Raw genomic sequence first — 137,414 nt, forward strand, 5'->3', positions numbered from 1 at the left:
ACATCAACTATATGAACATTCACCTTATAAGGGTACGAGAAGGACAAGAGAGAAACAAGGAATTGGAAACCTATTTGAAGAAGTAATGATGGAAAACATCCCTAATCTGTGAAGGAAATAGACATACAAGCCCAAGAAGCTCAAAGAGTCACAGACAAAATGAACCCAAAGAAGCCCACACCAAGACACATCATAATTCAAATGCCTAGGTTAATGACCAATATTTTTAAAGCAGCAAGAGATAAGTATTTAGTTACCTACAAGGGAACTCCCATAAGACTGTCAGCTGATTTCTCAACAGAAACTTTGCAGGCCAGAATGGACTAGCACAAAATATTCAAAGTGATGAAAAGCAGGAACCTACATCAAGATTACTCTATCCAGAAAAGCTATCATTTAGAATTGAAGGATAGATAAAGAGCTCCTTAGAGAAGAAAAAGCTAGAGGAGTTCATTACCAACAAACCAATACTACAAGAAACGTTAAAAGAGACTTCAAGAAGAAGAAGGAGAAAGAGAGGAGAAGGATAAGAAAAGATCAAAAATATAAATAAGAAAATGGCAATAACTACATATCTATCAACAATTACTTTTAATATAAATAGATTAAATGCTTTAATCAAAAGACATAGGTTGTACTATCAGTTCTTCACATCCAGGTTTTGTTACCTATAATGACAAAACAATTATTCAGTGCCCAGTAAGTGCATGGTTCTGCCTAAAGAGAGAAGTAGCAGGGTGGAGAACAGAGAGCATCCGGCTCAGAGTCCAGAAACCTGAGCACAGGCTCAGGCACGCTAACCAGCTCTGTGACTTTTCCTTCAAGGACTTCGATTCCCTCAATCTAAACTAGTAGCACTGGACTAGATCATAGGTAAGAGATCTGTCATTTTATATACGTGTGGACTTAAATTTGCACAGTATTTAATACTTTCAATATATTTTCATTTGTTCATTCAATGTGTATTATTTCATCCTTAGCTTCAAAACAGATTTGGAGGGGCAGTGAATAGGAAGGTACTACAATCTCTCATATTAGAGATGGGTACTCTAAGGCTCATTGAGATTAAATTATTTCTGTCAGATTAAATTCTTTCTTTATATAGACAGAATTCATGTAAAAAAGAAAAAGAATAATTAACGATAATTTCTGTTTTGTAAGGCAGTAAATACTATTGAAAATCAGAAGGACCATCGTATGCTTCCAACTCCCAAATATTACTTAGGACAACTCTATTTGGTAAAAATACCTCCAAGTGGAGAGGCAACTTGGGCCAGAGTAGAATGAAAACACAGGTTTTAATAAGTAATTGTGTTGCAAAAAGGTATTTGTGGCAAGAAAAACAGCATGAGCGAAGGTCTAACTAATAATCATTGTTTTCCTAGATCTATACTTGGTAGAGGATTTTGCTTTCAGTTATACAGGAGAAAATGTTGATTTCAGAAAGTGAAAGTAACTGCTAAATGCTATTTTTGGACCATAGATGAGAAGTTCCCTATGAGTTTTAGAGTGAGGGGGTAGTTATGATAAATAGAAATCAGAAGAAGAAAAAATATTTACTGACCTAGATCAAGTGAAATACCTTGTCATGTATCAAGGACTATTCTTGACCACCAAGGAAATGACTCTCCCAATCTTATCTTTACTGTTGTCCAGGGTCACTGAAGAAAATAATCCTACTTTCATTAATATTACAAATCTAATTTTAATAAAGGTGGTAGTATACCTGAAATACCCTGAGACATTTGTTTCTGTTTTCCAAAGTAATTATTAAAATAATGTCTCACATCTTTCCTAATTCTCTCTCTGATGAATTAGAAGGGGAGTAAAAACATTCTCCTGCCCGGCTCTAGATGAAGTACACTACATTTGTAGTTTTCCTTTATGTTTCATATTTTTTTTAAAAAAAGTCATATATAAAGACAATGTATTAATTATTTTTGCAATCTAAGCTCTTGTTTATTCTTTACTCAAAATTTAAAATTTATTGTTAATGTATGTTTGGATCTTAGTTGCCTTAAATGCATGATTTACAAAGGTAGGACTATGTATATTTAATTTTATTTTTATAGCTGTACATTTTAACAGTAAGGCATATATACATTTACACTGTGTGTTCACCTACCATAGTTAGATTTCTTTCTGTCACCACATATTTGACCCCCTTTACCCTGTCTATCTTTCTGGTAACCACTAGTCTATAGTCCATGCCCACAAGTCTCTGTTGGTTTGTCATGTCCATTTGTTGCTTTTAGATTTATATCCCACATATAAGTGATATCATGTGATTTTCAACTTTTCTATCTGGCTTATTTCACTTATTATGATTATTTCAAGATTTATCCATGTTGTTGCAAATGGCAGTATTTCATCTCTTCTTATGGAAAGGCTTCCTGTGAAAGTTTGCTCTTACACTGCAACCTGAAGGAAGTGTGGGAAGAAGTTAGCCAGGTCAAGGGCAGAGAGATTTTTGAGAGCTGGGGTTGAAAAGGAGGGGCGTATGTTCCAGGCAGAGAAAAAAACATGTGAGGAAGCCCAATGGGAGGCTTATCTGAAAAACAGAAAGGTAAGGGTAAGGTGTATTTAGGTAGAGCTGGGAGCAATAAAAGATGAGGCTGGAGAAAGAAGCTGGGACCACATCAGAAGGGGAAGAGTGATGATAGTAACCATGGTAACCATAGCTAGTCACTGCTAAGAGCAAAGGCAAGCCACTGAAAGTTTGTAAGCAGAAGAATAACATGGTCAGATTGTCACCCATAGAGGATGAACCAGAGGTGTCTATTGCACTAGCCTAACGTATTTGTTAGAAGAAAGATATGACAAGCTGAACAAAATCCTGCCTTTAACATTATGTGTTGCCTTTCAAGATTATTAAACAGAATTGCTTTTTATTTCCTGGAAAAATAGAAATCATTAATATGCACTTAAATTTTATTAGAAAAGTATTCTGTTTTAACTTATAGGAAATTCTGTCTATTCTATGGTCTCTTTCTTTTCCACACTCCATGCAAAAATAATTGATACCAAAAAAAAAAAAAAAAAAAATTTCAACAAGTAAAGATTTAAAGACTAAAACACATGCATTTAAAATCTTGTGTCAACTGGTTCATCCCCATAGTGGATCTTACTATTTGGTTCGCAAATATGCACCATAATTCTGGGAGTGGGATCATAATCTCCCCATGTTCATGTGACATGTTTTGGACAGTTAAAATGACCAGAGGTGACATGTGATACTGTAAGCCCCTGAGATTTGGGGGATAATTTGTTACTGCAGTATAACCTGGTCTGACGAATATATTCTATTGCATCATAGGACAATATTGTACCAAACACGTGATTTTAAAGTACCTAAATTTTCTGCGGAAATGGAAGAATCTGAAAACTAATCAATTTGGCTTTACTGGCACCTAATTAGGCTCTAGGTGAAACTGATGCTTCCAAGGCTTTAAGGGATTCCATGATGAGAAAGAGGAGCCATGGTTTTCTTCAGCTGGACAGCTGGCCCAGGGACCTGGACTTTCAGATTTTTCTTTTATTTGACCCCCGTCACCTAATCCATCTCCCTTCTCCAGCTCTCTGCCTGTTAAGCTCTGTGGAACACGTGTTGGAAGAATTCCCCCACGAAAATGCACTAATTTGTTATTATTCAATAAATGAATTGACTTGAATTTAGCACCTGGACAGTTTGCTTTAAGATGCTTATCAGCCTCAGCTGATCTGTTTACAAGCTCTGTGCGATATGTGGAGGGAGATCTGAATCCAGTTTCTAAGTGCTGAAACAACACAATGGTGAAGAGAAAGTTCAGTGAAAGTGTATAAAACTCTCAAGTAAAATGCATTTTTTATAGTAATGTGTCAATATTTTTGTCCTATTTTAGGAGTTATAACTTTTTTTTTGATATTTGATTTTATCAGTGTGATTTGGATGCCTGGTTGGTAGAATTCCCTGCATGCTATTTATTACTACTATTTTATATGAGTTGGTCTTGGTAGCGATTATAAAATGCTTTGTCTTAAATTTAGTGCTTTTTTATTTCTTCCCATGCATTTATGTGTGGTGTTTTATGTTTGAAATGCTAATGGGAAAGTTATTGAAGAAAGCAGCAGCTAAAGGAATAACCCTTGTTCCTGTAGTGTAGGCCTAGTTCCTACTGAAGAGGAATTTTCCACTCTAAAGGCTAACTTTATAATCAGCTATTTGTTCTGCTTCTGTAAATATGCTTGCCGCATAGAATGAAAAGCAGGGTGACCTCAAAATTAACTAAAGCCTCTTCCTTTTGCTTGTTCTGTTTAGATAACAGATATATTTCCCGAGTTCCTGTCTGAAAATCTCAAGCTTTGTAACTCTTTGTAACTGCTTGTAACTCATAGCAACTCCTGCGCTTTATAACTGCCTGAGGACAAATTAACCAATCGGCCCATGCCAACTGGCCAAAGGTAACTGTATGGATAAGCCCTATAAAAGCAAGGTTGCATCTGAGCTCGGGACCCAGATATTCATAGCACTCATTTTTCTAGGACCACTGGTATAATAAACCTGAATTCTCCAACTCTCGGAGTGGTACTTGGTTTCTCACTGGTCTGATTTTTGCAACATTTTTTGCAACATTTCAATAGTGGCAATTGTGTTTATAAAGCAAGGTCTGCAGGACTAGTACTTTGATTTAAAAAAAATAGTGAAGGCAAGCATAAAGGAGGTCAAAACATTTGCTGCTGTAAAAATCAGAAAAGAGAATTTCAGATCATGAATCTTTAAGTTAAGAAGAAAGGTTTAGTTATCTTTTCAGCAAATGTCACTAGTTGCTGTAAGTAGAAATCAGAGGAAGAAAGTTTACTGCTACATATTATAGAGGAGTAAACTTATATAGTATAATTACATAGATTTATAAGGGAGAATGGATGATTTCCTTAAATACTTTAGAGAGATGTCTACGGTAAGTTTATGCAATGGAAACATGGCTAGCAAGGAATCATCTTTCCCACATCACAGAGAAGCATTTTTTTTTTCCCTAGAGAGCTTGCTTTTCATTTTCCAAATTTTCAGATATTTAATTAATTTATTCATCCTCCCCAAACTATTTGAAACAGTTTATGAATATTTGTCTTACAGATTAAAAAAAATAAAACCTACATGGTCATGGCATGAGAATTATAAGTGAAGGTCCTAACTTTCCAGATCCTTGCCTAACATGCTCAATTTTAGCTACTTAATGTATGTACAGACAATCTTTTAAAATATTAGTGGATTTCATCTAGGGTTATCATCCACAGATAAAGTCAATCACTACTTTCAAAAAGCAATCAATTCATGAGAATTCTTGCTTTAGTAGTTTACAACTTTTTGCTCTCTGTGATACAAAGTATCAAACTTGGAGAGCTGGACACTGATTGGAGTAAATTCTCCATGAAAAGGTTTTGGTTTATGTAGATAGCAAAGTTGTGTTTCTTTTGTGTCTCCTGGTTGTAGGGGGCCTCTAGGCAGTCTTTTTGTGCTAAAGAAAAAATGCAGTTACTTCACTAAAGATTATGTTCTTTAATGTCCATTTCCTGAGATAACTGTTAAATTATTAAACAAGTGTTCCAATGAGCTTTGAGACTCGGCTGTATTCAACTGGGAAGCGATCTTGTGGTGTTGACCTCAGTGAGTGGACAGCCCCTGTGTAAGCACACCTGGCATTAGAGCCCTTCCAAGTCTTGGGCTAAAGCTCTGAATGCACCATCATGTTTCCTTCAGAAAATGACTTGTTTTTCTTACTTATTGAAATAGTATCCATTTTTCTACTGTGTGTTACACTTGTAAAAGCAGCTTTAACAAAAATTTAGGGTTGCGCTCTAATGTAAGTCATTTTTACAATCAAAAGTGCTATGTTAACTAATTTTCAGATAGATTGTGCACCTTTCTTCATTATCCGTTTCTCTCCTCTCTAAAAGGAAACAGAACATTTATGTTTCCTGGAAAGAAGGGCAGAAGTGCTGTGTGGGTATGTGTATATTTTCCAAAACATTCTTTCATGTCACAGTCCACCAGCTTCCACATTTATGTAGTCAATAAGATTTGGGCAGATGCGAAGAGCTTTGGTTGGTTCAAAATTTGGTTCCCTTAGAAGGGAGGTACAGAAAATTTGGCTGTTTTTATTACTTGAATAATAAATAAATCCACTGGTACTTTTGAGTATTTTTTTAGAACATGTTCTACCTTATATCAGTTAGCAACTTTCCTATTTTTTATCCCTGCAGTTTGGTACAGAAAACAGTATATAAAGTCTGGATTTAGAATAGTCATGGAGCAAATTCCCTACTTTTTGAGCTCTGATTCCTCAGTTGAGATGTTAACTAACTCTCCATTTGTTTGTGAGGGTTTAATGCAGTAATGTATAAAAAAATTTAGCATCCTATCAAGCGTATACTAGTCATTCAATGAATATCTATTCTCTTTCACTTTCTTCTGTTATATAATCTTTCCTTAAGGAAAATCTTACATTAGCCTCATAGCAAATGATAAAGAATGAATGAAGGATGGAAAAAGGAAGAGAGAGAGGATAAAAAAGAAAAAAGAGTGAAGAAATGCTATTAACATAACATGAAAATTAGTTTAGAAGCACAACTTTAGTTAAAATGATTTTTGGTACTGTGCTAATCTAAGTAATTATTCAGGCTTTAAAGAAAAATTGGTTGTGCCACATTTATTCAGCACCTACTAGTTGCCAAGTACTGGGATAGGCACTAGGAATTAAAAGGTGAGCAGACTTGTTCTAGCCTCTAGAAGCTCAAGTTCGTGTGAGGAAACATGAAAAAATAATTATCTCTAATAAGATATGCTAAGTTCTGTAATAAAGAAAAGTCTACACATTGGTGAATGGCCAGGTGATGTTGTTACAGTAAAAAGATTACTTTGATTAAACTCTATGAACTCCTAAAGTCTGTAGCACATTAAAGAGATTTTTATGCAATGCTTTCCCCCTATGAAAATTCCTTTCCTTTGAATGGACAGTTAGGGTAATTGGCTGCTCAGACTCAGATTAAGTTATTTTGGCTTCTGTAAAAATTTCAAAGTGAGACAAGAATGCTTGAGTATTAGGGAAAGCCAAAGAAACTCAATCTTCTTAAGGGCTAAGGAGTTTTATCATTTACATTTTATTTTGTCACAAAACAAATGCACAGGAGACAAGACTTAAATAAAACATCTTACCACTTAGCCCTCTAAAGTAAGTTGGCATCTTGTGAGTAGGTATAGGCTGGAAAGAAGTCCTTGTCGTTCATACCTTTAAGCAGATCTGACAGTTTCTTATTTAGAGAGTGTGTGTTCCATAGTTGACATAAAAAGTTTTGATGACACACTGCTCTAATTATTCCCTTCTCTCTGGAAGAGCTGAATCTACGATCCAGTTCTGGGCGACATATTTTCTCCCTTCTTGCTATTGTCAGTCTCCACTAACTGGTCATCACATCAAGTTAACCTGCACATGCAAACTCCTAAGCCTTTTAATGAGATCCTTATCTATGGCCATCTTCGAGGGCTCTGTTGAACTCTCTCTCATCTCTTCTGATGAACAACAATGAAAATAATGCTTCCATTTATTTTAGACATGTCAGATTTAGGGGTGTCTGGCCTCTGAAGCTGGCTCAGGCATTACTCCTTTGCTGGGACAAGGTAGAGGGCTCACTGAAGTGATTAGAGCAATTATTCAGTTACCTGTCATGGCTAATCAACTCTGGCCCACCTGATGGAAAGAGGTGGCCTAGCTGTGCCTCCAGCATCTCCTCAGATATGCTCGAGTTTCAAACATTTATTGGTAAACCTTATATTCTTGCATTTTTTATCTGTTCTATTTTAATAGCCTTACTCAAAGGAGGTCATCTGAGGCTTATGATTTTTTTCCTGTGATTTCTCTTTTATCCCATTTGACGTGTGTATTGCTGAGTTGCTTTGTAATAAAGCAAGAGTTTTTCCAAGTTATGGAAAACTTTTCATTTTCTTTCATCGCACCAAATCAACTTTAGTGAAAGTTGGTGTCACTGAGGAGATATTTGAAATCCATAGAAAAATGGCTTACAAGTGAATTCTACAAAGCATTCAAAGATTAATACTTATTCTCCTCAAACTCTTCCAAAAAATTGAAGAGGAGGCAACACTTCCCAACTCATTTTATAAGGCCAATATTACCCTGATGCCAAAACCTGATAAAGATAACACAAAACAAGAAAACTACAGACCAATATCTCTCATGAACACAGATGCAAAAATCCTAAATAAGACACTAGTGGACCAAATACAGCAACGTATCAAAAGATTATACACCATAATCAAGTGGGCTTCATCCCAGAGGCATAGGGATGGTTCAACATATGCAAACAAATTGAACAAATTAAAAAATAAGAATCATATGATCATATTAATAGATGCGGAAAAGCCTTCAACAAGATACAGCATCCATTTATGATTAAAACACTTAACAAAGTCAGTATAGAAGGGAAGTACTTTAATATAATAAAGGCCATATACAACAAACCTTCAGCCAACATTATACTTCATGGTAAAAACTAAAAAAATTTTCCTCTAAGATCAAGAACAAGGCAAGGCTGTCCACTGTCGCCACTGTTATTCAATATAACGTTGGAGATCCTAGCGAGTGCAATCAGGCAAGAGAAAGATATAAAAGGCATCCAAATAGGAAACAAAGAAGTCAAACTGTCACTATTTGCAGATGACATGATTCTCTATATAGAAAACCCTAAAGACTCCACAGGAACACTATTAGAAACAGTAAGAAAATGCAGTAAAGTTTGCGGATACAAATAAATGTAAAAAAATCCATAGCTTTCCTATACTCTAATAATTAAGTGTCAGAAAAAAGAAGTGGAAAAAATAATTCCTTTTGCAATTGCAACAAAAATAAATAAATAAAATGACCTACAGAATGAAAACTACAAGACTCTATTAAAAGAAATTGAAGAAGATACAAAACTTCACATTAAATTAAGCTGACTTGGTGATAACTATGTGGTTTTCCAGATGATATAACCAAGCCTGGATTCTAACAAGTATATACCACTGTTCTTCGGGATGGCAGGCACTGCCTGTTAGCTAGAATCATTTCCTTATTAATAGCAAAAAAAAAAAAAAAAGAGAGAGAGAGAGAGACAGACAGAAAAATTCTTTTAAACCTAAAAAGAAAAGTCACTCATGTTTAAATTTTAAAAGTTACAATTTTTTTCTTTAAATAAAACAAATCACCAAACATGAGAATAAGGGATATAACTGAAACGTTATTTCTAATCTACTATTTTCAGGGATTTTTTAAATGCATAAACTATAGTCCAACACATGTTTTAAAATAAAAATTAGATGCATTTTGAAGAAATTAAGTATAAAATATAACTCTCTGGAGTTAGAATCAGGGCCTTTGTTATTAAGAATCAAGGAACAGGTTTTCTCTGAAAATGTATTTCAGTTTGAGGAATGTTTGATAAGTAATTTACTAATTTATAATGAGAAATAAATAGAATAAAAACAACAATAAAATTTCCTTGTAAATAAAACAACCTTTCTGGAAAGAAAAGTGAGTGATTATAACTGTGATGATTTCAGTTTTCCTACCTGGTGTCTGGGTAAGGAAGTGGGAAGAGATGCTGTAAGTTCTTTATTTAATAATTATGACCTAAAATCCATTGTAAAAAAAAGTCACTTATCTCAAAGCACTGATCCCACGTAAAAGAAAAATCATTTAGGGAAGGTTATGCTTAAAATTTTTATCTGTCATTCACCACTTAGTACAAGTTATCTTCTAAAAGCAAGGTTTGAAATGTGTAGGAGAAATAGGGCAGACAGAAAGATGGAGTAAGGACTCAGAGGCACTAGGTCTTTAGAAGATGATGTCTAGAACACTACCGAAAAAGGAAATTTACCCAAAATGACGTCCAACCTCCTGAAGGCCAACTTCTCGCACTCTTTCACGACAGGTAGGCAGCCTTTTGCAAGCCAGTAAGAGGGTTTTTCTTACCAGAAACCAATCTGCAGTCATCTTCGCCTGGACTATCCAGCTGTCAGAACCGTGAGAAATAACTGTCTATTGTTTAAATCACCCAGTCTGTGATATTTTGTTATAACAGCCTGAACTAATATAGTCTCCAAGTTTACTTTGAATTTATTCAAATCGCTTGTCATCACCAGCTACCTCACTGATTTTTTTACAGAATCTAAAACACTATCTATTGTGATGCACACCAATATTTTACATGTATCACTAGAGAAAAACTACCTCCAATTCTACTAGGACACAATGCTTCCTTATCTCATGTAAAATTATTTTATACCTCACTAAGAGAGCTTTTTAGCCCTAGTTAGGCATAGATTTTATCATATATCCCCTGCACATACATTTTTTAAAAATGAAATGAGTCATTTAAAATATTTCTAAAACACTTTCATGGAATCCAACTCTTCTGAATCACTTCTGACCCAAAGCCATCTTATGCTCGTGTTTTACCAACAATGTTCTCTTTGGTGCTTTAAAGTCATTGGTCATACAGCATTTCTTAAAATAAATTCATAAGAGCCCTTAAACCCACTGGAGCTTAGCTCCTGCCCAGCTTTGCATCGTGTGGTGTGGCCCTACTCAGACTCCATCTTCCAGGAGGCAGATGCATTCCTCTGATTTATCACTGCCCCAATACCCACCCTGTGCCCATTTGTTCACAGAGGTTAAAAGAGTGATGCATGTTGTCTGTAGAGTTTTCTTCCAAACTCTTGATAGCCATTGTGAAGTCTCTGGTGTCATGTTTCAAGCAGTGATCACTACAGACCAGTGATATAAGGTGCATCTCAATAACAGAGATGTTAAAGAAAAAAAAAAAAAGAGTTATTTGCATTTCAAATCAATGAAATGCAGCTTTATTATGTATTTGCTGTTTGCTCCACTAGAATGTGGGATCAGGGATTGTGCCTATTTGTTCACAGCTATGTCTCCAACTCTAGAACAGTCCTGATATGCTCAGTACTCAATTAACATTTATTGAAGACATGATTGAATTAATTCACTCATCAATTCCATTAAGTTATGAGTTTAAGATTTTCTTCTTCTCAGTTCAAATTTGTTCTTTTTGTTAAAAAGGAGTATTAATATTACGATCTTTTCAGAGAGAAATAAAAAAAAATAGCCCTATGTTGAGGTATTGCTGAGTTTTCTTCCTTTTATTTATCTATAATTTTCAAAATTTTTAACATGACATTATTATGTATTAACTTTATAAAAGTGCAATATCTGCACATCATTTTAATTCATGTTGCTTTATTTTTATGTAGTAAAAGACTAAAGCTATTCATACTGCATAGCAAAAGCACAATCTCAATTCAATTATTCTTCCATTAACTCTGTTTTCAATAATTTAACTTTTAGAACATCTTGGTATAGGACCCCTATAAAAGAATATCTATAGCCTGAGGATAAATGGAAGGATACCAAGTTAAGGTACTTTGGGATCAATCAAAATCTCTTTATGAATCCCAGTCTTAGGCCTTGATTTTTGTGGGCTTGAGCAGGCCACTCTGTTCACTCAGGTTCTGTGGTCTCTAGGAAGGTTCCCTGGACCCTCAGAAGTTTTCTGTGACCTCATGGTCCTAAAGAGCATTGCAGACTACTGGCGTCTACTTTATGCTACTCAAAGAGGCGTAAAAAAGCTAAGGAAATTGGGAAACTTATTTTAGTCAAATAATCAGCATCTCAGACTGGTCAATTTCAATCTGGATCAGTGAAGGGAGTGGAAGGAGTATTATGGGCTGAATTGTGATCCCCCGCTCCAAATTGATATGTCGAAGCCCTAATACCCAGTACTTTAGAATGGGTCTGCATTTGGAGGCAGAGCCTTAAAAGAGGTGGTAACATTAAAATGAGGCCCTTGAGGTGGGTCTTACCAATTTGATCCAGACACATCCAAGAATGCACAACTGCACAGAGGGATGGTCTTATATAATGATTTTTTCAAATATGTAATATTAATATCTGGTGGTGAGGACACAAGGAGAAAGTGGTCGTCTTCGAGCTGAGGAGAGAAGCCTCAGAAGGAAGCAATTCTTCTTACACTTCGCTCTTGAACTTCAGACTCCAGAACTATCAGAAAATAAATTTCTGTTGCCTAAGCCACCCAGTCTGTGATATTTTATTATGGCAACTCCAGCAATTTAGTGCAAGAGGTATGCAGTTAGAGACCCTGAATCAACAGGACTCTTCTTATAACACAATTTTAAACTCATGAAGGTTTATCTGATCCCCTGTGACCTCTGAGAGCCTATACATGATTTTTGGTGGTAATAGGAAGTAGTGGCATAAAAACCTTCTACCTACAGATAATTCCAAAACTCTTACTAGCTTTTACTCTAAGCTTTTCTCCATACCAAACCTCCATGACTTGCTAAAACTTTGTGACCAAAAGACTGATTTGAAATCTCATGTCCCACTGAGACCTTATGATGGCCCAAATAGATTAAGGGTAGGCACAGAAAAGAATACAGGGTATAAGTCTGGAGATTGCATCACCCATTTAATCAGCCCCTTTATAGATAGTTCTAAGTTAGTTGTACCTAAAAAGATAGAAATGAAAACTTATAGCATAGGAAAAAGAAACTGATGAATTATAAGCCTGACACTCTCCATTTGCTAAACATAGATAATAGATTCATTATCCACCCCCTCCACCCCACCCCCCGCCTCTTTAACAGTATGGGTTTAATTGCCCTCTTGCCTACAGGTAATTCTCCATCAAAATTAAATCTATCAGCTATTTCTCAATTTTATAAACTATGCAGGCAGGGGAGAGAGGAAGTCGGGCGGAGGCTGCACTGGGTGGGAGGGAGGCTCTTTCCCGCGGCTGCCAGGACACCGAGCCAAAGCTTCACTGAACGAGGGCCTTAATATATGCCTGCATTCACGGTGCCATAGTGACATCAGCTGGTCGGTTCCCAAACAACAGCCTAGCTAGGGAGGAACAGATCAGAAAAACATTTAACAGTCAGTAATAGCCAAGAATCAGTGGGTAGCGACCAATTTGTACTTCACTAGGTTTATTGGAGTGACTACTTTGTGAGTTATACAGATGTCTAATCACTGTGCTGCATATATGAAGCTAATACGGTATTGAATGCCAACTATAACTAAAAATAAAAATATATTTAAAAAAATTAGGAAACAAAAGAATCATTGGGTAAATGTATTTTTCAGCACCTCAATATAAGCTAGATATTTTCAGTGTCATTTATAATGATTTTTTTCAAATATGTAATATTAATATCTGGTGGTGAGTACAAATTTAGAGGTAAGCTTTTAGAAATGGGAATTTAAAACCTTCCAATGGTAACAGTATGATAAGCCCAAATACAATTTTAATTTTAATTTCGATTTTAAAAAACAGAGTAGAAACTAAGCACAGAGTGAGATAGTTTCTCAAATAATATTAAGACACGAAGTGACTCCTTTTGGAACATTACACAACTATGCCAATTAGCCCATACCCAATGTAATATACAAGACAATTATTGATACAGGAGTGTGAACATAAGAAAATATAGCTGAGTCTATCTTAGTTAGATCTGTTTTTTTGGTTTACCAGATGATAAAGGCCTTCTGTTAGGAGTTTTGGCACAGAGCTGACAGATTCTTAACCCTGTAGTTTGCTTTTTTTTTTTTTTTTTTTTTTAACAATATGGGAGATTTTGTGGTTGAAGCAGAAGTAGAATGCAAAAGTAGAGGGTTGAGAGGCAGATGGAAGAAGAATCCAGTTCACTATGTCTAACTCACAGTGGGGAACAGAAGGAAGTTTAAGAAACATTTTGGGGATCCTCAGATAACCAAGTATTAATAAAATAATCTAGTCACTTAAAAGTATATATTTCTAATTAAAGGTAAACTTATTTTAAAGGTAAAGAAAATATATCGGTTGAGAAAGAATAAAGAAAAAATACCCCTAAAAAAAGAAAATTAAACAAAAACAAAACAAAAGAAAAAGAAAAAAGAAAGAATTAAGAGATAGATTAAAACTGAAAAAGCCTTAAAATTCTAAATATTGAAATGTTGCATTATCATGAAAACACAACCAATTATTCAATAATTTGAGTTGGTTTAATCGTGTATAGAGCAGCTAAGCTCTCATATATAACTACTGACCACAATAACAAAGATTACTTGCCCACTATCCATATCAGCTACGGGTAAGCAGTTATTCTGTTCTATGTACCCTTTTCATTCAGATTCAGGCTGAAGAAGTGCTCCCTGTCCAGGGACAGTAATCTTGTTGCAGAGAAAAGAGCTAAGACCAAACCGCTCAATGGTTCTTTAAGCTTCTGCTCACATTTCATTAACCAAAATAAGTCAAACATCTACCCTGATATCAGTGGGGTAGGGAAGTATAATCACCACATAGGGAGACACCACAAACCACATGGCTACAGATAGGGAATCTTATAGAGAGGGTATAAAACAATTAGAAACAATAATACAATCTATTATTTCACTAAATGCCCAATGTCTAGCACAAATATCTCATAGGAAGTAGATCCTCAATAAATATTTTGAATTTGTATGTGAATGGCTTAATGCTGACATGATCTCACATTAAATGTAGATTGATTCATCTTTTCTTTATAGGAAAACTAAAGAATTTTTTTATTTAGTGAGAAAGAAGTGAGTAAATGACAGCCAGCTTATATACAGTTAAATAGAATAAAAAGAGAAAAAAGAATATAGACATCACAGTGATGAATTCTCACAAAGGTAACAACTTTACACTACTGAGCAATGGGATATTTATAAGCAATATTTATAAGCAAGAGTGACCAGTTTGTATCCATTAGGTTTTCTAAACTCTAGAACATTTAAAACATTAGACTGTAAATTCTAAATCTAGACATTACAATTGTAAGCACATCACTTAGTCATTTAAAACTTCTCAGTAAGTGCTACTCCTGGGTAAATTTTTTTTCCTAACATTATTTTTCACCAACATTTAGAATGTAACATTTCATGTTCCAGCAGTAATCACACACAGGATTAAAAGTCCAAGCAAGAAAGTGTCATTCTTTCTATAAAGTGTTCTTTAAAAAAGAAAGAAAAATGAAGGGTATGGACATTTTATACAATTACTGCTGAAGAAGAGTAAAAGCATTTCCAAAATATCATGCTTACTGTACAAAAAAGTCATGGTTCACAGAATCAAATATCTCAAGCTACGGCAGATGAATATCAATCTTTAAGGGATTGGCAATATTAAATACCATACACCTCTGAGTCTCTTGCTAGGCTAGTGCATGCTTGGAATCTGTCTGCTCTCGTAATTTTTTTCAGTGTCTGACAGGGCCTGAGTGTGCACCGGGACAGCATGAAACCTTTTTTTCAGGTCTTTCCACTTGGCTTTGGAGGTGAGTTAACTCTCAGAATTATCACTCCTCATGATGTTCTCCTTATTCTCCCCACTGAAATGAACTTTATTCTTGATTATTGAGGATTGAAGATCGAAAAGTTCTGCCCTACTTGCCAGAGACAGGAATTCCACTCCCTCAGTAGGCTGTAATTCTTCAACAGACTTTCTGCTCTCACCAGTTTATCCTCCGCCAATCTCTTAGGAACACAAAGCTCTCATTTGTTCTCTTCCCGTCTTTCTTCTCTTGCTTTGAGGGCTCGCTCTCGCTATTGTAACTGTATTTCCTTTAGTTTCTGCTCACTCAATACAAGGCTAGAATCCTGCAACTTTTCTGGTTCTGCTAACTTTTGCCCCCTTCTCTCGAGATTTCTTCTTTGCTCTTCTGCAGCCAAGTTCACTATCTAAGGATTCTCCAAAATTTCTTCAACAGAAGGTTGATGGTAATTCTTTCAATTTAACATCCTCATAGTAATGTCATTCAATTCATCAGAAAATGATATAGAATTCACCTGGCTTTGCCTTCTTGGATCTTCCCAGCCAATTCTTTCTGGTCGAAAGCTGTAAATGGAGGCATTAATGCACACAATTCATACAACAAACAACCTAGGGACCAGATATCCAATTTCTCATTGTAGAACATGCGATTCATTTGTTCAGGAGACATGTAATAAGATGTGCCAACAAATGTTTTTGCAAAACTCGTATCATGGTTTAATATTCTAGCTAGCCCAAAGTCTCCAAGTTTGATGTTTTGCTTGCCACCTAGGAAAGCATTGACTGGTTTCAGATCCCAACGTAGCTTGGTATGACCACCATGCCACATGGCTTTGTCTGTGACATTCCTTTAGAGCTAAAGTCAACTGAATCATCACTTGAAGAACAAACTCTTCATCTAAGTATTGTCTTTCCTTGGCTCTCTTTGTAATTACACTAGCCAGGCTCCTCCCTTCACCATATTCCATTACAATGTACAGTGTTGTTTGTGTTGATTCGGTCAATAATTCAATCACAGTAATGGACAATGTTTGAATGTTTCAGTTCACCAGGCAAATTCACTTCAAAAACAAGCATATATTTTTCAGCTTCTGTCATGGAGCCATAGTCAAGTTCTTTCCAAATTAATATCTTGCCGATGTTCTTCCCCGGGATCTTCTGGCAGCAACCGTAGGAGCCGGTGCCAAAGGTGTGAAGCACCTTGGAGTCCTTCACCCACGTCGGTGCACCGGAGCATATCGCAGGACCCCAACAGATAGCTCCGCAGCGGTGGAGTTACGAGTCCAAGACCCAGCCCCATTTGCCCGTGATGATTCATCTTTTCTGGTGCAGAATTCGATCCCTTAGAGTGTTACACAGTAACTTCCCCTTTTCTATCACAAATGACCTGCTAAATATGAATCTCACAAATATAATATTAAGCAAAAGAAGCAACATGCTAAAAAAATATTTCCAAAGAGGCGAATGGATAAAGGAACTTTTACCACTCAGCAGTAAAAGGAACCAACTATTGATACAACGGCATGGATGAGTCTCAAAATAATTATATGGAATGAAGACAAAAAAAAAAAGACTACGTTTTGTATAATTCCATTTATATAAAATTCTAAAAAATGCAAACTAATATATGGTGACAGAAAGTGGTGGCCTGAGGAAAGGAGAGGAAGAAGTAGAAGAGTGGGTAGATAAGAAATCTTTGGGGGTGAGGGGTTTCATGGGTGTATTCACATGTCAAAACCCAACAAATTGTTTACTCCAAATATATACAATTTACTGTATGTCAGTTATGTCTCAATAAAGCTTTAAAAATGCTTTTAAAGGAGTACTTAGCATATGATTATATTTAGATAATGTTTAACAATAAGCAAAACTAATCTATGGTGGTTACTTTTGGGATAGAGAATGACTGGAAGGCTTACAGAGGGGTGCAGGAAATGTTACTTCTTGAACTGGATGCAAATTAGAATTACGCAGGTGTGTTCTATTGGTCGAATCTCTTCGAAATATATATTTATGATTTGTACACTTTTCTGTAGGCAAGTTATGCTGCAATAAAAAGTTTTCAAAGGTGCTGCTATTTTTTAAAACAAATATCATCCACCTTAAAATATCAAAGAAAGCCATACGCATAAAAATCTATTTATGACAGAAAATAATAGTTATGTGATTGCATTCATTTATCATCGCTTTTGAAATTAGAGAGTTATGAGTAGGTTTTTTTCCCTGCAAATCTCTATGACTGAAGACAGATCACAGAATCTCATAAGCTGTAGGCATGGGGAGTGAACAGTCACAGGGACTAGTGGAGGGAGGAATGCATCAACATGCTGACATGCTGCCAAGATGGGTCTCCCAAAATGCGCAAATACTGATATTTCTGTTTTTTCTATGTCCCTAATTTGTATTACTGTACCTGCACTCTCTCCTTATGCAGAGACATAGGGGAAAGCCACAAATGATGCACATGCACCCAAAACAACTCAAAGAGCAGGCGCGCTATGTCAAACTCCCACAGATGGGCTAATACTATTGCAAACAGCTGAGCTAAGATAAGAAATGAAAACTCCTAGACATTTTTATGAACCCATCATTTTACCATTTAATATCTTTTAAAAACTATTCTCAGTGACTGATTACTGTAATGAATAAATATAATGTATAGTCAATGGTTTGATGGTTGAAGAGAATTAAATTTCCCTTGCTGGCAAGAATGGTCTTAAAACGAATTGAAGGTTTATCATTTTCATCAAACTTCACCCCTCAAAAAAGATTTAAAAATCAGGTGGAATTTCAAATGATTCTGATCTATGTGTTTACCTATAAACTATTACATGGTCCCCACTAATGCCCATATAGAGTAAAAATAAGTTACGGGTTCATAAATTGCATGCTTAAATAATTTTAAAAGAAAACTTTTCAAAATGCCATTGATCTGTTGCAGAAACCACTGCTCTCTTCTGATGTATAAAACTTTAAAAGTCCCACTAGTCCACATCTAATAAAGCAAAAATGAAAATAGCCATGTATGATTATCATTTAAACTGTGAAAAAGACAAAAATAAAGAACCGAAAATCCAATTTCACATCAAATACCACTACTTAACATGTGCTGTGCTATGAATTACACAAATAAAAAATATATTTTGATACCTAGAAGTGGGATGCTGCCCTAACAAAATCCTAGAACAGACCCCAGTTTTCAGGACTGAGTGGTTGATAGAAGTCCCAAAGGCTTTCAAAAACTGTTAGCAGAATGTTGATGATGGCCCCAAGGAGGTTATTGGGGAGAGCTCAAAGGAAAATGGGAAAAAAAAATGTTATGAGAAGCTAGAGAAAAAGGGCCTCTTGCGTGTAGTAGAAGAATATTTAGTAACACTGTTGCTGTGGGAATATGGAACTAGGAAATGCACTTCTGAAAGGAATAATCCAGCTAAGGAGATTTCCAGTGGTATATTGAAAGTGCTACCTGCCTTGATTTGCTGCTTATAATTAAATGTGAGTAGACAAATAAAGTAAACTAAGGAAACTAAAGAACTGAATAGGTATATCTCCAAAGAGGAAATACAGATGGCCAAATAGACATATGAAAAGATGCTTAAGGTCGCTAATCACCAGAGAAATGCAAATTAAAACCACAATAAGATATCATCTCAGACCTGTCATATTGGCTCTCGTCGATAAATCAAAAAAACAAGCATTGGTAAGGATATGGAGAAAATAGAACTCTCGAACACTGTTGGTGGGATTGTAAATTGGTACAACCACTATGGAAAAAAGTTTGAAGGTTCCTCAAAAAATTAAAAATAGAAAAACCTTTTGACCCAGTAATCAATTCCACTTCTAGGTATTTATCCAAAGAAAACCAAAATATTAGTTCATAAAGATCTATGCACCCCTATGCTCACAGCAGAGCTATTCACAATAGCCAAGATATGGAAGCAACCTAAGTGCCTATCAACAGACAATTGGATAGAGAAGTTATGGTACATATATTCAATGAATTTTACCCAGTCATAAAAAAAAAATGAAATCTTACCATTTGCAACAACATGAATGGACCTAGATGGTAACATGCTGAGTGAAATAAGTTGGACAGAGAAAGATAAATACCATATGATTTCACTTACATGTGGAATCTAAGGAACAAAAGAAACAAACCAACTAAACAAAAACAGACTCGCAGATACAGAGAACAAACTGGTGATTGCCAAAGGGAAGGAGGTTTAGGAGGCTGGGTGAAAAATGTGAAGGGATAAAGAAGTATAAATTTGTAGTTATAAAACAGTCATGAGGATATAAAGTACAGCACAGGAAATACAGTCAATATTATTACAATGGCTGTGTGTAGTACCAGATGAGTCCTAAAGTAAATAGGGAGATCGCTTCATAAATTATGTAAATGTCTAGCCATGGTTCTGTGTACCTGAGACTAATAAAACTATAAAAAAAATAAATAAATGATTACATTGTAGAAGGAGGAAGATGAGGAGGAGGAAGAGGAGGAGGAGGAGAGAAGAAGAAGAAGAAGAAGAAGAAGAAGAAGAAGAAGAAGAAGAAGAAGAAGAAGAAGAAGAAGACTAAAATACTGCTAAATATAAAGGGGAAAAGACTTGCTAGCTTCACAAATAAAACTCATTCTCATTCCCAGTCTTTCCAGATAACAAACAATGCTAAATTTAAGAAATACCTTCTCAACAAAGATCAAATCCAAGGCATGATCAGGAAAATTTCTCTAAAGATGAAACTAAGAATGTGACTGTGAAACCTTTCATTAAGATCTCAGAAGGCAGCACCCCTTCCTAACAGGGGAAAAAAAAAAGTCTAAGGATCTCGAAGTCATTGTCCTTTAGCTGCCTAACAGGGAACCTAACCTTCAGAAGGGTTTATTTCAAGTGTTGCTTTTGTCCAATGGAATGGATTATGAAGCAATTCACAGTGAAATCCGCAAAGTTTTTAAAAGGAATTATATTAGCTTGAATTGACAGGGTTAAACAGAACAAAATGAAATAATATCTTTGCATGCTAAAATTTCTATGGTTAGGAAGTAGACTGAGAAATTACTCAGCCTCAAACAAGGGCCGCATTTTATGAAAAAGGAAGACTATTTCAGAGCCAAGAGCTATGGTGAATCATTCCCAGGCATTAGGACTGAGCCTTAATCATGGCAATGGCAACACAAGCCCAGCTGGGTTTCGGAATTGTTATGAGCCATAACTGCTATGTGCCTTCATCTTGTTTGAACAGGAATGTTTATACATGTTTTTACCATGTCTACCCCATCACTATATGTTGGGTATGTGGGGTCCATGTAACTTATCACTTTAGTTAGCACATCTTTCAGTCGGGAAGAACAGTTTTCAAGAAGTTGTTCCAGAGGGATAGTGTTCAAAAAGCTTCATTCTCACCTGTACCAGACTGAAAAAATGGAATACTAAACATCGAGTTGGAGCCTGGGATCATAAAGGAATGAGGCTCTGAGGAAAGTATAGTTTCCATTTAGGAGGGACTTGCATTGCTGTGGCCAGAAGGGAAACTCCAGCAGATAGCATTTTCCAAAAAATGGGTGCAACGATAAATTTTAACCCCACAAATTCTTCTGGAACCTTGCAACTACTCTTTAAGAGGTAGAGTGTATTTTCTCTGCCCTTGAATTGGGCATCTTTGATCAATAGAATGAGATAGAAGTAATACTATGAGACTTCCAAGGCTTGGTAATTTTAGAAGTAAATTTTTCAAACATTACTGATCTGTATGAAAATTGCAACCCTCTTTGCACACATAAAGCTTTAAGATTCCCCAGTAATCCCTACCAGAAAAAAAAATTAAAACCATATAACCTCAAACCATGAGAGATTATTTATGAATTAAATGTTGAAGGACGAATAGGAATTTTCCAAGTAGACAAAAGTCATTCAAATAAAGAACCTGAGATAATTAGGATTAGGTTTCTCTGTACGTGTGACAGAAAACCACACAAACAAAAATAACTGGCTTAACAAAATAAAATTTTATCTGTCACACAGAGGCATGGGAAGCTGGTATAGCAACTCTATAATCATCAGTGAGTCAGGCTTCCTCTATCCAGTTTGTCTGCCATGCTCAATGTGTAGCTTCCCCTCCATGATCCAAGATGATTGTTTTAACACAAGCCATCATACCTGCATTTTAGCCAGCAGAAGGAAGAAGTTCAGAGACTGAAGAGCTCCTTCATATAACACTTTAGCTTAAATCCTATCAACCAGAACTTGGCCTCACCTAAATGCATGAGAGACTGGGAAATATAGTCTTTATTCTGGACAGTCATGGTCCACGTGAGAATCAAAGGATTAAGGAAGAAGAGAAGAGCAAATTTTGGAATATACTAGGAATATATTCTGCCACAGTCATAGAGAAATTAAAGTGTGTGGTCCATGGGAGGAGCTGGGAGAAATTTGGCATCATAAAAACAGAGAGAATGTAGCAGTGAGAGAGTGACAAAGGAAGCTGGAATTTAGGTGGAGACCACTCGATGCTGAGCCCCTGGATAAGCTTAAGAATTCTCAAACAGTTTTCTAACCATTAAGGAGTCATGTGGAGATAATTAGGCAGATAAATGACATGATTAGAGCATTGTTTTAAGAAAATGGCTCTGGCAGCAGTGAGTTGATGGCTCTTAAGTGAAGGAGAATTCAGGTAGTCCAGATATAATAGATATTCATCACATGTGGTCTGAGCACCCTCCCCACAATGTGGTCATTTTCTTAATTATGAGTTCTACTTTCTCAAGGTGGAAGCTGTAAATTCTCAACCCCAGACTCCCTCAGAGCTATGTAGCCTGGGTCTCACTTATTAGCTACATAAGACTTGGGTTCAGAACCAATCAACATGAGGAGGCAGCTGGGCTGGGTACTCAGTCTTCTGGTAAATGCAGAGGAAAAGATTCTGGATCTTCTAGGAGCAAAAGGGTGGAGCTTTGGCATCTGATTCTGACCATCATAGAGGCCAGGGGGCAGTGGAATTGCCAAAGTGAATTCTTTTGACAGATAACCCTAACCAGTAAATAGTTTCCTGATAAAAGGGACAGACAGCTGACAAGTGCCTTTGCTCTTCTTCCTACCTGGAATGAAGATGCAATGGAGATACAGCAGCCATCTCTCAATCATGAAAACAAGAGCAATATGTTGGATGGCAGACCAGAGAAACAGAGAGAGAGCCTGGGCTTCTGAAGGTACGGTGAGTGGCTGTGGGCTTCCATAGACTGCCCACAGACAGACTTCTTATGTGAGAAAATAAAAGCCCTTTGGTGAAGCCAATGTGATCAGATTTCTGATGCAATCAGTCAGACATCCATCCATCCATCCATCAATCAATCAATCAATAAAATGATCCTAAATGATAGATTAACTCCTAAACCATGAGGGTAGCTTTTAAATTCCTTTTCCTACTGATGCTTACTCTGCCCTACTATCCTTTCTTCACATGACTGCCACAGTGATCTTTAAAAATATAGATAAAATCACATCACTCCTCTTAAAGCTTCTGAAGCTCTCCAGTGGATTTGAAATAAAATCCAAAGGCCCTACGATGACCTATAATGCCCTGGTCCTTACATACAACTCTGACCTCATCTCCTATCTCTCTTTTCTCTGCTAAGTTCATTTCAACCTCTATTCAGTCAAGACCTATTATATTTCAGTATGCTGCATTTGTCCTTCAAACCTTCTCAGAGCTGGCTCTTTTATTCCATTCAGGTCTCATTTTGAATGTCACCACCTTAGAAAGACCTTTCCTAACCATCCTTCCTAACATAAATTCCTGTTTTGTTTTCTTAACAATACTTACCACTATCAAAATCATTTAAACTATTTATTGTTTGCTTGTTTTTGCCCCTATTCAAAAAATACTCTACATAGACCAACTCATTCTTTCAAGAGTGAAATTAAAGAACACATTAGTTTGCTCAATTTCAGAGACCAAGTTCATGGATAGAAGCAATATAATGGAAAATCAAGGTATGGAGTCATATGTTACTGTAGAATGAAGTCGTTTCTTTTTCACTACTCCTCTCACTCCAGATTGTAGGGTTGAGAGTATACCTTAACTAAGAAACACAAGTTATTTCAAAGTTTGTCATTGGTTTGAGGATGTATAGAAAGGAGACATAAATATATGTTTGCTCAGTAGTAAGCCTTTTGAAAAAAATTCTACAGGACTGGGGAGACACAATTTGTATGTACAGGGAGGGGCATAAAAAATGGACCAACTCTGCATAATAAACAGAGAATTACATTAGGGTATTAACAGGGCAGTCAGAAAAGTATTGCTCTTCTCTATGAGTTTAAATCAGGGTCACAAATTCACATGTCTACATGGGCTAGGTAAGAAAGAAAAACGGGCTGTGTGCAAGGTAATAAATAATAACCACTGCAAGGCCTTCGTTTCAGAGGATATTTGGGAGAAGATGAGGTCTATGTCAAACCAGAGAGAAAATGCCCCTCTTTCAAAGAGAGCAGAAGCTACTCAACTCCATGTACTTATCCCTAAGCAGGAAAAAATGCTGAGTTGCCAGATTTTTCTATTCTTTAAGGAAAGCCAGAAATTGGGTTTTTATATAAAATCTCCTGATTTTAAGTGTTGGCAACTAATTTAAAACTATATAGGTCAAAATTACGCTGAATCGACAAAACACATCTGTAGTCTAAGGCAGATTCACCGGCTGTGAGTGACCCTTTAGTGTCAACCATACAGCTTAACCTAAGAATTAAAGTTTTACCTTAAGAAATGCATGTGTATTTGCCTGAATAACAATTCACTGAACAAAATGGAGAATAAAGTAGAGTGTTCACACTGGGAAGTATTGTAGTTAGAATGTGCATATCTCCCTTAAACTGCTCCATGGAATTAGCAATGCAAGACTAAAATTCACTGTCCTCCTGGAGCCATTCCCCCTAGAGCGGGATTCTAGACTGAATAACTCAGACTTGGGGAAACATAATGGTTGGAAGAGAGGGACCAATCTCAGTGAGAACAGGACAGGGTTTTCTGGAAGATCAATGGACAATCACATCATGGCAGTTAGAAAAAAAAGGAAGGCATCTCTATGAAATTGTAGATGGAAGAAATGTGATTAAGACCTAGGAATATCAAGGAAAGTATCCGGGGTATGCGCCTCAGGAAGGATATAAATTTCTGGGATAGGGACCTGTTCTTGAACTAAAGGGACAGTTAAATTTGGAAAATTTTAGGCTTTTTCCTTTTGTTGTAATTCCCTGTAATTGCCTTGACACTTCAGTAAAACCAGGTACTGTGTAAGAAAACGAAAGAAGAGAGCAGAAACAGATGCAGAACCTGCCCATCTCCACCCCTCCACAGACACGGAGATGGGGAACAGTATTTATCAAGGAATTGTATCCAGCAAAGAAATGAGTAGTTGTCCACAGCAAAGCTGGGATTAGAGATGAAGAGAATCAGTGGCCCAGAGAACAGCTCAAGAAGGGAAAAATCAAAATCTTCTCTTTCAAATTATACCAAGAAAATGGCCCTTCAAGACAAGGAAGCCTGTCTTGCCTATAAAATGGAATCATAAGAACTTCAGACATCATCCAGTTGAGCAGTTTCTGAATTGATCTTTAGCAGTAGCAACTGTCTCCAAAGGAAATTTTATCATTGTTGAAACTGAGTAATTAGTAAGTAATAGGGATTCATTATACTATTCTCTCCAGTTGTGCTTATGTTTGAAATTATTCATAATAAATACTTTAAAAGAAATATTGCATTAAAATTTAACATATGAAACATATCAAATGCATGCAGTTTAAACTGCCAAATATTCTTCCAATCTTCTGTATACTTGCTAAAAATCTTTACCAAGGTATTTTTGGCAGATAATCATCCATTGCTTAAATACTTATAATGACAAGGAGCACACTAATTTTGAGACAGAGTTGGATGGCTCTGCTTGTGAGAAAATCATGTTAACATTCATCCAAAATATGACTTCTTTTAACTTCAGTTGACAACCAGACAATTCCTCCACCAAGAAAGTATATTTATCCTTTTTATTTTATTCGGTATATTTTTGAATAATCCCAAATAACTGGCAAAGTTTGGTATTCTGTATCACACTAATATATGCTATAAAATCTGCTAGAGAGATGCTAAGGGCTATGTTTCCATCCTCTGAGTTAAAAAGATGTGAGCAAAATATTTAAGTTAAATTAAGATACCTACAGGCAAAACCTGACAAAGTGTTGCACATTGTGCTACATAATAGATTGAGATTTTTTTTTTAATATCATGATATTCTCCATTTTTACCTACCTGTCAGCTCCATGTCATTTGTTATTAATTTAACACCAGAGAGCTGGAAAGAGCTGCAAGCTAGTGAGAGCACACAAATCGGAGGAAAGACAGCAAAACCTCCTTGGAGATTCTTATTCACAAACTTTCAGGGAATTTGAAAAATGCCCCTCAATTTAGAGGATGCTTGTTATGAAATCAAATCAAGTATAGAAACACAAGTTTCAGTCACCTAATTTAAATGCAGAAACCAAGAATAAGTCATGGGCACCCAAGACATCTATGGAATTCCAAGCATCATCTCCCTCCTTAATTACATCACCCATTCTGAGCATCAGGTGATTCTAAGACAGGGACATCTTTGTGTATCTCAGCAGAATGAGTTGGAAGAAAAAAAAACGTGTCTCATTTGCAGATTAGTTTTACAGTAGTGCTCCCTCACTAAGAATCGCATTTGGCTTTACACTGAAGAATTATTGAAAACATGCTTGTCCCATATTAGCCAAAGTCCAGTCTCACGTGTTTTTCATCTTAATATATGTCATAATACCAACATACTGTCAAAAATGTTTTAAAGCAAAATGACACTTTAGTGTCAACTATATAAAAAAGACCCTCCTCTACTAATATTCCTATCAAATCCCATCTACATAGATTGGTATGCATATATATTCATATCTATTGAAAGTTAAGGATAAAACTTAAGTGTTGGCATTGACATAATATGACAGCAACTGACTAAATGCTCACCAAAACTGTTTCCTCCTCTTCTAGTATCAATCAAGAGTCTTGCAGAATATAGAATCCAACTCTGATAATTCAAGAAACTTTAATAAAAGAACTGTAAGAGGCATGGGAAGGATTAAGAAAATCAATAAGAGATGCTGAGGCACCCAGAACCAGCAGGAAGGAAAACCATTACCCAAATTCTAGCCCCCTAATCTCCTGACTGTGTCTCCCACACTTAGCCTACCTATCTGGAAGTAAGAGATCTTGGGTGATGTCATCCACAGGGTGATGTCAGTCTTCTGGGACTCAAGGCAGGGCCAAAGAGCACGGGGAATAGAACTGAGGGGCAAATGCAGAATAACGAGAAGATAGACAAATTCCATGACTCAGCCTCTCTTCAGTCAAGTGTGGCTTCATGACTAAATTTTAGCCAATGGCATGTGAACAGAAGTGATGTGCAGCATTTTCAGACCTAGCTCATAACACCTGGCATGGGCCTCAATGCTTTCCCTCTTCCTTCATCTGCAGTTCAGATTTAAAGAGTTCAGAGGAGGACTTTAAGGCCCTAGAGGATGAAGGAACTACTAAACTATGCGACCTGGGTTCCTAAATGACTGTGGCTACCACAGACCCACATTGAACAAGTGATATGAGTGAGAAATTAATTTTATGTGCTAAGGTTCTGAGATTGTAGAATTATTCATGTAAACAACTGTAATCGATATATACGTAAATATTGTTGGAAAAGAAAAAGTCTAAAATAAGCTTAACTTAGGGAAAAACTCTAAGAATAATTTTTTTTAAGCCAGTAAAAAAATCTTAGCAAAGAAAGACCATGAAATAATAGACTACCTACTTGGAACCAAAATTATCAAATCTTTGTTTCATATGTTTTGCTCCAGTATTTTCTGACTGTATTATTGAAGGCATGCTCTATTGCATGGAAGAAAAGAGATGAAAATAATTTTGGGGTAAGAATCCAGCATTATGTGTAACACATGGGGACAGGAACAGCCCTTCAACACAAGCATGCGGATTGCTAGTCCATATATGTATATAGTTTATACCACTAGAAAGCCCACCCTCTGTCTTCAATGTTATTCTGTCCCCCTAAGATTTCACTACTATAATTATTATTCATATAATCTTCATTCACTCATTCTAGAAACACTTATTGAGTGGCTACTCTGTGCCAGTCACCTCTCAAGTGACTTAAAATCTGCTGGGAAGGTCCCAAATGTGAAGAAATAAGTGCAATGAAGTGTGGAAAGGGCTTTGTTGGAAGTATGCATGGGGTTCAGTGGAACCCAGGGGGAGCGACCAGCTCTCCTGGGTTGAATGAAGGGGTAAAAACAGATTTGGAAAGTCTTCAGAGAGAAAGTGACCATGAGCAGCTATATAGGCACATGTCTTTACATCCTTCCAACAGTCTGGACACCTCTCGAACTGAAAAATTAACCTGTCCCAAGTGTATGCTGGCCACAAGCTCACTCTTCACTTTAAGAGTATCACAGAGGACATGCTTCACCTTTGAGTCTTCCTCCAGAGAGGTTGAGAAGAGAGTTTGCTGCTAAAAATCCTATGATTATCTGCCATTATCTCCCCCAAGGCTGTGGTTAAAGCTGTGTGGTCAGCTCTTCCCTAACACATCCTCAGCTCAGCAGCAATCTTAGTGCCAACAGCATCTGCTGGCAGACGAGCCATCACAATGTAACAGTGACTCCTGGATGGCTCTCAGGCTAAGCTCTATACACCCTCTGATGAAATGGCAGCCCCAGAAGAGCCTGGAGCTTCCAACTAGTTGTCACTGAGTCTGAGAGTTATAAGCCTGCAGAGAACATGTCAGACACAGGCAGACCTCAAAACCTGGGAGAAATTGGATTATTTTATTCTTCTAAGGTGCCCCACTGTGTGAAGCGCTCTGAAAATTCATTTTCTTGCCCTTCTTTGAGCCCCATTTTCCTATCTTTAAAATGAGAATAATAGTATTTGCTTCAAAGATTGTGAGGATTCATGAGTTGATACAGGCCAATGATGAGAATGAGGATGAGGATGGTGATGACATGATAAATAGCCACTTCCTGAGCTCAAAGAATGTGGTTAAGGAGATCAATGAATGAGTGATTGGTGAAAGGAAATGATTTTTCCTTTAGTAAACTGTTTGCTAACTCTGAGTCATTTTCATTTGCACTGGGTTTTCCACTTTTGCTCTTTTACTTACTTACTGCTTACATATAAAGGCAGAACTCTAGGCTATGCTCACAATTTGCCTGGTAGTTGTTTTGACCTACTGGCTTAGCTTTCAACCTCATTCTGTATCTTTACATGTTCATTTATTCATCCTATCAATAAATTTATCGAGTGTCCCCTCTATCTTGACCTTCGTGCCAGGTGTTGATGTCAGCACCAAGATGATAAAGAAGGGAGGGCTTTGGTGGTGAGACATCCAATTGAAAGAACACACGAGGAGCCAACATGAGAATGAAACAGCAAGCATCAACTTTATCGCGGCGAGTATGTGCTCTTCGCACTAGGGGACCACATGGGCTTTATGTATGTCAGAGAACAATAGTGGCATTCTGCCACACATGCGTGATATAATAAGCTGAATCATACTTACATAAGTTGGGCAGGAACCCTACTACATTAATGTAACATTCTAAATCCAGAGTCCTATCCCTAGCCGCGAGCCTGGATCACAGCCAGACCTGGAACTCGCAGTTCGTGACTCAACAATAAACAAGACACAGTTTGTGTCCTAAGAGAGTCTGCTGGTGGGGGGGAAGAGAGACAAAAAGACAGTTTCAATATAGTGGGGGTGCTTCTTGTGCAGGGAGCATTCCTATGGCTGTCATGAGAGCTCGGTCTCAGCCCTAAGAGAAGGCTGGGGTGGGAGGATGGAGACTCAGATGGAGAGAACCATAGATGCAAAGGCCCAAAGGTAAGAGAGCATAAGAGGCTTTCAGAGGCTTTGAGGAGACAGGCAGGGGTGGAGCACAAAACACCAGGCAGGATGTGTTGAAGGTGAGTATAAAGAACTCAGCAGAAGTCAAGTTATAAAGAACCTTAGTTGCCAAGCTAAGGAGTCTGTACTAAATTCTAAGTCTATGAGAAAGCACAAGTATGTTTTCAGCTCTAGAGATCTCTCTAAACTGCCAATCTGCTTATCTGCCCAGCCTCTCACCTAGCCACCCTGAGCAGTTCCTGCAAAGAACTGTGTTCTCCTCACTTTAGCTTTTACACATGCAATTCTCACAACTTGGACACCTTTCCCCTCAACACCACTTCATTTTACCTCTCACCTGACTCCTTTTCATCCCAAGTCTCAGCTTAAACACCATGACCTCCCAGGAACCTTCCCTGACCTCCCTCCCCAGTTTCAGATTAAGTGTTCCTCTGTGTGTTCTTGTCATTCTCTCTATTTCTTTATCATTGCCTATCACACGATTGATTCTAATTTTTGCCTCTGTTCAAGTCTCTCCCCTCAAGATACTCTAAGCTAGATAGGGAGCTATTCATCAACATGTCACTAGTGGTCAGTTCAGTGCCTGGCACATAGTAACGACTCAATGAACCAGTGAGATAAATGCAGGACATGCATAGATATGAGAAGTATCTGTGACAAAGAAATAAAAGTACACATAGCACCTGCATCATTTTATTGACCACACAGTTAATGTCACTTAAACATGGGTTTAGAACCCCAACATATGTTGAAATAGAAAGTTAAGCTCTCCTAAAACTGAAATTTTCTATAGGTACTGCTAAGGGCAATCTGATACAGTTAACAGTTTCTGGCATATGCAGCTCATTTTAACAGATGCTCATATGACATACAGAAAGCTGTCAGGCCTGCTCCAAAAAGGAAAGTCAGCCAGTTCATGTTCCACTTGCCAAATTAATTTCATTTGACGTTTAATTTGTATCCTAAGGTACTGTGGACTTAAAACTTGACTATAATAACAACAGATTAGAGAAGTGTTCTAGCTGACAAAATCACATCATCAAGTTGTTTTTATTATGAGTAAGACTGTCTTGATAAGGGTATCTCCAAATCAAATATACAAATTATCTAAAAGTACATTTATTAATTATTTTAAATAAAATATCATTCTCTTCTTTCTTATGCCTAATGTTGAGAGGAGTATGCATCAACTCACCATAATAACAGAGAAAAGAGGCAGAAGAAGTTAGAACTGTGTGGCTTGAGAACCAGAAAGCTGAGTGGAAATTTCAGGTTCTCCATCTATTAAAGGGGGTCTCAACCCTGGCTTCACATCAGAATCACCTGGGATTTTTTTTTTAATACCAATGACAGGACCCACCCCAGAAAAAATAAATCAGAATGGTATGACATCTGCATTTTTAAACTCCCCAAGTGATCCATGCATATATCTATAAGCTATATGCATGTGAATTTGGGTAAGTAATTTAATATCTCTAATATACAAAATAGAGTACAGTAGACATCTGTTATTGCCATGGCTGATCATTGACAGTTATTTTTTTAATTTAACAACTTTTTGTTAGAAATAGGCTTGAAAAAATGGCCACACATTGCAGGCTTTACCTTCCATGTCTTTTTTTTTTTTTTTTTTTTTTTTTACAATTTATTTACTGAAACAGATCATTTGTTTATAGAGTTTTCTGTGGTCTAGAATTTGCCAATTGCCTCTCCATGGTGTCACTTAGCATGTTCCCGCTATTATTTTCTGTAAATTGGTTGTTAGATCAAAAGGCTTGATCAGACTCAGATTCAATTAGCAAGACTACTTCAGAGGCGATGATGTGCACCTCTTTTGGAAGCACATTGTGTCTATTAGTCATAATATTGTGATGTGAACAATTATTAATAACTATTGCCTAGATTCATTATTTCATTTAGGGATGCAAAACAATCATATTTTATTGTTTTCTCTTCATTTATCAGCTGGAGCACTTCTATAAAAAGGAACTTTCCCCTCATCGGTATTTGGTTTCCCCGAGACACGGCGTCTAAAAAATAATCAAGAAACCAATATTTGTTTGTTCCCTTTATTTATCTTTTCACATAATGAATGAATCTCTAGAATCCTCCAAAAGTAACCAAAGAGGATTGTTTTGACTTTCTTTTTTGTTTTCGTTTTTTAGTATCATTAGGAACTCATGGATTTAAACATATTTAAAATGTTTTAATCTATTCTAATTATTCTTATTGACCCTCGAACGATTCTGTCCTATCCTTTGACACACCTCATTACTCATAACTTCTTTGCTTTCTACTATGAGATGATGATCCAGGCTCACCTTGTACAGATCCTGTCTGAGATCTGGAATCAGCCAGTTCTCCAAAGAACACTTATTCCTTTTTGTGGAAAAGAGTATTTGAAACCTGGCAACTAAGGGTTCTCAGCGTCATGAAGTTGTCCTTGTTTCTAATGCTTTAAAATAAACAGAACTAGATAGGAAATACGTTTTATTTTCTCTAAAATGAAATCATCATCATGAGCTTATATTGATATTTCAATTTAAATTCAGAACTGAGGAGCTTTGAGTTAACTTCATCTCTCTTACATTTGCTTTTCTTTCTGCCATACCCAACCCCTAGTTTCTAGCAGCTCTGCATACCCTTTTGCTTTGAGCCACAACACATATGCCTTAGTATACAGTACAAGTTTTCTGATTTTTTTAGAACTGGAAAAACAATATCAACAATAACACTGCTAATGTGCTAACTGAGCAAATATATATATATATACATACATATATATATGTATGTGTATATATAAATATGCATATATATACATATCGCTATATAGATAGGTTCCTCATTCCTTTTTGAGCAGCACAATACTCTAAAATGTAGATGTACCAAGAGTTCTATTTAAGGAGACTTGGGTGTTTACAATATTTGCTGTCATAAACAAGATAGCATTTAATAGCATTACACAAACATTTTATTTTTGTATTTTTTGTCAGTATTCCATGGAATAAACTCCTAGAAGTGGGATTCATAAGTAAACTTGTTTATTTAATTGTGCCCAATTGCCCTCATAGGGGTTGTAACATTTTGCTGTCACCTGAAATGTATGAGAGTACATATTTCTTCATGGTTGCCTACCATAAAGTGTGTTGTCACACCTTTATATTGTTGCCAATCTGTTAGATGAGAAATGGTATCAATGTGGTTATAATTTGCATTTCTCTTATTATGAGTACATTTAAAGATCTTTTTTATAGCTTTAATGGACATTTGTATAATCTTTTGTAAAATATCTATCTGATTTCTAGCCATATTTTCTACATAGTTAGTCTGATCTTTTTCTTCTCTCTTTTTAAAAGTTCTTTTATATGGATATTAAATTTTATAATGACATAGGTTGCAAATGTTTCTGTTTTTCATGTATTTTTTTTCTTTGTGTATGACTGGTTTTTTTTTTCATTCAAAAGTGTCTTTATTATAATGTAGTCAAATGTACAGATCATCTCCCTTACTGCATTTGAATTTGGAGTAATGATTAGAAATGATTCCTCATTCCCAGGGTATAGAGGAATTTATCAATGTTATCTTCTAATTCTTGTAAGCTTTTATTTTTTGCACTTAATCTCTAGTACATTTGGAATTTATTAGTATGGTGGAGGCTATTGAACACCATTTATTAAAAGTACATATTTTCCCCCATTGGTTTGAGATGCTGACTTTATCACATATTTACAAATGCAGCTGGGTCTATATCTGGATTCTCTATTTTGTTCCATTGATCTGTCTAGTCATATGTCAATACCAACCTGTTTTTATTATAGTCCCTACCTTCCGTCGCTTTTTTTAACCCACAGAATTTTTATGGCTTTTCTTGCTTGTCTATTCTTCCAAATGAACCTTTTATTGTCTCCAGCTCCAAATCAACACACACACACACACACACACACACACACACACACACACACACAACCTGCTGCATTTTATTGGCCTTTGCTAAATTATAAATTAACTTAGAATTGACATCCATATGACATGTATAAATGGGGTCTTACCTCTAATTGCAACTTCTAACTACTCATTTTTGAATATATTATAATATCTGAGTTTGAGAAATTCTCTTTTTGTTTGTAGTTTTTCCATTGATTCTTTTGAGTTTTAAAGGTATAAAATCATATCTACAAAGATATGTCTCATTTCCATTCATGTGCCTCTAATCACTTTCTATTATCTAAGTGCATTGGCTAAAACCCTCTAACAGAATGTTACAAAATAGTGGAGATGGGGAACATTCTTACCTTCTCCCTAACTTTAACAGGAAAGCTTCTAATGTTTTCCCATTAAATTAACTGTAAACCGCTACCTTTGAGACTTTGGAACACACACACATATATTACTTGCTATTTTATTAAGTGTTCTTAATATGAATGAGTATTAAATAATGCTGAGTGACTTTTCTGAGCTTATAAAGATGATTATATAATTTTTCTCCTTAATTGTATTAACATGATGGGTTATACTAATAGATTTTTTAATGTTGAATAACCCTAGCGTTCTTGGAATATATTTCATTTATTCATGATGTGTTATTTTTTTAATGTGCTATTGGATTCTATTTGCTAATATTTTATTTATAATTTTTACATTTATATTTATAACTGAGATGGTTCTGTGGTTTTCTTGTTTGGAGAAATCTTTGACAGGTTTGGGGAATCAATGTTTTACTCTCTTTGAAAACAAATTTCCAAGTTTTTCTTCCTCTTCTCTACTCTAGAGTAGTTTTACCAGCATTTAGATGATTTGATCTTTAAGTCTGATAGACTCCCCTTATGAACACATCTGGAGTTGGTACTTTTTGTTTTGTAGGAAAGCTCTTTTAATATTTCCTCTATTTCTTCCATAATAATTATTAGTCTATTCAAGAATTTCTGTCCTATTGGTGTCAATTTTATGGTCATTCTTAAAAATGAAATAGCCATGTCACTGGTGAGGCTGATCAGAGTTTGGTGTCACCCCAACAGTAGGAGAAAGGGACGGGGATATCAACAATGCAGATGTGTAGTTAGCATTTTTCCTTGGTTCTTCCTCAAATGGTAGCAGCAAAGAATCACAGGTTATTGAGATGTGATAGTTTTATTAAAAATATATTTTAGAAGGACAAAGAATGCTCCAAGGAGGCACATGGAGAAAGACAAAGTATGCCCCAAGGAGGCACATGATTCCAGATCTGTAACCAACACAAAGGGGCCAAATTGGCCACAAAAGCGCAAAAAAGCCACAAAAGGCCACCAAAATGAGAGAGAACCCAGAGGGCAAAAAAAAAAGGACCCAGAAGTGGGAATGTCTAACTTTTATTTGGGCTGTAATGGGTGGTTCCAAAGGTATTCCTAGGTGATTGGCAAGTGAGGTCATTTAGATTGACAACCGGCTGCGATATAACTTTGCCTAGTGCTCATGTGCATACCCTAAATTCTACTACCATTAGGGTGTTCTTTGAGTGGTGTCTAGGCTGTGCCCCTCTTCCTTTGTTCCCCCTGTTTCTCATGTCTGACAAACTACCTAACAGCCAGTTGTTTATCAGCAAAATGAGTTTATTTTATAATAGCAAAGGAGTTGCAACTCAGGACTTGCAAACCACAGGCAATTCCGGAGAACAAAGGAGAGGGGCTTGCTTTTACAGAGAAAAGGAAAGAATTGGGAGGGGTAGTTTTGAATGAAAGTCCATTAGAGTAGATAGTGAGTTAAGGTTTGTTGTGGCTTCTCATTGACTGTGTTCTTGGCTGGGCAAGGAGAAAAATCTCCTTCCTCATGCTGGGATAGTAAAGCAAGCTTCTTCCTTCTGGGGATCTGTGAACAGAGAGAAGTAGTGTGTGTGAGCTCCCCCTTCAGGTCTTCCCAACTCCATTTTAAATAAGGTTTTCTTCATTTTCACATTACTAAATTGCATTTTTCTAGAAAATAATTCAGAAAAATTTTTCTGGGAAACGTCATCTAAGTTTATACATTTATTTGCAGAGACTCGTACAAAATTAATCTCTTATGGTTTTTTAAAAAAATTCTGTTATGATAGGTGTTTTCCTTCTTGTCCTTTCTAATTTTGTGTAGTTATGCTTGCTCCCTTTTTTATTTTTTCACTACATACAGTAACCTATGGTTTCTTAATTTTGCTAATTTTTCAACTTCTGTAATTTGACTTTATGTATAGTTTTACTCTTTTGTTATTGTGTTTTTTTTACTTTTTTAAAATCTTTAGTACTGTTTTCTTTTGGCTTATTTTTAAATTCTTTATCTATATTTCAATTTTAAGTTATTTTTTATTTTTGTTAATATAAATATTTCATAGTATAAATTTCCCTCTGATAACTGTCTTTCAGAGATTCAAGTTCTTCTGCAATTTCACCATGTGTTTCCTCTTTGACCAGAGTTATTCATTAGAAAGTTTTTACATTTCTATAAAAGCCTTTTCAAATTTTTATTTTATTACTAGTTTCTGATTTCATCACATTGCGGTCAAAGAATCATGGTTTGGGGGGGGGTTGGAATTTATTTCTTTTTAAAATGTATTTTCTTTGTAAGCTAACATATAATCAATTTTCATGAATGGTCATGTACACTCAAAATGAAGGTGTGTTAGGCTGACAATCACTCACACACACACACACACACACACGCACACATATATCAGGTCCTAATCCCTAGAACCTGGAAATATTATTTTCTAAGGAAAAAGGTTCTTCTCAAATATGATTAAGTTAAGGATTTATAGATGAAGAGGTTATCCAATTGGGCCCTAAATGCAATCTCAAGTGTCTTTATAAGAGAATGGCTGAAGGAGATTTGACACACAAAGAAGACTGTGCAAAAATGGAACAGAAAGAAATTTGAAGATGCTGGCCTTGAGTATTGTAAAGATGCAGCCCTGCTGACTCCTTGATTTCAGCCCAACAAAACTGATATGAAACTTCTAGTCTCCAGAACATGAGAGAATAAATTTCTGTTGTTTTAAGCCATCAAGATTGTGGAAATTTGTCACAACGAACTTAGGATACTAATATAGAAGGTATTTTCTCTATTTATTAGATTTCAGAGATTTATATATATGTTCAATACTATTGATTATCCTATCTAGATTTTCTCTATTCCTCCTAATTTTTTATCCATTTGCTCTGTTTTACATTGAGAGAGCTATATTAAAGGTTTCTATTATTCCTGGATTTTCCATTTCTCCTTGCATTCCCTGTTGTAAATGTGTTAGTAAAAATTTTGTCATGTTATTGAGTACATAATATTAATTACTATTTTATCTTCACTCCATATTGTACTCTTTAGCATTATAACGTGACCTCTGTATTATTTTGGGTGTGCTCTTATAAATAACATAATGTAAATTTTGCTTTGTTAGTCAATTCAAAAATCATTTTTGCTAAGTGAGTTAAATATATATTTATATATATGCTTGGCCTCAGTTCTTTTAATAGAGGGAGGAGGCAAGAGAACTAAAATGTTAAATCAAGCTATTACTGGTTCTGGGGAGTCCTAGAACTCCTGGACCTTTGAGAAGGGAAAATAGGCCACCAAGAGTGGCCAGCCTTGAAGACAAAGTATGCTCATTCTCAGAAAGTAGAGCAAGTTGCTCAAGTGGTCAGCCCCAAAGACTTCTGCCAAGTGAAAGTCTACCCTCAGATAGGAGAGCAGGCAGGCTCAAGGTAGAACTGCCCCATCCGTGGTGGTTTTAGGGATTTTACCTATTAATCTAACCAAGAGGTGTAATATTCATTATTTTCAGTAGTCACTTCATAGAAAGAAGGTTTTGTTTTGTTTTAATTTCCAGAATTAAAGAGATGCCCCTTTTCTTGCCATGTTTGGGCTTTTTGGAACTGTCATAGTATTGGATGCAACACCTTAATCACAGTGCTAATTTATTATAATGATAATATAATGAAGCAAAGGTGAATTCTAGGTCACACCAGTTGTCCTGTGCATGTCTATGTTGAGGACTTTCCCTATCCCTTTTATTTTCCACTTTAGTAGGAAGTTTTAAACTACAAAACTGCTGTTTTTCATTTTGGTGTCTCTGGGGTGGGATCCTGATGTAATTCCTATCTCAAAGCTATAATCAGAGATTCTAGTATGCTAACCAGCCATACTACAGAGGAAATCTACAGAACAAAGGAAAGTTTCTGCTGAGATTGCTAACAAACTACCCACACCATGAAGGGAAAACAGAGTCCTTAAGTGGCACCCTACACAAAATAAAGCCATTCATTACCTATGGTAAAACCATGGGGAACCTACGGATCAAAGGCTGGGAATTGCTGGCAGGCCTCTCTGCACATTCTTACCTTTTCTTGCTACATACTTTTATCCTTTCACAGTGCATGTCCATATCATCAAAGGAAAATGGGTAAACAAAATCTTTAAACTGTAGTTCATAGAAACTACGAATAGTACATGAACTGAATTCCCTGAACACTCAGGGTCCCTTTCAGTGTCCTTTTCTCAGTCCCTCTCAGTGTTGTTTCTCTGTTCCTATCATGGTCACTATCTCTGCCTCTCTCTGTGTCCCTTTGAGTCTCAGTCTCTCTCACTCTCTGCCTCTGAGAGGAGACCATGCTCTGTCTATGGAGAATTACCCCTTCTCTTATAAACTTTCATTTGACTCTAACTCTGATATGTGTTTGAATTTTTTCTTGCGCTCAGCCAAGATCTCTCTCTCTCTCTCTCTCTCTCTCTCTCTCTCTCTCTCTCTCTCTCTCTCGGTGCAGGGCTTGAGCTTCTCTACCCATTCAGGGAGGTTTGCCCTGTCCTGCATAACTTTTCATATTGATTCATGCTATATAAATTATTTACACTCATACAAACAAACGTACAGTCATTCACTTATGTGGTCTATTTTATTTACTTGCATTCTTTCTTTTGAAGTTTAGGAAAGTTTTATTTTTGTCCTAAGGTTACCTTTAGAATAATGTTTTTATATAATAACCTTAATCTCCTCTTCTTTTGGATATGCCTATCAGTTACCTATTATAAACAATATTGGCATTTGCTAGTAATCTTTTTCCTTCCCTCCTGCTCCTTCGGCATCTAATTTGAAATAATAACTTTTTTCTTGTAATTAACACAAATAGGGCTATCAGTAAGCTGTTTTTATTTTCATATGCTCTTCGTTTTATCTCCACATTTTTTATAGTAGTAAAAATGCTTATAGTTTTTTGATAATTATATTGTTTCTACAATGCAGAGCAGATAAGCATTGCATAATGTATACCACCTTGATTACAATCATTTAGTCATGGTACTAGAGATAAATACATAATCAAGACCTCTCAAGTATAGAAGTCAAAACTCAATGTCCCAGGTTACCTTACAGCCAAGACACAAGCAAGTGACTAAAAATTTTGACAATACGCATTTTGATTCAGAAGTGAGTAATGTTATGAAGCACGCTGTGCCTGGAGCTGTCATTTGTGCTGGAATAGCTCCTTGGCCGGGGCGTGCAGTTGCCAAAGATAATGGTGGGAAAGGAGCTGTTTCCCAAAAGTGGTATTGGTGCTGGTAGCAGTAGTAGCTGCAGTAAAATATAATTTCCCGTGTTTGTACTTTGTAGGTATGACATTAATGGTAAGAGTTTCCTAATCGAGCCAATTTTCCAGCTTGGTTTTGGGACTCTAGCTTTGAGATTATTTCTCCAGGCTTCCTAACATTATTGTGAACTTCCTAGAATCCTGTAACATATTCTTACTCTGCTTAATTTAATCAGAGTAGATCTGTCATTTGTATCCAAAAGCCCTAGTAATACCTGGAGGCTGCACATCTCCCATTGTTGTTGTGAATGAAGACTGAATGATATAACTTATGCCAAAGTATTTAACACACAATAGTGCTTAGCAAGTTTTAGTTTCCTTCTGGGTTCTCTGAGAAAGCAAATAATAGGTACAAAGGCAGCCACACTAGATCATGTTCAAGTTTCTGAAACGAATCTGCATTCATTAAAGATACATTTATTTTCCTTTGTCTGGGCACTGAATATCAAAATCCCCAATGTTTCTTGGAATCTTTTATAGAGAGCAAAGGTAATAAGCTTTACATGCAGGACTGACTATATAAGTCATGTGGGCCAGTCCAAAATGAAAATGCAGGACCCCTTTCCAAAAACTGTTAAGAATTTTAAGATGATGACTGCAGAGCATTAAATTAAGCATAGAGCCTTTCTAAGTATTTCTACATGAAGCACTAATAATTCTCTTTCTCATCTGATGGGATTAAAAGTAGAGACTATGACAGGGACACCTAGACCGTTATCTCTATGGCCATCCTTAAATTCTATTCAAAACAAGCAAACTACTATACTTATACACCACAGTTGGCCACAACAAAGGCCCTTCTAAACAACAATACAAAATTGCATTAGTAGTGCAGTTATAATACAAAATTACAAAATTACATCAGTCGTCAAAAATACATGTCCACTTTAAGGTAAAAGTATACAAAAATACATGTTTGCTTTAAGGCAAAAGTGAAATACATGTTACTTTAAATATTGAAAGACAGAATGTCAGTGCCAAAAGAAACCAAAGAGTATATCTAATCCAAGCCCATTGTGTTATAGTTGGGGAAATTGTCCCAATAGGGTTAACTGCTTGCCTAAGGTGACACAACTAGTTACTGTTGAGCAGAGACTAGAACCTCTGGCTCCTGAAATATAGTTTAAATTTGCCTCTATTTATGTGACACAACCTCCTTTCCTTTTCATTTCAGACGTGCTGCAGTGGTCAATTTGCTTCCTCAGTCATGAACATCCACAACAAAAGTAAAAATACCATAGAAGAAAAGGAAAGCCAGAGTTAAAAATCTTCAAGACTTGAAGGGAAGAAAGAAGCTTAAAACTACAGTAAAACAAACTTTTTTCTCGTTTTTTACGAAAATTTTTATAAGCATTTATTTGAACCAAACTGACAATGTATGACAAGGAACAAGATCATGAATGCTCCAGAGAATAAGATTTGCAACTTTAAAAACTTTCTTTGTAATTACAAAATCTATCTGCAATAATTCAAATCAAAAAGTGATATTTCGTCCATTTATCCAATCTTACTTCCCAAAAGTTATCACTTTTATCATTTGAGTGAATATCTATTCATATATTTTATATTGGAGCAGAAATCTCAGTTTATGGCATTTAGGTCAAGCCTTATTTTAAACATACCACCTACTTGAATTAGATAACTGTGAAGTTTTTTAAATGTCTTATTACAAGCCATAACTGTATCTGAAGAATAAAATTAGATATCTGAATTCTATCAGAGGATTGCCCTTTTAGAAATAGTGAAATAGTTATTCAATTCTCTATGTATGGAAAATAAACATAATTAATGCACAATCCGCTTACACTGAAATTTTCTATTTTGTTTACGGTGATTTGATCAAGTTCTCCTTTCCTTACATTTACTTCTGCTGCCAGTGTTAATTCATTAAGTATTCTGGAGTAGGAAAAGTGTCATAGTAGCCTCATTCCCCACTAAACTTCTATATTTTTGATTTAGTGATGAACTACTTGTAGTATTTCTTTCCTGTTTCTCTCAGACCAATACATATTTCGTTTATTTATTCTTCAATGTGGATTTTTCAGAAATCTTTTGAAAATAGTCTAAGCTTCAATATATACTAACCATTTTCTACTTTGAAGATATAAAATACAGTAACTTTTATCCTTTCCTAATTGCTAATGAAGATCCTTTAAACTATTAATGGCTGATTTCCTTGGGCTATGGGAATTATTTGATACTAACAAAACATACCCAGTGCTCTATATAAATAATCTTTAAATTTTATTCTACTGCTACTATTGAGCTGTAGATTTACAGAAGAAAAATTAGTCTTTTCATTTCACCATTACAACAGTTAAAATGCTATGAATAACGCTATATGTTGGAAACTCAGATTTTTAACTCTTTACTATTCAATTCGATCTTTCAAATTCACAGATTCCGGAATCAAACTAAGGTAAATTTCGGTTCCAATTATGTATAAAAAGGCTCAGCATGTCAAATTAGTTAACCAGTTAACTCTGGCAGCCAAACCAACAGCTTGCGCTTTAGAAGTTGGCAGATTCAGTCTACTGCAGCAACCAGAACCTGGTTCTCTACGTGTGTCCTCAAGAACTCTTTAAGATCTTGGAGCGCCGAGGTCTGCCGTCGCCTCTCCATCTGCCTCACACCACCCACTTCCTTTCCCTTGGCCCCGCCTTCTGCACGCAGGCGCGCATTCCACGCCCCGCCCCCTGCCTTCTTTCAGCCAACAGCCGCAGACGTTTGTGGGGACTTCCCTCTCCGCCAATGCAGGAGGTCCTTGCTGTCTGGGTTCCGCCCCTGCCGGGAGCTCACGCCGGAAGATGGCGGCTGCGGCCACGGAGTTGACGTTGCTGGAGAAGTCCCTGGGACTGAGTAAAGGAAACAAATACAGCGCTCAGGGCGAGCGCCAGGTAAGAAGTGGAGGAGGCGCGGTGAGGAAGAGGTGGACTGGAGCGGAGCCTGCTGAGCCCAGTTAGGACGAGCTGGCGGGCAAAGGCAGACGGAGTGAGGCTGCTGTCCCTCACCTCCCCACGTGTCTGCGCCGCCGGGCGGGCAGGCGCCTCTGGGGCTCTTCCTGCAGCCCTAGCTCGCGGAAAGGGGAAGGGGAACCTGCTCCGATAGGGCACGGCCTGAACTTTTCTTTCTGGTAAATTGTCATCTCCTTTTCTGGGAAAGCGAGGAGTGTCTTCAAAGGGCCTATAGATAGACCAACCTGAAGGCCCTGCGTTTGCGTTCAGTGACAGCATTTACTATAACAGTACCATTCATTCAGTATTACGCAACTACTCCAGAGGGCTAGCAGGGTGCCAAGTAGTACTGCGCTGGACCTGGGGAATTAATTCAACGGTGATAGTTACGGGTGACAAGCTCCTCTCCTCAGGAAGCTTGCTTTTTTAGCTGGTTGAATAAACATTGTAGCTAATTTCATTATAATACTAAAAAGTGGTACATTGAAATGTAGAATTACAGCTTACACTAGAGGTCTTGGTCCAGTCTCAAACATTCACGGCAGGCTTTTCTAAGGCCTTCTGATGTCAGTTCATTATACAACAGCAGAGAATGAGGAAGGAAACTTAAACTATGAGATTGACTGGTGAGGTATAAGGACCCAGGTTTCTCAGGGCACTGAAGGGCATTCGATCGTTGTTTGCGGTAGAAGAAATATATTAGAGGAGGGTCATGATTGTAGGAAGACAATTTTGGTTGTACAGTCAGTCATGTGTTGCTTAATGATGGGGCTGCCTTCTGAGAAATGCGTGATTCGGCAATTTGGTCCTCGTGAGAACATTATGCAGTGGCATTTACACGAACCTAGATGGCACAGCCTACTTCATACCTAGGCTACGTGGTTTGGCCTATTGTTCCTTGGCTACAAACCTGTACAGCATGTTACCATACTGAATACTGTAGGCAGTTGTAACAATGGTATTTGTCTTTCTAAACATAGAAACGGTACAGTAAAAATATGGTACAAAACAAAAAATGGTAGACCTGTATAGGGCACTTACAGAAATGAAGCTTGCAGGACTGGAAGTTGCTCTGGGTGAGTCAGTGAGTGACTGGTGGTGAGTGACTGAAGGCCTAGGTTATTACTGTTTACTGCCGTAGACTATAAATACTGTACACTTAGGCTACATTAAATTTATTTAAAAATTTTTTCTTCAATAATAAATTGTCTTGGGCTTACTGTGACATTTTTACTTTATAAACGTCTAAATTTTTTAAAACTTTTTGACTTTTATAAGACTTAGCTTAAAACACAAACACCTTGTACAGCTATACAAAAATATTTTTTCTTTATTCCTTATTCTGTAAGATTTTTTTCTATTTTTAAAAGTGGTATTTTTTTTTTTTGTATTTTTACTTTTTAAACTTTTTTTGTTAAAAACTAAGACACAAACACACACATTAGCCTAGGCCTACACGGGATGACGGGGTGAGGATTATCAATATGTCTTCCCCCTGCACATCTGTCCCACTGGAAGGTCTTTAGGAGCAATAACATGTATTGAGCTGTCATCTCCTGTGATAATGATGCTTGTGCAATATTTTATGAAAGACCTTGCCTGAGGCTCTTCTTAAGGTGACACTCTTTTCTGAAATTTGTCTGTGGTTGTTTGCTTAGTTTGTTTCTGTTTTTCGTAATAAATTTGCTTGTAAGCAGATAATGCACCATAACATTCCTCTCTATTAATGACAGCTATGATGTCACTGGGTGATAAGAATTATAGTTACATTATAGTTACTTCCTTTCACTTTAAGGTGAACTTTTGATTCTAGCCATAGAATGTTAATCGTCCCATGCAGTTCAGAGTCCTACTGACCTAGATGTGAATATGAAAGTGCTCTGAAAAGTGTAAATCACTAGAAAGTCTAAGATACCATTTCATGCCTGAAAAGAGCAGCAGTCGTACCAAGAATGTATTTTTTTTTTGATTTGCATAGATAATTTAGATTGTATACTTTTATTTATAATGGTTAGTCTCCCCATTGGATACTTTCCATTTTCTTTTAAATTTTTCATAGTGCTTCACTTAGTTGTGCATCAAGAACATTTGAATTAATCAGTAGTTTCTTATGATCTAACCCTTTGTATTGCTGTTACAATAGGAAAAACATAAAAAGTAGGATTATTTTTCAGATGATTACTCAAAGCCCAGATGTCATTATCAGTCTCCCCAGTTACATTTTGAAAATTTTTTTTAAATATAAAATACTAGCTGACATTTATAGTGACCTCACTCTAAATGGTTGCAAAATTGATGAATCCGTGGCAACCAAGTCACCATCACAATCCACAGCTAGTTAATGAGACAGCTAATTATATTAAATCACATATCACTAAAACTGGTCTAGGTCCCATTTGGTGGTTCTAACTATATCAACATGAACTCAGTGTACTATAATTTTCTCATTTTTGTTATTATAGAAGTCAGGTTTATTTAAGCATGTTTGCCTTGCTAAAATAAGTATGGGTAAATTTGATTGAAATTAATGCAGTATTAGGATTTTCATTTCCTTTTTTTGTAGATGCACAGTTACCAATTATATAGAAACATACTGATTTTTGCAATGTTACCAGTTTCATCATCAAGCATTTGTTAGCAAATGTAAATTATATAACTGCTATTTTCCTTTACATAATTTAGTATGTGACCTAGTATCTTAGAGTAAAATCTTAGCGATTTGAAAAAACCATTGAGGGATTTAGCAATTTCTTAGAACTTAATGGTTATGATAGTATTTGTTTTTAAAATTTACCTGAAGAACTTTTCTTTTCATTTTAAGATTCCAGTTCTTCAAACAAACAATGGTCCAAGTCTAACAGGATTGACTACTATAGCAGCTCATCTAGTCAAGCAAGCTAACAAAGAATATCTGCTTGGGAGCACTGCAGAAGAAAAGGCAATAGTTCAACAATGGTTAGAATACAGAGTAACTCGTGTAGATGGACACTCCAATAAAGATGATATCCGCATTCTATTGAAGGTATCGTGACTTCTCTTCATAGGTTAAATGCATGGACTGTTAATAGCAGAAATCTGTCTTCCGAGATTCAATAGCTGAAGCTATTAGCCTTCTCGTTTCCTTCTGCCTCAGGGTAGTTTGTACTTGTTATTACCTTTGCCTGGAAGAGATTGTGCCGGCCCTCTCCCTTGAGATTTCAGCTCAGATACCCCTTCCCCAGAAATGTCTTGGACTACCTCTCTCTCAAACAGATGTGGTTCCTTGTTCTATATGCTTTTCCTTCATAATACAATACCCTGTGCTTTTCCTTTTTACCACTCATTGTAGTCATAACTTTAGCTTTGTATGATTTTTTTTATGTGGCAGCTTAATATTTATTTTCCCACTCAGCAATCCTGATTCTCTAAGCAATAAATTATTTTCTCAAAGGCAAAGGGGGAATCAGAATCTTCAGGGATTGCAGTTTGGAAAAAAAACTGTCAGATTGATCTGAGAAAGCCCACATTTCCCTCCCTTGAGATGTATGTAATGCTTTAGAATATATATTTTCTTTCCAAAGAAGTCAAATTAGAATAAAAGAATCTATTGCTATCAAATATACTTGATACAGCTTCAGAGTCACTTTCCAAATGAAATTATTTTCATTACTAATTTATTAAAAATAATGCAATTTTAAAAAAATTTTTTAAAAGCTTAAAATTTGAAAGAACCTTAGAGATCAGTCAACCACATATCATTGCTGGTACCTCATCTGTTTCCTAATTTTATTCTCATTATCGTATAAATCGATAATGTAAGTGTGCAAGAAAATCTTATAGTACTGAAAGTTTTTCATTTACCTCTCTGGGGAACATGATTTAAACTATATTCTTGATATATACCAGCAAGAGAACTGGTAGAAAATAAATTTCAGACCTTAGTCCTTTATGGTCTGTCATGCTAACTGTTCATTCTTAATATCAATATTGACTCTTCCCTCTGCTTCCTGCCATGTTCAGCAGCATTTCCAGAGGGAAGCAAACATGTCTTTCCTCTAAGTGGATGTGAGATTTCAAACAAATAGAAAATGAACATAACTATCTCTCTTACAGTTTTCCAAAAGAAAGGATACTAATAAAGTACTTAATTCTGAAAGATAGGAATAGGATTTCATTAAATTGGGTTTATAAGTTTAAAAGTTGTATTCATAGATTTGGTATTGGGCACATAAAATTTCACCAAAACATTGTATCTGGGATATGTAAATATTATTATCTGAAATTTCAATTAGGACAGCCTGACTGGAACTATTATTATTTTTGAATGTACGAGGAACTGGGTGATAGGGGTTGTGGTCCTTGCTCTGTCACAGTTTGCTCATCTGTACCTAAAACAATATGTCAGATATTGGAGCTAGTGATAGCAGTGACCCATTAGATGCAGAATCTACCTTTACAGAACTCGTACCAGTGGGAGAAGCAAATATACGAATAATGAACTGCAATGTGATTTTTGGCCATATCAGCACTGATGAGAAGGGGATCTTTTCTATGCAACTTTGCTTTTGCTATTTTATGATAGCGTATTTTAATTTTAAAGGCAACATATTTATTATAGAAATTTAGGAACTATAAGCAAGTAAATTTCAAACACTTCTAATCCCATCATCAAGAGAGAACACTTATGTTCAGTTATAAAATATTTATTGAACCCCTTTTGTGTTCTTTCCATGCTTTTTCTTTTCATATATACATGTATGTTTTCTTTTTAATATGTGCAGTTATTGGACACTAACTTATTTTGTTCACTGACAGTATGTTGTGAACAAATCCATAAATATTCACTTTTCATGTTCATAAATATTCACTTTTACTATCTTTTTGATAATCTGTTGGTGTTCCATCATATGATTGTACTAGAATTTAAATAGTTTATCTCCATGTAAATACTAGATTGTTGCTAAATATTTTAACCCATTCGCATTTATTTCCTTAGGCTAAATTCCTGCAGGAGAAATTCCTGGGACAAAACTAGGTATATTTTTAAAGCTATGTTGCTCATTTGCCTTCCAGAAAAGTGTATTATTATAGTTTGGCAGTATATGAGAATGGCTTCTTCACAAAACCCTTGCTAACATGGATATTATTACCCTTTTCTTCCTTCACCACCCTAATTTCATTACCAAATCAAATGAACCAAAATCAGTTTGTTTACTTTGTGGTCTTCTTCTTAAAAGTATTAACACTGTGATATTTTTTCCATAATGTTTATGACCATTTTCATTATTTTAAAAAATTTGCTTATACATATTCTTTGCCCGTTTAAACTACGGTGTTTATCTTTTTATTGTTTATTTTTAAAGCTCTTGCTATTAAGATGTTATGAAAGGGTTTAGTTCTTCCTCTCTGAAGTTCCATTTCAGTGCTTACACCATGAATGGCATATAAGTAAGGTAATATGTACTTTTAAAAAGCAGGCATTGCAAAATGCTAACCTTGTTAAAGGTGGAAAATTTTCAAGTGGGCCAACTTTTGCTTCTGTAATCTGCTTGCTTATTTGATGTTAACCAGGGTGTGGTAATCTGCACAAAGATATGCTAAGGGCCAACTTCTGCTTCTGTAATCTGCTTGCTTTATGTTAACCAGGGTGGTTCAAGGCTTTATAAACTGCCTCTTTTGGGAGCTTGGGACTGATCTCCTCTAACCCTGTGTGGTAGAGAGTCAGTCGCCGGCCAGCTAATAAAGGCTCACAATTCATCTCAATTGGCTCCATGGGTCTTAGATTTGATGGCACCATAACAACATTTGTTGAACCTAGATGGAAGAGATATAGTTGTTTTTTTAAAGTTTGGCAATGACATCAAAAAGACTTGTAAAAAAAAAGAAAAAGGAAATGAACATCAGAAATTAGTACCACTAATCAGAAGGTATTACTACCTAATCATAGTTTTTTGTCTTCAGTTATGAGACTGTAACCTTGAGTCTGTATAACTAAAACATAGATATAAATTCTATTTTAAGAATATAAACATTGTACAAAACAGGGTTAAATTGTTGTTTCAGACACTATTTTAAAATGCTTCTTAAAATTAAAATATATTTTATTATACTTTTTCAAAGTTGTTTCATTTGAAGACATTTAAAGAGAAACGATCTGCATTTAACATAGTATTATAAAATTTAAGCAGTAGCTCCTCATATATTTTACCCTTTCTATCCTAATTTGATTTTGATTCTTCTGAATTTGTCTATTCCTTTATACTCTCATCTATACACCCCTAGCAGTCTATATTCATATGCCATTTTGAAAATTACTATCTTTAAATGAAGATGTGGGCAAATTAAAAGAGATTGAATTCAATTCAACAAACATTTACTAATCACTAAATCACTGTGTGCCAGACACTTGGGATGTGATTTGAGAAAACAAATGCTCTCACTCTAGTTTAAAGAATTTTTCCAGAATAAATGCTATTGATGACTGGACAGTGTTTTATAACTTGTCTTTAGAGGAACCTTTGAGAAATCTGATAATACTTCATATAACCTATTGCTAAACCTTTCTTTAAAGTTATAAATCTTTTGTCTTATTTAATTTAAATGTAATTTAGTGTAAATTCCTGTGCTGTTAAATTATATGTTAATTTTGAGAGAGACTGAAAGTATTCATGTAATTTTTTTTATCTAGGTTTTTTTTCTCTTCTCAGGAAACTAATTGATTTATTCATTCTGGTCTGTCAGAAAATACTTCAAATTTAGATTAGGACCTTTTAATATTATTATGTCATTTTTAACTTGTACTTTAAATATTTCTTCAAAAGTGCCTATTGGCCATTTAAGGAGGTCAGTGCTTATTAGTATTGTTTTGGTAATGATTTTAAATGAATTAGTTTTGTATATTCTTAACATAACCTTTTAAAATTGATAGTAACTGACTGGAGAACAAATGACAGTAAGCTTACTATAGCTTTAAACAGTGTTTAGAACTGGAGTCTTTGTAAGGTGTGGGGAAAACTAGATACCCAATTGCAAAAGAATGAAGCTAGACTCTTATCTTATCCAATATATAAAAATTAATTCAAAATGAATAAAAATTCGAAACATAAGACCTAAAACTATAAAACTCTTAGAAGAAAACATAGGGGAAAATATTGCGTCATTTGTTTTGACAATGATTTCTTAGATATGATTCCAAAAGCAAAAGCACAGGCATCAAAATTGGACTGCATCAAAAATTAACACTTCTGTTCATTAACAGTGAAGAGGCAACCCATAGAATGGGAGAAAATATTTGCAAGTCATATATGATAAAGGGTTAATCTCCAGAATATATAAAGAACTACAGCTCAACAACAACAAAAAACCCTAAGAACTCAATTTAAAAAATGAACAAAGGACTTGAGTAGACATCTTCCTAGAGAAGATACACAAAACTCACAAGCATATGAAAAGATGCTCAACATTACTAATGTAAATCAAAACTATCAAAGAAACAAAATAAATGTCAACAAGGGTGTATAGAAATGAGAAACCTTGTACACTTTTGGTGGGAATGTAAAATAAGATAGCTGCTATGAAAAACAGTATGGTGATTTAAATAGAATTACCAAAAGGTCCACTAATTCCACTTACAGATACATACCCAGAGAATTCAGACAGTTTCTCAAACAGATACTGTACACCCATGTTCATAGCAATATTATTCACAATAGCTCAGAGATGGAAACAACCCAAGTGTCAATGGACAGATGAATGAATAAACAAAATGCTGTATATACATACATGGAATAGCCTTAAAAAGGAAGACAGTTCTGAAGCATGCTACAACATGGGTGAACCTTAAGGATACTATGCTAAGTGAAATAAGCTAGTTTCAAAAAGACAGGTACTCTATGATCCTGCTTATATATAGTATATAAAGTGGTTAACAGCAGGATGGTAGTTGCCAGGGGCTGAAGTTAGGGGGAAATGGGGAGTTGTTTAATAGGAATAGAGTTTTAGTTTTACAAGATGAAAAATTTCTGAAGATTGTTTGCACAAGACTGTGAATACCCTTAACACTTACTGGTTAAGATAGTAAATTTTATGTTACATATATTCTGTTGCAATTAAAAATGTTTATACATATATAAAAAATGCAACAAACCAATAAATTATAATTCTCTTAAGAGATAGAAATTGTTGAGATTTTTATATTTTAATGGAAAAAAGTAAATCTAACATGGTTTGATTTACAAAATATTCCCCCAACAATAAAAATTAGAAGTCCAAAATGATCACTTGAAATTTCATTTTTAATGTTTTCTTATTTCTTTAAAATAAAATAAGACTAATAATGTTAAAAGAGGTGATTGGTATGGTTTGTGATTTTGAATGAACCTAAATTTATTAATGTCAAAGGTTAAATTTATTAAATATCAATCCTCTGTTTTCTAATAGACTTCTAAATGTTTTAAGTCAAATGATAATGGTAATTAACTACTATTTTTAAACTAATATTTCATTTATTTTTTTCTAGGATCTTAATTCATATCTTGAAGATAAAGTCTACCTTACAGGATATAACTTTACCTTAGCAGATATCCTATTATACTATGGACTTCATCGCTTTATAGTGAGTATTTAAATAGTATTAGCGTATTTTCTGATGTTCAGATAATTTTTTTTGTCTTGAATTTAAATCCAATTTCAGTTTTCAATTTATCAAATAAAAATGAAAGGAATAATTTTTATACAAGGTACCTTATGTAAAATATTCCTTTCATGTATCTGTCAAACATAGTGATTTCTTGTTCCTCAACTTGCTTGATTCCTATTCTTGTTTCTTCTTTATGCATCTACTTCTCTGGTCACCCTTTAGACCTGATCGTCATTATCACCTGGACCCTCTGGTCACCATTTGGCTCCATCTTTACATCTTAATTCTAGTACCCCATTTCTGTGTGACATCTTAACCTTAGCTCTTAAGCTCTTACTTCCTAATGCCATTATTACTGAAGTAACTGGATTCCTTCCCTTTTTCCTAACTTATTACTTTCTTCCCATTAAACCTAGGTCCCCTTTGGTATAACTTCAACTACATCCTCTTATTATATAGCATCTTCAACTTCTTTCTTCAACATTCAGCACACTTTCCCTATAAATCTCCAACTTTTAGTCCAAATAAATGCCTTCAGTCCTATATCCAAGCTTAATGCTGTTGGAGAAATTAAAAAACTACAGGTTGTTAGCACTATAAATTTATACTATCCAATTTCAGCTGGGCTTTCATACTGGTTAGCTCTTTCATCCCTTCCAGGCATAATTCTAGACTGTTAGCATTTTCTTCAAGTACTACCCTTTTACCTTCCCATTTACCTTCAGTCCTTATCACAGAACCTTTTTCCCTTATTCCACCAGAAAATGGAGGCTGTAGTTTAAATACCCTCATCTTTCATCTCTGCCTACTGGCACATCTTTATCCATCTTGTCTCCTGCTCTGACTTCAGAAAGAATCATTTTGTTTTTTTCCAAGGCTAATCCATTCATCTGGCCTCTTTTCCCTTCCTTTCCCACCCATATCCTGCCCCCTTTTTGGATCTTGTCCCACATATTATATCCTTTCTCATATCTTCGATTTTTCCCTCTCTGGTCAATCTCTTTAAATTATTTCCCATCTTAAGTTCATTTATGAACAAATTGTAAGCACTCACTATGTTCTATTGACACTATTCTGTACATTATAAATGTTAACTCATTTAATCCTTTTAACAGCCCTGTGAGAAGGGTACCGTTATCCCTATTTTATAGATAAAATAACAGGCATTTTGAGGTCAGATGTCTTCTTTGGGATCACCCAAGTCTGTGACAAAACCAGGTCTGGAAACCAGGCAGTTCGGGTTGGAGTTTGTACTTTCTTATGTGTCTTTATGCCTGAAATCTCCCAAAACCCATCTTCTCCCTGCAGAAAAAAAAGAACTCACAGTTTTCTATATTCTTCTCCTCATGCATCCAGTCAGTCAGGACATTTCCATGTGTGTATGCCTCTTTCATGTATCTCTTTTTATGATCCTGGATGACATTGCCTAATTCCAGAATTCGTTTTCTTTTGTCTGGGCAATTGAAATGGCTTCCTGCCATCAGTCTCATCTCTTTACAGTTGATTGCCACTGAGGTAGTTTTTCTCATGAATGTGCCTTTTTTTCCTCCTCAAAATAATTAAGTAGTTCCTTGCTCTCTTAAGTTGGAAGGTCCTTCTTCATGTGACCCCGCCTCCTTTCCTAGCCGTGTCGTCATCATTCTCCCCGCAAGCCTCTCAGCCATAACGTACTCCTGGAGTCTCTTCAAACTTTGCTCTTTCTGCTCAGAGTCCTTGCACTGCTCTTCTCTTTTGCTCCTTGGCCTGGCCCTTACCTTGCTCCCTAATTCATTTCTATTTCATCAAATATCCCTCCATTCCAGCACTAATTTTCTGATGAAACCCTCTCCAGCTCCTAAAGCATATTCAAGTGTTCTTTACTCCATTTCTTTTTATACCTCACAGACCACCTGAGTTCTGGCTTGTTTTATTTTGCTTGGAAAATTTCTCTGTCTTTTAAATTATAAAGTATTTGAGTAAGAGATTGTAACAATTCATATTTGTAACCCTATTGTCTGACATAATTCCTGGCACATGAATATAGTCTGCCTCCCCCCCCCCCCAGAGACATCAAACAGTATAATTCACATATTTCTTATGATTTTCAAAGCTTTATATGTATTTTCTCATTGTGCCTTTTAACTTTGGAGGAGATAAGACTAGTGATATTCAACTTGAGGTTCATAACTTGGTTTGAGGGAGGCTGTGCTGCTAAGAGCATGGCTACCTTATAGAAGGGAAAAATGATTTATATCTCAAAACAACAACACACTTGTTGACAATTTAAAAGCATTTAAATGTGGCATTACTTAATTGGGAAGCTTAATATTAGTGAAATGTGATATCTAATCCTATGTGATGCCTGTCAGCAGGCTAATGAAGGCCTGCCTATTAGGACCATCACAAGTCTGGCTTCATTTAACATCAAGTTGTCATTAAGGTGTTTGGTTTTCAAGCAGGTTAAGAGTTTCATTCAATGCTACATGTTAAAACTAGGGTTACACTGACATGATCTGTACCGATTTATAGTCCTTATTTTGGAATGTATATCCTTTTTATATGTAGTGACTAGGATATTATGATTTAGGATATTATGCTTATCTTTTTCAAAATATCAGTAAGTGGAATAATATATAACTACCCTGTTAACCGGCCTTTTGAGTATTCATAAATGAGTTCATAACCAAAACATCTCTCCCACCCCGGTCAAAGTACAGGCAAAGTACATTGCATTGGAGGAATAAACACCTTCTTAAGGACCAGGCCTCACAGAGTAAAACCTGTACTGTGACAGAATTGCACTGTGGTGTTAAATGGCATCCCTATTGAATTAAGTGCAAATATACCCAGATGAGGGGGGAAAAAAAGATTACTAGGTATTAAATTCAGGCAGAGTAGATGTGAAGTTCAGATCAGCTACCTGCTTATATTTGCCAGTTTCTTATGCTTTGTTTGCTTTGTGGTATATTTTTGCCTCCGTTCCTTCATTTATTTGTTCATGTTATTAAATACTTAGTAGGTAATCAGTGCAGTGTATAAAACAGCAGTCAGGGAATCTTCATGTCATCAAATAATCCCATTGTATTTTGTTTCAGCCTGAGCCCAATTTTAGTTGTCACCAAGTTACTATGATTATAAGTTTTGGTCTATCTTAATTCCCTTTGAGGACTATTATGCTGTTCTTCCTTTGTTAAACTGCCAGTTAGTGTGGCTGTTTATTATCACACCAGTTACTCATTGCTTTCTTAAAGTGATTTCACTAGTAGATAGCAGTCCCTGTGAACAGACTGTTGCTCAAGATTATTAAAATCCTTTCTAAAGTTATGTGCTGCCTGAGTATAAGATCGTTATCAACTGAAATCGTTTTTGTTTTTTTTTTTTAAGTTCAGAGCACCAATGGAGGTATGCCATTCTTTTAGAAAGAAAGAAAAAATAAAAGAAATAGCAGAGCAGTCCAGAACCACTAGCCATAAAGCATGTTCCAGAGGCAAGCATGGTGCCAGTTGGAAAGGTGGCAAACCATCATTTCACCCTAATCTGGAATGGGTCCCTTCAAGTGTTTCTCACATGTCTTCATGGAAAATTAGTGACTAATAATATTATCTGTTTGGCTTTAAAGTTCAAACTAGTTACAGAGTGCCAATAGAAATAAAAAGGAATGATTAAGTAGAAAGAGCCAAGCATCACTGTTAGACACACTGGCATGTAGATCAATAAGAAGCAGGAAGTGGTAACTATAATAATTGCATCATTTCCTGTTGTAAAAAAAAATAAAAAGGAAAAGAAAAACGTCAGTAGAAAGGGATGATGAAAAACCAATGTGGGAAATTGTTGATGGGGCTCTTATCCAGAAAGTTCTAAAACAACTAAGTTTGGTGGGGGAAAAATCTGTTGTTTGTTTACAGTAAGTTCAGAAATAGAACATCAGTGTCTACCAAAAATGTAGCAGAGGTAACAAATCAAAGTCAGTCATAATTTTCTCAGACTCAAGGGGAAACTCCAGAGTTTAAACTAAAAGGTTAAGTGGTAACTTGATCATTTGGGAAAAGCTCTGTATTTATAGCAAAGTTTTCTGAGAAAATGAACAAATTTACATTCTCTAAAATAAAGATCATCTAGTTAATAAAAATTATTAAAATAAATTGGGAAGTGTTAATGAAGATTTAGGTCTTGGAATAAAAGTTATTTTGTACTGTGGGCCTGTTATCCTTAAACTAAAAACTAAATGTGAAAATTTTAAGTTAGAAAATATTTATTTTGCTGTGTGTTGTATTTTGTTATGTTGAATAATAGCCTTGATAATGGCATATTGCTGTCTCTCTGCGATAGCAAATGCTGTTGTGAAATGTACATAGTAAACATACATGACCCTTTTTTCCCTTTTTCAAAACCTTAGCAACTTGAACATATATCAAACAAGCATTAGTACTTTATTGTTTGGAAATGCTTTCTTCTCAGGGCATTTTAATTCATTCTGAAAAATAACATCTCACAAAATGGCTGAGTAGAGACTTTTTTAAAAGAAAGAGTTCTAGAGAGACTAAATTGCAAGAAAGTGGTCAGTTTGAATGATCATGTATTTCAGCTGCTAACATAAAATCAAGTTGTAGTAAAACTTGTTTTTCTGTTTCCTTTAACTATCAGTGAAAAGATTTACTGAAATTGATTCTGAATTTTATCTATTTATTTAAGAGAAGTCACCCTCGTTTCCTGTCGGATTTGTAGCTATGTTTACCAGTGGTTGAGCTTTTAAAAAATATTTTTTTTCCCCCGAAATCAGTGGTGAAGTTCACATGTGTAAAGATTTAGAAAAAGAACCAAAAAGAGCTCTTTTACAAAATGTGTTTTGCCTTTTGATATATAGACTGATATTTAATTTATGCCACAATGTTTTTTTGAGTGCCTCCTATGTACAGCACACCAGACAGGAGTAATGTAAGTCTTCGCATGTGAAATCATGAATTCTCTTTTAATGAAAAGTACCTTTTGCATAAAAAAATTTTTTTTGACCAATTTTTTTTGACACATTTGTTAATTTTTTATCTCCATGCCATGGACTAACTATATTATAGGTGAAACAATTAGAGTAACATATATCTAATAACTAGACACAACTTTACATTACATCCTTTTAAACAAGATGAATATATTTTTATAATATGCTATAGCAGCTTATATGTGGGACTTAAGCCTGAAACTTAATTTTTTGTAACAGAAGCAGTGAGCCTCTCACTACTAATAATTTAATTAAACTAGGCCAACAGGGATAAACATTTGAGACCACCAAAGATACTGTTAAAAGATCAGATATTGATACAATAGTTTCCTAATGTCATAAAAGAAAAAAGGAAGTTAGGATAACATTAACTTTTCTTTATAAATTGCCTCCTAGTAGAATGGAAGTATGAATTCACTTAAACATTTATTGAGAAAGTAGTGTCTACCTTTTCATTTTATCGTTAATATTATTTTGTATTCTGTAATGTTGCATACTAAAGTGATTGGTCCTTAAGTTTTGTTCACAGTAACTTAGCAGAATATTTGGCTGAAGGCACAAATATGTTTATGCTAAATTCTGAGCACGCACAGGACATCCATCTCACTAATAGAAGTGCCTTCCAAAAAGCAGATTGCTAATGTGTTTGAACTACAGGAAGGTGACTGAGGTGTCTTTATGTAAAAATTTCTGTCAGTTTTATGGAGACTTTCAATATCTGGTAAATAAATGTTGAATGAACAACAGGAGAAAGAACTATGTTATTCTTACATGGGTTATGGCTTTTAGTTATTGCACTGCTGGCTTTTTTCTTTATCTGATAACTCTTCATGATTCCAATCTAAGATTTGTCTTAGAGAAAAGTCTTTAAGTCACCTACTTTGGATTTTCAACCCAGTAAAATGATTGGTACAACTATTTTTATTGCATCTTTTCTCTAACCAAATCTTTGAGCATACCTGTAGCCTGATAGTAAATTCTATGAACTGCTTTATCCACTGAAGATAAAGTCTAGCCTTACTGCAAACAGAATTTAAGTCTATTATTTATCTGAGTCATTTACTGAAAATAGCCTTTCCTTCTTGTATTAAGCAATAATCACTTAAAATTAAATGAATCATTGTCTTCTTGAGTGAAGTTTTTCTCTAGAGTTTAATAGAAAGGAAGCAGTAGTCTGTCAATCTCTCTCTCTCTCTCTCTCTCTCTCTCTCTCTCTCTCTCTCTCTCTCTACACACACATACACACACACACATTCATATATGAGTTTATATAGTATTCCTCTGTTAAGTATGTTAGATGCCAATAAACCTTTCTTAAGTTTGCTAAAAAAACATTGAAGAAAGAACCATATCTTAGTCTTTTGGAAGCTATTGTCTTCTCCTATTTTCCTTTCTAATAAAGTAAAGAACTCTTTGGGCCTCCAGATTCTGGGTTAATATAAAATTGGCATTTGTTGAAAACTTGAGATTTCCATAGAAAGCACATCTGGTTTTGAACTGAACATAAAAGCATTAAATAAATGGATAGCTCTTCCAAGTGAAAATTTTTACTTCTATCTGAATATATTGGCTTTGAAAACTGTTTTTCCCCCATTTCTTTCCCCTACTCAGATGATATTAATAGTTGTGCTTATGTAATGTCTGTGTTCTGTGTGTGTTTTTAATCTCTACTTAGGTTGACCTGACAGTTCAAGAAAAGGAGAAATATCTTAATGTATCACGCTGGTTTTGTCACATTCAGCATTATCCAGGCATCAGGCAACATCTGTCTAGTGTTGTCTTCATCAAGAACAGACTATATACTAACTCCCACTAGAAGCTATCCATGCTGTACAGAAGAATGATTTAAAATATTTTAAATGGAAAGTGTATTCTGGACCAGAGGACTAATGTAAATTGATATGCAGTCATTCTTTATTTGCTGAAATTGATAGAATTTTTAAAGTATAAGCTTGTGTCTGAGTGTTTTGTTTGTTCTTTAGGTGAAATTTTGCAATTTTTAATGTAAAAATTCAACTGCTGTGAAAACTTGAGTTAAGATGAAGTTATAAAGTACATTGTTTTTATAAGTGAAAATTATTTTAATAAAAGTTACAAATCATTGGCTTAATAAAAAAAAGTAGGCCCTTTAGTGGTTGACCTATTTACCTATTTATTCATCTCTCATATTTTAAAATTCATTTTCCCTTTGTGGATATTTACACTAGTTTGCTTTTTAAAGATCTATAATAAATTGTGCAAAGGTTACGGAAAGGGAAGACAGATGGATTTGTTTTCAAATATTTATGCGAAGCAGTAAATGTGGTTGGAAAAAAAACTTTTTTGCTTGTTTCTTTCTTTCCTGTAGTCAGTAGTCATTGAGGTGAAATTAACTACTTAAATGCCCTAGAGGGAACTAGAATAAGATATATTCCCTAGAGTTGATAGTTCTTTTGTTTTTATTGGGTTTATTGAAATATACAGTGGCTAAAATAAGATGGGAAATTCTTGCTGTTCCACTGATTTTGGACTTAGTGACTATAGCTTTTCTAAATTAAAAGCCAACTCATAGAAAGGCTACTATTGAAGCATTATAAAAAGAACAAAACAACATTTTATTAACAATTCTGTACAATATAACTCTTGCTGGCTGAATAAACAATTATTAAGAGCTAAAGAATTTATATTTCCAAATAATAAGAAAAATAGTGTTCAAGCACTTTACTGGTTACTGCTATTTAATATTTCAGTACTGATGCTGAATCGAAGTAATTGTGATTCAAAGGTCAAATGGAGAGAGACTTGGAAAATAGGTTGAGTGCTGTTTTTATCACTTACTAGTGTGTGACCTTAAGCAATTCAATTAACCATATTTTCTTAATCTGTAAAAATAAAGTGTAAATTAGTGATAACTAAGTTATGAGGGTTAAAGGAAAGAATGTATGTGCAAAAGCCAAACATAGCCCACAGCTATCGGTTTTTTCTTTTTGTTTGTAAGAGTTCCCCATTTTTGTCCTTCATGTTACTGAGTCAACAGATTTACTAGGCCAAGTGTGTAAGTATATTGTAATACATCAAGACAATTTTTACAGGATTGGATTTCACAATGTATTGCCCTTGGGAGGATTTTTAATTTTATAAAATGGCCTTTAAATTAGAAACTGTAAACTTGTATTTGCATGTTCAGAGCCTAAAGGGTTCAAGTTACTCTTAGGAGTTAGTATGTGTACCTGAGAGTCAGGCCTAGTCTGTGGTTTTCCATGTCCCTGCTGGGTCTGCTGTAAGCATTCCACATTGTTTCACTGCTGCAAATTACTCCTTGCCCTCACACTTCTCTCTTCTCCCCCTGGACTGCAGGAGGAGGCAAGCAGGACAGACAGGGTAGACGAGATGGGCCACCCAGCTTTGCGGAATGGGTAGGGGGACACCTCTTTACTTCTTTGCCAATGTCCCCTCTTCTCACTTCTACCTTGTGAGTGAGTTTTAACTCTAAATCCTTACATCTGCTGGTGACTTCTTTATTGAGGTGCACAACATTGCTTCAACAGATATTACCTGGTGCTGCTATGTGCCAGGACTTCCCACCACCAACCTAGATCTTACAGGATAAGGGGATGGCAAAAATATAAAGACCTGGCTCTTTCAGGTAAAGATTAGATAATGTTCTCAGTATCTAAATCAAAACAATTCATTTCCTTGTAGAAATGATGATGTGCATCATGGGCCATCTCTGTCAGGTACTTCTCTGCCTGAAATGCCTGTTCCTTTTCGTTTGATAACCTCTTCAATATTCAACTTTGTAATGTTCTCATGAAAATCAGGTCTACCCCGGCCAAACCATCTCCCCCTATTCATGTTTCCGTCACTGATGGCATTTTACTGTTTTTGATATGTTTCTTCTACCAAACTGTTAATTCCCTGAGAGCAGAGGTTATATTTTCCTTTGCATATCTAGCCTTCAGAACAATGACTGGTAGACAATGGACTGAGCAAGTGCTCAATACAAGTTTGTTAAAAGAATGTAGTATTCCTTTAAGTCCATTTTGAGCTGGCCAAGAAAAGTGTAAGTGTGAATTACAATCAGGTACAACTATAGAGAGCACAAAACCCAAATAACATTAAAGTAGGTTGTTTCTCTCATGTAAAAAAAAAAAAGACAATCTGTAGTTGGTATTAGGTATCCAGCTCCCATTTTTCTGCTTCTCCATACTAAACAAGTAGTTTTCATTCTCAAGTTCAATCTACAATGGCTGTCAGAACTCCAGACCTCAAGTTCATGATCAAGACCCAGAGAGAGAGGAAGAGCAAAGACTGAGTCAATCCACTTGAAGAACCTTTCCTGGAAGTCCTATTCAGTGATATCTGTTTACATCTTGGCATACTAGCTGGGATGGAGGCCAGAAACATAGTCCTTTACCCTGCACATTGCCATCAGGATAAATGTCAATGAAGAACAAGGAAAAAAAGGAATACTAGGTAGGCAGCTAGCTGGCTCAGTCATGATAAGTAGTGTTTAAATGGGAAAATACCTTTTGGATGCCAAATAACCAACTCGTAAAATAATGTGTATTAGTAAATCATTGACATTCTGTGGATCATCAATTTGCAGGTAATTAGAGTACAATAAAAAGTACTTTTCAATTACCACAATTTTCATGATTTAGAAGATTTTTCAGGATTCAATAGTATTCAGAATTACCAGGATGATTTGTTAATTACTTTTCACAACAATAATAATAGCTAACATTTATTGATCATTTAATATGTATCACCATTCTAAGTGCTTTAAGTGAATTCACTCCTTTAATTGTTATTTCTTTTCCGTAGATAATGAAACTGAAGCACAGAAAGGTTAAGGAACTTGCCTAAGGTCACACAACCTGTATGAAGGATTCAGACAAGTGTCTGGCTCAAACTTAACCTGCAAATCTCTTTACTGGTGTGCCAGTAAATTTCTGCTTAATCTATGAAATTAGTTTTTAACCAACCTTAGAAAAAAGCTGCCCTAGACATTGGATAAAACAAATGTATTCATAACTTCAAGAATAAATGAGATGGTTACACAACTCTGAATATACCAAAACCCATTCACTTCTACTGTTAAATGGGTAAATTTTGTGATATGTGCATTATAGTACAAAAACAGTCTTAAAAAAGTGGAGTCAGGTGCATCAGGCCCACCATATATTAATAATGAGACTGGATAAGTCACTACTCATGAAATTCCTCTTATAAAATCGAAGTAAAGATTACTGATCTCGTTTTTTAAATTGTAAATGGAATGTGTATGTATGACCTAGCATAGTACCTAACACACAGAGAACAGTAAAAATTATTTTTTAAAGTCAAATTCTTAAACTAATTCTTAAGTCTTTTTTCCATCTGCCATCTGTGAAGCACCTGCTTAATGTGAGCCCATCTGACATAAGGCATTTTGGTGGAGCATCCCGTGATTTTTGGTAAAACATAAATTCATCGAATTACCAATTTAAAAGTCCCTGGTCTTCACATCTTTCAAGCTGTTGAAAAAAGCGGACCATACTATTTTTCCTTTTTTATAACAGATCAGTGAGACTACTCAAAAAGAAGGTGGGGCCGTCCTTGTCCATGTCATTCCTTCTGAAAAGTGAATGCCCTTTTCCAACCATTTTCTTTCTGTAATTTCCAAAAGCCTGCAGCTCTGATCATTCAGTCATCCCTCAAATATTTACTTAGCACCTACTATGTAGCATATGTTGTGCGAGGCCCTGGGGACAATACAATTACATTCTTGCCCTCATAGAGTTTATAATCCAATGGTCTGTGAACAAATTTCTAAAATGGCATGTAAAGCATTCATTGGGAGACTGCCAGACACTCAGCACTCCTTGAAAATAAAACTAATCAAACACCACTTACCGAGCGTCTACAATGTTCTGAGTTCTATACCAGACCCTTAACAGCAATCACATCATCTCATGTTAATTTAGGAGTTAGGGAGTACACAGAGATTAACCCACATCTCACTTAGACCATGGCAAGAATGAAGGGGAATTGTACAATTTCAGGTCAGAGGACATAATCTTCACCACATTAAGCCCTGGGGTTTATCTGACTGCCCTAACTAGATGGTTGGCTCTCTCTCCCTGTTCCACATGCAACTTTCAAAAATAGATACATTCCAAATAAGGATCCATGAATTTTCAGTACTTAAATACTGATTTCAAAACAAATAAAAGTAATAAAACTACAAGCAGTATCAGAAGGCTATTGGTCTTTTGGCACAGTTATACCCAAAGCATCCAAGGAGTCATGAAGTATTTTGTGGAATCCTGTGGCTGTAGATCTTTTTCAAGTAGCTGTTGTCACAGTAGGGTAGAAAAAGTGATGTCAAGAATGACATAATCGGCCATCCATGACCTGGCTTTCCAGTGAAAGTCTAGCACATCTCCATGCGGATCTAGCAAAAAAGATTATCGCATTGAGGTTCATAAGTGAGCATTCTCATTTGTACTCCCTGTTCAACACAGGTCCTCCGCTGGCTCCACTTAGTCACATCTTGAAGCCATAGTTAACCACAGTCAGTAATAGGCATGTTAGGTTTCCTGAAGCAGGAAGGTAGAAATGGAATGAATTGGAAGATCGCCCACTACCAGTGCATCATTTGAGGGCCCTGCTCTAAGTCCTTCCAGCATAGCTTCAAGATGTGTCGATAAAAATTTAAGCAGATATTTTTAGGAAAGAATACAACTATTATAATCAGATACATTTGTACATCACACCAAAAGATTAAATACACAACTAATTAGCTTATTGACAGGTAGTCATTTAGAATTGTAAGTTGTGTTAAAATTGTATAATTGACAAGTAGCTAAATTAGAATTATTGTGAAGAATAGCTTTTTTATTTATGTATTTTTTTTCTAACATTTGACTTCATTCCTTTAGAAAAAGTTAGATGTTACATGAACTTTAATATTAATCTAGCTTTGGCAGAGATGTGGTGATTTAATGGATTAGAACATTTAGCTTTTTACCCGAGAACATATTTCTTCTTTCTCTCTGTAATTAGATAATCTGCTCCTACCCATTACCAGGGTACTAAATTTCAAATTCTCTGTACACCTGAGCAGAATGCTACATATTTGGCCGTCTTAATTTTAGTCTTGATTTATTGAAGCTGAATTACATTCCTAACTCTTCCTGGAGCTCTGAGTGAATTTTATTGCAAAAGCAGTGGGCAGAGCTTTCAGATACACAAGGGGCTCTATATCCCACTGCTCCATGTCTTGTATGCTGGATTTATAACACTGATGTGAAGCCAAGCTTTAGGGTTGCATACAGGCATATCAGAGATGGAGAAAGGGAATTTGATTTTGCAGTAATGATTACTTGTTGCTGGAGCCCACATTCCTGCAGGCTCTGCCTTTATTCTCCATGCTGCTGGTGAATAAAACTAATTCCACTTGCTACCTAATCTAGCAAAACTCATCTTTCACTTATGAGAGACACCCAATAAAGGAAGTTAGGAGAATTTGAGATGTTGGCCATTTTTGCTATTATGTCTCAAGGATTTCTGCTTCTATTATTGCAATTTCTTTAGGAATATTTTAATCTTTTAAACTTTCGTTTCTTTGTGAGAAAAATGAAAGCCCTGCATCTTTTCCAGCCTGGTAAGTTGATTTGATGGCTCATTCAGTGCTGTCTCTTCCACTTCAAAGAGGCTGGCCCCTAGGGCTAGCCAATTGTATTATGGATCCTACAGATTTGGCTTGCTATTCCTGCTGGGTGTCATCTGTCCTCACAGTCTTGCAGTGGATAATTTTTGTCCTCCCTTACATCATCTGCTTGAGAAATTTTTGCCTGGCAGGCCTGTCTGTCCAAGTTAAGCTTAAAATACAGTAGCCGCACAGCTAATTTGACAAGGCATAACTATACACAATAAGGCCACAGGCTTGCTTTGACCAAGACCACAAACTTGCAGCCATTTGATTACAAATTCCAAAGTTTCTTTGGTGCAGTTCTTGAACTAGTCTCTGCATATAATACAAGTTATCCTTCTTCCACTGCCCCATTTTTCCTGACCTTCTGCAACACACACACACACACACACACCCTCCTTATCTTAAAGGGCGTTAGAGATTTTTAATCCTCTCGTTTGGCCTAACCAGCTTTGCTGTTCCTGACCATTTTCAATTCAGCATTTGACTTAAGCCCTGTGACTTGGATGAAAGAACTCTAGAGTTAACTATTACTGTCTGAAGTTTGAGGAATGGGTGACAGGACATTACAATAAAGCTATGCTTCTCAGACCTTAGCATGCATAGTAATCACCTGGGCTTCTCAAAACAGATTGCTGGGCAACCTGAAAACACAATTTGAATTTTTGATTCAAGAGGTCTGGTCTAGAGACCATACCATGAGAACCACTGTAGTACACCTGTCTGAAGCTTAGGTGACAGGCATAGCTGCATTCATCCAAAAACTCATGTTTTTGTCTTTTTTGCACAGCTGCGTCAAATTTTCCGAAGATATGACAGGTGTGGTAGAGCACTCTGCATTCTGATTGGTTGGGCCCTATCATAGGAGCACAGTTTCTCTACGTAGTAGCTCTCAAAGTAATGCATTACATGTTCTCAAAATGATGTAGCCACACCAGAAGCATCTCTAGGGGGAACAAGCAGAATTCACAGGAAGGTTAAGTACAGAGCTATAAAGTTGCTGCCGCCTAGAAGGTTGCTGATGCCAATACGCAGCCTGCCACTTCACAGCAAACTACCTCTCAGGCCTCCAGTGCCAGATTTCCAAAACTTCATGAGATTAATATAGAGTAATATTTATAATTTCATGGTTTTAAACTGATATTGAGTTCCTGAAAAATGATCTTGTATAGAGTGTTATGAAGGTGAGAAGAGCTAACCTTAAAACTATATAAGTACATAGTGTATGATTCCATTTATGTAATATTTTTGAAATGATAAAATTTTAGAAATGGAGGATACAATATAGGTTGCCAGGGATTAGACCAGGGGTAGAGAGGAAGGTAGGCGTGGTTACAAAAGGGCACCATGAGGGATCCTTATTATTTTGAAACTGTTCAATATCTTGACTGTGATGACGAACACACTATTCTACACATGTGAAGAAACTACAGAACTAAGTATACATACACAATAAATAGAAGTAAAACTGGGAAAATCTGAATAAGATTGGTGGATTATATCACTATCAATACCCTTATTGTGATACTGACATTTGCAAGATGTGATCATTGGAGGGAAACTAGGCAAAGCGTATGAGGAATCTTTCTGTATTATGTATTACAATTGTGTGAGGATTAATGTGTGTAGAGTACTTACAACGTTATCTGACATGTCATAAGTGTCATGTAGGTGTTTGTTCAATTGTAACACAAATCTGACACTGATTACCAGAGTTAGCTCAGCCCTCACAGGTGAATTAGCTCAGCCCTCGCAGGTGAAGGGCACTGTCCTCCACAAGATGGCCCTTACTTCAGACACCAGTCACAAGCTCCGGGTTTCCCAGGCCACCTGTGCTACTTACTAGCTGTCTACAAGTTTGGGGGATGCCTACTTTATTCACTCAGGTTCATTCACTAGATTGACTCATAGAACACAAGGAAGTGCTGTACTTATGATTACGGTTTTATAGTAAAGGATTCAAACCAGGATCAGACAAATGGATAGTTACGTAGGGCAATGTCTCTGTAGGGCTCAAACATGAAGCTTCTTTGCCCTCAGTACTCCTCAGTTTCTTGGCACATCAGTGTATGATTACTGGCCAGGAAGTTCACTGGAGCTTCAGCATTCAGGAGGTTTTTATTGGGGCTTCATTATGTAGATATGGATGATGGAATCATTGGACATATGATTAAACTCAGTCTTCAGCCCCCTTTCCTCCCCACCTGGGAAGTTCTAAGGATTTAGAGGTTATCTCCCGGGAACTGGGACAAAGATCAGCCAAATTCTTCATTATACAACATAAATAAAGTACTGAACTTGCTAAGAAGAAGGGACCAAAAAAAAAAAAAAAAAGCATTGCAGGAAGGAGATGTCTAAAAATAAAGAGGCAAAAATAAGTCTGGCACAGTCATGGCACAATAGAAATACCCTACAGCTGACGGTTTTGTGATATTGGACTGTATCAGCATCGAGGTTGAAAGACCAGGGCTTTGACAATGATTGTGCTATTTGATAACTATGGTGCCATCTTATGGAAATATAGGGATCATTATAAGCTACCTTAAATCCTCTGAGAGGTGGTCATAGTTTAAATACATATACACACAACAGTGAATTAGAAAACAAAAATTTATTATTTCTCACAATATTGTGGGTAGATTAAGCAATTTTCTGCTTACACAGCAATTCATGTGACTGCATTCAGCTGGCTGATGGCTAGGGTCAAAGTTCCAAGGCGGCTTCCCTCACATATGGGGGCCTTTGGTGCTAACAGATAGGATGCCTCTCACCCACACAGCATTTCTCTACATGCAATGTCTCATATTCCAGTACTTCTCTACATGATGGCCTCTCTACAACAGGATAGCCTGGACTTCTGACAAGAGAGCAAAAATAGAAACTTCCAGTTGTCTTAAGGCCCACAGCACTTTTTCTTTTCTACCATGTTCTATTGTTTAAAGCAAGTCACAAGGCCAGTAGAGATTTGAGGGGAAACAAACTCCATCTTTTGACGGAAGGAGCAGCATGTTGCACGTACAGGGAGTGGGGGAATCATTGCAGCCATCTGTGGAGACTCTACCCTAATCTTCCTCAGTTTACTCATCTGAAAATCAATATTTTATTTCCTACTTCAATTAGATTGAGATTTAGAGATATGATATGTGATATGATTTTATAAATTGTAAAGTGCTTAACATGTACAAGATATAGTGGGTAGTGATAAAGGCAGGTTGGAAGTTATTGTAACAATAACATTTATTGAACAATCATTATGTGCCAAGCACTGTATCAAGTGCTTTACAGGTACTATCTTCTTTAATCATCATAATAACCTTATGACATGGAAATTACATTGCCGTTTTACAGAAAAGGGACTGCAAGCAAGTAGCAAGGCCACAATTTGAACCTGATTCTGTTTGGTTCTAAAGTTTAACTACTGTACCCAGAGTTTTTATCATTTGTATCATAATTAGCAATTGGGTAAGAAGAGTTAGCAGCTACCCTAGCCTACTGAAACAGAATTTTTGTAGGTGGAACTCAGAATCTATATTTTTAACAGTCATATTAATGTAGGAGAAGCATTCAGTCTTGCTGTATAGAGTGAGCCTTCTCAGGATTTTCAGTGGTTTGAAGATACTAAGAAGAAAAGCTTAGAGGAAATTTAGGATTGCAGGTGAAGAAAACTTGAATGAGAAAAGGGCCTAGCAGTGGAGAGAATAACGAAAGGCTTTGAAAATAATTATGTTTTCTAGAAGCTGATGCTAAAGCTAGCGAAATACAAGTAAGAGTACGAAGGTTAGAAGACTGACCCAACAACTTGCAACTAACCAAGTTTGCATTTTGTTTCTTACTTAATTCATCATTTTTTGCCTCTTTGCTGTTGGGCTTGTTATTTCCTCTGCTAGAAAACCCCAAGTCCCATCTTCACCCGACTTGGCTAAGATCTCTTTGTTTCAGGTCTGAGGACAAATATGTGCCTCTTCTGAGAAGTCTTTCCCAGCCCTAACCCTAACACAGTCCCATGTGTGTGCTGCGTCTTCTTCCAGCCTATAATTTATAGGCCCTATCTTGTACATGTTGGTTTGTTCCTTCTTCAACACTAGACTGAGCCCCCGAGACTGAGAGGAAGAGAGGAAAGAGAACAGGGGTCGTTAAGAGATAAATCTTAGAAAGAACCCCTAGACGAACCTTGGAGGTAGAGGAGCCACTGTGCAGTGTTTGTCCTTTGAACAGGCATGAAGACTCTCTGAGAACACATGAACTTTATGGAGTTTACCTATTGGTAGCAGTTCGATATATGGCAGCTCCATAGTTGTCTCTTCATGACAAGAACAATTAAAAGTAGTCTAGCAAGCTGGTCTGTGGGTCTCAGGCCAGGCTGGTCCCAGTTCTGGCTGTGGTCCAGGTTCCCAGCTCATAGTAGGCCCCTGGATTTAGAATGTTACATTAGCATGGTAGGGTGCCTGAGCCTAACATATGTAAACATAATTCAGCTTATTGTATCACACATGTGTGGCAGAATGCTATTATTGTACTCTTATATATGTGGAGCCCATGTGGTCCCCTGGGGAGCGAAAGAGGAGAAGCAGCAGAAGCGTGCTCTGCGCAATAAAGTTGGTGCCTGCTTTTTCATTCTCATGTTGGCCCCTAGTGAATTCTCCACTGGGCTTCTCACTACTGAAACCTTCCCTTCTCGATCAGCTCAGCACTGACATGATCCTTTCAATAATTACATGCATTTATCTTAGCCCACATAAAAATTGTTTGAGATTTTGTAAATATAAAAGACAAGAACAGACCTTTTTTCTTCACGTGGGCACAATTGAGTCTGATACGCGATCTGGGCAAGCTATTTAACCTCTAACCCTGTTTCTTCATTTGTTAGAAAGAAATAATAAAACTTCCAGTTGCTATGGCCCAAATGTGGCAATGCATGTCAAAATACTTTATGAAGTACTGGCAGGTAATAACATAGATAATATAATTATGCTACTATTATTAACATTATTTGGAGACTGTATCCCTTTTCCCCCAGCCTCTCTAAACCACAATAAATTACAGCAAGTTTAAGGAGGAATAACAGAATTTAGCTTTAAGGCACCTTCCAGCGGCATATGCCCCAATCCAGCATGGCGGCATCGGCTTCAACGAGTTCACATCCCTTACTACACTACAGGGGCCTTACCGGAACCGCCTTCTGGATAGACTCAGCTTCTTCAACGCCCTTTGATGACACCAAACCCCGCGCCTGGAAAGAGGACAGAGCAAGTTCACGCAGGCGCACCGCAGCTGCGGGGGGCGGAGCTGGTCGGAATGAGTGGCGGAGGGTCAGAGACGGCTGTGGGGTGTGAGGCCACCCCGGGCGGCGGCGACAAAAAGAGGGACTCGCTAGGGACTGCGGGCTCGCCAGCTCACCTCATTATCAAGGGTACGGAGTTCTAGGGTTATCGCCCTTGTGGATCCCAGTGCAACTCCGCCTCCCCCAGGCGGCGCCCTCTAACCTGGGGGTCTGGGGCACCGGCTGTTCCCCGCGTCCCGTGGCCTCGCGTTTGTGGGGGTTGGGGAGTCGTGACCGGTACCCGTCTATTTCTCTGCACCAGGTACTCCCTAGTAATTACCAGCTAACTCAATTCCTCTTACTTCCTGAAACAAAACAAAACAAAACAAAAACCCGCAGACGTGAACTTTGGGCCCAAACTGGGGACCCATGGGCTCGGAGCCTCTGTGGACACGGCCTCACGGCCGACTCGTAATGCAAAGAGCACGGAGATTGAGAGTCGGGAAGGTCTGCACCACCAGGCATTTCACTTAGGAGTTGTGTGACTTTAGGTCGTTCGCTTTACCCACTGACCCTGTCTGCTCCCGGGTTATGAAAGGAGTGAATGAAATAACATGGAAGCGTGTTAACACTAAATGTACACTTTGTGCAGGTGTACATGTGTCCTGTCTGCTTTGAGCTGGGAGAAGGTTACGACCTAGTTACAACTGTAGTCTTACAGAAACTGGATTTAGTTTGATCCTCAAAGCTCACAACAACCCTGTTTCCTTCAGCAAGGTCTTTGCCAGTTAGTGCACTTTCTCATCGCTATCCTTTCTTAACTCCATCCTTACCCTGTCAGCCGCAACTCAGTGCAGTGTTGACGCCCTTGTAGGATTCCACAGTCCTTCAGCACCACCAAGGGAACTGTGTCCTTGGTTGCTGCTTATTTAATTTTAATAGTATCTGTCAGGAATGTAGGCAGACCCACACAGCTGGCCATCGCAATTTCTAGACTTGAGGTTGTCTCTCAGATCTAATTAGGACGTGGGAGTGGTGCATGGGATTTAGGGCTAAATTATAATTGTTTGTATGTGCATTCTTAGTAAACTACTTAAAATTTAAAAAATTATATGTGTAACAAAATTTTTTCTTAACCATTTTTAAATGTATAGTTAAGTGGCATTAGTACCCTCACATTGTTGTGCCACGGTCACTACCATCTCCATAACTTTTTCATCTTCTCAAACTGAAGTTCTGTACCCATTAAACACTAACTTCCCATTCTCTCCTCCCCTCAGCCTCTGGCAACCACCATTCATTCTGTCTCTGAATGGGACTACTCTAAGTACTTTACTTTTTATATAAGGTGTAATCATACTGGTTTATCTTTTTGTGATTGGCTTAATCCACTTAACATAATGCCCTCAAATTATCCATGTTGCAGCATGTGTCAGAATTTCTTTTTTAAAGCTAACTTTCTAGTGTATGTGTGTGTGTGTGTGTGTGTGTGTGACTACATTTTGTGTGTCCATTCATCTGTGGATGAACACTCATGTTGCTTCCACCTTTTGGTTATTGTGAATAATGTTGCAATTAATATGGTTATGCAAATAACTATTGATTACCTGCTTTCATTTTTTTTCTGAGTTTATACTCAGAACTGGAGTTGCTAGATCAAAGATAATTATATGTTTTAATTTTTTGCGTAATCACCATACTGTGTTCCATTGAGGCTGCACGATTTTACATTCTCACTATCAAGGCATAAGAGTTCCAGTTTCTCCATATCCTTACTTATACTCATTGTTTTCTATTTCTTTAGTAGTGGCCCTCCTAATGGGTATGAGGTAGTATCTTATAGTTTTGCATTGTAGTTCTCTAATGAATAGCGATGTTCGGCATCTATTTACTTGCTTATTGGCCATCTGTTTAGCTTCTTTGGAGAAATGTCTATTCAAGTCCATTTTTAAATCAGATAGTTTGTTTTTATCGTTGTTGAGTTGTAGGAGTTCTTTATATATTCTGGATGTTAACTCCTTTTCAGATATATGATCTGCATATATTTTCTCACATTCCATGGGTTGCCTTTTCACTGTCGATTGTCTCCTTTGATGTACAGTTTTTGACTTTGATGTAGTACTTAAAAAAAAAAAAGAATTCAAGGGAGGTTTTTCAAGTTAATCAAAAATTGAGTTGTAACTGAAAATATGTCTAGAACCTCCTTGGCTTTTTTAATGGACACATTGATTCTTTTCATGCTGAAAATCTATTTTTAGTTCCCTATTTGAAGACCATCAATTGTGAACAGATAGATATTTGTTAAATTTTATTGCCAGGGTCTAGTGAAAGGAAAACATAGATAAATGATTTCAGTACTACACCCTGAGTATCTGAGGGTTTCTGACCTATGGTGGGTGTTAGGAGGTGGGGACTGGGACACAGGAGGGGCTTCCTGGAGGTTGGAGTGTCTGACCTGAATCTTGAGGAATAAAGTATTAGCAGTTAAGAAAAGAGGGCAGGAATGGTTTGGACTTACTTTGGAACAGCATGGAGACCTGAAACAGCATGGCATGTTTGGGAAACTATACATATTGGTACAGTGTTACTCTGAGAAAGGCGGAATTTGGTGGAAACCAGGCCATAGAGGACTTCTTGCCTTTTTAAGGAGATTGGACTTTTTCTTCAATGGCAGGAAATTATCCAACAATTCTAAGTGTGAGAATCACATGGTAAAATTTGTATTTTAAGTAGAACACTCAAGCATATAGTAGTCCTCATCTTGCGGGTTGCATATTTGTGTATTTGCCTGCTTGCTAAGATAAATTTATAATTCAAAATCAACATTGGTGGTGCTTTCACAGTCATTTCCGCATATGCAGAGTGGAGAAAATTTTGAGTTGCCCTATGTGCACATTCATAGATGAGATTGAACAGGGCAACACTGGTTTTTTTTTTTTTTTGGCTCCCATACAAGTTTCCTTTTTGCTTTCTATTTAATGCCATGCTTTTCATACGTCTGTGCTTTTTATTGGTGATTTTACTGTTTAAAATGGTCCTCAGATGTAGTGCTGAAAAATCCATAAGCACAAGAAGGCCGCGATGTGCCTTATAGAGAAAATACCCGGGTCAGAGAAGTTACTTTTGGACATGAGTTATAATGCTGTTTGCTATGTTCGATGTTAATCAACAATCCAGAAAAAAGAAGGAAATTTACTAATCTGTGGGGCCACTCTGGAAAGTGCCAGGATAACATTAATAGTGTGATGAAGCAATGGAAAAACTCTTAAATTTGTGAGATAATGACTGATAGAGAAAGCATGGTAGATAGCACCATTGTGAAGCTGAAAGCCAAAGAAATCTATGGTCAGTTAACAAGGGTCAGGAAAATGTTAAACTTTTCTGGGCTAGTGCTGGCTGGCACAGTCAAAGGTGGTACAGTGTGAAAAATGTTAGACTTGCAGGTGAAGCAGGTTCTGCAGATCAGGAAGCTGTAGAAGAACTGCTAATTGTTACATGGGAAAAAGTATTATTGGAAGAGCAGATTTTCAATACTAGGACTCATATGCTTTACCAGGATCTTAATAAACAAACCTATTTGAAACAAATAGTGTTTTGGTTGACCAAAACGTGACCAGAGGCTTGCAGGAACCTCACCCTGTATTTCCTTTAGGAACAGTAGTTAGTATTCAGTAGTTTTGTATTTGAGGCAACTTCATAAACATTACCACTGCAGATCATGAGAATCGACTCTGGAGTGGGTCATAGAGAGCTGTGACTAACTGTTGATGTAGTCCAAGTGAGACGTGCAGGAATAGAAAGAGGGGGTGAATTTGAGAAGTAGTGAGAAAGAATAACATCTATATGGTAATGCAGTGGGCATTATCAGGAAAAAATTGCTATGCACTAAATTATTCCTTGAGAGGTGCATAAATTCACATATTACATTAAAGGCCTCCAAATTCAGGGTCAGAGGAAAAACTGCTTTCATTAGATAATGAAAGATCTGCAATTTACTGTGTTCCTCCTTGTTCTGTAGTCACATAGCATATCCATCTTCCATTAAAGTACTTATCTCTATCTTTTATGTGATGGTATATTTGTATAACTCTCACATACGTTAGAGTATGAACTTTTGGAAAACAAAAGATTATACCTTTCGTATATCAAACAACAAAAGAATCATTTGCATGTTGCAAAGCTAGGGCTGGACTTAAGTGAAAATCTGTAGCTTATATTTACATTATTTGTAGAGAATATATTTGTACTCTTTGGGACTCCTACAAACTCTGAATTATTATAATGTGCTTGTTTTGTTGTTATAATGTTATAACAAAACTAGTTAGTGGCTTAATTTCTGTGGTTATGTGTATTTCAAAATTTGTTTTTCTCCCCAAATCTTTACTATCTTAAATTCTGGAGCACAGGTGAGGTTGTAAAAGTGATCATTATTCATTTCTAAACAGAATCGAATGATCTCTTCAAAGGCTAAGTAAATTCTCATTCTATAAGGCCACATAAACAGATCTCAGATCAACAAAACTCAGTGGCTTCTTAGTCATGTAGAAAAATATATGTTAACTTGTATAGCCACTGTGGATATTATAAATAATTTGGTCACTGGAGGAGAGAGAGAATTTCAGGACAATATAGTAAGTAATATAATGTAGGTATATGGCCTGGGTGTTGGGGAGCAAAAAATAGGGATAAAATGAATGAATATTTTGAGGAAATGTGATGTCTGAACAGTTTTGAAGGAAGAGCTGGGATTAAGGAGTTGAGGAAAGGTCTAGGTGGTGACAATAGTGCGAACTGTGGCAAGGATGCATGAGACAGCATGGTGTGTTTGGAAAACTGCGAGTAGTTCAGAATTGCTGACATGGAGAGATGAAGCTGGAGCCAGACCGGGGAGGACCTTATGTGGCTTCTAAAGAGGCTTAGACTTTAGCCTCTTACCAGTTGGTTTCAAAGATGCTGGTGTTCAATGAGGTATGAATAGATATTCTTTGCAAATAGATTCTCTTGTCAAATAAGGTCTCTAAATTTCTGCATAGTATATAGCTCTCACTTCAGCATTCATAAATTGTGTCCGCGTATTCTAGGGTCCAAGAAAATCAGAGGAGAAAGAATCTAACTTGATTTTATCTAATGTTTCCCAAATTTAACTAAGCATAGACTTTTTGAAGAACGAATTCCTATTATCTTCTTAGAGAACTGTTCTGGGTAATGAACCATTGAAATATTTAAGCAAAAGTAGTATTTCTGTTTATATTTTTTACTTAGCATACTTCCCAAGATGTATCCTAATAAAACTCCTTAAAATAGAGAATTGAAATTTGCCCCATCGCATGTTTGCAAAAATAAGAAATTTGAAGAACAGACTATACCAAAGAGTGAACAGTACATGTTCTTATTTGGAGATTTAATTTCTCTAGGAATTTTGAAGTTTATCTCTTAACCTATTTCTCATTTAGAAAAAAAAAAAAAGGTGTAGCTCACTGCCAGTGTTAATTTAATTTTACATAAAGATATTCTTTGAGGCTGAAGCAAATCTGACTGGTTTTCAATGTGAAAATAAAATATAAAAACTGTTCTTGGAATTAGTTCTAAACAGAACTTGTCTTTCATCCAAATGTAACAGAAATGTATACATAAATTAGATTCATCAGATGAATCTTTGGCTAACAACTGTTTGAGAACGATGTTAGCATCATGTGTAGGAATGCTACATTTTCTAGGGTTTGACATTTTCAGCAATCGAGAATTAGTGTATTTTGTAAATGGAAATACCATACTGAAAACAGAGTGTTATAAATAAAATGATGTCACTTGTTTCCAAAGACTATGGATATATTAGAGCAATGTGAAAATGATGATAAAAGCAAGATATTCCGTGGTAGACTTTGGGGGTAGAATGACTCACTGAAAACAGTTAAAATCCAGAACTTTTTTCTTTAATTATGACTCTTTTAGACCTATCGAAAAGTATAGCAACTTATAATGAACACTCTCCACCCATCTTAATAAATACACATTAAAAGATCGCTGTGTATCTTGCTCAGTTGCATTGCTCTCCCTCCTCTAAAGGTAACCACTGTCTTGAATTTGGTGTTTATTATTCATATGCATTTCTTTATAGTTTTATTGTTTCTGTATGTATCTCAAAGGGTGTCATTTTGCATATCTTAAAGTTTATGTTAAATAGCTTTATTTTTCTGAAACTTTTTGTTCAACATTATGCTTGTGAGATTTATCCATGTAAATAAATGTAGCTCTACTGTATTCATTTTACTTGCTGATTTATACTATTCCATTGTATGAGTATGTTTAGGTTCTTCTCTTTTTCCTTTTCCATTATATCCATGCTATAGTAAACATTTATCTCTTTCATTTGTGGGAAGTTTTTCTAGAGCACATAGATAGGCATGAAGTTGCTAAGTATACATGTCTTCAGCTTTATTAGATAATACCAAATTGCTCTCAAAGGTACTTATATAAATTTACTGGCAGTAGATGAGATTTCCTCTTAATTCATAGTCTAAACTAGATTTTAATCTTCATATTCATGGAAAATGGGAAAAGTAAAACAAGCTAGAGATTATGCCATTTAGCGTGGCTTAACCTTGAATTTCATTTTGTCTTTACAGATCTTGGAGAAATTCATTCAAGGCTTTTAGATCACAGACCAGTCATTCAAGGTGAAACTCGTTATTTTGTGAAAGAATTTGAAGTGAGTATTTAAAATGTATTTTATAAAAATACTGCTCTTTTATTGTGTTAATATACAGAAGGGAAATCCTCTAGTTTTAAACTTTCTGATTTCTATTCATGTGTGCATAAAATTGATTAATTAAAACTGATTAAGAGTCATTACCATTAATGGAATGAGCACAAGACTAGGAAACAGGTGGCTTGCTCAAGTTCTGTTGTCTATTCTGAGGTATTTAATGTTTATCAATCTTTTTTGTTTGTTTGTTTGTTTTCATCTACACAGTGAGATATAGTGAAAAAAAATATTTTAAAGACTGATGAGTCTAGGTTTTCCAGACCCATTTTCTATATATATATTTTTTCTCAGTTGGGCTATTAGCGCCCCACCCAATGCACTCAAGTTAAAACCTGAAAATCATCCTTGGCTATTCTCTACCTTTTAGGACCCATATTTAGTGTCCAAGTTTTCTAGATATTACCTCATAAATCTCTATCCCTTCTGATTTGTGTGCCTGCTTTTTCAACCCAATCAAATCTAATCTTTACCTAGCTGCCAGAGTGCTCTGACATTATTTCACTACAGGATAGCATCTAAGCATCCTTCTATGACCCGGCCCCTACTTTTCTAGCTTCACCATCTGCCATCCCACTGTGCATGCTGTGTTCCAGCAATTCTGATACCAACCTGCTATCCTGTTTCATGTTACTGTTGTTGATACATATATAACTGGTTCACTGTGCATTAAACAGTAACATCCCAAGCTATTGTTGGATAGGTAGTAAATGGTGTTACATAATTTTGTGCTTCTGTGTAAGCTGGGTTCTATTTTCAAATGAGACTCCAACCAAATAGGAAGTGTAAACCTGCCAAAAGGAGAAAACCTTCTTATAAACTGTTTAAAACTACAGTGCCCATGGTATAGGGTACTAAAGATTGAGGGACAGAGCTGCAGCATTAGATACTATTTCTGAGTTCGGCAGACTGTTACTCAAATCTGCATAATACCTACTGCTCAGGGTTATTGTGAAGATTAAAGATGGGTGTTTGTGCGTGCACACATGTGTATCTTAGAATATTATTTGGGACCTAGGAATAGTTGTTAGTTATCTTCATCACTATTATTGTAGAATAATAATAATGTGGTACACTCTAAATTATCCAGAGACTATTCCCTTATGCTATATAAAGATTATTACCAATTTCTTAGTGAGACTAAAGTAGGATAAAGCAGTGAGAATAAAGTCGGGCTGTGTTCTCTGCTCAGGGTCTCCCAAAGCTAAAATCAAGGTGGGGCTCTGAGTTCTCTTTCTAATTCATGTGATTATGGCAGGTTCAGTTCTTTGCTATGTCGAAGGAAGTTCCCATTTCCTTGCTTGCTGTCAGCCTGGGGCCCCTCTAATCTCCTAAAGGCCACATTCCTTGCCACATAACCTGTTCCATCTTCAAAGCCATTAATGGTGTCTCTGTCACATGGAATCCTCTCATGCTTGCCAAGAAGAATCCAGTTCCTCTTAGGACTTACCTGATTTTGTGAGGCCCACTGAGGATAATCTCCCCTTCTTAAAGTCAACTGATTTGGAACCTTAAATATATCTGCAGAATATCTTCACAGCAACAACTAGATTAGGGTTTGCTTGAATAACAGAGAAAGTGTGCATACTCTAGGGTTGGGGATCTTGGGAGCCATCTTAGAATTCTTCCTTACTTGATAGTTTTCTTGTTATTGACTTGTTTATTATATGTCTTCCTTCATTAGAATATAGGCACAATGAGAATAGGGACTTATCTTTCTTATTTTCTGTTTTATTCAAAATGCCTAAAACGATGTCCGATGCACTGTAGGTGCTTACTGTGATTCAGAAGAACAAGTAGCAGAACCTAGACTAAAACTTGGGTTTTCTGATGTTCAGATGTCATAAGTCGTCATTTTCATAAGTCATTTTTTTTTTTTTTTTTGCTAGTCTGGTTAATTTGAAAACTGAATAGTTTCTATTAAAGATTTTGTAAATATACCTTTAAATATCTACTTTATATTAAAATGAGCATAGAATTTTGGAATTAAGGTGGATTCTCTAATCCAACTCCTTCACTTCATAGAAACTGAGCCCAGAGATGGAAAGTAATGTGTGAAAAGTCATACAGCTAATTAGTGGCTGAATTTTCCCCAGAACACAAGTGTCATTATACTTATTTCAGTGTTTTTTAAATAATACAGATGGTTTCTGTGAAAGGGCTATACAAGTGAAACTGAGTCTTTAATGGAAGATGAAAGAAGTGTTACATATATGCTGTTGAGTATGTCATATTCAAGAACTCACTTCTTGTTGAAGCCAATACTCCTTTTAACTGGGATGGAAGATAGTTGCCAAGAGCACGTGTCTGAGAGGACAGGAATGACAGTCTGCCCCCCATATCTGCAGATTCTACATCTGCAGATTGTACATATTCAAGGGAAAAATGTTAACATTGCTGACATGTATTATGTAGTTAGGCTTATAATAGTTGTGTCTGTACTGAACACGTACAGACTTTTTTTTCTTGTCATTATTCTCTAAATAATACAGTATAACAACTATTTATAAAGCATTTACATTGTGTTAAGGTAATCTAGAGATTACCTTAAAATATAAAATATATAGGAGGATGTACTTTGTTTATATGCAAATACTATGCCATTTTATGTAAGGGACTTGAGCATCCTTGGATTTTGGTATCTGCAGGAGAGTCCCTGAACCAGTCTTCTGTGTGTACAATTGTATCTATATTCTGTATTGTTAAGCCCTCTGAGATCCTTTTGGAGAGGAGGCTGTGTTGAAGAGTATAAAGAACATGGGCCTTGGAGCTTGACGTATCTGACTTCAAATCCTGGCATTCCTCTTGCTGGTTATGATTACTTGCTTTACTGAGTTTTAGTTTTCTTATTTTAAAAATAGGAACAATAGTATATATCGCAGAGATTTTGTGAAAATTAAATGATATTTTAAAAATCCCTGGTTTATAGATAGTAGACATATATTGGTAACTGTTAATATTAAGAGACAAATGGTCACAAGTACAATCAAATAAAAATGTAATAATTCGTAATTTGCAATATTTTTATGAATTTTAGTTCAATTTTTTTATTATCTAAGGGAAATAGGAATTTGCTAAGCAAATAGTGTAAGCATTATCTGAGGAATATATTTCCTAAAGAATAAGACTTCACACTGGGTATGATAATATAAGCTTATTTAAATGTCTTAAGCCCTTATTTTGTGTGAGAAATGTCAGGAAGCAGTGCTATATTTGTGAATAAGACAGACATAGACCCATCCTTCATGAAGCAAGGCATTCTTATATTGTCATGGAAGAATGGTCTCTGAAGGACTCAAAAATACTTTGTCAGCTAAGTTTGAGCCATTATTTTCAACTAAATGTAATATAACTCCTATTCTCAACATATACCTTATCCAGTCTTTTCACATAATAACCTCCCCAGTTGGTCTTTCTGAGGGTTAAGTGTAGCATGGAAGCTTTCCTACATATACTTTTCAGTATGTTATATTCTAACATTTCCCCTCAGATTGGAAGAGAAAAACTGAAAGCATTTTAAAAACTTTAGAGTTAAAAGGATATCTATATTATTTACAATTCTTTTCTATCTTGGTCCAAACAATAATAACCTCTAATTATTACTACAAGTGGTCTTCACCCAGAATTGCATTGTTGGACAGAGAGGAATAGTGAAGCAGAGGTATCAGTTCTTCTTTGTCATTTTGTCTTCTCTATAGCATTTAAACGTAGTTCGCTTTATGAAAAACTGGCTATGACGGACAGAGGGGAGGGTGGTCGGGGGACTGGGAGAATGGAGTGAAGGGTTAAAGAAGTACAAATTAGTTGTTGATAGTTGGTCACGGGGCTGGGGAGCACGGCAGAGAGGATGCAGCTACCATTAATATGATAGCTAAGTGGAGGGCCAAGGGAGGTAGGGAGCAAGTGGGGGATCATTTTATAAACTATAGATATATATGTCTAACCAATGTAATGTATACTTGAAACTAATTTAAATAAATAAATATAAAGGATCAGGGCATTTAGACACCAGAATAAGGAGAGTCTGGAAAAGCATTCCAGGCAGAAGGCATAGCATGTGGGGAGTGGAGACAGGAATGGACTGGGAGGGATTTGTTAAATAAAATAATTAATTTAAAAAAATAAAGAAAATAAAAACTGGCTAATATTTAAAACTAAAGTTGTTTATAGCTTATATATTTTAAAAAGTTAACACACGTAGCAAGTCATCTTTTTAACATTTTATTTCTAAAAGAAGGGATTAAGTACCACATGGTGGCAGCGTTACTTAAATTATTGAAATTCTGTTATAATATTTTAAGCTCTCTTTCTGTGTTTGCAAGTATTTCTGAACAGTTGACTGTTTTCCTTCCAACTATATACAAATCTTTTATTTCCTTGATTTCAGTGAATGTTATAAACAGAGATTCCAGTAGGGCCCTTTCCTTGAGTATCAGTCTAGTGGTGTCACTGGGTGGAGGCATTGTCTTCTGCACCAGTGACTTTCTGGCCATAGAGAAGATGTCATGGCCTCTCTCAGTGGAACAGAGGAGAGACAGATGTTAGTCAGCATTTATAAAGTGATTGCTATGGAGCATATGGTCCTGTACAAGCTCCTTATTTCATTTTTGGCAAACTTCATTCTTTGATTGCCTTATTTGGTAGTTATTGAGTACCAGGTATATGTGTAAGGAATGTGTTTAGTTACTAGTAACGTAACTGAAAAATAGTTGCCTTAATAAGTTCTTATTTTTCTCTCACAATACCCAAAGCCCAGGACTGATATGCTGCTCTACTTTTTGCCTGAATCAGCTTTTTCCCTGAATTTTCCTTGTACCTCTCTGAGGTGTTGCTCTTATCCTTATGCTTACAGGGTAGCTTTGAGAGCTCCAACCATGACATCTGCATTTCATGTAGCAAAAAGGAGGGCAGGTGGGAAACAGCTAGCAGTCTCTGTTGTAGGCACATTTATCACTCCAAATAATATTTGGGTGTTGCTAGGAAGACAGAAGAGGAGAATGGATCCCGAGCTCTCTGTCATAACTAGATATGTAAAAATAAATAAGAAACAGTCTCTACCTCTAGGATATTTACAGTCTAGGGAGAAGAAAGACATATAAACAAAGAATTTTAATGGTGGAATTATTATGATAAAATAAGCACAAAGTACTTGAGATGTCAGAGAAGGAAACAACTCCAGAAACGACTCTCAACAGAGCTGAGAGGAAGAGTTTCATAAAGGGGGTGATGTTTGAGCTTAAAAAGAAAAAGTAGATTTTAGGCAAATAGGAAAAAAATGGATGATTAAAATTAAAGGCAAAAAAAGTTTTTAAGTAAGTACAGTAATTATAGGAGTTGGTAGGCATCGTGTTGGTGAATTTAAATGTGAATTGAATTGATCAAGAGAAAATCCCTTATAAGGTAGGACAAACTGGAGTTTTACTTAACATCCTGATCTCTCATTTTTAGTTAGATTAGTAAAGTAACTGTCAGACCATTAAATATCAGGAAAAGTCTGTCTCATATACCATGTAATAAAATATATGTATACACAGTATACCTCCAGGTATATGGAGCACTGATAACCTGTTAGGGTCATGCAAGAACTCTAGGAATATTGTTCACATGAGGCTTTCCTGAGGAATCTATCATATAATCAACAGAATGAGTTTCAGACAACCAAAATAATTAGAGAGACTTTTACCTGACAGTTGGTAATCATTAAATATATATTTACATATAAACTATGACTAAACTATGGTTATAGGGGCAACAGTATAACATCATAGCTCTGTGTTCTAACAGTATGGAGACAGTGTATCAAAAAATGGAAGACAAGAGGAGGGTCGATGAAGAGTAGAATATCTTCACTTGTTACCTTATAAAGAATATCTTCACTTGTTGCCTTATAAATATTAACCGGGAGTAAAAGGATACTATTTGAAGTTGGGTCCTGAGGGAGAGGGCAAGAACTAAAGAAGAAAAGAACATATGTATACTTATGCATATGTATGCACGCATTTATGCATTGTGTCTACATATATATATATATATATATATATGTGGATGTATATGGATATATTTGGATGTATTTCCTTATACTTAAAACAATAATGGAATAAAAAAAATTAATTACCTGAGGAGAGAGTGATAGAATAGTATATAAAGGATAGGGATAGAAACTAGACTTTTTTGAATATCTATTTTTTAGAAATACTGTTTAGAAATACATATAATTATTTTACATAATTAAGAGAAAATTAAATTTAAGGAGCAATCCCCCAAATCAAGTAAAATGTAAAAAAAGCAAACCTATGTTTCTAGATGTTGGCATTGCCACTCTGAGACATTTCAAGTACCTTTCAAACACAGTAATTTGACCACATGTGCCTAGTAGAATATCCCTTCAAAACAACGACAAAAAACCTTAAACTGTTTTCAGTAATCATTTTGTGATGCTAGTATTGGTATTGTTATTTGACTAAATTGATGATAAAGCAAATGAGTAAGTATGTTTATGACTCAAGAACTGGAAAGAGAGAAGACAGAGGAGGATAATTAAAAACTCTGTAGTCCTGAATTTAAGTTTGACTATGAATATGAACTTATAATGTATCTTTTCTTTTTAATAAAAATATCTGTTTCCTAGCCTGTCCACAGAAAGGCCTAGAAATAATGACCAAACCAGTAGCAGTCAGCACCCTTACTGCTCAGTCTGTAAATACCATTTTTAAATGCTAGTGGTATTTAGAGACCTACTGATTCCAAGTCTGGGCCAGGAAATGTAGAAGATGACCCTGGATCATCAGTTCATACCAGAAAGCAAAGAAGCTACTACAGAACACTAGAGTTTTGCATAAAGCATTCCTGAGCCAACTTGAATAGGTTGGACAAAGACAAGACAATTTAAGCACCAATAAAGAGAAATACTGTAATGGATGAAAAACTTTAAATATTTTTAAATCTATGAGTCACAGTAACATGTAAAAACAAAAATCTTTAGAGAATAGTAGGGAACCAAATCATTGTTTTTAAAGCTGGTAAATAAAGGGAAATGACCAAGTGTTTCATTTTGCCTTTTATATGTGAACAATTCTCAGAGTAACCAAATAGTTGATGAGAAGAAATTTTTCTTTATGGAGCTATTCCTGCTAATAAAGAAAGACAGAATGCTAAGCAACATCCTGTCAAAAGTACATAGTTCACCTCTGAAATATTCTTTATAAACAAGAAGTAAAACTCTGAATCTGATTAAGCCTCTAGTTCTCACTACTAATTTACAAGAAAGAGAAGAGACAAAAGAATGTGTTAAATTACACCATGGGGATTCATTCAGCACAAAACAGACTGGGAAAAACTGCAGAACAAATAACTCACATTTTTTTTTTTTTTTCAACAGAATGCAGGGAAAAAAGTGATGGAGGCCAAATCTATAGATTAAAAAAAAAAAAAAGATTTAAGAAATATCAACCAATTGCAGTGTAAGAATCTTATTTAGATTTTGTTTTAAACAAACTGGGAGATTAAAAAATTAAAAAAAAAACATTCATGTGACATTGAGGGAATGCTACCTTGATTTTTAAGGAAATTAAAGATTTGTTGAGTGTGTACATGCATATGGGGGGTGTAGAGAGGTGGTCTTATTGTATCTTTTTTTTAAGAGGAGTTTTTGTCTTTTAAAGGCAGATGTTGAAATATTTATAGTTGAAATGATATATTGTCTGAGATTTGCTTCAAAAGAATCTAGGATTGTGGGTAGGGAGATGTATGGAGGATTATAAAGGAAACAAAATCGACTGTAAGTTGAGAATTTTTGAAGCTTGGTGATGGGTACATGAGGATTCATTATTTTATTCTCTCAACCTTTCTATAAGTTTTAAATTTCTTATTATGGAAAAATTAGGAAGAGTAAAAAACTGGCCACAAGTACTTCATAAGAATGGTTCAAAACAAAATAAAAACCCTGGTAACATAACTAACTTCTTATTTCCTTACAATCAAGTTTACTACCCTCTTTTTTAAATAAATGTTTTATATTAATTTTAGATTTACAATAAAATTGCTGAGATAGTACAGAGAGTTCTTGTATACCCCTCACCCATTTTATCCTGTTATTAATGTCTATATTACCTGCTCCATTGGTAAAAACTAGAAAACCAATATTGGTACATTACTATTAATGAAACAGCAGACTTTATTTGGATTTCACCAGTTTTTCCAGTACACTTTCTGTTTCAGAATCTAATCTTGGGTACCACATTGCATTTAATTGTCTTGTCTCTCTAGTCTTTTTTGGTTTGTGACAGTTTCTTAGTCTTTCGTTGTTTTCATAATCGTCACAATTTGAGTACTGTCTGGTATCCTGTAGAATGTCCCCCAGTTTGGTTATATGATTTTTTTAAGATTACACTGGGGTTATGAGGTAAATTGCCCTTCTTATCACATTATATCAGAAAGTTCTATCACCGTAATAGAACTGATGATGTCAACCATCTTTGCGTCCACTGTCATCTTAATATTTTTCCCTTTCCCTATTCTGTTCTTTGGAAGCAGGTCACTAAGTCTAGCCCATCCTCAAGTGGGGAGGAAATATTAAGACCACTCCCAGGTACAGTGATTCACTAGAAGAACTCAAGGACTCAGCATGTGGTGTATACTGGTGGCTAAGTGTTATTATAGCAAAGGAATACAGAGCAAAATCATCAAAGGGAAAAGGTGGATGGGGAGGAGTCTGGAGGAAACTTCCAGGCAGTAGCTTCCAAGAGTCCTCTCCCAGTGGAGTCACACAGTATGTGCTTCATTTCCCCAGCAATGAGCTATGACAACACATGTGAAATGTTTATCAGGGAAGCTTGCCTCTCACCCTCGGAGTCCAGAGTTTTTATTGGGGACTGGTCAAGTAGGCCGTGTCTGCCTAACTTGTATAAGTTCCAGGCTCTCAGAAAAAAAGATGTCGTAACATTTATGGAATATTTTATACCAATATAAGGGACTATTTACTGGTCAAGTTCCCAGCCCACAGCCAAAGGCTGGCCCTGAAAGCAGGCCTCTCTAAGGATAGTAGTCTTGGACCTTCTGTGTTAACTCTTTTCTACACAGGGGAATAGCTATATATTACTTTTACTTCATATTTTTATTTGAGAAAAATGAAATCAGATTAAAAAATATAGAGTATAATAATATAGTAAGAATGAAAAAATTGAAATTTAAAATCAAATCAAATATAACTAATTTCTTTCTGTGCTGTACATAATGAAACGTGACAATCTAGGCCTCTTTTCTTGTTCCTTTAGTATTTCTCATGCCCATTTAAAAATATTGCTATAAAAATATTACACATATTGCAACATTTGAAGCATTTCAAAATTTTTTAAAAAATACCTCCAGGTTATGACCTCATTTATTGCCAAATAATTAGAAGGCTGTGTAAATTTTAGTAAAAGGTAATAACATAACAACCAAAACCTGGGTGGAAATCCCAAAAAGTAGTTACTGAGCTATAAGACACAATATGTACTATTCACTTATTTTCTTTTAATAGGAAAAACGTGGTCTTCGAGAAATGCGAGTTCTTGAAAATTTGAAGAATGTGATCCATGAAACAAATGAACATACTCTTACTAAATGTAGAGAAACAATGCAAGACAACTTAAACCAAGTTCTCCAGAGATGTAAGCCAGCAATTTTTTTATATTGCTTTATTTCAAATGCGTTCTGTTCCAAAATGGATTTTCTTCAGTATTGTGATGGGAAATAGAAAGAGAATTCTTAACCTGAACATATAAGAGGGAAGCCCTGTCACAGAGAAGTGGTTATCTAGTGGTTAGCGTGTATTGCCATTGGTTTTAAGAGCATTAATCTCCAAAGATGTGTGCACCTGAGGTGCACAAGATTATCCTTTTAATATGTGAGAAAATTGAAACATTTTTTACTTTTAAAAAAGATTTATTCATAAAGAAGAGTCTGATAACCAGGAATTAGGATATGAAATAAAACTTTTTCAAATAGGCTACTAGAGTGCTTTTTAACTTTTTTCAAAAAATAATTGTCATAAATGTTAGTATTTTATCACTTATTTTATTTTCATTAAGCAAAATATTTTAATTTAAAGAGCTAGTTGATTAAAAAGAGTATTTATTAAACATGTCATTTCATAAAAGAAATTTTATTAGTAACTGATTTTAAAATTAGAAGTATATCAGAAATGCAGATCATTTTTTTTGGATCTGTATTGACACTATTCAGGTTATGCAAGGATAATGCTGGTAAGTAATGACGGATTACTGAAGTGCAAAATAAAAACAAATCTTTCTGGATGGGGGTAGGGGAAAAGAAAAGAAAACTGGCTAGTAATATAATGACCTGTGAAGGAAAGCAGCAGGAAGACTTAGGCTAATAATTGAGTTAATTAAGCCTTTATGTGCAAGCCTGAGTTAGTCTAGTGTACTCTAATGCTAAAAGGTTGGAGAAGGTAAATCCCCCAAGATCACATTTGATTTCTTTGAGTAGAACAGCAAAAAGTCTTGAATTAACCATAGGTTTTTGCATTTTACTATAGGCTGGCCCTTATTTGTTCATATTATCGCTTCCGTAGTGACCTCGGCAAACGTTCTAGATATTATGCTAAAAGTAAAACTCAAATAATTAATAACAATACTTATGTATGTATATATTTGAGATGTGATTTTTCACTTTCCTTTTCCACACTTTGAGATTATAAAAAATATTTTGGGTAAAACTTGTTAAAAATCTGTAAATGGTTATTTTGACTTGTTTTTTCTTGGGCTAAAGTTAAAACTATTTCTGATGTGAGGACTAGCCTCTTAGAGTCTTTCCCAATGAAACAGAAAAGTATTACTGGTAATAAAGAATTCAGATTGTAGATGTGTTCTCCTGAAAGGAAGAATTAAAACACATAAAATGTGAAGGTAATAATTACAGTTTAATATCTGTGGACTGCTTTGGGTCCTATTGTTAGCTTTAGAAATGGCTTTTGGAGGCGCTTTTCTGCTAGAAGCAGGAAAGCTGTTCTCAGTAGACTCCAACATAAGTATTTTCTTGTAGCAGTTGTCTTGAGCGATACAAGGATAATGGAGATAAGTATGTGCTTTTAAAACTAATGTAGTTTTAAAAATTTACCTGGACCTAGCTGTTGTTTCTGGAGAATTACATGTTTAAAAACTTAACTCTTGTGTACAGCCATACCACCCTGAATGTGCCCAATCTCGTCTGATCTTAGAAGCTAAGCAAGGTCGGGCCTGGTTAGTAGTTGGATGGGAGATCACCTAGGAATACCAGGTGCTGTAGGAGTGTAAAAAGAAAAGAAAAAAACTTAAGTCATAGTGCTGGCTTATTTATTTTCACTACTAATTGATCAGGGAGCTGTACAAAATATGCAAGCAAATTTTTGAATGGAATATATTCTGATTTAAGTAATACTTTACAAGACTAATAATGAGTTGAATTTTGTTCTGTGCTTATTAGAAGAACTGCCACATTTATCTCTTCTATGCATGTTTGGTAGCCAAGTAGGAATGCCATAGGCTGCATCTCAGAACTCTGCCGGTGTGGATCTTGGTCTAACATGATGCTTAAAACCAAGTAGCTGGAACAGTAAAGTGGGGACATCTCAGATTATTTACATGGAGAACAATTACAGAATCCTCATTTTGGTGCTGTTTCTGCACTTGGCTGTGTAGTACCACCTACCTTGCAAAGTGTTTCTGGGTGAGCAGAAGCTTTAGAACTAAAACTCTCCTGTTGTTCCTTAACAAAAAGTAAATGAGAGTTCTAGGAAGGTACATAAAAGCAACCTATAATGTAACTTGTCATTAAGACGTAGACTTTATTTTTTTCTCATCCTGAACACACTAGTAGTGCCTATGTTCTACTTATTAGTTATTTAATACACTTGTAGATTTCACCAAGTTTGCAATAGAGATGGCGGGGTTAGGACTTTTATGCCTTTTTTCTTGCATCTCTTCCACAACTTCTCACTTGTGAACTTTAACTTTGGCGGGGTTTATTATATTTGCTTTCTGTTTTGCAATTATAGTGCTGCCAATTGTTTAGTCTTACACTGTTCAATTTCTGTTTCTGATTTATTTATTAGATCTGTAATGATGTTACAGTTCTTAGTTTGTTTCCTTAACTTTGCAATCTTATTTTTTTTCATGCTGTATGTTTGATCTCTTTTAATAAATTCATGTTGTTTTTTGTATCACAAAGTACCAGTAGAGAACTTTATTAGGTTTTCTTTCAGAATGGATGCTTTGTCTGTCTTATCTGCCTCTCACATATTATGTTCCTTCTCCCTTCCGTCATATCTTTTTCCTTACAAATGAAAGCATATTAGACTTCTAAGAATTTCGTCAACTCATTTTTTTTTTCTAACTTCTGGAGGTGGAATAGTTATGGTAGGGATGGGAGTCTCAGTTCTTGATCAGAGTCTGTGTTCCTATTCTTGGCCATCACTTTCAGAATTGATAGTATGCAATTATAATTCCTCCTTGTTGAATAAGGGATGGAATTTTTTCTCTCTCAATCTTTATTAGTTTTTTATTTATTTTTTGAGATATTTAGGGTAGTAAGTTTGTCTGATTTTGCTACACTGCCTTTTAATTAGAAATCTTTAAGATTTTATGATTTAAAATACTATTTTTTATAGCATGTTACTGATTACAATTTTCCCCTGTATTTTCTTAATTGACTATCATAATTCTGTAGAATAAATATTTATCATTTTCCCCACCTTATAATTGAGGAAACTGATACTTATAGTAGTTTAACATCTACGGTTCTCCAATAATAATTGAACTATCATGCCATCCTAGCTCTTCTGCTCCAAAGCACAAGTTCTTTCAACTTCAGGATATTGTTTCTGTGCATATTTGAGAAGGTAATAAGAAAAGTTCATCTTTTCTTCTGAGAAATCACTTCCTCTTGAATTTTCTTCTGCAGTGCAGACTCCTCCTTCTCAGTCCACTGTGTTAGTGTCTACTTTTCTCCTTGACTTTTAATATCCAGGTGCCCTAAGGGTTGGCTCTGGGATATCTTTTCTATCTGTACTCATTTGCTTAGTGATCTCATATAGAATCACAACTTTATCATTTTTATGCTGGTCATTAATTCCATGTTTATGTTTCAACCTGGACCCCTCCCCAGAATTCTAGACTTGCATCCAACTGCCCAGTCCACCAATAAGCATCTCAGTATAACATGTCTAGAACCAAACTTGAATTCTTTCCTCAAATCTGCTTTTGCCTCATTCTGCCCCATTTCAGTAATGGCATCACCATTTATCTAGCTGCTCAGGCTGAAAAACCTAAACATCCTGTGTCTCTCTCCCCTCTCCCACTCCCATAGCACTTTCTCTGGAGTGCTCTCTCTCCCCTCTTCATCCCATCCGCTCCTCCTCCCTCCTTCCCTCTTTTACTCTGAACATCTCTCTTGCCCTCCTTCTCTTTTCTTCCTCTCTCCCTCTCCATATCTCTTCTCTCCCTCTCTCCATTCTTTTTTTCCTCCCTTTTTCATTCTCTCTCTTCTTCCCCTCATGTGTATTTTATTAACAAATTCTTCTGGCTCAACTTTGAAAATATAACCAGAATCTGATTACCCCTACCACTTTACTAACCTCTGGTCTAAGTCACTATCATCTCTCACCTGTATTGTTCTAGTAGTGCCATAGCTCATCCTTATACTTCCTTTCCCTCCCTATAGTCTATTCTCCACTTAGGAGCCTGAATGATCCTTTGAATGTAATTTGGCTCTTGTCATTACTATATCAGAATCTCCTCACCTTGCTTAGAGTGAAAGCTAAAATCTTTATAGTGGCCTGGAAGTTTCTACATGATAGTCCCAACTCTGACTTTTATTTCCTACCATTTTCCTTTCCTCCCACTTCATTCTAGCTACACTGGCCTCCTTATTCTTCTGCTAATGTGCCAAGTGCACTCCCACCCAGGGCCTTTGCACTTGCCGTTTCCTCTGAAATACTCTTTTCTCAGGTTTCCGTATGTTCTCATTTTGTATAGGTCTCTGCTCAAACGTCAACAATGAGACCTTCCTTGGCCACTGTAACATTCATCCCCCCTCACTCTGGCATTCGCTAACCTCCCTACTTTTTGCTTTGTTTTTCTTTGTAGCATCCATCATCACCTGACATGGTAAATATTTATCAATAGGCTATCTGTCTCCCCTGCTAAAATAAAAGTTCCATGAGCCCAGGGACTGTGATTGTTCTTTGTAGTATCCCTGGCACCTACAGCAGTGGCTGGCACATTGTAGCCACTAGGTAGTTATTTGTTTGTTGAAATGAATGAATGAATATTCAACGAACGTTTGTTGCTAACACCAAACCAAAATTATTTTGTGTTGTGTATTTGATGTTTATACACATACATCATGATAAAATGAATTTGTTTCTTTTATGTGAAGACAATCAGGATATTGTTAACTGTTGTATATAGCACAATTACTCTATATGGTGCTAATCCTGAATAATCTTTTGGTTGACAGAAAATAATTTTATAAATTCTTGACTTGTTAAAGTCAGTATACGTCCAAAAGCACTGAGACACAGAGGAAACTGCTTCCTATTGAATTAGGTATAATTAGTGAGTCCTATAGAAGTGATAGGAAGGTTTAGATAAAGATTTAGATGGACTTTTTTCTCTTCAAGCCTCTAATTGTGGAGAAAAGGAATATTTGGTATAGTCCGGTGATTTTATTAGACTTTAGATAAGCAGATTTCATTAAATTCAGAAAGTAAACCCTTTTTTGTTATGAGGCTAGAGAGTTAAAAACTAAATTACTTCAAAGGGACCGAATTTTCTAAAAATGGATATTTTGTCTAAGCCCAAATACAATTCTGATAAAGAACAAAAGTGTGACTTTGTCAAATGTGTTCTAATCAAATTTTTAAAATATGTAACAAATGACAAAATAAATGTCATTGTCCTATAATTCTTGTTAGATTAAGCCCAGAAATACCTGAAAATAACAAAGTACCAAAAGACCACAAAATGAATTTTTTTAAAGTTATGTTCAGAGCCTGAAAAAAAAAAAAGCAGGAAATGATAAAACCATTGCTCAGGAAAGATGATGTAATATTAATACGCTACAGAAAGAAGGCAGATCTAATCAACTCTTAGTTTGTTCTCGTTTCATCTTTTCTTTTAAAACAATGGTTGGGAACCTAATTTTCAGTACTAAAATATTATCTTTGATATAACTAAAATGAATGTTCACTGATAAAACCATGGCTTTTTAAAAGCAGAATCCTCCTCTTTACTATATTCTCACAGGGTGGGGGGCCTAACATTTTTCTGAAAGAGAAATCACAATCCCTGCCCTGTTATGGAACTTGTGACCTAGTTGGGGCCAGATTGAGGTAGGACAGGAAGGTGTAGTTTTAAAACAACTAGGTAAACTTCTGTTTTAGCAAATGCAAGATAAAGTGGTAGAATATAACATACCAAATAAGAGAAAATCCTTATAGGGAAAGGATTAATCTGGGAGAGTTTTATGAAGACACTAAACCTTGAACTCAGCTTTTGAAACAAGTGAAACATTTTTAAATTTTTGATTATTTTTTGATAATTATTTTTCAGTTGTAATTGGCATACAATATTGGTTTCAGATGTACAACATATCAATTAGACATTTATATAACTTACAGAGTGATCACCGTGATAAATCTAGTACCCACGTAATACCATACATAGTTATTAGAATATTATTGACAATATTCCTTATGCTATACTTTGCATCCCCTTGACTGTGTTTATAACTGCCAATTTGTACTTTTTAATCCATTCTCCTTACTTACCCACTCCCCCAACCCCCCTACCATCTAGCATCCGTCAAAATGTTCTCTGTATCTATGAACTTGTTTCTATTTTGTCTGTTTACTATTTTGTTCTTTAAATTCCACATGTAAGTGAAATCATATGGCATTTGCCTTTCTCTGTCTGACTTATTCCACTCAGCACAATACCCTCTGCATCCATCCATGTTGTTACAGATGGCAAGATTTCACTCTTTTTATTTTTTATTTATTTTTTTATGGCTGAGTAATATCCCATTGTATATATGTACCACCTCTTCTTTATCCATTCATCTATTGATGGGCATGCAGGTTGCCTCCATATCTTGGCTATTGTAAGTAACGCTGCGGTGAACATGCGGTGCATGTTCCTTTGAAACAGTGTTTTGGGTTTCTTAGGATAAATACCCTGAAGTGGGGTTTCTGGGTTCTTCTTTGTCTCTTGTTATAGCCTTTGTTTTAAAGTCTATTTTGTCTGGTAAAAGTATTGCTACCCCAGCTTTTTTGTTGTTATTGTTTCCATTTTCATTAAATATTTTTTCCATTCCTTTACTTTCCGTCTGTGTGTGTCCTTTTTTCCATATGTACACATTTTATTCGTAGAAATGAAATCACATTTTTCTATGACTTTACTAAACAGTATTTTATAGACATGTCTATACTTACAGATTTTTTTCTTTTTTCTTCCAGCTTTATTGAAGTATAATAGACAATTAGTTGTTCATATTTACATTATACAATTCAATGAGTCCTTTTCAATTATAGTCGACATATAATAATATATTCATTTCAGTTGTATAGCATAGTGATTAGAGATCTATATAATTCACAAAGTGGTCACCCCACTAAATCAAGTCCCCCTTTTCCCCCTTACATATTTTTTTACAACATTGTTGACTGTTTTCCTTATGCTACACTATTTATCTCCATCAGTTTTGTATCTATCCTTTTGTATCTGTACTACTTAATTCCTTTGCTCTTTTTCACCATCCCGCCCAACCTCCCTCCCATCTAGTAGTTCTCAAAATATTCTCTATTATCTATGAGTTTGTTTCCGTTTTTGTTTTTATTTATTTTGTTCATTAGATTCCACATGTACATGAAATCATATGGTATTTGTCTTTCTCTATCTGACTTCATTCAGCTCAATACCCACTAGGTCCATCAAGGCAATATCTTTTTCCTCCCTTTTCCTTTTAGTATGCATATGTCTTTTAATCTGAAGTGAGCCTCTTATAGGCAGCATATGTACGGGTCTTGTTTTCTTATCCATTCAGCTTCCCTATCTTTTGGTTGGAGCACTTAACTCTCTTTCATTTGAGGTTACTTGTTGCTAAATATGTAATTATTACTATTCTTTATTCATGATTTTGATACATGTTTTTTCTTCATAAAGAAGTCCCTCCCGTCTATGGCCATGCCACCCTGAACAAACCTGAGCCCTTCTGACCTCAGAAGCTAAGCTGGGTCGGGCCTGGTTAGTACTTGGATGGGAGACCACCTAGGCAGACCAAGTGCTGTAGGCATAAAAAATAAAAAAGGGATTGTAAGCTGACAAGATCCTTGCAATCTGTGAGGTCAACCAAGGGTTATCTCACCTAAAAAAAAAAAAAAAGAAAGAAGAAGGAGAGGGGGAGGGAGTCCCTCCAACAATTCCTGTAATACTGGCTTCGTGTTGATGAATTCTTTTAGTATATTTTTGTCTAGTAAACTCTTTACCTGTCCTTAAACTCTAAGTGATAGCATTGCCGGATAAAGTATTGTTGGTTGTAGATCCTCGGTTTTCAACACCGAATATTTTGTGCCAAGCCTTTCTGTCCTACAAAGTTTCTTTTGAGAAATCAGCTGCTAGTCTTACGGGTGCTCCCTTGTAGGTAACTAATTGCTTTTCTCTTGTTGCTTTTAAGATTCTCTCTTTGTCTTTAAGCTTTGGCTTTTTAATTATGATGTGTCTTTCTGTGGGCCTCATTGGGTTCATTTTTGGGGGGACTCCCTGAGCTTCCTGGGATTGTATGTCTATTTGCTACACCAGGTTAAGGAAATTTTCTATCATTATTTCTTCAAATATATATTCAATTTCTTGTTCTCTCTCTTCAGGAACCCCTATGACATGGATGTTGTTACCCTTAATTTTGTCCCATATGCTCCTTAAATTACTATATTCTTGGTTACTATTTTTGCCATTCTGGTTGGGTGCCCTTGGCTTCCCCATCCTCTATATCGGTGGTTCGATCCTCTTCTTCCTCCACTCTGTTGACTCCTTCACATACACTCCTCATCTCAGATAATGTATTCTTTATTTCTGACTTGTTCCCTTTTATAATTTCCATTTCATTTTTATGTTTCATCTCTTTGTTAAAGTTTTCACTGAGTTCATCTACACTTCCCTTAATTTCACTAAATATCTTTATAATGAGTATTTCGAACTCTGCATCTATTAGATTGCTTGACTCCATTTTTCCTTGATCTATGTTCTGTTCTTTCATGTGGTTTGTGCTTTTTTGTCTTTTAGTTTGGGCTGCCTTTCTGTGTCTGTTTCTATGTACTAATCAAAGCTCCCCAGTCTCCTGGTCTTATTAGCATGGCTTTGTGTAGTAAGTGTCCAGCAGAACAGTCCTGAGAGGGCTTCAGCTGCAGGCCAAGTTTAGCCCCAGCCTCTGCTCCTCTGGAGCCACCTGTTAAGATTGAGCAAGCAACCCACAGATGCTGTGCTTATAGTTGCCTCAAGAAACCATGCCAGAAATCGAGGCTGCCTGCAATGTAAGTCTAGGCGCTGCTCAGCAAGTGGCACAAGACTGGCCAAGGATACAAATGGATGTGGCTTGGGTAGGGCCATGAGTTGGGGGAGGTGGAGTTTCAAGGAATTCTCTGGGCAGAGTAACCTCTGTTATTCAGTTTGGTGATGTCTCAGCTATGGTGGTGTTGCATCTGCACACTGGGACTGGGGAGGGCTCAAGAGAGGAACAGTGGATACCGCCGGCACTTATGCCCGGGAGAAAGCCTCGCCTCCAGCCCTTGCTCTGACAACTCAGTGTCACCCGTAAGACCCCGGCGACCCCTGAGCAGCCGACCCAGTGCTGGTGCCCAGAGCAAGCAAGTCCATCACCTCGAAAGTCCAGTTGCAGACACAGCCCCTTTTAAGAGGCAAATACAGCTGCCATAGCCTCTGTCCCATTCAGTCTCTGGGGACCGGGCATCCTCTCGTCTTTGCCTCTTCCTACCTCCAACTGTTGCAGGATGTTTTCATATTTCTTTCCCTAGTTGTAGTGCTTTTGTTCATTCAGACACCCAAGCGTCTCTGCTGTATGCTCCGTGTTTTTATCTCAACTTTGATGTGGTTGCAAGAGGAGATGAGCGAAGCTTCTAACATCTATACCATTTTGCCCGGTTCCCATTCTGTGTGTGTCTTTAAATCTGCAGTGAATATCTTGTAGTCATTATATATAAGGAAATTATTTTCTTATCCATTCATCTACCCTATCTTTTGACTGGAGCATTTAATCCATTTACATCTAAAGTAATTGTTAATAATATATATAGTTACTGCCATTTTACTATTCATATTTTTGGTCCTTTTTTTCTTCTTAAAGAAGTGCCTTTAACATTTCTTGTAATACTGATTTAGTGTTGATAAAATCCTTTAGCTTTTTCTTGTCTGGGAAGCTCTTTATCTGTCCTTCGATTCTAAATAATAGCTTTGCCGAGTTGAGTAATCTTGACTGCTAGTCCTTGCTTTTTATCACTCTGAATATTTCCTTCCAATCCCTCTGGCGTGCAAATTTTCTGTTCAGAAACCAGCTAACAGTCTTATGGGAGCTCCCTTGTAAATAATTAATTGCTTTTCCTTGCCGCTTTTTAAAATTCTATCTTTGTCTTTAACTTTTGGCATTTTAATGATGATGTGTCTTTATGTGGGCCTTTTTGTGTTCATTTTGTTTGGGACTTTGCGCTTCCTGGGCTTGTATGTCTATTTCCTTCGCCAAGTTAGGGAAGTTTTCTGTTATTACTTCTTTGAATAGATTTTCAATACCTTGCTCTCTCATTTCTGCTCATGGTACCCCTATAATACAAATGTTGGTTATGCTTAATGTTGTCCCAGGGGCCCGTTAAACTATCCTCATTTTTTTTTTTTGATTCTTTTTTCTTATTGCTGTTCTGATTGGGTGTTTTCTGCTACCTTATCTTTTAAATCACTGATTCAGTCATCTGTTTCATGTAATCTACTGTGTATTCCCTGTAATGTATTCTTCATTTTAGTTATCATATTTTTTATTTCTGATGGGTTCTTTTTTATATTTTCTATCTCCACTTTTATTAACTATCACTTAAAGTTATCAATGAGTTCATCTACTCTCCCCTTAAGTTCATTGAGCATCTTTTTAACCAGTGTTTTGAACTCTACATCTAGTAAATTGCTTGTCTTCATTTTGTTTAGTTCTTTTTCTGGAACATTATTCTCTTCTTTCATTTGGGACATGTTTCTTTGTCTCCCTATTTTGGCTGCCTCCCTGTGTTTGTTTCTGTGTATTAGGTGTGTCTGCTACATCTCCCGGTCTTAGTAGGTATCCTGTGGGACCCAGTGGCACAGTCTCTGGTTACCTGAGCTTGGTGCTCCAGGAGTGTCCCTTGTGTGGGTTGTGTGTACCCTCCTATTGTATTTGTGGTGTGATTGCTATTGGCATGTCAGTGGTAGGGATTGACTCACAGGCTGATTGGTTGTGAGGACCGGCCACATAACAGTGGAGGAGCTTTTGTGCAAGAGCTGACCCTACAGAAGGGTGTGCACAGCTTGAGAAATAAATGAATGACTTAGTACACATGCCCAGCCTGCCCTTTGGGTGTGTTGCCCTCGGATATGACCCCAAGTGGTGCTCTGGCTCAATCCAAATCTGGCCACTAGGCATGCCAGCCCTGGGCCCCTCCAGCCCTGGGACATCCTGGCCCTGCTGCAGGCCAAGTTTAGCTGTAGCCTGTCCCACCTCTCCCCCCATGCAGGAGACCACCTGGCATGATGAGCCACTAAGCAATCTACAGATGGCCGCCACCCATGCTGGGCTTGGAGATACCTCAAGAGGCCAAGCTGCAAACTGAGGCCACATAGCAAATCCTGAATAAATATTTGATGAATGAATGAATGAATGAATGAACGAACGAACAAACAAATATGCCCAAGATCAGTTATACAACCAATGAATGCTTAGCTCTAGATTTGACTAACTCTGACTCAGCCTGTACACTAAACAGTGAGGTAAGCGAAAACACTTGTCTACAGAAATAAAATGGATCCAGTAAATGAAGTAGTTCAAATAACTGATTAAAACCAGTTTCATTGATGAAATCGTAAGAGTAGAGTGTTGAGAATGAGTCAGATCTTTAGAGTCAGAGACCGATTTATATCCTGCTTTCTGTATTAGTCATGTTACCTCCTTGAGTGTCACACGCCTCTTTAGGTCTCAATTTTTGCAGATGCCAAAACTCTGTAAAACGGGATCGTGATCCTTTCCTAAACAGGAAAGTGTGATTAAGAGGAGCAATACGTGGAAAGTACTTAGCACAGGTCTTGGCATAGTAATATTCAATAAAGTAACTGTAATAATTATTACTAGCAGTTTTGGTCCATTATGAAGAGAAATGATTCCGTGAAAACAATCCAGAAAAACTCAAATCTGGCAGTGGCAGCCAAGATGAATTAGAAGACAAGAAGAGAGCAGTGGCAAGAATAGTAGAAAGTTGTTGAAGCATTCTAGGTATCAGGTACTGCCTACAAGAGAGCAGTAGTGTGAATGAGACAAAGGCAGGGGGTGGGGGCTAATGAATTGGAGAGGCACTGTAAAGTAATAATCAGTCAAAATGTAATGGTAAACTTTGCAGGTGTTTTAATGTCATCTTAGAGAATTCTGAGGTCATTGCTGACAACTCATCATTAGAGTTAGTATTTAAATGGCTTTGGCTTAACGTTCAAAGCCCAGGAATGATGGTGGTTCTAATTATGACATCTTGAATATATTGGCAAAACTTCTTTTTTCCCTTCTTGCCACTGTACCGAAACCAAAATATTATCAGTTTTTTTTCACATAATTTTTTGAGATCTAATACAATCAGAGTATTTTTTTTCCAGTTAATTCTCACCTTGAGCAAAGCCTGCTGATTGAAAACCTATTCTGTTTTATTTCAGTGCAAGAAGCTACTGACTCAGTCTGTAGACTCCAGCAGAGGGAGCAGGAACGTAAAAAGGTAAAAGTAGATCATTTGGATAATGGAGCGTATGACATCGGGGCTTTTATTATCATATTATTAGTAGTTGCTCTTGATAAAATAAATTCCCTTAATTTGTTTTATGCAGTGATTTAAAAAAAATTTTAAAATGGCTAATTCATTGAAGATGTGCTGAGGAGGTATGAGCACATGATTGTACCATCCATATTTTTATAATTCAAGTTAGAGACCTCTTTTCTTTACCTTTTAAACATTTCCACCTTTTCCTTGAAAGTGGTATTTGTCTCATGGAGGACAGGCAGAGAGTAGGACTTTTACATGGAACAAAAAATATCCACTAGATTGGTAATATAAATCTTTCCTTTGTGCCTGAAGCATTGAGTATCTTATGTATATTTCTTCTAGAAAAGGAAGTAGTCATGCTTGTGGATGGGTTATTTAGTGAACAGTCATAAGAGTGTGTGAATTACTTTCTGGGGGTAGTGCTTTGCTTATTTGAATTATATTTTAACTAAATTCAGATGTGGAAAAACAGCATAAGAGTTTAAGTTCCTATGATAATTTAGTGTTTTTACTTTTAAGTTTCATGGAGTATTTTTATAACTTATTCATTGTTTTAAACTATTTAAGATCTACTTATTAAGAAATCTTGAAAATACTAATTCATTCTTAAATACACACCTCTTTGCATATGTATGTATCAGTGAGTGTTGCTATCTCCATTTCTCTGGAATGTGTTATGGTTAATCCATAGTAATGGCTCATATTTGGCACTGTAGAAAAATATAATGGATTGAACCTTGCCAGAGTTTAAATTTCTGCACCCTCTGCTCAACTTTAAATATTGATATAAAGTTTAAACATTCAACAATTCAGTGAGTGAATCAAGCCTACTGAAAGGACTTGAGGTTTAAGCCAGGAATGCTGCCCAAGAGGAGTAGGATTGATTCTAGCAGTCCAGGTCAGGAAGAAGGGTCGTTGCTGAGCACAATGTCCAGAGAGCACTGTAAAGGCAGGCAAGGGGTCTTCGATGGGCCATGCCTGGATGGACAGCAGATTTTTTTTAGTCTTCTACTTTTGCTAGGTGATGCTGGGGGTGAAAGATTTTCTTTTGTTAAGTTTTAGTCAGTTCGTACACTAAAGAGGTAAAAAGTTCAGGGATCTCAAACCACTACCGCTAATATAATGTAGGATAAAGTAAGGGCTATGGTCAGATTATAAAGGACTTTTACAAAGGATCTTGGCAAAAGGAGTAATTAATTAGGAAGATGGTGGCATTTTAGCCCAGCCTTGATCAGTGAGTAGGAATTCAATTAATAGAAGATAGAAAGTAAGATACAGGGTGAGGAATATCGTGTAAGCAAAGGCAGAAGATGTGAGAAGTCAGTGGTCTCAAGGAGCTGGTATGTAGAATATCTAAATGGATAGTTCTGAAAATGATTGGGGAGAACCTGATTGCTTTATTAAAAAAAATTGTTGTTGAAGGCACCAGGAGCATTTCTGCATTTGAGAAACAGAAAGACTGTTGCTGGCTATACCATATGAAGTTCTCTTGGCATTCAAAATAAAAATTAAAAAGAGGTTATCTGTGTAGCATGTTGCCTCGCTAACATATTGCTATGTGATTTAAGCAGATTCATGTGAATATGCACTTACACACGATTGACCTTTCTAAGATGTTGTCAAAACAGTTATGATTCTGATAGAATGGCAATTCTTTTCATTCATAAGTAGAACTAACCTAAAATTAAGTTATAATTGGAATAACTCCTTTTATCACTTTGAACTTTTTTTCATAGTTGGTGTATATATGGTGTCTTTCTCCATATGTAAGTAGGGAAATGACAAGATTAGGTTAAAAAATGCATACTTTGGTCTTCTATTTCTGGTCGTTTCCTTTATTAGCTAACTATATGCCCTTGGAAAAATCCTTGAGCTTCAGGTTCCTCATCTGCAAAATAAATACCTGTTCAACTTAACTAATGGTTTGATATTCTCCTTACCTGGTATATTATATAATTTATATGAAATGGTTTTGCAAATTGTATATCATTCTCCAGATATAAGGTGGCATTTTTTCCCTGCCAGCTCAATCATTTTTTGAGATACAAGCAGCCATTCTGTGGATAAGAACCCTGCTACAGCCTATTAGAGTTGGCAAAGCCCTTGAGAATCTTGCCCATTCATGATTTTCTAAATTAAAAGATCCTGTCCAATGGTTAAAAAAAGGGCTCAAGAAGTAATAAAGGCCTTAGAATATTTTAGTCTTAAATACATTTCTTATAGGTATTATGTGAGAGAATGTTACAGAACTATTTTTTTATGGAATACGTTTTAAAATTACTATTTAAAAATATACTGAAATGTTGAGTTTCACTAAGAACTGAAATAGAGTTTGCGAAACCTACATGCATAAGCAGCCACCCTGATTATTTTTTTCTCAAGATAATTTATTACAGTTAACCAGCTGAAAGTCACACAAAAGTACATTTTTCCAGACAGAGCTCAGAGGAAGATAAAAATTCTTTGTATTCTTCCATGGCAATAAACCTTTAGTCTTTATTTCTTTTTCAGTGCTTATCTAGTTAGCAAAACATTCAAAATGCGGATCTTTAAGGACTTTTTTTTTTAACTGCTATATTTAGCTTTTGCCCAAACTTTGGCAAGGTAGAGGTTTCAGACTACATATATATATATAAAAGGCATAGAGATAAAGTTTAATTTCTTATCTAGCAGATATGTACAAAACAAAATTGACCTCTAGCTGCAGTTTGCAATCTAATGTTAATTGTTGCCCTTGGTTATAACTTTTGGCTACATTTTGTATGTTTGAATGGCTCTCAGAACAAAGAAAGATGGGAGTAGTAATAGAATAAAATAGACTATTGCCATTAATCATTAATTCTTTTTATGTCAAGACAATTTGTGGAATTCTGTGGGAAGTAAATTATAATAAACGTCATTCATCCAAATCACATTTCCCACAATTGATATCTAAAAGTACATTCAGAACAATAAATGCACATTCCCCAGTTATATGACATATATCTTAAAACTACTCACTAATACAGAGTTGCATTTTGGGTGCTAGTTATAAGAGTAATGAAATGAAAATACATTTAGCTTTTAAAACTCACCGACTCTTAAAAATAATGCCATCAAGGGAGAAGAACTCATTAATATCTGTGAATAGTTTAAGCTTAGGTTCCATACACAAGCATCAACTTTTGAAGCCATATTCAACCAACCTGGAGATAATAAAGTAAACATGAATCCTTTAACTCATCTCGTTCACACATTTATAAGATTTAGTTATATCCTTGTATAATTTTTTTTCATGAGATCAATGAGAGAACATGGATTATATATTGTTCTTGATAGAGTTTGAAAATGCAGAGTAATAGATCAGTACCTAATATTCTATTTAAAATAATTACTGACAGTTATTGTTCTGATACTTCTTAACGAAGTAGATGCTTTTTCATTTGTCTTTGTAAGGCATATGTAAAATTAAAGGCATGTGTATTACAGATATTCCAAAGGGCCTTTATTCAAAGTTTTCTCTCAGACCAGGGTTTCTCAACCTCTCCACTACTGACATTTTGGACCAGATAATTCTTCGTTAAAGTATCTGAGAGTTGATTTATAGACCTGGTCCTATTTATGGTTTGGCTTCAGGATGTCTTCTCTTTAAATTTATCTCTAATAGGATATGTGTAAGCCAGTTTAATACTATTTTCTTCACTATTGTAGGAAGAGACAAAACCATTACAGCTGATTACTTTTCATATACAGTTATAGCTCAATAAACTTTCTCTTTATTTTCTTTTAAAGTTGGAATTTTCTAATTTTATCTTAAAAACATATGTATCCATTTCTTTAAGAATGCAATTGACTTCATTTAGGAAGAACCCTCTGAAACCTGATTTGTATCTTTTTTTATTGTGATAAAATATACATAACATAAAGTTTACCATTTCAACCATTTTTCAGTATGCTATTCTGCAGCAGTAAGTACATTCACATTACTGTGCAATCATCACCTCTATTCATCTACATAACTTTTTCATCATATCCAATGACACTGTGTACCCATTAAACACTAACTCCCCATTCCCCGTCCCCTCACCCCTGGTGACCAGCATTCCACTTTGTCTCTATAATTTGACTGCCTCTTCTAAGTGGAATCATACAATATTTATCTTTTCATGTCTAGCTTATTTCTTTAGTACAATGTCTTCAAGGTTCATCTGTGTTGTAGCATGTATCAGAATTTCATTCCTGATGGATACATTTTGTATATCCATTCATCTATCTTTGGATACGTGGGTTGCTTCTACCTTTTGACTATTTTAACACTATTAACTTGTGTATACAGATATTTGTTCAAATTCCTGCTCTGCATTCTGTTGGGTATATACCCAGAAGTGGACTACTTGATCTTACAGTAATTCTATTTTTAATTTTTTTGAGGAAGCACCATAGCAGTAGTTGGACCATTTAGTTGTACCACAGCAGTTGCTCCATTTTATCTTCCCACCAGCAGAACGCAAAGGTTCTATTTTCTCCACATCTTTGCTAACACTCATTATTTTCTGTTTCTTTGGTAGTAGCAAGTCTAATGGGTATCTCACTGTGGTTTTATTTTATATTTCCTTAATGATTAGTGATGCTGAACATCTTTTTGTGCTTATTGGCCATTTGTATATTTTCTTTGGAGAAATATCCATTCAAGCCCTTTGCCCATTTTTTAATCAAGTTGTTTGTTTTGTTGTCATTATTGTTCAGTTGTAGGAGTTCTTTATATATTTTGGTTATTAACCCCTTATCGAATATATGATTTGCAAATATTTTCTCCCATTCTCTGATTACCTTTTCACTTTGTTGATAATGTCCTTTGATACACAAAAGTTTTTATTTTGATGAAGCTTGATTTATCTGTTTTTACTTTTGTTGCCTATGGTTTTGGTGTCATAGTCAAGAAATCATTGCCAAATTTAATGTCATGAAGTTTTCTCCCTATACTAGGAATTTTATAATTTTAGGTTTTATATTTAGGTCTTTGATCCATTTTGAGTTAATTTTTGCATATGATTTATAAGGTAAGGGCCCAGGTTTGTTTGTTTGTGTTTTGTTTTTTTGTTTATTTGGTTATTTTTGTTTTTAATTTGCATGTGGACTCTAGTTTTCCAGGTACCATTTGTTGAAAAGATTGTCCTTCCCCTATTGAAGGGTCTTGGCACCCTTAGCAAATATCATTTGACCATATATGTGAAGGTTTATTTCTTAATAGCTCTCTGTGCTATTCCTTTGGTCTATATGTCTGCCTTTATCCCGGTACCACATACTGTTCTGATTACAGTAGCCTTTTGGTATGTTTTGAAATCAGGAAATACGATTTTTTAAATGTAGGTTTTATTATTATTTTGATTGCCATGGAAAGGTACTTTGTTACTCACAGTTTTCAAGAGGAGGGAGCATGCCATGCTACACGGAACCATATGGGAAAACACTGGGGTTTGTCAGGAGACAGAGTGAGAAGGGGAAACATGGGCAGGAGTTTTTATCGTGGTTTCCACAGGAGAGTAACATGTGAAGCAGGGTAATCAGGTTTAGAATTGGCTAGTTTGACAAAGTTCATCAGACTCTGGGGCATAGGGGCTTTCCATAGTTGTCTGGCACCTGTCCCTGAGTAACGAGGATAAGTAGATAGTGGTCCAGAGTTTGAGAGTCCAATGAAGAAGATGTATGCGTTGTGGATTAATTGGCCTGCACATAAAAGGTATGCTCACAGGGGAGTTGTTTACGATATCTAGGAATAGGCTGGCTCTGGGAAGGACAATCTCTTCAGGGTCAGCAAGGCCCCAGATGTAAAAACATCATGAGCACATGGTCAGTACAATGTGAGACCTCCAACTTTTTCTTTTTTAAAATTATTTTTGGCTATTCAGTGTCATGTGAAATTTTATATACATTTTAGGATGGATTCTTCTATTTCTGCAAAAAAAAAAAACATCATTGAGATTTTAATAGGGATTTCATTGAATCTGTAGATCATTTTGGATAGTATTGACATCCTAAAAGTCTTCCAATCCATGAATATGAGTTGCCTTTGCATTGATTTGTGTCTTTAATGTCTTTCAGTGTTATAGTATTTAGTGTACAAGTCTTTTTTTGCCTCCTTGATTAAATTTATTCCTAATTTTATTCTTTTTGATACTATTATAAATGGAATTATTTTCTTAATTTCCTTTTTGGATTTTTCATTGTTAGTGTATAGAAATGCAACTGATTTTTGAGTGTTGATTTTGTATCCTTTAAATTTGCTCAATTTATTATTTCTAGCAGACTTTTTTGCCATATATAATTGTGTTATCTGTGAACACAGATAATTTTACTTCTTTCTTTTCAGTTTGGATGCTGTTTATTTTCATACTTAATAGCTCTGGCTAGAACTTCCACTGTTACAATACAGGAGGGAAAATTTTAGTTTTCACCATCAGAGATGATGTTAGCTGTGAATTTTTCATGTATGGTCTTTATTATGTTGAGATAGTTTCCTACTATTACTAGTTTTTGTCATGAATGGCTGTTGAATTTCATCAGGTCTGTTCTCTGCATCATTTGAGATGATTATGTGTTTTTTTTCTTTAATTCTATTTGGTGTATTTCGTCCATTGATTTTCGTATGTTAAATCATCCTTGCATTTCAGGAACAAATCCCACTTGTTTATGACGTATGATCCTTTAATGCTGTTGAATTCAGTCTGTTAGTTTTTTGTTTGAGGGCTTTTATATCAGCATTCATCAGGGATATTGATCTGCAGTTCTCTTTTCTTATAGTGTTTGTGTCTGCCTTGGTATCAACACAATCCTGACCTCAGAATAAGTTAGGTCCTCTGTCTTCAATTTTTTTTGAAATAGTTGAAGAAAGATTAGTGTTAATTCCTCTTTAAGTGCTTGGTAGAATTCACTAGTAAAGTAATCTTGTCCTTGTGTGATTTGATTTTTAATATCACCTGCTTTTTATATCATCTTTTGCTAGAAGAAACAAAGAAAACTTGACCAAGGTTAGTCAAGTTTTGCACTTTGCTTTTAAAGTTAGCATAAGTCCCACATATAAATTCCTGTCAGCACTGAACTGTTGAAGAAGGGAAAGCCCTTCCAGTTGAAAGAAAATGCATGAGGAGCCGACATGAGAATGAAATGGCAGGTACCAACTTTATAGCGGGGAGTGCGGGCTTCTGCACTAGGAGACCACCTGGGCAGAGAACAATATTGGCATTCTGCCACACATGCGTGATAAACAATAAACTGAGTCATACTTGCACAAGTTAGGCGCAGGCGCCTTACTACATTGATGTAACATTTTGTATCCGGAGTTCTATCCCTAGCTGCAAACCTGGATCACAGCCAGACCTGGGACCCACAATTCCTAAGTGGTTTACAGTGTGTGTTTCTAGATTTTTATTCTGCTTATTCAGACATAGTCAGTTTTTTAAAACTCTTAATTAACTTTGAAATCGGAATGTGAAATACTTATTAGTTTTTGCCATTTTAAAAAACTTTGCCTATCTTAGAAGATTAATAATTGAATATGTTTAGCTTAAGCAACATTAGATATCAAAAAAAAAAAAGAGCAGAAAACAGGATTTTTACTCTTGATTCTACTCTTTTTTTTGTTGTGTGACCTTAGAATGACTTCCATAGGGGCAGTGTACCTGTCATATTTGACACCTAAAATAGATCATTTTTAACACCCCCACCAGACAAAAATTTTTTAATAATAATCCTGGTATTAAAGAATAATGATGAGAAAAAAATGCAGATAGTGTTTTTTTTTTATTTCACGTAAAATAATCATACCAGTAAACATTTTTTTTTTAATTTAAAGTACTATAACACCAAGGGAAAAAAGAGATTAATAATTTTAAGTACATTGATATAGTTTTTGAAAAATGAGAGGGGAAAACATCTACCTATATATTGGTCAGTTACAGTAGTAATAATAATATTCTAGTTTCCTTTTGATTCTTATGCAAATATGTTAATGACTATCAAATTGATTTTTACATATGTAACCTAAAGAGTATTGACAGATTTATCAGTCTATCTTGACTCATAGTTGATTGAAAATACTTTTTATTATAAATAGTTTGGAACAGTTTTCAACATAAGAAGAAGGCTGAAAGAGATTCATAAAAATCACTTTTGTAAATGACAAAAAATTTTAATACTCTCATTGTTTCTTTGGAAACTATTATTGTAGTGGCTCCTGATGTCAGCATAGTATAAAAATTTCAAATATAAATAAAAACATATACAAATTTAAGTACAAAAAATGGTAATATAGAATGATAGACTTGAACTAATTTAGGTTTTATTTCTGCAGTTGCTCTATCATTGTTTAAATGAAGTTGGAGAGGCTGAGCATCCAAAGAAAGCTAAAATGATTCTGAGCTACTGGAAATTTATTTATTTATTTATTTTTGAAATGTATAGCCGACTTGAGTTTTGTCCAGGATTGGGTGTGTAACTGGTAGTCCTCTAAACTTCAGTGTAGAATACAAAGTTTATTAAAGATTAAACAATAAAAATGTGTTAATTTGTAGCATATTAAAATTTGACAATAACCTCAGCAATTGTTCAGAACTTAGACTAAAGAAAGATTTTTGGTTTAGGAATATTTTATCACTGACATTACCCAGTATTGTCAGTGCCTCGTGGTAATAAAAAAGTCTTCCAGTTGTTGGTGTCATTGATTTAAATTCTGTACAGACAATGTACCCTCTTATTGCTTGCACCCAGGGCAGAGCTCTCCCACCCTCCTGCTGTTGGTATGCCACTAGTACCTATTGTAACGTTATTGAAAAAAGAAAGCTTCAGACCATCATATGTAATGTGACTTTATTTTATCATTGTTTAAGAAATATGTTTGTATGAGCATAGGAAAAGATCTGTGAGTACCCCTCAAACTATTAATAATACTAGAAAAAACGATACTAAGGAAAGGATTTGATGTATGTGTAGCAGTAGAGGGCAATGATCAATTTCTCTTAAACTTATATGGATCTGTTTGAATATAACCGATGAGATAGGAATATTGTTTTAAATGTGTTTTAATTAGAGGAATGCTAATTTCAGACTAAATCTTACATAGAACCTTATTTATTAAACATAAAAGCAAAATTACTGTTTGAAGTAGTGATATGCATAGGCATGATCTGTAGTTAGCTCAGTATTTATAAAAGATTTTTCTTCATTTCTGAGAGTTTGCTTTAGTTGTAAAAAGATTCATTGGCATGTTCTAAATCTTTGGATTTTAGAACTTCCTAATGCATGAACTGGGATGCATCTAATGTTAGAATGGTTTCTGTGGAATTGAAGAACTATTTTGGCACTCCAGTAGGGAGTGGGATCTTTGCTGCTTCAGATTAAGCAACAGTTCAGCTCCTTGTTATTCTATTCTAGTAAAGTTAAGATGTCCAGACTATATTTCCTTACATTTTGAATAGATATACCCTAAGATAACCTTCATTCCTATTGGCTTAGAATACTTTTTAACTTTCTTGAAGGTGATATGTGATGTAGGTAATTAGGGGTCTTTTTATTATATGCAGTAAAATCTCATGGGTAAAGACAGGTAAATTACATTCAGAATCAGAAGAGCTTTTCATGAATACTGCAATATTTGTAAATGGACTTTGTGGTATCACTTTTTTTTATTACTTATAAATGTCTTACATAGAGTTCTCGACTAAGTTTCAGGTAGATGTTATTTCCAGGTAGTGAGTTTTATTTATATGTGAAGACCACAATATTGTCAATATGTGAATGTATAAGCTTTACTACTTATTAGGAAGAATGCAAGATTGAATAGCAGTTATTGTTATTAAAAGTGTGAGACTAAGGAAAGATAAAGTGACTTCCTGAACTTCTTGGTAAGAAAGAAAGACTAGATTTTCAATTTCTTTCCACCTGGGCTATGAGACCAAGGAGTGATCTCTTATGTGAAATAGCTACTTTGGATGTATATATCTCTAGTCGTAATATTCTGAAACTATAAAATAGAGATACTGATATTTGGTAACATTTTAATTAAAGTCTTTTCTTATAGCAAAATAGTAAATAGTAGAATCATCAAGGAGGATCCACTTGAAAATGGGAACAAGAGGGAGAAACTATTAGTTTTATTTGTGTTGGTTCTATTTGAATTATTACAAGAATCTATTTATAAAACTAAATCACTAAAACTAAAGAACAAAAAACTTAGGGAGGATAAAAAGTGGTTTGATCTGCCTTCCAGATGCCTTGCTTATGATTTATATAATAATAATATTTACCTTTTATTAAGCACCACAGGCACTGAGCTAGGAACTTGACATGTATTACCTCTGGTCTTCATAAATATTATTTATGAATATAAAGTATTATTTTTATCATTTTAAAGTTAAACTAACTTGCTCAGGGTCATGCAACTGGTAACAGGAGAACTATAATTTGAAGTGAGATTTATATGCCTCCCAATCTTCACTTTTTTCCATTGAGCTGCACTGGATAAAGTGCTGCCCAGTAGAAAGTGGAATCAGGGCTGCTGCTTTGTGGTCCAAATCACAGGGTCGGCTGAGCCAATTGTGATGTTTTGATTAAAAAGAAAAGAATAATCCATTAAACAACATCTGAGCATGGATGTTAATATTCTCCGTATTTATTAAAAATTAATTCACAACTAAAGCAAGATACTATTTTGAGAAAGTTTACTTGCATATTTTCTTTTTAGTCTGATGTCTTTTCTCTTAGAATATAATAGTTTTTGCAGAAGTTCCATGAAAGGTTTAGTGAACTCTTCATTTTTTATTCATCTTTTGGAGAATTATAATCCATGAGGCTAAAAAGTTAAAATGTAATGTTTTGAATTTTGCTTAACCTGCTTCCCAAATTTACTGGATCAGAAAATCCCTCCCTAACCCACTCTCCTCACTGCTGTAATGCCTATTTAGATCCTGAGGGTTTGTGGGACTTCAGGCTCCCTTCAACCTCTTCAGTTGAAAAGTATCCATGCTGAGGAACTTCAGATAAGATTGGCAGAAAAAGTTCTTGCAACAGCCTTTTTTTTTTTTTTTTTTTTTTCTATAGTGAAAGAAACTTGGTTCCTCTGGAAAGATCTGATTTGTACTTTGTGATAGAAAGGGCATCAGTATTAAAAGACCTAAGTTTGAATCTACACTTAGTAGTTGAGTGACCATGGAGAAGTAAATTAGTGTCTTTAAGCTTTCATTTCTTCATCTGTAGAATGAGAATAATATAATCTTAAAACAGGGATTTTTAGAAGTAGATAAGATATACAAAACAACTAGCAGAAATATGCATTTCATAGGTACTTAGATCTTGATGGCTTAATCACCTCTTCATCCTGCTTTTCATCATGACCCAGATGAGAGAGAAAATAGAACAGCAAGGACATTATGAGCAGCATGAAAAACCATTTTTATCTTTTTCCTGTTAACTATTTGGTGGCCAGCATCTGAGTTACCAGTGTCTAAGTACACCAGGTGCCCCTATTAAAGCACTGGAATTAGTAATGACTTTAGTTGCTTTGCAAGTTTTTATAGTTTGCATCTGTCACAGTTTTTGCTTGTTTGTTTTATAGGACTTAGCTTGTATCAAAACTTCTAAAGACATGTATGTAGAATATTTGAGGCAAGGATATAAAGTTATTTTTTATACTCTTTCTATTTAGCTCAGTGTTATAAATATTCAAAGATAATAATTGAAATGATACCAAATTTATGCCTTTTTAACTTACACATTGTTTCATCTTTATTGTGGTACTCAAAAGAAAAAAACTTTTTCATCCTCATATAGAAACATTAAGGAGCATCTCAAGGACTTAGACATTTGACAACAGATGCTTTCGGTGTTTATTTGCTTTAAGGAATGGAACTGAACCAGAAGAAATTTCTTGCATTCTCTTCCAGTGATTTAATAATGTGTGATTCTCTTTAATATGCTTAAAAAGTCTTTTATATAAGGCATGAATTTTGATTTCCTATAATAATGATTCTTTGGGCATATATCCTTTAAACTTGATTTAAAAATTATATGCAGTTAAATGGAATTTGAGAAGAAAAAGAGGTATGAAAATTTACTTGAATTGTGTCTGGTTTTGTTATTTAAAGATATTAGACATTTTTGAAATTTCAGAAATGCGAATAGCCATGTTCAGTCATAGGAAGAGAATAAACCTTAGCCTTAGATGCTTCTAATATGTCATGTCCTTATTGCTCATTAAAACTGTAATGCAATTTTATCATTGTGACTTTCAAGCTGATTGTATTAACCAGATATCATGAGGTAAAGTAATGTTTGTCTCTTCTGCATAGAAAAATACTTGTCTGGAAAATGTCACGTGACTTTCACATTTTCTTTTCTCAGATTTATAATGACCATTTAATAGCTAATGAGAAACAGCATCTAACCCAGTGGGAGGATTTCATGAAAGAACAATACAACAAACAGGCTGAAGTGGATGAAGAGCACAGAAAAGCTATGGAGAGGCTTAAAGAACAATATGCCGAGATGGAGAAGGACCTAGCAAAATTTTCAACCTTTTAAGAACTTGAACCACAACAATAACAAACCAATGAGAAAACAGTGACTTCCCCCAAAAAACTGTTCCCACCAAACCATTTAGCCTCTGCTTCAAGCTTAACAGTATCTTCAGTGGCACTCTTCTACCGAAAGAAACTTTTACAGGAGTCTTCATTAAATGTTTAATGGAAGAGTGCTACAATTTTTTCAGTTTTAAGTGCCTATATATGATTGTTTGAAGGGGGAGGAGTAGGAGAGGAAAATGGGATAAATTTGCTCTTTGTTAATGAGACTTGGTCTTCTTTTCCATTGATAATCTCATAACTGTAAGTACAGACTTAGAAAAATAATTAGGTCATTCTTATACAGGGTTAATATAAGTTATTGTCGCTTAGAAAGCAGATAAAATAGCTGCCCGTTATAGCCTCCTTGGCTATTGGAAGATATATAAAGTGTTATTTCATGAGTAATGCAGACAAAAACAACTATCCATGAAGCAGAGATCACATTTAAGAGAGGTGAGAGTCAAAACCTTGTCTCCACTGTGGCACAGATGGCCATGTTGGTCTTTGAAACTCCTATTGGGAAAGGTTACAGATTTTGTGTTTTGCAGTGCAGCATAATGCCACGTCTTTCACTGGATGGCAAGATAGCCTTCTTAAGTTTTGTGGCCTTCCAGCACTTAATATATTCAGGTTTTAAAACATGCTTAGAAGGAAAACTTACCAAAAATATAGTTGACTTTTAGCCTTTCGAAGAACCATAATCTTGCCCAGAGTATTTACCTCATTTTTGTGTCTCATTTTTGCTGTGGGTAAGCTTCGTAAGATAAAAATGTCTATACATGTGTCAGCTGTTTAGTGAGTAATTAGCAAAATCTGCCAAGGAGTCCCTCTGGAACCAGAGAAAGATTCTGGTTCTGAGTATACCAGAGTTATTTGTCCACATGGCAAATGATCCGTATTAAATGTAAGTCCTTTTTAGTGTTTAATGTCTGTTCTCCTAAACAGGTGTATTATGATGAAACAGGTACCAATTCTGTCATCACTGTGATCTTTTAAAAAATCTGTATGTGATAGTTTAATTGAGGAACTAAGTTGATTTTTTATTTGCCATAAATGAGAAGCAAGATTAAATGCAATAATTTCAAGAGTTTTATGACAAATGAATCTGAGGTATGGATAACTCTTAAATATTTTGTATTGCTCTTCAGTAAAGAAAGGCACAAGAAAGAAAATACCCAGCTCTGTCATGTTATCTCAGTGTTGCTAGTGCAGAAAGCTAACAATGCTTACTTGTGTAAATTTATGGCTTACTGTCAAAGCTTCATTCTTGGCTGCATGTTGAAAATGTGATTAAAGTTAATAGAGGAGATGAAATAAGTATTTGAGATTTCTTTCAATAACACTGAACTTCTGCCAACTTTCTCCGTCCGCTACTGTAGACTTGACAGGTTCATCAATCATCCTCTGGTACCTGGACTAAAAAGAGCACTTGCTGACACTAAGGCATGTTGGAATTTTCTTAATTCTCTTTCAGTGAATGTGGGGGAAAATACTTCTAAAAATATCCCGCACATGAAAAGGGAGGGAACCTTAAATGTACCATAGGCGGTATTTGGAATGTTATTAATTGCCAGTGCACATTTGAACAGATGCTGTAACCAAGAAATCAGGACTGTTTGAGCAAGAATGTACTTTTAACTGTGGTTACTCAACTTGTGCAACAAGGATTTCTGATAGTGTTTGTTCATGTCATATGAATAATAAATACCATATGACTTTGTATATGTTATCTAAGGATCTAATGGACTTCAAACACCAAAAAGAACTAATGGGCTTTTGACCTTTAAATGTGAAGATACTAACTTCTTTCTTTGTAACTTTGTTAGCTATTCAGTATAACTTCGAAAAGAGCGGGGTGGTTTGCTTTCCTTTTAATATTTTTAGTAATGAACACTTTCACTTATATTTCCCAGTTTCCAAATCACTTTTGATATGTGTTATATACATATATGTATATATAAACTTTTTACCTAGTAATTTCTTAATTTGTAATATATCTGCTGTTTATGATGTTGAACAGAGATAATATGGGTTCTATATAGCTCATAGAATTCTGTGACAAAATAATGTTTTGTTAATTTAAAGTGCTATAGAAATATTTGTTTATAAGTTCTAAGTATTTTCAATTATTTATTTTTTGATGTACGTGCAGTTTTTGTTTCATATCCTAACAAGTAGATTTTTAAATTCTGTTCTTATTGATTTCTGCTTTACTTGGATTGTAGTCATAGAATAGGTTCATATAAAATCAATATGTTGAAATTTATTTAGATTTGCCTTATGATTTAAAATACGGTCAGTTTTTGTAAATGTTTCATTAGTGCTTGAAAGTATACATATTTTCAAGTTGTTGGGTGTCCATTAGACCAAACTTGTTAATTGTGTTGTTCAATCTGTCTTTGTTTTACTATTGTTTTTGCTTCTACTTGATCTTGTAGATTCTGAGATGTGTTTAAATTTCCTAATCTAGTGGATTTTTAAGTTCTATGTAATTCTGTCAGTTTTTGTTTTGTGTATTTTGAAGCTTTGTTATTAATTATACACAAATTTAAAATTATCGTCCAAGTTTAGAATTGAGTATAGTCATAGCCTCTATTTCTATGAATATTTTTATTTCATTTTATATTGCTTTAAAATCTATGCTTTAAAAAATATGTATACATCTATGTATCTGTGTGTGTGTGTGTGTGTGCGCGCGCGTGTGCCACACCAGCTGGTTAATATGTGGTTTGTAGTCCTTTATCTTCCTGTTGAACCTTTCTGCTATATTTTAGGTGTGCCTCAAAAACTGTAACTAGATTTTTTTCTTTTTATCTGATTATCTTTTAGTTGGAAAGTTTAATCCTTCTGCATTTGTTGACCTTATTAATATATTAGGGTTTATTTACACCATCTTATTGTGCTTTTTGTCTGCCTTTCATGTTTCCTCACTGCCTTTGTGTTTTTTGTTTTGTTTTGCCTTCTTGCAGATTGATTAAGTTTGTTTTGTTTTTCCATTTCCTCTACTAGTTTAGAAGGTAAAAACTCAAGTTTTATTTTATAGTGCATAGTTAAACTTAAAATCTAAAGTTAATATATTTACTCTTTCTAAATATAAGAGGCTTTTGAACAGTCTGATTTTCTCCATTCAACTTACTAATAAATGTCTAGAGTTTTAGTTTCATCTCAATTTTACTGCAGAAATAGTTACACAGTTAGTATTTCTTTAGACTTACTTACAGGTTTACCACTTTTATTATCCTTGAAAGTTAGCTGGTGTACAATTCTAGATTGACAGTTAATTTTTCTCATTGTTTAATGATATTATTCAACTGTCTTCTTACTGCCATTGTTGCTTCTGAAATGCTAGTTGTTGGCATAATGAGCACTCCTTTATATCTAATCTGTCTTTTCTCTCATTATATTTAAGGTCTTTATCTTTGGTATTACACAGCCAAATGTCATTAATACTACAGTGTGTCCAGCTATGGATTTCTTTTCATTGTCCTATTCCGATTCATTGACCTTTTCGAATCTGAGAATTAGTGCCTTTCATAAATTCTAAAAAATTCTCAACTTTTATCTTTTTGAATATAGTACTTCCTCCATTCTCTCTATTTTTTGCTTTAGGAAATCAACATACACTATGTTTTACTTTCTCACTGTTTTCCATCTCTTTATCTCTGATTCATATTTTCTATCTCTTTGTCTCTATGAGTTGGATAATTCTTTAAATCTGTTGTTCAGCTCACTAATTCTGTCTTTTCATTGTCTCTAATCTATTTAACCTATCAAAATTTTAATTATAGTTATAATTTTTTCATTTCCAGAAGTATTGTTTGTTTTTTTTCTCAAACGTTGCTGGCCATTTGGGGTAGTTGCATTATTCACTCTTTTTCTGTTCCTTAAACATATTAAATGTACTTTTTTGTGTGTGGATCTGACTCTAAGTTTGTTGTTTTGTCTGAAACAAGTTTATAGTGACTTATTTTCTAATGTGATCAGTGATTTTGATTGTAGGTTAATATTCCTCTGAACTTTATTTTATGGCAATTTTTGTTTAAAGTATGTTCCTACATATATTTCTTTTTCTAGTACCACCAGTTTGTTTCTTGTGGCACTTTAAAGTCAGTTTTCACCTAGAGTTTCCTGCCTCTCCCTCTCATTTTTAGTGCATGCATGCTCACATATGCTTAGAGGGATGTGTATTTCATCCTTAAACAAATGAGTGTTGGGCTGTGATAAGGCGTTCCTAGAGGAGATTTTTGTCTCCCTTCGCACCTCTACTTCAAGTAAAGAGGAAGATAAACTTTAGATGTTTTCCTAATTTACTCACTGAGAGTGGTGCCCTGGTGGGGATTCATCAATTCTACTGCTCATCCAGCTTAGTCTCTGTTATAAACTGAATTGTGTCCCTCAAACTTCACATGTTGAAGCCCTAACTCCGAATGTGACCGCATTTGGAGATAGGGCCTTTAAGGAGGTGATTGAGGTCATAAGGGTGGGGCCCTAATTTATTAACACTGGTGTCCATATAAGAAGAGAAAGAGACAACAGAGGACTCTCTCTCTCCACACAGACCCAGAGCAAAGGTAACAGCAAAAAGGTGGCCATCTGTAAACTGAGAAGAGAGACCACATCAGAAATGAAATTTTCGAGCACCTAGATTTTGGACATCTTCCCTCCAGAACTGTTAAAAAGTAAATTTTGTTTGTTTTTTACTGCTGTACCATCCATGGTATTTTACTGTGGCAGCCAGAGAAGACTAATACAGACCCAGGTCATGACTGTTTCCCCAATGTAGGCATGGCTCCTTAAAACTGGGGTCCTTCTGGCTGCAGGAGGGGAGAGATGCCTTTATTATAGGACAATTACAAGTTCCAGAGCTAAATTACCCTATAGAATTTCAGTTTTCCATATCTGTTTTTGTTTTTATTAATTTGCCGTAAACTCAGGCATGGATCAAAACTATAGTTAGTGTATGTGTGTGTACATATATGTGTGTGTGTGTGTGTATACACACACCACTTTGGATGTTCTGTGGCTAGTGAGATTTCTCTGTATAGAAATGGCATGTTAGACAAGTATATGCTGATTTTATTATATGAAAATTTCTCCCCCCAAAACATGACTGTATTCTAATATAAAAGATACCTTTTCTTTCAAATATTGTACCAAATATTTTCCATTTGATTGTTTCTTATTACTATCTATGAGCTAATTTGATTATTTCTATTACTTGTATGGATTCTTTTTACTATTGGTGAGCTAATAAAAGTGAATAAGAGTATAGTAGTCTGTTCTAAACCTGCATAACTGTTATCAGAATACTTTGTTTTGTATCCCCCCACCTTTTTTAAAGGACATTATTGTATCTTATAATGTCCCAGGTCCCTCTTATGGATGTGTAGAAAGAAGTACTAGATCTGTTGTATTAGACCTAAAGTAACATGAAAATCTAGGGGAGTCACAGACGCCTCCCAGAAACATTGCGAATTCTCCTCTACTCCTGTAACACATAGGCTTTCTATCTGAATACTTCTATTTATTTTTTAAATTGTTTCCTAATATACATGTGTTTCAACGTATTGGGTTCTGATTGTATTGCAAATTAAAAATAGAGAGTTTTATTGCTTTGGAATTTAGAGGTTCTTCTCTGCCATTTGGGGTTCTAAGTCTGTCTCTCGGGATAAAAAAATACTAGAAAAATATTTTAAACATTAATTCAGTCAAAATATTTGAAGGTCCCATTATAGAAAATATATTTCCTAGTAGATTTTTCTTAATTCTTCAGAAAGGTTTTATAATTATTTTATTAATTTTCAACTCCAATAAAATGTGAATATTACTGTTTTATTGACTTAGTGCAACTTAAAGTCATACAATGAAAGAAGAATCAAAATCAGTTATGTTACTTAAGCCCTGCTCTTCCTTGTTCTTCTCAATTTTTTAATTTTAACTTCTGAAAACAGTGCTTTCTTGTGATTTGTCTTGCAATATTAGCAAAGCAATATTTTCTCTGACTTCTTATATTTATGTTCCCTAAACGAGAAAAGAAACATAGATTTTCAAATCTAATGCACTCCACAGAGCAATAAATTAATAAATACACTAACATTTAATGCTCACAAAATCAATTTAAGGTTAGTAAACACAATACTTTTATTTGTATAAAACAGCTTACAGCTTGCAGTTTTATAGTGTACTTTTAAGTGCTTTATATGTAATTTAATCTTTATCCTAAAACGAAGATATAATCACTTTGGCCTTTTAGAAAAAGAGTAAAATGGTAGAAATATAGGAGCTGTAGTGTTTTGCTCACCTAATATTGGACCAGCAGCAATATATCTGATAGAGTAAATGATATGAAAATCCATAGTACAGAGGTAGCCACAAATTTTCCTTTATGATTATATAGGTTTTTTTTAAAATAAAGAATGTTTCATGTACTACAAACATTACTGTCAATACGTGAAATTTCAATTTTCTTAAATATTCTGAATTGTTAAAGATATTTGCTACTGTTTCAGAGTTACAGAATGGTCAGGCAGTGCCGTAGGATAAAATATAACATGAGTGTCATTCAGGGAGAGACCAGTGTATGGTTCTAGTCACTGAGAATAGCATGTACCAGGTTCAAGTCCTTAGCGTTTACTTAAAGAGGAGAGAGAGTACTGAAAATCCAGCCCCTTGCAATATATCCAGCCCTCATGGCCAGTAGATCCACTTCACAGCCAACTTCGGCAATACTGTACTTTTAAAAAATTGATTTGGATACAGAATACATGGTTTCCATTAATCTCTAGGATAACCGTTCCCCTCCACCCCATGCCCCACCTCTTTAAACTTAAAAAAGAAAATAAAGTTTGATTGAGACCAAGTGGGTATAAAAGAGTTAGTCTCTGACTATAAGAGAAGTCAGTGTCATCTGTAAATAGAGACAGTTTTACTTATGTATAGAAAACCCTAAATACTTCAAAAGACTGTTAGAATTAATAAACAGTAAAGTTGCAGGATACAAAATCAATATGCAGAAATCTGTTGTGTTTCAGTACAGTAACAACAAACTATCAAAAAGAAATTAAAAAAACAATGTCACTTAAAATCACATCAAAAAGAATAAAATTGGAATAAATTTAACCAAAGCGGTGAAAGGGTTTGTACGCTGAAGACGGCAACACTGACGAAAGAAATTGAACGAGAAACAAATAAGTGGAAAGTATTCCATGCTCATGGGTCGGAAGAATTCATATTGTTAAAATGTCCACACTATCCAAAACAATCTACAGATTCAGTGCAATCCCTATCAGAATTCTGATGGCACTTACAGAAGTAGAACAAACACCCTAAAATTTGTACAGAACCACAAAAGATCCCAAATAGCCTAATAAATCTTGAGAAAAAAAAAGCTGGAGGCATCACACTTCTTGATTTCAAACAATATTGCAAAGCTGTAGTAACCAAAACATTATGGTATTAGCATAAAATCAGACATACCGACCAACAGAACAGAGCCCAGAAATACTCATGCATATATGGCCAATTAATTTATGACAAAGGAATCAAGAATGTACAATGGGGAAAGGGCAGTTTCTTCCATAAATAGTTCCAGGAAAAGTAGCCACATAAAAAAGATAGAAACTGGGCTCCTATCTTACACCTTACACAAAACCAATTCAAAATTGATTAAAGACTTGAATGTAAGATTTGAAACCATGAAACTAGAAGAAAAAATAGGGAGTAAGCTCCTTAACATTGGTCTTGACAATAGTTTTTTGTTGTTGCAAAGGCAACAAAAGCAAAAATAGTAGGACAACAACAAAAAAGCTGCTGAACAGCAAAGGAAACCAACAAAATTGAAAAGACAACATACAGAATGGGGGATATATTTGCGAGTCATATATCTGAGGAAGTTTTAATATCCAAAAATATAAAGTACTTGAAAAAATAGCAGAAAAACAGTCCAATTAAAAATGGGCAGAGGAACTGAATAGACTTTTTTCCAAAGAAGACATATGAATTGGCCATCGGGCGGCGCTCAACATTACTAATTATCAGGGAAATGGCCAATCAAAACCACAATGAGATATCATTGTGTACCTGTTAGAAAGACTATCATCAAAAGACAAAAGATAACAAGTGTTGGCAAGAATGTGGAGTAAAGGGAACACTTGTGCATTGTCGTGGGAATATAAATTTGTGCAGCCATTATGGAAAACAGTATGGAGAGTTCTCAAAAAGTTAAAAATAGAACTACTATATGATCCAGCAATTTCATTTCTGGATATGTATCCAAAGGAAAGAAAATCACTATCTGAAAGAGTTACATATCCAATGTTCATTGCAACATTATTTACAATTCCAAAACGTGGAAACAACCTAAGTGTCTATGGATGGATGAATGGATAAAGAAAATGTGGTATATAGTAATAAACTTAAGAAAGGATGCAAAAGACCTGTTAAACACTGAAAATTACAAGACATTGTTGAAAGAAATTAAAGAAGACACCAAGAAATAGAAAGATATTCCATGTTCATTGATACAATCAACATTGTTAAAATGGCCATATTACCTAAAGCAATATACAGATCTAAAGCAATCCCATCAAAATCTTAATGGCATTTTTCAAAGAAATTAGACCAAAAAAATCATCAAATTTGTATGGAATCACAGACAACCCTGAATAGCCAAACCAATCCTCAGAAAAAAAGAATAAGTCTGGAGGTCTCACACTGCCTGACTTCAAATTATACTACAAAGCGACAGTAATCAAAAGAGTATGACATTGGCAGAAACACAGACACATGGAGTAATAGAATAGAATTAAGAGTTCAGAAATAAACTCACATGTTTAGGCAGCTAAGTTTTGACAAAGGGGCCAAAAACATACAAGGAGAAAAGAAAGCCCCTTCAATGAATGGTATTGGGAAAATTGGAAAGTCACATGTAAAAGAATGAAACCAGACTACTATTTAACACCATACACAAAAATATTTCTAAATGGATTAAAGACTTAAATGCAAGACCTGAAGTAATCAAATACATAGCAGAAAACATCTTTGTCTCAGGATTTTATGAGATTGACCCCAAAGGCAAGGGAAGTTAAAACAAAAATAAATAAATGGGACTATATCAAACGAAAAGGGTTCTGCTCAGTGAAAGAAAATATCAGCAAAACAAAAAGGCAACCAACTGAATGAGAGAAGATATCTGCAAACATTTTCTCCAATGAGAGGCTAATATCCAAAATGTATGAAGAACTCACAACAACAAAACAGTACATTTAAAAAATGGGTAGAGGACCTGAACAGACACTTTTCCCAAGAAGACATACAAACGGCCTACAGACATGAAAAGATGTTCAATTTCATTAGCTATGAAGGAAATGCATATCAAAACCACAATGAGATGCCACCTTACTCCTGTTAGAATGACCATCATCAATAAGACGAGTAACAAGTGTTAGAGAAAAAAGAACCCTCATACACTTTTGGTGGGCAGGTAAATTTGTACAGCCACTATAGAAAACAGTATGGAGTTTCCTCAGACAATTAAGGATAGAACTAGTATATGACCCAGCAATCCCTTGTCTGGGTATCCACTTGCTATATGTGAAAACATTTATTTCTAAAAATATATGTACCTTTATGTTCATTGACACATTATGCATGGTAGCCCAGACATGGAAACAGCTTAAGTGTCCTTCGATGGATGATTGGTTAAAGAAGATGTGGTACATATGTACAATGGAATATTGTTCAGCCATAAGAAAGGTTCAAATACTGGCATTTATGACAACATGGGTGGATCTTGAGACTATCATGTTAAGCAAAATAAGTCAAATGGAAAAAGACAAAAATCATATGATTTTACTTATACATAAGATATAAACAAAGCCAACAAATGAACAAACAAAACAAACTCATAGACACAACAGAAGAATGGTTACTCGAAGAGAAGGGGAGTAGGGGGAGGATTAAGAGGGTAAAGGGGGTCAAATATATGGTAGGAGAGGGATACTAGACTTTGGGTGGCGAACACAATGCAGTATACACATGATGTATTATAGAATTGTGCGTTTGAAACTTATGTCACCCTATAAATTTAATTAAAAGTAAAATGTGTATATGCAATGGAATATTAGCCATAAAAAAAAAAGGAAATCCTGCCATTTGTGATGACTTGGATGGACATTACAGGCATTATGGGCATTATACTAAGTGAAATTCAGAGAAAGACAAATACTGCACAATCTCACTTATATGTGGAATCTCTAAAACAACCAGTCAGACTCATAGAAACAGAAAATAGATTGGTGCCAGATATAAGATTAATAAAGTCTGGGGACGTAATGTCCACTATGATGATTATAGTAAACAATACTGTGTTATATAATTGAAAGTTGCTAAGATAGTAGATTTTAACAGTTCTCATTGCAAGAAAAAAATAACTATGAGGTGATGGATGTTAAGTTATTGTGGTGATCATTTCACAATATATACATATATCAAATCATCATATTATACACCTTAAACTAATACAATGTTTATGTCAATTATATGTCAGTAATAACTGGGAGAAAAAAGTCAATGTATAAGGTTAGCTAGATTATGTTTAAAAATTTTTCTTTTCATAGATCTAATTCTTTGACTTTATAAAATTGCCTATATTGCTAAAATTATACTTCTTCAAAGAAATAATTCTGCAGATGTTTTAAAGATTTAATATAATGAATTTCCTTATAGAATTTGTAGAGATTTGAAAAGAAAGCCACAAGAAAAATCATTTTTGAAGTACTCTGAAATGTTTAAGCAGCTCTTTTGGAAATTTTCCTTTTTAAAGATAATAGTTCATAAAATTACAATGAGATCAAGATCACCAAATAAATATATATATGGTCAATTCTATATTAAATAAATTTGCTTTACAGCTTAATTATCAAGTCTTAAAACATCCAAAAACTTTATTAAAATAAAAAGTATTAATATTTAATTTTATTAAGAAAAATTTTAACGCTAAAGCATCTGTTCTTGGAATCTAAAATTTATAGCTAAAAACCAGCAGGTGTCACTGTGATAAAAGATTTTTGTTTTCCCCCTCTAAGCAGTTCTGTGTAGATGGGTGCATACTACCTATAAAGAAAGTTATATTAGAGGGTTAGGAGTACTTTTGAGAATTTTATTTTTTCCTGACTTTATGTCTCAAATATACAGGTTCTTTTATTATATAATTGATGTGAGGGTTTTATTGACAATAAAAAGCCTCTCAATAATGTTTTGGACTTTATATTGAAGTAGAGAATACTGCACAATTCAGTGAGTTACAACTTGTAACCAAAATTAAATCAGGAAACAACATTTCCAGTAAAGTTTTAAAAGGGATTTTGAAAACCTTTGGTCCTTTCCTCCAAATTAAGGTAGAGTTATAATTTCTAAATTAATTTTTAGAGACAAAAATATGGTAATTGGTGGAAAATAATAATAGGAATTAAAGAGCTAGTTGTCAGGATATTTTTTTTCCACCTAGTATGGATCTTAGTAAGGGTTCATCCATTGGAACCTTATGCTGTTTCTGGATTCTATTCTGAGAGGAACAGTCAATAATAGCACTCCATCTTAAAAGAAATTATAATAGAGTTGTGCACATGTAATAATAAAATAGAAAAACCAAGATCATAATATTACATATCAAAAACTATGATATACAAAGCAAGCAGTTCATGATTAAAATAAGTGAATTCCAAGTAGGAACTATCTTTGTGAATTATAATCAGAGAATTATTATTACTAAAAGTGAAACTTAAATTCACTAGGATTTAGAGACTGAAAAGGATGGCAAAATAGCCGATTTAGTTTAGTTCCATAAGCATTTATGGAACACCTGTGTTTCACCCACTTCGTATTCCTGGACAGATCCTAAGGACAAAAAAGGTAAATAATGCTTGATTTCTCCTCTTGTTTATCAAAAACCCAGATGGAAATACTGGCAAAATCAAACAATAATTAATAGATTTCTTTGATGTTGAAAACAGTGGTAAATAAGACTGGAAATTGGAAAGTGCACTGCTTTGAGAGTTAAAAGACCTAGATTTTAGTCATGCTTCTGTCACTAAATTTATACAGGGACTTAAGCATATCACTTAGACAATTTGTACACCATTTCCAACTTTAATAATTCGTGCTTATTCTATAGGTAATGAGACTATTAGAGTGAGTGGTATGATGAGGAAAGTTACTCTATGGACTCAGGTTTTGAGGAAATTACTACCCTGCACATGGATTTTTGAGAATGTAGCTGAAAATAACAATTTCTAGTCTAGACAGGGCAGGCTAGAGATGAAGCTCTTGGTTTAGAATTTAAGATAGTGGGAATTTTTAACATCCATATATAGATTGTCTATGTACTGTTTATATTACTTATGACAATTATTATCATAACTTCAGATTTAGCTACTCAGCCCTGTTACCTTTTCATATATGTTTATAATTGTTAGCCCAAGTGACTGAATCTTTGCTTTTGAGAATACTAATCACTACAAATTAGGAAAATCAAAAAGATATTAAAATATCAAGCATATCTTTGTCTTTTAGATAAATATTTTTGCTTTTATATAATTAGTGAGATAATATTATGGGGTTTTATTAAGCAGCTATCTCTATTTAAGGATTTCCCATTTCCTTTCCTGTAAGACTGAACTGTTCATGAACAAAGAATGTGTTTTATACTATTTTATATCCCATGCCTAGAACGTGTGCATGTATTTATAAAAGAAAGTTCTCTCTGTATTATAGGGCTAGTCTTGAGTTTGAGGAAAATTTGAATTATCGTACTGTTTACGTGACATTAGTGTTTTACAGTGATTGAATTTGAAGGCAAATATTAATGAATGTTTCATTATTTTTAGTCTACACCATCAGGTTTCTAGTCTATCATCACCTAATTTATAATATTTACTATTGCAAAGTTTTTAAGGTAAACTGTACATGGTGTAAGTAGAAACTTGAAATCTTATCTTTTTGAAAAAAAATTACTCCCAATTAACAAATATATATATATTGCTAAAAATTTACGTCATTCTTGTAATCAATCTCCAGATGGAAACAGTGACATACATAGTGATTAGCCTCTTAGCTAGCCCACAAAGACAATCGTGTCTCAAAATATTAAAGCACTGGTAGACCCAGTAGTATATAATGCTGTGAACTAATAATCAGCCACTATATTTAATGATTTTTTTTTTGAGACCTGTATCCAGAGTTTCAACTTATAGGACCTGGAATGTGCCCTCTGCTGTTGCTCTGAAAGTCATGTTGCCAGGTAGGAATAAGGGAAACAGAATCCCTCAGTTCCTGAAGAAAGGATTACATGGTTTAGGCCAAATCCTTCTTTATCCTCACTCCAGCCTTCCACTAGTCTACTTCCCTTTTTGTTGGTACACTTACTGTCTCAAAAGAAAAAAGTTCTCTATCTCACTTCCAAACGAAGTCTCACAGTTTCTCTCTTATCTGGTACTGAAGAGATTTTGAAGTTTTTAATATGATTTGTTGAGAATAAGAAGTAGATAAGAGAAGAGAAGCACTCTTTCCAATACTACTACACACACAGACACATTTTTAAATGTACTTAGGTGACAATGGTAGTTCTTTAAACCAGCAGTCCCCAACCTTTTTGGCACCAGGGACCAGTGCTCCTATGAGAATCTAATGCCTGATGACCCGAGGTGGAGCCGAGGTGGTGATGCTAGTGCTGAGGAGCAGCCGCAAATACAGATGAAGTTTTGCTTACTGGCCGCCACTCACCTGCTGTGCGGCCCGGTTCCTAACAAGCCAGGGCTGGTACAAGTCTCTGGCCCTGGGGTTGAGGACCCCTGCTTTAAACCCATTGCTGGATAAAGGTATTATTCCAATTTGCAGATTCAGTGAGCTTCCATAACATTTTTTGCCCATGGTTCTCTAAGTATGGGATGTTCTGTGAGGTGACTAAGTTGGCTGTGAGGTTGCTGCCTACAGGCTTACACTGGGACTAGAGAAATGATAAGTAAGGGTGTAAAGCTGCCCCCAAGGGTTTATGCTCATTTCTTTTTTCCCTCTTCTTATCCAGTCTTGTCCTGCCATCAGAGACCTGGGTTACCACAAAGTGAGTTAGGGCATTGTTGGAGATCCCAGGTTCCAATGGTGTCTGCAATCATAAGAGTGTAACAAAATATCTTCCTCTCTTAAGAATCTAATATATATATGTACATGTGTATCTTTTGTACTGATCTTGGGTTTACTGTCTTATAATCTCAGGTAGATCTTTTATTAAGGACACAGAGTAGACCATACTCGAGTCCTGGAATCTGTAGACATTGTTAATATTAATCACCTGAGAAAGTGGTGATTTTTAGGACCTGATGAATGTTGAGAAACATCGGTATATCATCTCCTGGGCTTTCCCTGCACTTTTCCCTTCACCTTCCCTTCAGGGAACGGATAATGGCAAGACCAGGTGACACATAGAAAGCAAACGGCAAGGAAAGGCTTCCCTTCCCTTCCCTTCCCTTCCCTTCCCTTCCCTTCCCTTCCCTTCCCTTCCCTTCCCTTCCCTTCCCTTCCCTTCCCTTCCCTTCCCTTCCCTTCCCTTCCCTTCCCTTCCCTTCCCTTCCCTTCCCTTCCCTTCCCTTCCCTTCCCTTCCCTTCCCTTCTTACTTGGACTTCCAGAAGTCTAGGCACACTTGATAGTACTCCCAGGGGATGGGAGTTAAGATAGCCTCTGCCACAGGAAGGTAGTCATGCAGTCATCTTTGTAAGAGAGTACCTGAGCCAAAGATAGTGAGTTATGCTTTATAAACCATATTATCTAGTTATATTTTGTGGATTTTTCTATTATGTAAACCCCAAATCCTCAGTGAAACCTTTTTAAATGTTCCAACATCATCTCAGTTTTGTGGAGGGAATTAAGGAAGGAGCTATCCCTCAACATCAAATACGTGATGGTGATAGCAGAGACAGATCTCCAAGGAGAGGGCGGGTGTTGTACCTGTGAGGTCTGGTTACCATTCTCTAGGTAGTTTCATCTCCATCGCCCACCTAGAAATATACATATATGATTTTAGTAAAGAAAAGTGCAAGTTCTCTTTTTAAGTGTTAGGGAAAGGAAAAGTCAAGTCTGTAGGAAGTGAAAAGTAAGAGGCAATCATCTTTTCACCTGGATTTCTTCACAGCTGATTTTTTTTAAGTGTACTATTAAAGAACTGAGGTATTTCTAAATAGCTTAATTCTATATATACCACCCTTAAACTTTGAATGACAAAGCTGGGCATAGATATTCCATAGAAATATTTTCCTTTTTTATGGAAGAATCATATAGCAACATGGCATACTCTTCAAGAGAAAAAGAAAACCTCTCTATAACAACTGTAGGAAACTAATGTTAAATCATAATAGAGATTCTAACTAGAAAATTTTCAGTACATCTCAGAGGTGATATGACCACTTGTATCATAACTGAATCAGAAGTATCTGAGAACCATGAGAGAGAGCATAGCTAACAGGAATAGAACATCCCCTTGGAGTTCAAATTTCTCCTCTTTTGCTTATTAACTAGGTGACCATGGACCAGTTACTTAACCTTCTGTGCCTCAGTTTCCTCATCTGTAAAACAGTAGTAGTAAAAGTACCAAAACTTACCATACAAGTTTGTTTTGAGGATTAAATGAGTTAACGTATGTAGTATGTTAAAACATAGCCTGATATATGAGTACTATATTTAATGTTTACTTTTATGACATTGTTATCATCATCATCCTTAACATCTATTATAGGTGACTATTTGGGAATTTATTCTTTGTAGGGCATCCACAAAAAGGTTGAAAGGTCATGATCATAAGTACTTTAAACTTCTTAAAATGAAGTCCATCACAGTTCCCCTTTGAGCACTTAGCTGGATTAGACTGCTTTCTATGATCTTAAAATACATATTAAAGCCAAAGAAATACTAGTTTTGTAAATCCTTAGATGGCACACCCATACAGCTGGTACCACAAATGATGTCACATTTTGGGAAGATCAGCTAATATATTCCATGGAATCAAAGGTACTTCTCAGGATAAAATGTTTTTTACTTCTAGTTCCCAGGCTGGACTTTGATTCAGACCCAAATTAGAGAAAAATCTAGCCTTTGAAATAGGTCTCTGCTAAACCCATTTTGATAATTTACTGAAGTTATTACCACATTTAGTAATTTGGGCAAAATTTCTCATTTCTCAAAACAAGTTTTGCTTACACCCTCTCAAAAGAATGTTATTGGTATGTGGGTAGGTTGTCTGGAGCCAGCCTCTTATCTAGAGACCAGATTCAAAAAGTCTGAGTTCAGCGAAGTGACTTAGACTGCATGCTTTTGTTTTGTTTTGTTTAATAAGCATGTATGGGTCTTGCTAAAACACAGTGCTACCCCATCTAGGAACAATGCCGCACATATCATTTCCTGAAATAATGGAGTTGGAAGGCAATTATCTACTCACAAAACAGGCTGAAACAACAGTTCCTGATATTCTTCTAAAATACTTTAACTTCCCAAGGAATCCGGAAAAAATAATTCCATGAGACAGTGTTGTGAATGAAAGTATGCCATTTTAGTTTCCTTCACTGGAATCCAGTACCAGCAGTAACAGATTACTACCTACTCGGCTTTACTGAGAGGGGCTCTTGCCAGAGAATTGTTTGTCTTTTTCTTTGGGAACGCCGTACTGCTTTAGAGTCTCTTGTGACATGTTAGCCTTGAGTTCCTTTTCACGTTTGGGAACCATCCTGGAGATTACCTGCAGCTTCTGGAACTATGCTTATATATGACATCGTTTTCCTTTTACTACTGAAAAGAATTTGGGAATTCTGGTTCAGACATTCCAGATAAGAAATATACACTTTCTGGAAGGAATGAATATCTATTTCAGCAAAACATGTTTTCAACTAGGTGAGAGAGCTTTTTGAACCCATGGCTCCTGTATCATTCATGTGGGTTGTAGGCATTCATAATAAGAACTCTCTTCCCCACGATCCATAACAATCTGGACATTGCCAAGGTAGCATAATGATGTTCATGGCAAAAAATAGAAATTAGGAGGACTTCTAACATTCAGCCACACTTTCTGGAATCCTCATCTGAAAGAAAACTGGCACAATATGTTATTTCATCAGGACACATACAGGTTTTCTTCTTCATGTGCCATGAAAAAAATTGGGGATAGTCATCTGGACATTGAACCAATTATAAAGCTGTTTGGAAACTTCCAGCAGATTGCCTGTCTCAAATTTCATCTGAATATTTGACTTGGTGTTTACATATCCTCTCTACTAAATAGAGGGTATAATGTATTGTGTGTAAGTGTCACAGGGAGTGACATTTAGCAGAATGAAGAGAAACTTGAGACAGTGTAGCATTATTTGGGGAGGTTGTGTAAGCTGTCTCGAAGTTTTTCACAGAAAGGTAGGCTATTTTCAGTCTGGCTCGCTTGGGTATTCATAAATCTTCTCCCTGTCTATAATGTTAGGTATTGATTTAGGGTCTTTTTATCCTGATCCATCAGTCAAATTGTTTGACATTTTCTCTAATGAAATATATAACTTTTAGAAGTGTAGTTTAAATTTGCATTTAAAATTATTCATTTCTGATTGTTTCAGAAATTGACCATTCTTTTTTGGAAATAGTGGAAATAGCTATAATGAGGTTTTCTTCCTTGAAGATATCTTTCCATTTAGTCTGGCCCTTACTTAACTGATTGGTAGCCTTTCTCTGGTTCCTAATGGCCATATGTCCACATTAGAGAATTCCTTACCATTTGACATTGTTTCCTTTTAACACCCACTGACTTTTTTTCAAGCTAAGACACACAAATTGAGAAGCTATCGATGGAAGTGGGTCAATATGTTTAATTAAAAAGCTAATAAGTGAAATTAAGAACATTTCAAGAAGAGCCCATGACAAAAGCTAAAAGTAAAAATAGGGCTTCTGCCACTGCACGGTAATGGACAGAAAGTAGGCCATGTGCAGTTCTGCGGGTTGTGGCTAAAGTAGTCTTTCTGGATGAAAGAGGGCCAGACCCAGGGACTCAGCACTTGGTTTCTTATGTGGAGTATGCTGGGGCCAGGTTTCTGTGGTCTTAGGCCTAGTTTAAGAACTCAGAAGGAACTGTGTCTGGAGCCTTAAATCAGTTGTCTTTGTTGTTTTGGCTCTAGTTTGTATCAGTGGAATTGTTTTTGGCTCCTTGCCTTGGCTCACTCCCAGGATTTCCTTAACAATAGTTAGCCAGTTCTATAAATTCCAGTTACCTTAATAGTCTTTATGACTACCTCAGAGGGGAATCACCAGCTATGAATGATCCACACATCTATGTAGCACTTAAAATCCTAATGATGGCCATATATGTTTAAGGAAGGGTACTATTAATGTTTTCTAGTATCAACATTATTTCCTTGGTAATATAGCTATTTAGTAAGATATATTTTACCTTTTTAAATATCAAGAGTTTATTAGCTTTCAACAACCAGGTATATCACAGGTTCTAGGTTCCTAAACAAACTAAGCACATAAAGCAAGAAAGTTAAAGAGTTTATTCCTCATTTTCAAGTCATTATTACCCACGTTGGGTAAATGATAGATTATGAAACTGTATTTACCATAACACTTTTTTTAAGTATTGTAAAATACAGAATTAAATTTTTTCTAAAGCAAGATCTATCTTAGACTGCCTCCAGGGGGCTACAGCACTAATCTAGTCAATATTCATTTGGTTCTTAATGATGTACTTTGCAAAGTATAGGGGATGCAAATGAAGTATAATGTGTGGATACTGCCTATGACAAACTTTAGGTAAAAAAACAAAGGCTAACTTAAATGACATAATTGGAAAACAATTTAAAACTAAATTTTGGAACTCTTGAATTATATAGGAGAAAGAAATCTCTGTAGGCTGAAATAGTTTATTCTCTCTTCCAAGGATCCTTCATGGAAGAGGCAGACATAAGAGGTGAGTGGAAAATAGACAATTTGGAGTTTCTTTTGAATGCCAGACTCTTTGATAGTAGAAGATGTAGTAAATTGAATATACCTCCCAAAGGACTTAAAATCTCTGATTTTATATTCCATCTTTCCACATTTTTTTCATCTTTGCTTGATAACATGTGTCCAGTTTTAATACAAGAATATCCAACCTTCTTCCTTAGCAATATAGACTAGTGGTTATACCTAATAGGTCTTATAATTATCTCCAAAGGTTAATATCTGAAGATGAAAAAAAAAACACACACACACACGTGGTATGTATTAGCTGAATAGTTCCTGAGATAATCCTTTGGTTATTAAACTAAAAACTATCATCTTATCAGTATTGCATATCAAAGTAGCCTGAGTCTGGCAAATTATTAATTATTATTGTTATGTTCAGCTAGTAGCTGGAATTAAAACATAAAGGAATTGTAATAGTAATTATTATTATATCAGATTAGGAAAGGATATATCATAATGATTAAGAATTTCAAATTGGAACCAGGCAGCCATGGTGCTGAGTACTGACCTTACTCCTTGCTAGCTGAATGAACTCGGCATGTAACTTCACCTTCCCCAACCCTCAGCTTCCTTGTTTGGTTGCTGCAAGGTTTAGGTGGAATAATATTTGTGTCAACAGTATCTGGCACTTTAAACATGCTCAGTAAATGTTAATTAGTACTTAAAGTTGTACTATACATTATAGTTTACCAAAAAAAACCCTCACATATTTATTTTATTTGAACCTGTCAGTCCTGTGAAGTAGGCAGAAAAGGTGTTGTTATTCTCATCTGACTGAAGAACTGAAGTTCAAAGAGGTGTTAAGTAGCTTAACTAAAATTAATTAATGACAAATACAAGACTCAAAATCTGGTACTCTTTCCTCTAGATTTTTCAGCCGCACATTATCAAAAAAAAAAAAAAAAAAAAAAAAAGACAGTGGCAGGGAGCCCTGACTTTCATGAATTTAAGAGTAGGTCACTGATAGCAGTAGTTTCAAGTGCCAGTCCAGACAGTGAAAATATATGACAGTTTTCCTGTCTGTCATTTAGATTCTCAGGCTAGACGGTGAAATGAGAAAATGAGGATCAATGTAGTTAGTTTTTCATATATGAGCAAACTACTAAAAATATATCCATCAATATGGAACTGGTTAAATAAATTATGGTATATCAAGCTAGAATACTATGAAGCCATAAAAAAGGATGAAGTAGCACTATTTATGACAGAATGGAATGATCTCCAAGATATAGTTATGTGAAAATTCATTTTTAATGGAGGAAATGCACACATACGTGAGTTTGGATGTTTCTGGAGCACACACCAGCAGCTGGTAAAAGTGACTGGCTTAGAGGTACGGACTGGAGAGACAGGGGTCTGCAGTAGGAGAGTTACTTACTTTTTCTACTTATTGTAAGGCTTATATAATTTTAATCAGTTCCTCATGAATACTTATTCAATTTTTTAAAAAGCTAATTCAAAAGAGAAGTTACTTTTAAAAATTACTGTGCTATATGAGAAAAAGAGATTAGAGGATATTTAGATTAAACTGTCTAACTGAAAGGGGATAATGCAAAATGAACAGACTTTTCTTTTTGCCTGTTCTCTAATGTGAGAACAAGGGGGCACCTGATGGAGTTAAGAACTGGTAAATCAATAAATCAAAGGAAATAGCTATTCACACAGTATGTGGCCAGTCTAAAGAATTTACCACCACAGGCAGTCATAGAATCAAATATTGTAGCTGGATTTTTTTGAGGGGAAGTCTGGTCACCTATGTCCAGTCATAACATTTGTAGTTATGCAAGAAAAGATAAGGATAATCAAATCTGATGGCGCAGGATGTAAGCTGATCATTGCAAAGGAAGGAATTTCTCCCCAATCTCTCTTCTTTTTTGGCTTTTCCAAAGCCCCAGAATAACATTACACAATTAGCTGGGTCTGCTTTGAAGAATTGACAGTACTTCCTCTGAATCATTAGGTATTATTCATGGCCCAGGGAGGAATTCCAGAGCTGCCAGGGCAGCAAAGCTCATAACTCTTTTTTTGCACCCAGAGTGATGGTCCCTTCAGTTCAGAGTTAAGCATTTTGGCAGGCCAGCCCTCCTGCTGAAGCACTACTCCTGCCATTCTCAGGAAAGAACATGTTCAAAGGGAAATAATGGGTTTCAGTTCTTCTCCTGTGGAGCTGGCAATCTTGTATAAGCAACAAACCATAGATTATTGAGAGAGGGACTGATCGGACGTGCAGGAAGTAATTTATGCTTTTTTCTCTTTCTCTTTCCTTCTTTGGTTTCAACTAGTAATGAATCCCTTCCACTAGGAGGTAGACAGAAGACATAAACCAGCACTTAGCAATCTCATTTAGCCCCAGTTACAGGTTTGACATTGTTATTAGTCTCGTTTATCCATATGACTCAAGAAATACTGCACCTGTGTACCTCTTACGTTTTAAGATCAAAAGTAGAATATATCAAATTGACTTGGATTTGAGCAAGTAAATGGAGTGTTGAAAAGTATACTATGTCGGTATGAGCAAGATAAGTTGCACTTAACAAAATCCATTGCAGAATGACTCCATTCTGTACCTTCCATGTGATCAGGTCAAGAGCAACCCTTTAAGTATCTAACCACAGGAATGAGAGGACCCTACTGTTAAAAGGGATTTCTCCCATATTATGGAATCCAGTAGCAGGCAGGCCAGGTATTTGTTAAATGCGCCAGATTAATGTGCTTCCCTTTCTCAGTGTTTTGCTTTCCAGAGCCTTTTCTGTCATCTAGCAGCTGGATGACATGTAGACAACAATTAGTGCTCTCAGGCCCATCTGGTGCTAGACGCATGGGCACAGCATCTGCGTGTCTCGCAGGTAGGATTCAAAACAATCAGTCATCCAAACACCCAAAAGCAGGACCAGGTTTGTTTCCATTATTATTATTTGGCTTAATTACATGCTAGAAAGTTCCAATTGAATTAAAAAAAAAAATCTCTCACTACATTTATTTATAGTCATGTACCACTTAACAAGAGGGGTATGTTCTGAGAAATACGTCATTAAGTGATTTCGTTGTTGTGCGAACATCATAGAGTGCACTCACACAAACCAAGATAGTATAACCTACTGTACTATATAGCTATGTGTATAGCCTGTTGCTCTGTAGCTAAGGAAACATAATTTTCCCTCTATCCTTCTGGGTTCTTGACTGAGACATCCCAGTGATAAATGACAGATTAATAGCAGAAAAACAAACAAGAGTTTAATAACATGTATATACATGGGAAACCCCTGAAAAACTGAGCAACTGGCCAAAAATGTCAAAAGGCACCACCTAAAATACCATCTTTAGCTGAAGACAAAAGATGTTTGGGATAGGGAGAGGTTACCAGGAAAAAAACAGTAAGCAAGGGTAAGGTTGTTGTAAAGATTTAAATCCTTGTCTTCTGCTTTGATACATTTCTAGAGATAAGATCAACCCTCTCTTCTTGCTACAGGGAGTGAGGCACCCTTACAAATGGAGATCTCCCTTACAAACATAAATATCTTTTACAAAGAATAACTTCTACTTGGTTTTCAGGGCTTCTCCAATGTCTATTGTTTCTTAAAATTAACAAATCTAAAATAATCCTTATAGAAAATAGACATATTTAGGGGTGACAAATATTGTTTCCCTACAGCTCCGAGGCTCCAAACCTGAATAGTATGCTACTGTACTGAATACTATAGGCAGTTGTAACAATGGTAAGTATTTGTGTAATGTGTTGCACTAAAATGTTATGAAGGCTAAGATATCACTAGGCAATAGAAGTTTTTTAGTTCCCTTAAAATTTTATGGGATAAGCATCTTATATACACTCTTTCATTGACTAAAATGTTACCATGTGACACATGATTGTAATTCCTTCACATGCTATCCAAACTCATTTCAATCCCAACTTTTAGCTCTTTTAGGAGACACATTCAATTTCCAGCATTGTCCGATATAATATTCTGTGGTGATGGAAAAGTTCTGTATCTGTGCTGTTCAATGTGGTAGTCACTACCACATGTGACTATTGAGCACTTAGAATGTGGCTAGGGAGACTGAGGAACTGAATGTTTAATATCATTTTATTTTAATTAACTTGTACACAACACAATAATGGCATCTGAGCTTTAGCATTCTTTATGTCCCCAGTCCACTCTGACATTAGCCTCCAGACAAATGTATAAAAATGATGTAGTCATTCTCTTCCTTCCTGGGCAGAGAGCACTGGCTCCCTTTTTTGTCATTAAAGTTTAAAAGCAATACTAAGATATCATTTTGCTGTTTTCACACAGCTTTAGGAAAGATGATACAGTCTTGTCACCATGCAAAGGCTGCTGTTGTTAACTCAGAAACTATGCTCATACCTAACACCTGAATGGCAACCTCGTCTCTTTTACTAAGTGGAATAACCTTGAGTAAAAATCTAAAAATCTAATGTCTGCATAGCCAAGAGCAACATAGGGTACTGGGAAATTCCATCAGTATGCCCAGCAACTTCTTGGCAGCAGGGACCATGTCTTTTATCTGTTTCCTTAGTTCCTAGCATAGATTTTAATAAATGCTTCTCAAATGAGTAAATTAATATGTGAATAGGCAAATTAATATGGCTCAGAAATGATGCTGGTTACTATCTAAAAAGGCTCTCATTAAAGCACGTAACCCCTAGCAGGTATCTTTATTAGCAGGTATGTTATGGAAACTCACAATACAAGTAATAATGTTTGGACTTATAAAAACACTACAAACTCATCTATGACTAGTTTGAGTACTGTACAGAATAAATGGAATCCTACATTTTTAAAATCTATGAGTCCAGAAAAAAATTTCTATTTTCCATAAAAGTTTTACTTCTATTCGACTTTATTTTTTACAATGGCTTTCATCTCTTCCTGGCCATTCCTTTTTATTTTGACCTGTTTTTTTTACCACTGCACTGGCAAACATGGTACAGTCAGCTGCCTTCCTTCCATTATCCCTGCCATAAATATGGTCATGTGTATGAAATTACTTTGTCAACTAAAGCACAAAGTTACTCCTTTTGCAGATAACAAGAGCCACACTTTTCTGCTTTAAGGTGTTTTCACTGGATAACCTCTTTTCCTAGTCCCCGTCCACTTTCTTCCTTGTTCTCATAGAAACATCCATCAATTTTTTCACCTGATCAACTTGTCCCAGCCTTTAAGTCTTTTGCTTTCAGGTTGTACCTAATGACTTGGATGTCTCATTACCTCAAGTGCTCTACTTCATTTCCTTCTTAGTATCAAAACGTACTTGAAATCCCAACTCATGTAGATGCTTTCTCAATCAGTAAAATCAGGTGTGTTAAGGAAGAAAGAACTCAGAGCTCTAAGAAATGTGATAATTAAGTTAAAACTTTACTTGTGCCACTAGCTGGATGTATGATCTTGGGGTCATTTACTACTTCTATTAAGTGGGGAGAGAGGAGTTTAGGCAATGCAAGTGGTCCCTCCACACTCTAAAATCTATGTGATTAAAGTACATCATTTGCTCCTTACCGTCCTGTCAAAACCCACAATAATGATATACTCCAACTATCAATTAATGCTGTAAATATTTTCTGTAATTAATTAGAAAAAGTTGTGCACTTAATTTATATAAAATGCACTATGTGTACTGCTTTGCTCTTAGCATAACATCATGAATGTATGAGTATGTAATATATGATGGTAATAAAACATTTATGGTGGAGATTTGCTTCTGTTAAAGGCAGACTAGTCAATTCATATCAATCCTCAACAGAGAACATTTTTTTAAATTGGTTGAATACATAGAGTACCAGCAGGTTAGTGAATAGTTATAGTGTGCCAAAATCTGGGAAAATAAAGAATTACACAGAAGTGAGCATCTGGGCCTACTTGTTCCTTAGGGACTTCTATCTGAGAGACTGAAAAGCTGAGCAGAATTTTTAACAAACAAACTCAAACAAACTGGGGAACCAAAAACTGAGTTTGAGCTCTGTCCTGGCAGCTGTCTGATACCTCAACAACTTGGATTGGAAAGGCTACACCACGGGAGGAAGTATGGACAGAAATAGACCATCCCTCACAGACACTACAATGCAAGGACTCACTGGGGGTCTAGATAATGGCCTTATCTTACACAGACTTTAAAATAACTGCTTAATATATTTAAGATAGAATTTAAAGCAGATTAGATATAGCTGAAGCAAGAACTAGTGGAGTGAAAGAAAAATCTTAAGAAAATATCCAGAATGAAACATAGAAAAATAAAAGTTAAGTAAATACAGAAGGTAGCAGGGGATATAATGAAAATGAAAAACATATTATGTACATTTGGAATCCAGACAGGAAAGAAGAGAGAAAAGGAGACAGAAGCAATGTTTGAAGAGATAATGGCTGAGAATTTTTCAAAATTGATGAAAGACATAAAGCCAAAGAGTCAAAAATCATAAATCTCAAGCAAGATAAATATAAAATTTAAAAAATATAGTAAAATTTTACTGAAAAGCAAAGACAAAGAAAAATCTTTAAAGTAATAAAAGAAAGGGGAGCAAATTATGCTCAAAGGATCAACAATAAGACTGACAACTATTTTCTTTCCAAAAATAAAAAACAGAATAAAATCTTAAAATTTGAAAATCTATGCCCATTAAAAACAACCTTCAAAAATGACAAGGAAATAAAGACATTTTCAGATGAACAACTTAGAAATTCATTACAAGCTTCCTTTATTGAAGTAAAGGAAGCACCAAAGTGTGTTCTTTAGGCAAAATAAAAGTGATTCCAATTGCTTACAGATGGAGTAAGAAATAAAGAGCAAATAAATGAAGTAAATAAATAAATGTTGTCTAAGTAAATATTGTTCTTTATAAAGTGATATTAATACTTATTTTGGGAATTAAAAATACATAGAAAGATTTTTATTTTAATTTCAACAACAACCAAGAGGGGTATAAATGAAAGTATTCCAAGGTCTCTTGCATTTAGAAGTAAAAGTATTAATTATATTAGCTTTCGTAATTTCTGCTGTTAAAAGAATAATAAAAAATTGGAAACTGCCACATTAATGGGAGAAATGCATTTTAAAATATTTTTAAAAGTATTTTACAAGTATTTTTTTAAAAATCCAAAGAGAGCAAAAGCAAAGAGGGAAAAAAGAGGATCTAGGACAGGCAAGATAAGCATAAAGCTGTTAAGAACGTGGTAGATTCTAAAACAAATATATACTAAGAAATATATTAAATGTATAGTGACAAAATGCTTTAATTAAAATATAAATATTGATAGCTGAGTTTATTTTTAAAATAACTATGTTTTTACAAGAGATACATTAAATCATGAGAACACAGAAAGAATTAAAGGGAATGGAAAAGATATATTGTGAAAGTACTATCCAAAAAAACCTGGTAACTAAATTAATATCAGAGAAAGGACACTGAGAAAAAAAAAATATTCCAAGAAATTAAAGAGAACTAATTTATAATGATAAAATATTTAATTTACTAATAAAGTATAAAAATTCTAAATTTGCAGCACATAGCATAGCTTCCTCAATAATTGACTGAAAAGGCATTTAAAAAATTAGTAAAACTTCAGAAGATTTGAATAAGACAATTAACAAGCTTGAGCAAATTACATAGAACAGGGCTCCCGCTGTTACACAATATGCAAAATTGTTTCACAATTTATGAAAAGTGACCACATGCTGGGTCATAAAGCAAATCTCAACAAATTTTAAAATATTAAGATCATACAGACTGTGCTCTGATAACTCAGAATTAAGCTACAAATTAATAATTTAAAAAGTATTATTAGAAATAACTCAGATATATCTCTAAATAAGTCCTTGGTCAATGGAGAAATCACAATGGAAGTCAGAAAATATTGTAAACTGGAAGAGAATCCAAGTATGACATTGAAATTTTGGGGGTGCCACTAAAGCCATGCTTATAGTTTTAAAGTTTTAAACTGTAAATTAAGCTCTGTGAAAGATTAAAGTTACATTAAAATCACACAAAAGTAGAAAAGAAATGCTAAAAATCAGTTTCCTGAGCACTCCTCTCCAGAAATGAGAGCGAAATAGCAAATAAAACCTAAAGGAAGTAGAAAGATGGAATGCATAGCTAAGATGAATTAATAAAATAGAAGACAAATACAGAGATTTCCTACAAAGCCCGAAGTTATTTACTTGAAAAGGCTAATAAAACTGACAAGTTGATAAACCCCTGGTGAGAGTGATCAGATAAAAAGCGATGGCACAGATAACTACTATCAGGAATACGAAGGGCAACATCACTTCAGAGCCTACGAACATTATAAACAGGATCTTACGAACAACCATATGCCAATAAATGTCGAAACGTAGATAAATGGAAAAATACAACTTAAAACCAGCCTGAGAAGTAATAGAAAATCTAAATAGTCCCATAAATATATATATTTAAAAAAATTGAATACATAATTAAAGATAATTTATGAAGAAGAACTCAAGGGTTAAATTTACCAGTGAATTCTTTTAAACATTTATTAT

General features: G+C 35.4%; 2 protein-coding genes and 3 pseudogenes across 3 annotated transcripts; 4 read left to right on the forward strand and 1 right to left on the reverse strand.

Annotated features, from left to right (window-relative positions):
* Positions 1-15,291: 15,291 nt before the first annotated feature.
* LOC107507199 lies at positions 15,292-25,717 on the reverse strand (annotated as a pseudogene).
* A 16,002-nt stretch (positions 25,718-41,719) lies between these two features.
* EEF1E1 (eukaryotic translation elongation factor 1 epsilon 1) lies at positions 41,720-61,373 on the forward strand. The gene is made up of 4 exons (XM_016138248.2): positions 41,720-41,852; positions 44,731-44,931; positions 50,407-50,502; positions 57,177-61,373. The coding sequence occupies exons 1-4, from the start codon at positions 41,763-41,765 to the stop codon at positions 57,315-57,317; spliced, it is 528 nt and encodes a 175-aa protein (XP_015993734.1). The 5' UTR covers positions 41,720-41,762; the 3' UTR covers positions 57,318-61,373.
* Positions 61,374-68,415: 7,042 nt separating this feature from the next.
* BLOC1S5 (biogenesis of lysosomal organelles complex 1 subunit 5) lies at positions 68,416-115,148 on the forward strand. Of its 2 annotated transcripts, XM_016138247.2 has the most exons (5): positions 68,437-68,589; positions 75,066-75,148; positions 84,723-84,852; positions 97,183-97,241; positions 109,659-115,148. In XM_016138247.2, exons 1-5 carry the CDS (start codon positions 68,475-68,477, stop codon positions 109,836-109,838), a joined length of 567 nt encoding a protein of 188 aa, XP_015993733.1. In that variant the 5' UTR covers positions 68,437-68,474; the 3' UTR covers positions 109,839-115,148. The 2 variants fall into 2 exon arrangements, with proteins under 2 accessions (XP_036093157.1, XP_015993733.1); XM_036237264.1 differs by lacking the exon at positions 84,723-84,852 and having other exon boundaries at positions 68,416-68,589; positions 109,659-109,813.
* On the forward strand, positions 86,373-86,491 carry LOC118606809 (annotated as a pseudogene).
* Positions 92,415-92,533, forward strand: LOC118606657 (annotated as a pseudogene).
* Positions 115,149-137,414: the final 22,266 nt, after the last annotated feature.

The sequence above is a fragment of the Rousettus aegyptiacus genome, unplaced genomic scaffold (assembly GCF_014176215.1).
Source record: "Rousettus aegyptiacus isolate mRouAeg1 unplaced genomic scaffold, mRouAeg1.p scaffold_m13_p_1, whole genome shotgun sequence".
NCBI classification, from domain to species: domain Eukaryota; kingdom Metazoa; phylum Chordata; class Mammalia; order Chiroptera; family Pteropodidae; genus Rousettus; species Rousettus aegyptiacus.

What these genes read in the sequence shown, in the direction of transcription:
- EEF1E1 (XM_016138248.2), top strand. Translation starts at nt 41,763, where the DNA reads ATGGCGGCTGCGGCCACGGAGTTGACGTTGCTGGAGAAGTCCCTGGGA. An exon ending in GCGCTCAGGGCGAGCGCCAG is followed by an intron (nt 41,853 to 44,730) that starts GTAAGAAGTGGA and finishes TTTCATTTTAAG; the next exon opens with ATTCCAGTTCTTCAAACAAA. An exon ending in ATGGACTTCATCGCTTTATA is followed by an intron (nt 50,503 to 57,176) that starts GTGAGTATTTAA and finishes ATCTCTACTTAG; the next exon opens with GTTGACCTGACAGTTCAAGA.
- BLOC1S5 (XM_016138247.2), top strand. Translation starts at nt 68,475, where the DNA reads ATGAGTGGCGGAGGGTCAGAGACGGCTGTGGGGTGTGAGGCCACCCCG. An exon ending in ATTTTGTGAAAGAATTTGAA is followed by an intron (nt 75,149 to 84,722) that starts GTGAGTATTTAA and finishes TTCTTTTAATAG; the next exon opens with GAAAAACGTGGTCTTCGAGA. An exon ending in GGGAGCAGGAACGTAAAAAG is followed by an intron (nt 97,242 to 109,658) that starts GTAAAAGTAGAT and finishes TTCTTTTCTCAG; the next exon opens with ATTTATAATGACCATTTAAT.